The following is a 144,179-nucleotide window of genomic DNA, read 5'->3' as shown; positions in this document are numbered from 1 at the left end:
AAGTGAGAATAAGAAGGTCCACTACAACATCAAGAGTCGTCGCAAGAAGGTGGTAAGAGGTGAACCTTCAACTTCCGAAAGTTCAGAGTCAGAGTTATCCGATGAAGAAGAGACAAGTGGTAGCTCCGAGGATTCCATCTCAGAAGGAGAGGTGGAGGGAGTTGCATTTGGTCTTTCCCTGGGAAGGGATCGAGGGGATGCTAAAGACAATGGAGCCTTGGAAGGGGAAGCTTCTTCAACCATGTGCAAGAAAGGAGATGTGGACCTCACTAGTCTTCACTAACAAAATGAACTTCTTCTTGATGAGTCCATAGCAGGTACTGAAAGGGAGGATTACTTAAAAATGTTGGATGGATTTCCTAACCTTTTTGCAAACAGCTACTCACAAGTACGCCAAGCTACCTTAGTAGAGCACAAGATTGATCTCAAACCCCAAAGTAAGCCAGTGGTACAGCGGCTAAGGCGTTTGGGAGTAGTGCAAGCAGAGGTGCTTAAGAAGGAGGTAACTAATTTGCTTGAAGCTGGATTTATTTTTCCAGTAGAGAATTCAGAGTGGATCTCCCCAGTTGTAGTCACTCCCAAAAAGGGTGGAAAATGGCGTGTGTGTGTGGACTTTCGCCCTCTGAATGCATGCACAAAGAGGGATTATTATCCTCTACCCTTTCAGGATGAGATTTTGGATCAAGTTGCAGGTCATGAGTTGTATTCAGTGTGTGATGGATACTCTGGATACTTTCAAATCCGAATTTGTGAAGAAGATCAAAGGAAAACCTCATTTATCACCCCTTGGGGAGTGTACGCCTATAGGGTGATGCCATTTGGCTTGACCAATGCACCAGCAACTTTTCAACGCTTCATGAGTCAGGTATTTGCACCTTACTTGGGGAAGTTTATAAGGGTCTTTTTGGATGATTTTTGCATTTACTCAAGCCGCATGGATCACTTGGAAAAGTTGAGGTTGGCCTTGCAAAGTATTGATGATGCAAAAGGGTGTCTTAATCCTGGAAAATGCCGCTTGGCACGAAGGAAGGTGGTTCTCTTGGGACATGTTATCTCAGAAGAAGGCATAGAGATGGATCCTGAGAAGGTGCAGGCAATTGTGGCCCTCCCACCACCTACCAATGTAAGGGAGGTAAGGAGGATTTTGGGTAAAACAAAGTATTACCAACGCTTTGTTGACATGTTCTCTGAAAAGATGTATCCTATAAATCTGTTGACAAAGAAGAATGTTTCTTTCCAATGGGGGCCCGATCAAATTCAATCTTTTTGTTTGCTCAAGGAATGCACGAGTCAAAGTCCGATTGTGCAGCCTCCTAGGTGGGGGGAGGACTTTTATGTGAACCCAAGTGTCTCATCACATTCAGTAGGTGCTATACTCTTGCAAAAGGGAGAGCAAGGGCGTATGCAACCAGTGTATTATGCAAGCCGACAACTCACTGATGCCGAGGAGAGGTATGGTGAAATGGAGAAAGGTGGTTTGTCTCTTGTTTTTGCAGTAAAGAAGTTCAGGTCATACTTGTTACCTCGCCCTTTTTTCTTCCTCACATCTCACATCTCAACCTTATTTACAATTCTTGGTCCGCAAACCCAATCCTGCAGGAGGGAAGTTTGCAAAGTGGATTTGCGAGCTTCAAGAATTCTCTTTCACTTTTATCACAGAAAACACCACTAGGGCCTCTCTTGCAGATTTGCTTACAAGGAAGGAAGAGGAAGAAGGAACAGGAGCAAAGGAAGAGGTATATGAAGATTTGGAAACGCCACCAACTGCTTTCACTATGCATTTTGATGGAGCCTTTAGCCCTTCCAGGCAATGTGGGGCTGGGGGGATAGTTTTATTTGATCCAGAAGGAAAAGAGGTATGGGCCAAGGGTAGGGAATTTCCAAAGGCTATATCAAATAATGTGGCTGAGTACAATGCATTAATTTGGGGATTAGAAGATTGCATAAAAGATGGAATTGAAGAGGTAGGGCAAGGAGTCCTAATCTCCAAGAATTGTATAAAAGGGCAATGGAGTTAAAAGAAGCTTTTAGGTTTTGTAAATTTGTGCATGTTAACAAGAAGGATAATCAAAAGGCTGATGAATTGGCTACTAAAACCTTGGCTTCTTTCAAAGTAGCTACTCTTGCATTAATGGATACAGGTTGGCCTGAGCTCCAAGATGTTCAACACTATTTAGATACAGGATACTTCCCTCCTGGATTGAATCCTCAACAGAAGCAAAGGCTTACCAGGAAAGCTCATCCTTATACAATTCTAGGGGATGTTCTTTACAAGCAAGGTAAGGATAAGATTCTTAGGAGGGTGGTGAGCCTAGAGGAGTCCAAAAGGATTATGGAATTATGTCATGAATGTTCAGGTCACTTTGCCTCAGCCAGCACAACTCAGAGGATCCTTAACACAGGGTATTATTGGCCTCGACTCAGCAAAGATGTCCATGAGTGGTGCAGAAGCTGTGAAGTATGCCAGGCATATGGGCACAAGCAATTGGTTCCCTGACCCTTAAACCCTATCCCAGCATATGGTCCATTTGAAAGGTGGGGATTAGATTTTGTGGGCCCACTTCCTCGTTCCTCACATGGGAAGTATTACATATTGGTGGCCACAGATTATGCAACAAGGTGGGCAGAAGCAAAGGCAATGGTCAATAATAAAGCAATGGCTGTGGCATCCTTTCTCAGGGAATACATATGTGCCCGATTTGGGTGTCCATTAGAAATCCTTACGGATGGGGGGAGGTCTTTCAGGAATGACTTGATTGAAGCTTTGGTGCAGAAATTAAAAATAAAGCATGCTATGTCAACTCCCTATTATCCCCAATGTAATGGTTTAGTAGAAAAAACTAATGGACTGCTTTGTGGATCTTTGTCTAAGCTAGTGGATACTATGAAGAGAAAGTGGGATGTGCATTTGCCAGAGGTCCTATGGGCCTATAGGACAACTCACAAACTCTCTCTTGGTTTCACACCTTTTCAGTTAGTTTATGGAATGGAGGCTATTTTGCCAATAGAATTGGAAATCACAAGCCTTCGCACATCTTTTGCACGCTTGAATAATGAAGAAGAAACACATGCCCAACGCTTAGCACAACTGGAGATCTTGGATGAGAGGCGACTTCAGGCACTTCAAAATTTGGAGGCTACACAACAACGGCGCAAGGCAAGGCATGACACTCTCACGAGGAAGAAGAAGAAGCCAAAACTCAAGCAAGGAAGCTTAGTCATGAGGTATGATGGCCGTGTGGAGAAACGGCTAGATAAGAAGCTTCTTCGACGATGGGAAGGACCCTTCAGGATAAAGCAAAAGTTCAAAAATAACACCTATCTTCTAGAGGATGCAAGTGGCCAGGAGGTTCCTGGACGTGCCAATGAGTACCGGCTAAAGATATTCTACCCTCGAGCACCATGGCCAGCAGACCCCCCAGGAGGATCTGCTGGGGGGGGGGAAAGATGTGATGTGAAAAATTGATATCTTTCATTGTCAATTTTGTGCATATTTTGATGGTTTCTCAATGGAAATAAGGTGGAAGCTTGTCCAAGAAGATTGCAGCGCCCACAATGGAATAACGGCGTGGTGATGCAGCGGCTTGGCGGCTACCCCGATAATAGCATTCTACCTTCAAATATAATGGTTTTACTTGATTTAGGGTGCACACATTGTAAATGCCACAAGTATGCTTGATAAATACTTTGGTATGGTAGATGGGCTAGTGATGTGGAAAATAAAAGTGGGCCTTTATGCTCACATGGATTTTAATTGTATTATTAATATGGTATTCACCATAAGGCTACAAGTTGGGGAGTGTGGAAGGCATGTGGAGGAGTGTGTGTAGGTGCATAATTGGGAAAGATTCTTCTAGAATGCCTACATGGAAGAGGAGAATTCCGCCATGTGTAAGTGGGATCTCCACCTACATGCCACTTAGGCTTGGCTATTATCTCATCACACTCTTAAAGTCAAAAAGTCTTCAATTTAATAATCAATAGAAGACTTAGCCTAAGAGGACAATTGATGGTGACATCTACCCTTATGTCACTGAAGGGTTGAAGATTTTTATGTTGTAATTTGTAACAATGGAAGAGAGGGTGATTCTCCACCTATAAAAGGAGCCCTCCTCTCCCTTTCAAAAGAAGGAATGAGCCTCCTCAATTGAGCATTTTGTGTCATTGCCATTCTCTTATCTTTCAAACCCCTATTCAAACACTCTCTTTACATGTGAATGTCTCATTTAGCATTAGCTCCTCATGCTTAACCCAATTTTGGACCTCTTTGATGATTCATGATAAGTGGGATAAGGAGTTATTATCTTGGCGGGCCTGTGACTTCTCAAGGTAGCCCTTGCCTTATTGCCGCCCTCCTTTGGAGGTACCAATGGTTTTAGCGGTAATGAGCATGTGGAAAGACTTTGGGGACCATAGGTAAATCTTTACGATTATCCGCTGAGCAATGTTAACCCTTACCCTCTAGCTTGAATCATGAAAGAGATGAAAGGCAAGAGGCTATGTGAAAATTGAGGTTTCATGCAAAGAGAGAGAAGTGTAATTTTTGTGGTCCAATACCCAAATTTCAACCGGTAATTACTCATCACTCGGGTGTTGATTTCTTAAATTGATCATATGGCTAGGAAGCTCTTTCTATGCTCTTTCCACTTATGTAACTAATTTCTTAATCCCTTACTTCATTGATGATTAGAATTTCTCCCAAAGTTGCTAATTTTTAGAATTTTGGCAGTTTTATAGTCTTGTAGTAAAATGCTCATAACTTTTCGCTCGGTTGTCCGTTTTTGAAAGTTTTTATATGGGCGCGAAGCTCTCTTCAAGCTCTACGCACCTACCTAATCATCTCTTACACAGCCTATATGGATTTAAAACTGCAATTCTCTGTGTATTTCTGTTTTTATAGAATTTTGGCAGTTTTATAGTCTTGCAATAAAATGCTCATAACTTTTCGCTCGGTTGCCCGTTTTTGAAAGTTTTTATATAGGCGCGAAGCTCTCTTCAAGCTCTACGCATCTATATAATCCTCTCTTGCACAGCCTTTATGGATTTAAAACTGCAATTCTCTGTGTATCTCTATTTTTATAGCTTTTTGGCCATTCTTTCTTCTTAATCATGATTAATTCCTCCTAATCCCTTATCAAAAGGCAAACCCCATGTGTCTTATCCTCTTGTAAGTGATTGCCATATTCATTTTCTTTAATATGTTCCGTCCAAATCGCCCAATCCGAACGGATGAACCTTACCAATATTCCCCGTATGTTTCCGTTCACATAATCTTGAGTCGGAAGATTTTCTTCCAACAAAGAATCGCCCTTTTGTTTGGAGCTGCAAGACTGGCAGAAATTCTTGCTTCTCCGGAGCCTTTCATCTTTCCTTCCATGAATTATGATCTCACCTTTGATGTGTATATCTTTATCTTAATCTAGGGAGAGGAAGGGAGGTGAGGAGGCTGTGAGGTTTCATACAAGCGTGTTTTGATTCTGAGAAGTGACCGAAGTCCAAACCCCAACTTCGTGTCACAGTACATTAACCGGTGTAATGCACTCATTAAAGGGTGCATTTACAATAACAAAGAAGAAGGGTGAGCATGAATTGTATGATCTCAAGTCACATGATTGGCACAAGATGATGCAGGTGCATACATAACTATATCTATTTTTTGGGCACTCCTCGATTTATGTTCTGTGGTGGACTCTATATTAATCTTTTATTGTTTTCAAAAATTGATCTCACTAGTTCATACTTCCAATATTAATTGGAGGGTGCAGAGAAGAGAAAACTTGGAATGTCATCCATAAAATTAGGAGGGCTGGCATATGATGAGGCACAAAAATCAAAAAATTGGTTGGCTTCAATGCAAAGTGAATATGATGCTATAATGTGCTTTTGGTATAATATATAGCATTGAAATTATCTATTCTTATTTAATTTATCATTTCTTCTTTTGTTGAATAAATGGATAGTGTCAAAGGAGATTCATCCAGATTCCATTACGAAGGCTCTAACTTGTTAATTGAGGTGATGTGTATGATTGAAGAAAACTTTCCAAGAATCATACCTACAACTCAATTGCACTTTCTAGTACATGTCGTGGTGGATAAGGTGGCTATATGTGGCATTGTTCATAGTGAGTGGATGTTCTTTCTTGAAAGCTCATGAAAACCTTGAAGGGATTTGTGAGGCAAAGGGCAAGGCTAGAAGGAATCATGGCAGAGGAATGGTTGGTGCAAGAATCCCTCATATACATATTAGAATATTTGAAACAAATTTATCCATCTATGCCTAGAATATTTGAAACAAATTTATAATGCATAATGATGAGGATGAACGAATGGTATCACATGTGCCACATGGAAAAGGATGCATTCGAAAGATGGATAAGTCCATGCACAAAAAGATCATTACATTTTATCCGCTTAACACTTCTGTGATGGAAAAGTGGTTTGAGAAATATGAAGATTCAAGAAATATAAGGATAGAGGAGAGAATAGAATTTAAGAGATCAACATAAAGGCACATGGCATACCCACCCAATCTAAAGGCTCTTCCAAAGGATTGCAATATTGAATGTCTTAGAGATGCCCTAGAGCAAGCCGAAAGGACGAGAGAGGAGATTACATGAGAAGAATGGAAGTAAAAGATGTTTTAATATTTAACTAACATGTTTTAATATTTAACTAACATATATTATATTTTTCTAAGATATATAATGTTGAATACTAAATTTCTTACATATAAGCTATATTTAAGATTTATGATTGGGTTGCAGTATAAAGTGCATAATGCAATGTGGTCAAAAGGTCAACATTTTCGCACTCAACGTGTGGACTCCAAAAGAACCACATATGATTGTGGTGTAATGGCAAGTTTTGACCAAAATAGTCGAGCTAGTAGAGGAGATAATAATATTACAGCAGAGAAACTTGAATATTGTGTGGACAATTCAAGACATCTTGGAGATTGGATTTAGAGATTTCAAAGTGTTCATATTTAATGTTAAGTGGTTCAAAGTGCTATATAGAGGTACTCAAGAAACTGTCAAGAAGCATCCAAGTGGTTTTCTTGTAGTTGACTCAGCTAAATTATGGAAAGATTCAAGAGACACATACGTTCTACCACAACATTGTGAATAGGTTTACACTTGATTTTCAATTTTGATGAATCTAGAGATAAAAGGAAGGCATTGTATATATTTTCTTGTAAATATTTTGTGGTCCTTCTTTTTAGGTTATGTTTCATCTAGACCAAAGAGATCTTAATTAATGGTATGTAATGCAAGTTGCTCCTTGACCTAAACATATATTTCAAGATCAAGATGTTGAAGAAGAAATGCATGGTGGACAATCAATGGAAGATGCAACTAACAATAAATATGACCCCACCATGAGGACCATGATGATAATACCTCTAGTAGTGAATATAGGACTTTGTATTGATATAGGATCCATCGAAATGATGGATTTAGAGATAGACCAATTGGCATGCATGGATTTATTGCAAGATGGATTTGATGATAGTACTAATAAAATATATATCATCATAACATATGTACACATTGATCGTCGGTTTGTAAACGATTTGGTGATTTTGTTTTTTTATTTAAAAAAGATTTGGATGTTTGTCAAGCTTTTTGGATTTTAATTTATTTTAAGTTTTTATTTCCACTCCATTTCAACATTCATTTTTTTACAGCACAACCCGCTGAGCGGCGTTTATATAGATGTTTTTACAGAACCACTTAGCGATGCTTATCTAGTGATGCTAATAACAGTGCTTATAGTGGCATAACATAAAACGCCACTAATGATCCCTTCTCTTGTATTGGGAGGGAGCATTGTGGAGCGTGGCTTCACAATTGCACAAATATGAGAAAGAATAAGATAGTTGACTCAATCATTTAAACTCTCATTGTGCTCTACATGAGTGCTTCTCCAACAATCAACTACATTGTGCTTCTCCAACAATCAACTACTTGATCGATTTATCCATGGTATTAAACATGAAGATATCCATAATGGTTCGAACATTGGAGGTATCACAACCTAGGAGGATGTCACAACTAATGCCATCCAACTTGAGGATAACTTGGTGATAAGGCTAGTCGGAGCTTCAGATTCTAAGTGTGTTATGTCAGTAGTCATAACAGTTGTAGCACCACCATTATGCAGCCTATAGCTAAAGGTAATACCTTAGCAGAAATGATAGTGGACTGACTTATAAAAAGCTCTCCAAGAGGAAATGAAGGCTAGCAAAGTTTTTGACAATGTTCATATGTACCCAAGGAGAGATCTTCATTGGGTTTCCATTTTCCATCAAGGACATACTACTAGTAGCAAATGTCCAATTTTTAAATCACTTTATAATGTAAGTAGTTTTTATGGGTGCTATGGTCATGAATCCTAAGATTACAAAACACACCCATAGGCTATTGCTAACACAACGAGACCACATCTAGCCTTGTCGGCACTACCACAAATACTAGACCTAGGCCCTACAACAAATCAAGTAATGGTTGAGAATTTGTTTCTCATTGATTTCCCTCTCAGCAGAATGGCAAGATAGCAGTCTAGTGTGATAGACCAGTCATGCAATGTCGTGGGAGACGTGTAGTCACCCGCTAAAGCTTCTAGATATGAACACCAACTCTTAAGTGGTTGTGGGGACATGGCAACGGCTCTGTTGGTGATGATTACATTATGTCACCTTCACACGTGTGATGAGGTGGTGCTCACGACGCATGGAGTGGGTTGACTACGCCTTTTGTCGCACCACTAAGTTGTTGGGGTGCAACACGTGGCACGCCCGGTGCTTAAGCTTCTGCTCCAAAACCAGCTTCCTTGACAAATTTTCACTTTCAATTTTATGAACATTTATGGGGGAGTGTGGTCCAGGATGTATACATCATTGGAGCAGGTGGCATACTTCTGCATCTTCTTTAATTTTATCGCTCATTCTTCTAAGCATCCTAGACCCTTGTTGTTGATCTATGGTGTCTTTTGATCAAAAACTTTTACCACTGGTCGTCTGAGTGGGGTCTGCCCCTACAATCTTCTGTTCCGCCATTGGTATTGGCCTCGATAGCTTCTTCATATTATGTCAGATCATCTGAAGGTGGGCTTTATGCCTTTTTCACTTCTGGGTCTCCGGTGCTCCACTTCTAGACATTGGCACTTGTAGGTCGTTGCATTCAGGTGGAAGTATCCTCCTTCGCTCCGGCATCTGTGAGAACAAGAATTGTAAGCATGGGTGCTTCGAAGGTTATTAGCCCTTAGCAGCTTAGAGAACATCACATGTGAAGCCTCAAAGAATGGATTGTCCACACTGGCATAGGGAACTGCCAAGCTATTGACCAATTGTTCTTTCAGGAGCTCATTTTCTTTGTGCAGGGGTTGGTGTCATGCAACTTTCAGACCTCAACCACTAGCTCTCTGTGCTCCTTTCGAGGTACTCCAGGTGTGAGCATTTTTGTGCTTTCTGTGGCTAGCTTCGCATCGACGGTCTTCACTTTTGCAAGTTCTGCTTGGACTCCGGCCATTTCTTCCTTTGCTTCCCTCAATTCAAGTTTCCATTGTAGCCTTATCTTTTGGGTCTGCTGCTGTACACTTTTTCTACTTACCGTGCCTCCTCTATTTGCATCTGGAGCAGTTTTGTAGTTTTCCCAGTCTCCGAGCCTTTCTTTTCTAAGCTAATTTTCATTATCCATGTAGTGCTGCATTTCCATCTCAAGTGCGTTCAGCTCATTTGATGGTGTCTTTCAAATTTTGTGCTCCTTTCAAGCTTATGTTTGTATTCTTCTTCCTGCTCTTTGGCCTTGTCTCTATCTTGGAGGGCTTCTCTGAATATTTTTGCATACTCCTTGGAGGTTGTGGCATCCTACAACTCCTGTTGCAATGCCTTATTTCTTTCTGCTAGCTTCTTCGCCAAACACTTGTTTTGGGGGATTCATGGCCTACTGTCTGTTGTTGTTGCTGTTGATGTTGCTATTGTGGTTTTGTTGTTGTTGTTTTTGTTGTGGTTCCCTGTCTGCATCATCATCTTCCTCTAGGTCATGAATGACCTGTTGTGGTTTGCAAGACATTTTCTCTTGAATTTCTATCAGGGCTTGCAGTGCCTGATTCTGTACCTTGCTGAGTTTGGCCTTAGTTATTTTTATTACTACCACTTTGGCATCTAGTAGAAGGCATAAAACGTCTTCTTCTTCATGTTTCTTTAGGGCTTGGGCTTTTGACTAGGCGACCGCCAACGCCATTGTGCTATCCTAGTACTTTATCTTTCAGTCCTTAAATGGCGTCAACCTCGACCTTTGTTGGCTTTTGGGCTTTCTATTATATGCACATTATGTGTACATATACTAGGAGGCTAACCCACATTAAGCTTGTGAGCATGGGAGCATGGGAACAAGCTCTAGTGAAGCATGGGTTAGGACTAACCTAAGGGTTAAGGTTAGGGTCAGGCATCCAAGGGACACATGGGAAATGGAGAGAGTCACTTGAGGGACCTCCTATATAATAGGGGCATGGGGCACACTCAAGGGAGGCTAAGGCTATGTTATCTTGAGGCTAGGTTATGATATGATGTTCTCTTGTATAGAGGATTATATCTACTCACCTACCATTTCACACTATAGCTACATGCTATTGGATTGGAGTTATACCTCTTGATGGTATGGGACATCAAGGTAAAGGTATGATGTACTTCATTATAATTCATGTGTGCATCCCTTGGGCTCGGGTGGATGAATTTATGCCTGATTTTTGCATGTTTATGCATAATAATTATCTAGAGAGATCTTAGGGTTTTAACACTTTCACTAATTCCGCTCAGAGCCTTTCAACGTGAGCCTAGAGTAGGTGCTTCTCTCATTGAGATGAGGGCTCTGATCTTCCCTTCACTCAGCTTGTTTGCTGCACTAGGGCCTTTTCTGTCGTATAGCGATCTTTTTTTGCATCTAATCATTGTGTTGTGCCATCATCTGTGATTTGTTCTCTAAATTCTTGACGTTAGCTGTGGTATTTATCAGTATCCCATGTTGTTTATGGTTCAAGGCACACATTTGATTGATGGTGCTCCATGCCTTCGTCTCATAATCCTCCATCAAAGAGAGAGCCTACAAGAGGATGTTCTAGGCCACAAACATCATCCCTCTGCTCATGTACAACTGCTCGCTGGGGAGTTCTACCTCCTGCTCTCCCGGTAGATTGAAGCTATGGCTTGGGCCTTCCTGCATCTTCTGTGCTAGAGTCGTTATCCAAGGCTGGAGTTCCGCCAGTATGAAATTTTTTGTTCTTGTAGGTAGCTTCCCCTCACGATTCTGTGTTTTCTCTTTTTGCTGGCTTTCTGTGTAATCTTCTACCATTCCTCCTCATCATCTATATCATCTTCAAACAAACTGAAGGTCACTTTGGCAGCTTTCAAGGATCCTCTAGCTTCCCTGTGTTGTTGTTTAGCGTAGGTGTATCGTGTCCTAAGATCCATCGACTTAGCAGCTTGAGCACTCTCCCTTAGATGCGCATGCACTACTGTTGGTTATTCCTCCTTAGCCCATGTGGCTGCCCTCTTCACCACATTTTCTTTGTAGATGGCGGCCCAATTTATTTTTTCTCCTTCTTCTGCTACTCTAACTAGTCTATAATTTTTATTGGACATATCCTTTGGCTTGCCCATGAACATGACATTCTGTGTAAGAAAAAGATGAACTGCTCACGTCGGGTCTCATCTGCCACATCCTTCACCTAGTGCATGTTGCCTGTCTTTAGGATTTCTTCTTTTGCCCTAGGATTTAAGTTTATGTCCATTGCTCCATCCATTGACAATCCTAGTGCATAATGCATTGTGAGCTCCAAAACCTTTATGGGTTCCTTCCCTTGTATATGCACAGTAGTGTTGGTCTCCAGAAATTGATTCATCAGCTTCCCCCCCATCTTTGGGGTCCTGCAGCTCCTCCCACTGGTGCTCCAACAGTTTTTCAAACCCACACTTCCTCACTCACCCCTGATATTCTTTCTTCCTCATGTCAGGGATCATCATGGGCATGGGGAGGCTTTTCTCAAGCCTTTTGTTTGGCCTTAAATACTTGTTGATCTTCGGCATGGTATTGCTTCTGAGAGAGTGCTATAGATGGGTGAGAAAGTTATGAGCAAGAGGGCAGATTGTGAATGTGCATGTTTAGACTCCTTGTGCTCTTTTTTGTAATGTTTTCTCCTTTTGACTTCCTTTTTTAGGACGTTCTCGTTTTCAGCGTCCAATTTTTTATGTGATGTGACCCTTGATTCATGTTATGCCTGCCATCTTGGCTTAATGGCATTAAAATGCCCTTAATGTCTTCCCATCTTACCATTGCAAGTGGATTTTTAATGATGTTGTGACACTTATCCTCCATGCATTTGCTTATGCCAACATCATGTCCTTTTGTGTTGTCTTTTACTATGAATGGTCCTATCCACCGGATTTTAAACTTCGCGGGGTGAGATCCCAGCTTAGAATTGTAAACTAATACAAGGTCTCCATTCTCAAAAATCATGTGCTTAAGATGCATGTGAGTCCAAGCCTTTCTTCTCCGCCCGCTGCACTATCTCCACCTGTAGAGAGCTGATTTGCCTTCCTTCCTCTAAGGCGAGGAGTTCCTGTATTCTATGCTCCCAGGATTCTTCCATTGGCAGCTTCTCTTGGATGGCCACTCTCATACTGGGCACCACAAATTCCATAGGCATTACTGCTTCCAACCCATAAACTAGCTTGAATGGTGTTTGCCTAGTTGCCACTTTGTACGATGTGCCGAATGTCCATAGGGTAACATCTCAAGTTCTTGAAGTAGGAGCATCCATCTTGCCATTTTTCCCACCATAAACGCTTCATTCATCAAATAAATGAGGGCTTTGATGGTCCACATGGAAAACAAATTTATTTCCCAAGAGATAGTGTCGGAACTTGTTCATGGCATAGAACATTGCAAGGGCTTCACGCTCTATTGTGCTGTAGTTCCTTTCCACCCTTGTAAGGGATTTGTTATCATAACGAATGGGCTACATATATCCTTCATTCTTTTCATGCATCAGTGCGCACTGCCCATTGCTACATACACTGATGCTTTTCATGCATTAGTGCACTGCCCATTGCTTTGTCTAAAGCATCTACATACACATGGAACATTATTTTCCATTCCGAATTGATCATTCACTGGTGCAAATGACACCACGCTCTTCAGCCATTGGAATGCCTTCTAACACTCCGGACTCTATTTATACTTTGCATCCTTCTTGATAAGTGTATACAATGGGTAAGCTACATGTGCTAGATATTTCAAAAATCTAGCATGCCACTTCACCTTACGAAGAAACCTTTCAAGTTTCTTAATGTTTTGAGGAGTAGAAGTTTTGGATATGGCCTCCGCCTTAGCTGGATCTATAGCCAATCCTTAGGATGACACAATGTGTCCTAAACATATTCCTGATTTTACCACAAAGGCACACTTGGTTAGTTTTAACTTCAACCTTGTATCTCTGCATCTCTGCAGACATGGCCTCAAATGATAGATGTGATTTGCTTTATCTCCGGACACACTTAAATCATCCACAAAAGCTTTCATGAAATCTGTCCAGGTATTCATAGAAAATCTCATGCACCATTCTCTGGAAGGTAGCAAGCACATTTTTCAAGCCAAACATCATGACGATTTGCCACGAAGACACCCCATTCTGTGATGAAGGCAGTCTTCTCCCTGTCTTTTGGAGCCATCTTCAGCTGAAACCATCCAAAAATGAGTATATCTGCTTTCCAGCTACCTCATCCAGCAAGGAGTCTATAAACGGAAGTGGAAAGGGATCTGAGTTAGTTGCAACATTCATCTTGCGGTAGTCCACACAGATTCTGATTTTTATGTTCTTTTTGGGAACCACTACAATCAGGGATATCCAGACAACTTTTCCACTAGCACGATGAAACCCACTGTCAATAGTCTATCAATTTCTTCTTTGACTTGCTTTTTGCACAGTTCAGGCTCATTATGTACCTCTACTATCTAACAGGTATAGCTCTCTCTTTTTAGTTGATGTTGTGCTAGAAGAATTTAGGGTCGATGCCCTCCAGGTCTTCATATGACCAAGCAAAGACATCTTGGTATTCCTTTAGCAAGGACACCAACGCCTATTTGAATTCTTCTACTAGTTCTAAACTGATCTTCACATGCTTTTCTTCTTTTGTATCCCCTAGATTTAGCTCCTGTAGTTTTTCTGGCTTACTTTTGTGGCATTGTTTTTCTGGTTCTCCTTTTGCTTTTGTACCCAATTTCACATCTCTTGGATCTCTCTTCTTGTTTGAGATTCCGGGCCCATTTAATTTCTTCTGAGGCTTTCTCCTGTAAGGTTTTGCTCAGTTTTTGAGCCCTCTGTTTTTGCGAAATCTGCTTCTTTCTTCTTTATTTGTTTGTCTGCTACTTTCGCGTTTTCACCCTTTGCTTCTGCATAATGCCCTATTACTTCATCCAGATGTGCCATGTATAAGGGCACCATATCCGAGTGTTTACGAAGTATTTTGTTTTCTTCATTATCATCAAAGCCCTCTGACATGTTAAATGTTTCAACATGGACTAGCCTCTGAGCATGTTTTACTGATCCCCTTGCATGGGAAAGATCAACATGAACTTTCTTCTTTCCCTTTTTGATTGTGATTCTGTTTCTACCCCCCAGTTCTACTTTACGTTTTCCATGTCTCAACCGGGGACTTCCCAATAACACCTGGTGAGACCCGGTGTGGTTTTCTGTGGTAATAACCACTAAGTTGACCTTGAAGTCAACTTGTGTGATTTTGATTAGGACATTTTTTATAATTCCTTTAGGTACTACCACCTTGTTATCTGCCACTCTTGTGTTAAATGGAATGAGCTCCCACTTGAGGCCCAATCCCAATGCAGTTTCCTTAGTGATGACATTCACTCTGAATCCTCCATCTAGCAATGCATCATTGATGAGCACGTTGTTCAGTTGAATTGTGACTTTGGCCACTTCATCATCTCTGGATGTTGGAGATTCTTTAGCTTGCATATTGCTACATTCCGAGGTTTCTCTTCTACTGAGTGCTTTCAGTTCCTTACTTAGTCCTTCAATGCCTGCCATTAGGATTTTGGTCTTGAATCTCGGGCATAAGTCCAGCACTTGTCTCAGCCAAACTTGTCTATCAGCATTGACACTACATTAATTTGCACAACCAGTTGGGCATTTTTTTGGATTTCTTCCAAGCATTCCTCATTAAGGTGCTCTGCATGCTGGCTTCCACTTGTTTCAGGAAGATCTGCAATGATTTCACGTGAGCCATCCTCTTTTTTCTTACCTTGCCTTCTCTCTATTTCCTTAGTAGTTTGGATCCTCACCTTTTCCTGCTATTCTTAGTCCACAACTGCCTTCTTAGTCCACAATTGCCTTCTTGTGGGCTTTGGGTGAGTCTTGATTATCTAGCAGAGTTATTACTACACCAAATTCATTAGCTTTAGCCCTTGTGATTTCCAAGATGTCGTGAATCTCCATATGTTTGTCATCTTCCTGCATCATGTTGGCACTTGTGGTGGGTTTTCTTTGACCGGCATCAATTCTGCTTGTCTTTCTTCATCATGATTTTTCTTCATGGCACATTTCACTTTGGTCTGTCCAGGCTGCTGACAATAGTAGCATGTGAAGGTTGTAGAACCGCCGGCATGTCCTTGGCATCTTCTTCCTAAATAATTTATGCGGCCTCTATTTCCTCGGGGGTTACACTACTAAGAAACCCTATGTATCACATATGTGTTCAAGGGGTATTTAAAAAACCCCTTACTTGTGAATTTTTCATGAATAAAATGAGCCCTTTTTCTTCATGGACTTATAGGTTTTTTTCCAAATTGATTAAAAAACCCCTCTGTAAATATATTTTTATGAATTAACCTTATGAATTGATTAAAAAACCCCTCTATAAATATATTTTTATGAATTAACCCCTCTGTAAATATATTTTTATGAATTAACCTTAAAATTTTGAATTAAAAAACCCCTTCATTTGAACTCACGTGGTATACTTACATATTTTTAGGTGAATCCCTCGAGATTCCATCATCAGGGTTGATCTTGTGTGAGTGGTCGCATACATCCTATGTGGGTAGTGGTGGTGGGCGAACATTTTGCAAATCATTCAGACACCACCACTCATTCATCCCCATTATGGTAGTGCTATACTTGCACACAATAGACCAATGTAGGGAAGGACCCACCTTACAAGGATGTTAAAAAACAAGTTGTTGAGCTTGAAGATGATCTAAACTAGATACATATATGATGGGTACAATTGATAGCTAGGGAACCATAGGATCCACATGGGTTACACTTGATGGTGTGAGGATCTCCCTAGCTGGGGAACCAAGCTAGATACATATGATGGCTACAATTGATAGCTAGGGAGCCACATGATCTACATGGGTTACACCTTACAAGGATGCTAAAAAACAAGTTGTTGAGCTTGCAGATGACCTAAACTAGATATATATGATGCCTACAATTGATGGCTAAGGAACTATAGGATCTACATGGGTTACACCTGATGCTGAGGAGCTCCCTAGGTGAGGAACCAAGGATCTACATGGATTACACCTGATGGTGAGGAGCTCCCCAAGGTTGTGCCATATTATGAATGATTTATTCTCTACCTTTTAATGTTGAGGAGATCGGTTAGTGAACTCGAGTAGTCCACATGGGATGACTCTAACACAAGCACCAATAATGGTGGTGATGAGGAGTGTGAAATAGAGATCGGAACCTTTTAATGTTGAGGGGATCGGTTAGTGAACTCGAGTCCACATGGGATGACTCTAACACAAGCACCAATAATGGTGGTGATGAGGAGTGTGAAATAGAGATCGGAAGTGAAACCAACTCCTTAGTTTACTACTATGAGCAAAATAGAGTACACAGCATCAAGAGAAACAATGGAAAGTGAAATAGAAACTACAGGAAGTAGCTCCAAATCTAATACTGAGTCCCAATCTAAAGAAAGGGATGAAGTTCTTCAAACCAAGGAGTATCTCTGAAAATGGTAGAGATGCAAACACTATGCGGCCAATCATAAAAGGCTACAAGAGAAGGCCAATCATAAAAGGCTACAAGAGAAGGCAACTACTACCCAATGGCTACAGTATGTTGGTGCATTCGATGCACATCACAAGTTTAGTGAAAAATGGGGAGAGTAATTACAAAATGTTATGTATTACAACCCTCCTCCCACCGAGTTGATAGCCAAAATCAATGTAACTAATGAAACAAAGCTTAATCATTCCGCTAGGTGAAAGAAGAACAAAAAGAGTTTGCCTAAAAAGAGAAGAAAGTGCAAGATATTCATCTAAGACAACTAAAGAAAATTAGGAGCCAACACCTAACTTGTAAAGAGAATGCAGAGGGAAGAGGAAGATCTTGAGTAGAAACCACACACACACAAGAGAGATATGGATAGATGATTTTTCTCATGTCTTCTTCTCTTCTCTACAGCCATATAACTAAAAAGACAGCAGTCCATACTATAACGGGAAAAGTACTCTCCTATAATAACATATAATGGTCAGTCCATAGTGTGAACTCGACCATATAAGCTCACCTATAACTATGCCATAACTCTAATACTCCAAAGTGGCTGTTAGAAAACCTTCATCCATTGGTAGCATATCAACCATAATCTCACCAACCATTCTAGTGGCATAAGTGCAGAAGCTATCACCCAGGCGGGTCATCAATGGCCACCACAACACTAGTTGATCTCAATATCTCAACACTCCCCCTCAATCTCAACTCCACACACTGCACTCCAAGTAAGCTTCTAAACCTGTGGAGCTTCTCTCTACCCAATGCCTTCATGAAGATGTTAGCCACGTGATCCTATATGTGCTGAAATATACCACATCTACATCACCTCCTAGAACCTTCTCTATCACAAAGTGATAATGCACCTTAATGTGCTTTGTTCTAGCGTGGTATACTACGTTATTGGGCAACTATATGCTACTCATGTTGTCATAATAAATGACAACTTCCCTATCCACAGGCTAAGTTACCCACCATATCACCAAATAGCTTCTGAAACCAAGATACCTCATAAGTTGCCATAACAACACTCATTGTACTATGCCTTTGTACTCAATAAAGCAAGTGTTTGTTGTTTCTTATTGCTCAAACTCACAATAGAACTCCCAAACAAAAATGTAAATCCACTAGTAGACCTCTTGTGTGCGACACTACTAGCCCAATTAACATGTACCCATGTCGGTGTATCTCTGTACCAGCCTCATAGAAAACTCCATAATTAATTGTGGACTTTATGTACCTACGAATCCGTCAAGCCACATCCAAGTGTGGATTTATAGGGGCCTACATAAACTGATGCATAAGTCCAATATCATAGCTCAAGTCTGGCCTAGTAATGGTCATATAGATCAAGCTACCCAAAATGCATTTGGACATAGCGGGGTCCTCTAAAAGCTCACTTGTATATATGGAAAGCTTTTTATTTTGCTCCAATATCACTGAAATAGGCTTTCTATCTGTCATACCATACCTGGATAACATGTCCAAGCTATACTGCCTATGTAATACCAAAATGCCATGAGGTGATCTCACCACCTCTATGTCCAAGAAATACCTTAGCTCACCCAAATCCTTCATGTTAAAGTTTTTCTTCAAAAGCCTCCTAACATCATGTATGTCAGCATCACATAAGCAAGTCATCCATATAAATGACTAATAGCATGATCCCTCTATCTGTATTTTTCACATAAAGTGAAAAATCTACATTGGATATCTAAAATTTAATGGCAACAAGATACTCCCCGATCTTGTTTGACCATGCTCAAGGTGCCTACTTCAAGCCAGACAGGGCTTTGCATAACCTGCACTCAAAATCTGGGTGAGCATTACTTTGATAACTTAGTGGCCGCATATCATGTATACTTCGTCTTGCAAATCACTATGCAAGAAGGAATTCTTTATATCCATATGATGTAAAGACCAACCCTTTGTTGTAGCCATAGCAATGAAAGCTCTCATGGTTTCCATTCTCGGAACTGGGATGAATGTCTCCTCATAGTCAATGCTATAGGTATGTGAATAGCCCTTGGTAATCAATCTCGCCTTATCCCTTCTCACTTAACCATATATGTTATGCTTGATCTTATACACCCACTTAAATCCAATTGCCTTCTTTTCCTTAGGCAAAGTCACTAACTCCCCGGTTGCATTTGCATCCAATGCTGCCATCTCCTCATTCATCCCATCTTCCCATTTTATATTTCCAAGTTCTTGCTCAAAACAAGTGGGCTCCAACTCCTATATTGCTTTAACCCTATAAGCATAATGGTGGGGTGTATATCCAACTCCTATATTGCTTTAACCCTATAAGCATAATGGTGGGGTGTATCTCCATCATATCTTAACCTGTCTCTCAAGGGTACCTAACCCTCATAGACTTGTGTACACCAGGATCACTGTCAAGTCTCCTCAAAACAACCTTGGTTCTCCGTACACTAGTAACCATAGACATAACTCCAAGCTTCTCATGAAGGCTCTTCTTAGAGCCACCAGAGTCACTATCCACATATGAGTGACTTGCTAACAGATAAGGCACAAAAGGTTAATCTACCTTTCTTTTCCCTTTGCATGATACATATGTACCTACATCTGTCCTCAACTTGCCTGACCATGGACTAAACATTGGACTCTTCAGGTCCACTAAGCACCTGTGAGATTGCTACTCTACATGTGGTTCAACATCAATACTTCTTACATATACATCTTCTGTTGCCTTCACTGCATACTAGCTACTCATCTCATCAAAGACAACATCTCTGCTTCTCGCATCTCATGAGTGTGGTAGGATTATAACATCTATAACCCTTTTTCTCCAAAGCATAACCAATGAAGATGTAATTCTCTACATTTGGATCTAACTTTGTTCTAACTTCGTTAAGAACATGCACATATGCACTACACCCAGACACTTTCAAGTGTGACACATCCGGTTGTATGCCTGTCAAATTTGTTCAAGCCTCATACCATGAACAGTTGTAGTGGGGAATCTATTTACAATGTACACAACAATTTCTACTTCTTCTAACCAAAAATAATGTGGCATATTCTTTTCAAACATCACCCTTTGCAACTAAGCGACGCTGATTTTTCAAGTCTTTCACAAAACATCCTTGAGGATTAAACCTCACTTGCATACCTTGCTCAACCATCTCTCTAACATAAACCAGGTTCTTTGTAATATTTGGAACATGAAGTACATCTTACAAGAACTTTATTTTGCCATCCTACAATAGATAATGGCAATTTACCAACATACGTAATGGGATGCACAGTATCATCACCTGCTTTTACATAACCTGGTTTTTCATTTTCTGCATGTCACCCCAAAGAGGTGAGACAATGAAGTCTCATTGAAATGCGGCCATTTGACCCATGAATGAGAACTGTAGAGCTTTATGAGATATATGAGTGCGAAGACCAAGTGTGAACCCGTCTACGTCCAGATCATGGGGTACAGTGTACAATTCATCTTCTCTAAATCACTCATCATGATTGGTCATGTGGTTAGAGGTGCCAAAATCCACATACTATATATCTTTAGATCCTAACACATCTCATGTTGTGGAGCTGAGCATGCGCTGCATCACAAACAACTGCTCACTTCTATCATCACCACCCTGTTTACTAGATAATGCATAGTTGACTTGCTGTAACTTTCCACTTTTAACACTAGTCTTGTGGAAATGAGCATGTGCTACATCACAAACAGCTGCTCACTTCTATCATCACCACCCTATTTATTAGATGAGGCATAGTTGCTTTGCTCTAACTTTCCACTTTTAACACTAGTCTTGTAAAACAAAAGCTAATTTTGTGAAATTTTGAAGGTTTCTTTTTAAATTCAAATCTATTAAGTTACTGAGTGTTAAACAAAATACTCTTAGGAAACTCTTCTTAACACATATACAAAGTTGAAAAAAATAGAGCCACAAAGAATTAAAAAAATACTATTTTTTAATAGTCATAAACTAGGTCAAGCCTACCAAGTAACACTAAATGTATATATTATTAAAACCCAATTAAATAATTTTTACACACGCCAAAAATCCCATGAAAAATATATCATGTATAGAATGTATGTATTCACTTAAAATGATGATAGAATCAAAGCTGCTAACATTTTTTAGCCCTCTAATTAGTGAATATTTCAACCACTTTTGTGGCTTTTTACTATTTTTAGTAAAGTCTTAGTTTTAAAACTTCACTTTCTTGGGTAAAACAAAATTCCCATATGATACACTTTGTTAGGGCAGCTTATCTATGCTTACCTATTCCTACATTTGATAACCTAAAGCAGACCATGAGCCCTTATGGCTATAGCCACTTTAGTGGCTCAATTACAAGACTAGTGCTAATGTCATTTTTCTTTTTAAAGCAGTTCTTTGCCATGTGCCCTGGTTTTCCACAATAATAGCATACATTTATGGATTTTTGTGTGGGTTTCATTTGAGACTAGTGCTAATGTCATTTTTCTTTTTAAAGCAGTTCTTTTTAAAGCAGTTCTTTGCCATGTGCCCTGGTTTTCCACAATAATAGCATACATTTATGGATTTTTGTGTGGGTTTCATTTGAGAGATACATCACACGAAGGTGGTTGTTTAAGATCTTGACCCCTCTCGATGGTTGAAGGTGGGTGTGCTCCTGTGTGAGGACAAAAAGTGACTCCATAATGAAACAGGTAGGGTAGTGTGTAGTGGCTGAGCATGTGTGCTGATATGTGGTATATCATGTAGGGCACTTCACATTGGTACTTGGAGTGTTAATGCTTTTGGGATAGGTGAGTATCTAAGTGACTCCTAGGGTTTAATGACATTTGTATTGAGGTAGATACACAACATTATAGGGCTTCTCTAATTATCATGTTGGTCTAGGAGTGTTAAGGCTCATTCATCCTAGTCTAAGAATCACGGTCTTGGTGTGCAAGGAGATTTATGTTAATTGAGGTGACACTCATGTGTTACTTGGATATTTGTCATGTTGATTGAGGTGAAACTGTTATGCTACTTGGATACCTCTTATGTGATGTGGGCATATCATAAATGCATGGTTTTGAAAAAAATAGATTTGATATATGTTTTTTTTAAGAAAATGATTGTTTTTTTAAGGAGTGAAGTCTTGTTTGGTGTAAATGGTGTGTGTGTGTGTGTGAGTAAAGCAGTGATTTCATTTTGGGTTGTCAATTAACACTAGCTCCATAGGTCCAATGGTGCGTATGAGTAAAGCAACAATTTCGTTTTGGGTGTGTCAGTTCACACTAGCTCCATAGGTCCAAAGGTGTGTGTGAGTAAAGCAGCAATTTCATTTTGGGTGTGTTAGTTCACACTAGCTCCATAGGTCTAAAGGTGTGTGTGAGTGAAGCAACAATTTCATTTTGGGTGTGTTAGTTCACACTAGCTCCATAGGTCCAAAGGTGTGTGTGAGTGAAGCAACAATTTCATTTTGGGTGTGTCAGTTCACACTAGCTCCATAGGTCTAATGGTGGGCCAAAGGCTAGATCTATGGGATTGGACAAGGCTACGTTGAGTCTTTGGATCAGTTCAAAATGGAAACTGCATGGCCAGGTGTGAGAAGCGAGTGCTTTCCAAAACGAAATAAATTATTGTCCTTTAGAACGAGAAAAAACCTGGGACTAATAGTTTATTGGCAAATCATGAACAAGGATAGACACATTCCCTTCATAATTGAGAAGTCATGACATCTTGTTGAGTCCAAAGAAGCTGCTCATGTGACCTACTTGTGATGAGAATTATGAATGCAACACACATGGAGAAATCATTTACCTTTTGATTATTCTGGTCACACTAAGAGGAACTAACATGATAGCCAAGCATTAGGTCATTGTGATATGATGCTACGAGTGAGTCGCTCTACCCTTAGTATGACTATATTACCATACATAGGGGTAAGGAGTCTCATTGAGATTACTTATGAAAGAAATTACAGAGCCAAAATTGGCCCGAAATGGCATCAAATCCAATGGCCCCTGCACAATATAATGCCCTTTTTTCTTCATCATGAAGGTTGTCACAAGATGTGACATTACACCTTATTTTTGTGCCTACCTTGCTGATCTTGCCTAGAAGCTACCTGCACAGATTTTCTTCCAAATTAAATGGAAAGAGATGAATTTACCCTTACCCATGTATTGTTTTGCAGATCTTGCCTACTTTGCTGATCTTGCCTACTTCGCTGATCTTGCCTAGCAGCTACCTGCATAGATTTTCTTCCAGATTAAATGGAAAGAGATGAAGTTACCCTTACCCATGTATTGTTTCCTTTGCTTGCCTCTTGGTGTCTCCACATGAACTAGTGCTTTGGTACCATAATACGAATAATGTGGGCAAGAGGATGAGCCTGAGCTCCTTGCAAGCAAACACACACACAAGAGTAGACAAGTACATAAGAGATGAATGGATGCATTTTCTTCTATTCTCTTATCTTCTCTATAACCATAACATAAACAGATAAGAGTACATATTACAAGGGAAAGTACTCTCTGCTTCTATAACATATAAAGGTCAATGAATGGATGCATTTTCTTCTATTCTCTTATCTTCTCTATAACCATAACATAAACAGATAAGAGTACATATTACAAGGGAAAGTACTCTCTGCTTCTATAACATATAAAGGTCATTCCATAGAACCTCGCTACATAAGCTAGTTCTATAACTATGCCATAACTCTAGGACATCAAAGTGGATGTGTCACACAGCCTGTAAACCATTGGTGGCATATCGCCCATAGGGTCACCAACCTAGCTAGTGGTGTAAGTAAGGAAGTTATCACCTTGGTAGGTTAGCAATGTCCACATCACTAGTTAAGCTCGATATCTCAACAAGAGGGAAAACAAGGTTTTTGCTAATAAAAAAAGTGATTAATGGCATTAATCATGGATCAAGGCTCCAATACCATGTTCAGATTAGCTTCAAGGTCCTACACACAAGCCCACCATTGGGTTTGCACTAGTCCCACGCTATATAGGACTTCAAGTATTTTCCTACAAATGTTAAGGATCTTTATGGTTAAATAAGAAATCAGGGATACTATAGGGAAAAAAATAAAGCCACAATGGGAAATTTATGGAGAGCATAAGCTTGCCTAGGCACACGAGGCATGTGAAGTTTCATCTGGAGGAGCCATGAGTGGAATCGATCAGGCACATAAGCGGTGCCAGTACAAGCAAATCAAACACGCGAACATAATAACAAGAAATGAAAGCTTCACTTACGTTATTTCTATTAAGTCTACTTTAGAGCAAAAGCATTAAAAAGGATGATAAATTAATTATTTGATGCAAAAAAGAAAACTTGAGGGCTCCATGATTTGCTATCACCGTTACACACTCCTTCTTGCTCAAAGAATTCCGGGCGGACGCATTTTCCACTTCAAAGTAAATGAAAGAGAGAGAGAAATCTCTTAGGAGTCTGTGAGAGAGAGAGAGAGAGAGAGAGAGAGAGAGAGGAGGCAATGTCACCCTCTTCGCTGCCAACTTCGCATAATACCTTTGTAGCTTTCCCTTTCCATACTTCCAATTTTCCCAGCCCTCACCCGCGTCTCGTAAGTTTCCGGACTCTTCACTCGCTCCCATCTCAGCAATCCAAGCAAGCTGCGAGCATCACCAGAACAGAAAGAAAGGAGGGTATCATCGACGAAGGAGAGAAAGAAGAACTCGATGCTGATGATGACGACGACTGGGAAGCAGAGCTTCTGGGTGAGTTGGACCCGTTGCTGTGTTTTCGCCCGGGCAAGCTGAGAAGGTCCAGGAAGCAGAGGCATCTGGGAAATACAGTCCCAGCAGCAAACTCTAGCGATGCCTCAGCAGCAGCAGATTGGGCCGAGCAAGCTCGCCAGAGAGCCCTGCTTGCACTTGAAGCTCGGAATCCCACAGCGGCGAGCGTGCTTAAGAAGAAGATGGAACCCCAATCCGATGACAAGAAGAAGAAGAAAAAGAAAAAGGAGAAGAAGAAGAAGCCAGCAAAGAATGGCAGCTCAGGCCTCCTGCCCATACAAAGAAGGTTGTCTGGCAAGAGGGTTGAAGAGTCTGTGAGAATAGCAGATGACGATGATGATCGTGTTGCTAATGATGATGATGATGTTGATGATATTGATGGATTGTTGGTGGATAGTAGGAGTGATTTGGGTACCTGGCAATTGAACGAAAATTGCGGCAAGCTGATTTTCTCTTCTGAGGTTGCGAAAAACAACGAACTGGTGATTGAAAGGGAGAGAATTTTCAACAGGGGGTTAGTTGAAGCAAAGGATGCTCAAGAAATTCTGGAAATCGTTGGTAATGCAGAGGAGAGAATCAGGTTGCTAGGGTTTCCTTCCCTCCTTACCCCTCTGAATGCAGCCACAGCTCTTCACCGAATCGCGAAACACATGGAAACATCTGGCACACCCAAAAGTGACAGGCTTGCTTTCGCTAGGAAGAGATACATGGCTGAGTTGGTGGGTAGAGCCATGGAGGTTCTCGCTGGCTGCTCAGCTCAAGGGTTGTCCAACATTGCTTGGGCCCTCTCCAAGGTGGGAGGAAGCTCTTTGTACTTTTCAGAAATGGATCGCATTGCCAAAGCTGCATCTGCAAAAGTTTCAGAATTTAATGCCCAAAATGTAGCCAATACATTAGGTGCATATGCTTCCATGCAACATGCTGTGCCTTGTTTGTTTGCTAGCCTGTCTGACCACGCCTGTGACATGGTGGAGAGGTTCAACTCTCAAGAGCTAGCTCAAGTTTTATGGGCACACGCCGAGCTTTCTCAACCGGCTGACCCTCTGTTAGATGCATTGGACTGTGTCTGTCTCCTCTTGGAAAAGACACCATTACTGTCCGTTGTATCACCTGGTTCATATACTGCAGATACTGATGATGCAAACACATTGTCTCTCGAAGATTCATCTTCTTGCACTTCTGCAGGCATCAAGCCATATGGCAATGCTTCAGCAGAGCACTTAGCTAATTTAGCATGGTCATATGCTGTGCTCGACCAGCTAGATAGGCCTTCCTTCAAATACTTTTGGCAGATGCTAGATTCTGTCAGATTCCAAAATACTGATGGCAGCAGTGAGAGCAAAAGTGCTCTCAGTACATGGCATTTGTCTCAGGTCCATCAAGTGAATCTCTGCTTGCAGTATGAGTACCCGCAATCAGGGTTGACTTTGCATACCTCGCTCAAGGACCTTGCAGCAGAAGCATGGGAGAAGCATAAGTCTAACATTTGGTCGACCTCTGCATATCAAAAAGATGTGAAATGGCTTCTTGTCAATACGGGGGAAAATTGGGTGGCTGAGTATACTGCTGCGGACTATTCTTTGGATTTAGCCCTTGTGGAGGAAAAGACAGCACTAGAGTTTGATGGCCCATCCCATTTTATTCGTAACACAGGCAAGTTACCTTTCTCAACTTGCACAAACTAGCATGAAGTTTCTTTAATCAAGCTTTATTGTTCTTTTGATTGCCAGGTTTACCTTTAGGTCATACTGTCTTGAAGAGGAGGCTTTTGGCTGGTGCTGGTTGGAGGGTCTTATCTATTCCTTATGAAGAGGTAAACATATCTGTATCTGTGGAATATTTTTTCTACCTCACTTTATTGGTTCAATAACACTTGTTTTCAGACCATGAAAGGGCTCTTTTTTATTGCATATAAAGGGTTTCATTAATCTAGAGAAGCCTCACATGTGGATATAGGTTAAGGGAAGACCAGATCTCCTTGTGGTGTGAAGCTATTTCGAAGAGGGAATTCTCTTGAAACTCTTGTGACGAATAGCTGACCACTAGTTACAACGGCCAACCAAGTGCCGACAAGGAGAGTGTGGTGGGCTAACTGCCAAAGCACGACTGTGACCTTCCTTGGCCGAAAGCTGTCGCACAGCTGCTTCCAGAAATTCCTGAGGACGTGGGAGGAAATGCCCTGGGAGGCCCAATGGTTTGCTGCTGTCTATCACATGCATTTGAATTCCATGCCATGTAGTGAAAGAAGGGGGGTTGGGCTCTTTGAGCTGAAGTGGTCCTGCCACTCCCACTCACCAGGGTTCCACTGGACACATGTCAAAGGTAGGCTTTCCCAAAGCCATAGCCGCCAAGAGTTGTCACGGGCCACCTTGGCCGGAGGAGGGTCAATGTGCCACTGATGCTCTGAAAAGCCAAGAATCCTGACCCTCTGAAGTGAGCCGCCGTCGAAATCCTCTCGATGGGGGAGAGGGTCAGCCGGCTGTGGAGTCCAACTGAAAAAATGATCGCAGGCTCCCCATGTGAACTGAGGATTGCAAGGGGGATATCATGACAAGTGAAGGCTCCGAGCCACCACGGTGGGGGTGGAGGAATTTGGAGGGGGGTCTGTCAGTCGGGGGGTATTGCTGAGTCCGATGGCAAGGGTAATCTGGTCTCGGCCTTGGATCCCAGTGAGGCATCTGTCCTGTATCTCCAGGGGGGGCTGTTGAAGGCAGCCCCATAAACCACCTTCCATGAGATCCCTGTGAAGAATGAAGAGGGAGGCCAATGGGCCATCCTTACCGGGACACTTGCTGCGAGGCAGGGCCCGAAGAGTCTCCCTCAGAATTCACAAGAAACTTTGTAAATGTGGGGGGACCCACCTCATGTTTGTGTTGCCAGAATCTCTCTCGTTGCCTCAATCTGGGTGGCAAGGGGACTGGCTGAGAGAAGTCCTCTATAGAAATGTGTGGCAATGGCACGAACCTGGGGTGGGGCTCAATGGTAACCAGCTGTACTCCTTAGCCTGCGGACCCAATCTTTGTGATAGTGGGGTGTCACATGCACTCTGCACTAAGTGCATGGTGACAAGATGGCTCATCATCAGAAGTGCAGCATTTGTACAGTTGTAGAACCCAATAGGATGATATTTGTCGTACGCCGTGACCCCATTGTACATCCTCAGTCCAGGATAAGTCAGGCACGAGCTACGTAGGTCATTCCTCAGCCTTAGTGGGTCAGTCAGTCAGTCAAGTCCCTTAACCCACTTGGAGAGAATCATTCATGCATGTAGAGTCAGTAGAAGCCTTAGGGTTTGCATCAGAAAGCACTCTGCATCTTGCATAATATGCATACATATGCCTGTGCATCATTTAGAACATCCCCAAAGCCTTAGGGAATTTACTGGGATTTATCTGGTATTTTTTCCATATTTATTAGTATTTATTTATCATTATTTGCATTATTGGGCATTTATAAATTTTAATTTTATTAAATGACCAACCTCCAGTTAGTATAAATAGGCTTGCCTAGAGCCTCTTTTGCTCATTCAGTCTTCATTGTGCTAAGAGCTCTCCTCTCTCTTGCTTTCAGCCCAAGACTAATCCAACCCTAGAGCCCATAAGCTTGCTTCTCCAGCCCTTGAGAAACCCTAGCTTCATTCAGCCCTAGGTGCTTGCATTCAGCCCTGAATTCAGCACTCAGTTCAGGCCCTGATTCAGTCCACAGTTCATCTTCAATTCAACGCCAGTTTGCAGCCTGTATTCACCTGCGTTTTTGCACAGCCGTACAGCAGCAGTGCTGCGTTTTCTGTCCAGCAGCCTCAGTACCCTGCAGCTTCTGTCCAGCAGCCCCAAGACACCTGCGTTCCAGTCCATCAGCACTCCAGACACCTGCGTTTCTGTCCACAGCAGAATCCAGCCCTGAAGCAACAGTCTACAGCAGTTTCCAGCCCTGAAACTGTTGTTTGCATCAGTGTCCAGCATTCTGTGCATCATCAACACATTCAGCAGTCATCTGGTGAAGGTAACACAGCATTCATATGTGTTTTCAGCATTCTAACAGTGTGTAGAACAGTCCACCTTCTTCTTCTTTGAGCCTCAGGTGTGCAGCCCTTCCTCATGCCCTTGGGAGGAGTGCATAGGCTCGAGATCAAGTCATCGAGGTGTTTCTACAGCAGTGTACAGATCAGCCGCTCTCCGATCCTCCGAGATCTTGCGTTTGGCTTATCTACAGTCCAAAGTCATTCTCTCTAAAGTAATAAAGCAAATACTATCTCGTTATCGGGATAGGGGGCCCTTCAGTGGGTAATTCGGGACCCAATCTGGTGTACAGTGTTCATATCTCTCTCTCAACTCTTTAAAGTTTGAAGTAAATGAAATGGATTGCTAAACTAACGAAACTCAGGATACAGAAGACGGTGTGAGCATATTGTGTGACAGGATCAACCAATACAAAGACTTCCGCTGCATATCACATTGGTATCAGATTCAGATAGTCCACACACACCGTATCCTAGCGTGGGGGCATCCTCGGATGGTTAGATTGCGTTCCGGCACGACCACCGACTTCAGCATCATGTCTACAGGAGAGAGTACTCATCAGCCGGAAGACGTCTCCCCCGAAGGAGACCTTGCTCTTCCGCCTACAGCAGACACCATAGCTCTTCTAAGAGCTCAGAACCAGCTACTTATGTAGCGTCTCCAACTCTTGGAGGCAGCAGCAGCACGTCCTTCTACACCTCCAGCAGCACCCGACTACATCTCCCTCTTCTTTCAGATGGAACAACAAAGGAGAGAGGACGAGGCCCGAAGGAGAAGAGAAAAAGAAGAAAGACGGAACTGAGGAAGCCCAACGCAGGATCGACGAAGACCGGCGTCAGGCTGAACTCGCCGCTCGGGAACACCAACGTGAGCTTGATCAAGAACGTATGTTACTCGAACACCAACGGGAAAAGGAGGCCATACACTTGAGGTATCAGCAGCTCTCCTCAGTCTCCCCAGTCATAGGTGTCACCAGCCAGCCTCCCGCAGCAGCAACCACCATCATTCGCAGTCAACCGAATTTCAGCAAGTATGATGGTAAGTGTGATCATTCTTCAGTTAATCAATTTGTTCATCAATTTAATGCTCATTTTCCATTAGCTAGGATCACAGACCCTCAAGACAAAGTCCACTTAGCGGTCCCCATCTCACTGGTGAGGCAGTCACTTGGTGGCAGCATTCGTCTAGTATTCATACTGACCAGGCCACAGGTGTCACAGCCTTTGACTGGGACATCTTTGTCCATGACCTGAAGACCAGATTTCTCCCGCCCCAGTACATGACCGGTCTGAAAGACGAGTTCTATGGACTCAGACAGAACGGTTCCCCAGTGCTTCAGTTTTCCGGTAAGGTTATTACTTTAGCACAGCAGTTAGGGTTATCTGAGCAGGCCAAGATGGAGCAATTCATTCGTGGATTGGACTCCAACATTCGGTTCACAGTTCGTAACTTTGAACCAAGTACATATGACCGGGCTCTGACTCTCGCTCAGAACGAAGAAATGAAGCTCAACGGGGGCAAGCCCAAGCAGACATCTCAGTCCAGTACCAAACCCCAGCAGCAGCAATCAGCTGCACAGTCAGGGAAAGGTAACGCATCTTCTAAAGATGCTAAGAAGGACAGCAGTAATAGCTCCAGTTCAGGGGGTAAGAAGGATAAAGAACCTAAGAAAACCCCTGATGAAAAGGCTAAAGCAAGCATTACTGGAGGTTATCTTCCTCCAGAGGAGCAAAAGAAGTATCAGTCAGAAAATAGATGTTTTTTCTGTCATATTATAGGGCATGGTAAGAAGGATTGCCACAAATGGCAAGCGGCACAAGCTGCCAAAGCTCCTTCTGCCACAGTTGCCACAGCCTCCCCAGCTCCTCCAGCCCCGCCTACTACCTCAAATGCAGTTCAACTTTTACCTTCCATGCATCCTATACCATCCGTGGTATTTGATGCTAAGCAGGAGGGTGAGAGCGATGCTGCTCAGAAGAGCCTTATCCGAGCTTATGGCTCTGCCCAGGGCCGACAGTTTGTAGTCCTTTTCGATATGGGTAGTTCTGAAGACGCCATCTCTCCCCAGTTGGCTAATAAATTGAACTGCACTTTAGTCCCATATCATCTGGATGTGGACGGGTTTACACCTGGTCTTCGCACCCACATTTCCCAGAAGGCACAGCAGTTTGCCTTTGAAGTTCAGAAGGCCTCATTTCAACGAGATTTCATCGTCTCCCCTCTGTTGGGGTGTGACATGATCTTAGGAATTCAGTGGTTCCGTCAGTATGAGCCTATTCCCGATTGGGGGCAGGACACTTTTACTATTTGTAAAGGTTTTCCTGAGCCTGTCATGATTCGTGGGGATAGAAGCATTCTTGGCATTCCATTGATTTCGCATCTCCAGGCCCGACGAGCTATCCGCAAGGGAGCAGAAGGAGCACTCCTTTATGTTCGTGCTCAAACAGCCCCTCCCTCATTAGTAGCATCCCTTACATCGTCAGTCCCTCAGTTAGCAGACCTCCTATCCAGACACCAGGACATTATGCTTAGGGACGATCTCCCACCCAGTCTCCCACCCTCTCGCCTTGAGGACCATCACATTGATTTGGTCCCTGGATCAGACCCTCCTAGCAGGTTTCCCTATCGTCTTTCCAAGACTTTAGAGGGCGAGTTGGAAAAGCAGTTATCTGAGCTTCTCCGAGCCGGATTCATTCGGCCTTCTTCCTCCCCATTTGCTGCACCTATCCTATTTGTCCAAAAGAAGGACAAGTCTGCACGCCTTTGTGTAGACTACAGGGCATTAAACAAACTCACTATCAAGAATAAGTTTCCTATGCCCAGGATAGAGTACATTTTGGAGCGTTTAGACGGTGCTAAGTTTTTCACTAAGATCGATCTCAAGAGTGGTTACCATCAGGTCCGCATTTTTGAAGCTGACATTCCAAAAACAGCTTTCAGGACAGAGCGTGGTCACTACGAGTTCGTAGTCATGCCTTTTGGGCTTACAAATGCACCCGCAACGTTCAATAAGATGATGTCTAGGATTTTCGCAGTCCACATTGGGAAGTGTGTTTTCATATTCCTTGATGACATACTAGTCTTCTCAGCCACTGCGGAGCAGCATGAGAAAGATGTGGAGAAAGTCTTGCAACTTTTGCGAGATAATCAGCTCTACATAAATGCCAAAAAGTCTATCTTTGGTGTTAAGGAAGTTCAGTATTTGGGCTACATCATCGGTTCCGATGGGATTAGACTGGACCCCTCAAAGGTTCAAGAGATCTTAGATTGGGATATTCCTAAGACCGCCCAAGAAATCCGTTCATTCGTAGGTCTTTGTCAAGCCTATAGCACACATGTCCATCAGTTTTCCAACCTTGCAGCACCTCTTACCGACTTGCTCAAGGGGGTGAAGACTCGCAAGCAGAAAGTCTCAGTTACAGGTAAGGCACTTGATGCATTCCGTGCACTCCAGAAAGCTGCCTTAGAAGCACCTGTATTAAAGTTAGCATCATGGGACGAACCTTTCGAGGTCATCACCGATGCCAGCAATGTAGCCATAGGTGCAGTCCTCCAGCAGGACAATAGACCCGTGGCTTATTACAGCAGAAAGTTGGATGTCGCCGAAAAGAATTATTCGGTATATGACAAAGAGCTTTTGGGTGTGATCACAGCGCTCAAACATTGGAAGCCTTTTCTTTATGGACAGGCTTTCACAGTGAAAACAGACCACCAAGCACTTAAGTGGCTTCAGACTATGCCAAGTGCCCAGTGGAGTGATCGACAGGCCAGGTGGAGTCAAATCTTCCAACAGTTTGGAGGTATGATTGAATACATCCCTGGTAAGCATAACCCAGTAGCAGATGCTCTCAGTCGAAAGTCCAGCATCCAGGCAGTCCAAGAAGCTACCATTCTCGAAATCACGAGGAAGGACTTGGATAGTATGAAAGACCAATATGTCGACTCCCCTGAGTTTGGTACTCAGTATAGTTTGGCCCTCACTTCTGAGCCTGGCCACTATTCAGTACAGAACGGTTGGTTGTTCTACAAGAACCGTCTCTGTGTTACTCGAGAAAAGCGTTGCGCTCTTCTCCATGATGCCCATGACTCCTTAGTTGGAGGACATAGGGGTATCAACAGTACCCTCGAGAAATTAGAACGGTCCTTTTATTGGCCAAAGATGAGGCGTGATGTCTATGCACATGTACAAGCCTGTAAGATTTGTCAAAAAGTCAAGGTTCCCCATACAAAGAAGGTAGGTTTACTTTAACCTTTGCCTATCCCCGACGGACCTTTCATCGACATATCTATGGACTTTGTAGGGCCTCTACCAGCATCCACTGGATCCCGTAACACTCAGTGTTTTACCATTGTGGATCGCTTCAGTAAGTTCTGCATGCTCATCCCATGCAAGCATACGGCCACAGCCGAGGACGTAGCCCGTCTGTTTCTCAAGCATTGGTATCCAATTTGTGGTTTGCCTAGCACCATAACATCAGACAGAGATTCCAAGTTTACCTCGCATTTCTGGAGGGCATTATTTGAAAACTTTGGAACTAAGTTGCAGTTGTCTAGTGCATTCCATCCCCAGACAGATGGCCAGACAGAAATTTATAATCAGTTGGCCTTTGATGTCCTCAAGTCATACTGTCATGACCAGCAGTCCAAATGGGAGCACTATCTTCCATTGGTCCAAGCTATCTTGAACGACACTCATTCATCCAGTGTCGGACGGACTCCTTATGAAGCAGCCTTTGGTCGCCGTTTTTCTTCTCTTTTGACGAGAATGGTGTCTCCATCTTTAGAGGCTAATAAAACCACGGAAGCATTTTCCGAGATCATTGAGTCAGTCAAAGACCGCTTGACCAAAGCTCAGGAAGCATATAGCAGACAGGCAAATAAATCTAGACGAGATGTCCACTTCAAGGAAGGGGATTGGGTCTATTTGCGTATCATGAAGCAGAGATTGAAACAAGTGGGCAAACGTTGTCCCAAGCTTTCATTCCGTAGTTTTGGCCCTTTTCCAATAGTTAAGAAGATAAGTGATGTCTCAATGAAGTTAAAGTTGCCTGCCAGTTGGACAATGCATGATGTTTTCCATGTTTCTTGGCTAAAACCATATGTTGGTCCAGAAGTGTTTGATGTTTCAGATGAACAGCAGCCAGACGTGGTAGACGAGGCAGAAGTTATTGAGCCTGAGCAGATCCTTCTTCATCGATGGAAGCATGGTTCTGGTCGACGGATTCGTCAGTTCTATACGAAGTTCCGAGATCGAGGCACCCACGAAGCCGTATGGCTCGACGAGGAGTTCTTCCAGGAGTACCCCCAGTTATTGGCGGACTACTTGGAAGCCATGAACCTGCCGCCAAGCTAATCAGGAGGGAATGTCACATGCACTCTGCACTAAGTGCATGGTGACAAGATGGCTCATCATCAGAAGTGCAGCATTTGTACAGTTGTAGAACCCAATAGGATGATATTTGTCGTACGCCGTGACCCCATTGTACATCCTCAGTCCAGGATAAGTCAGGCACGAGCTACGTAGGTCATTCCTCAGCCTTAGTGGGTCAGTCAGTCAGTCAAGTCCCTTAACCCACTCGGAGAGAATCATTCATGCATGTAGAGTCAGTAGAAGCCTTAGGGTTTGCATCAGAAAGCACTCTGCATCTTGCATAATATGCATACATATGCCTGTGCATCATTTAGAACATCCCCAAAGCCTTAGGGAATTTACTGGGATTTATCTGGTATTTTTCCCATATTTATTAGTATTTATTTATCATTATTTGCATTATTGGGCATTTATAAATTTTAATTTTATTAAATGACCAACCTCCAGTTAGTATAAATAGGCTTGCCTAGAGCCTCTTTTGCTCATTCAGTCTTCATTGTGCTAAGAGCTCTCCTCTCTCTTGCTTTCAGCCCAAGACTAATCCAACCCTAGAGCCCATAAGCTTGCTTCTCCAGCCCTTGAGAAACCCTAGCTTCATTCAGCCCTAGGTGCTTGCATTCAGCCCTGAATTCAGCACTCAGTTCAGGCCCTAATTCAGTCCACAGTTCATCTTCAATTCAACGCCAGTTTGCAGCCTGTATTCACCTGCGTTTTTGCACAGCCGTACAGCAGCAGTGCTGCGTTTTCTGTCCAGCAGCCTCAGTACCCTGCAGCTTCTGTCCAGCAGCCCCAAGACACCTGCGTTTCAGTCCATCAGCACTCCAGACACCTGCGTTTCTGTCCACAGCAGAATCCAGCCCTGAAGCAACAGTCTACAGCAGTTTCCAGCCCTGAAACTGTTGTTTGCATCAGTGTCCAGCATTCTGTGCATCATCAACACATTCAGCAGTCATCTGGTGAAGGTAACACAGCATTCATATGTGTTTTCAGCATTCTAACAGTGTGTAGAACAGTCCACCTTCTTCTTCTTTGAGCCTCAGGTGTGCAGCCCTTCCTCATGCCCTTGGGAGGAGTGCATAGGCTCGAGATCAAGTCATCGAGGTGTTTCTACAGCAGTGTACAGATCAGCCGCTCTCCGATCCTCCGAGATCTTGCGTTTGGCTTATCTACAGTCCAAAGTCATTCTCTCTAAAGTAATAAAGCAAATACTATCTCGTTATCGGGATAGGGGGCCCTTCAGTGGGTAATTCGGGACCCAATCTGGTGTACAGTGTTCATATCTCTCTCTCAACTCTTTAAAGTTTGAAGTAAATGAAATGGATTGCTAAACTCACGAAACTCAGGATACAGAAGACGGTGTGAGCATATTGTGTGACAGGATCAACCAATACAAAGACTTCCGCTGCATATCACATGGGGGCCTGATAGCTCAAAAAAATCCTGAGTGACCCTGTTTCCTGCCTGGGGCCAAAAAGATGCTTGGGCATGATACTTGAACCATAGTCACAGGGAATGGGCATTTTTAGACTCGGGAATGTTGGGGATGGCAGCATCTTCCCATTCCCATTCCCGTCCCCCATGTCACTCTATAGTCACAAGGAATGGCCATTCTCAATCTTTTATGTCCCCGTTCCCTGTCCCCATTTCGCGTCCCATGTGACTATGACTTGAACTCCACCCTCCTCTCCTCAATCGAGCGGATCTCTATGGGGGTTGTGTCCAATGTTTTGGGACTCTAGCCAGGGGCTATCTAGGGACTGCTCTTGGAGGTGTTGAAGGGAAGCAAGGCTCCTGCGAAGACTCCACTCTTGCTCCCGGAACGAAATGAGCCGGTCCTAGGCTGCCTCTTTAGGAAAGAGCTTATCTCCCCAAGACCAAGGGCGAGATCCACTATAGCTGATGTGCCCTGCTTGAAAGGGAGAGCTCCCCATATCTCCTTGAGCTGCTTGCCACCATATGGGATTGAGCACTTTCGGCACATGTATTAATATACTTAACCACTTAAAGAAAAGGACACTCCATAACACAAGATTGCAAAGCTGAAAATTGAAAGTACAGTGACAGTGAACCAAAACAATTGGCCCCTCCCTCAAATAAGCTTTATGATCTTGGAAGAAATGATTACAAACTTCATGGGCTTCTAAAGCCAAATGTTTGTATACAATGTGATGAAAACAACATCATACAAGTGATGTAGGAGAGGAACCACCATTCAAGGGAGTTGTTCCACTTGTCCACTCCATCTGTGCCCACACTCTCTCTCCCTCTACTCTCTGCTCATGCACCAACAAGCATGAACCAGTCCCTAGAGCAACATGACCAAGATAGGCTGCACGTACAAGACACAAGAAAATTTTAAATGGAGAACATTGGTTCCTCACACCCATGCAGGGTTCACAGGAGCTTACCTTGTGCTTTTGAGTTGTTTGGAGTGGAATTGCTTGCAAAGACGATGCTTTAGTAGCTGGTACAGATTATGGGCGATGCCCATGGCCATCCACATACGAGCATAAGCGCCAAATCATAAAGATACAAAAGGTTGTACCCCATGCAGCCTTTGGATTAGTACATGGCACACGGTAGTGGTTACTGGCAAGTACGGTATAGTATGGCAGTTTCAGCAAGTACAGGTAGGTACAATGAACTTAGGATCTCTGTTTGATGTGATTGTCCGTGGCAAACCACCAATGGGATACTGAAACCGAATGAACAAGTGAGCTATGTCCTCGGCTGTGACTGTCTGCTTGCATGGAATGAACATGGAGAACTTACTAAATCTGTCCACAATATCATACACTGTGTGTTTCTAGATCTAGTGGAGGCGGGAACATGGCCTCCAGAGTCCAAAGTCCATGCTGATGTCGTGAAAAGGTCCCTCTAGAATATGCAAAGCTTGAAGTAATCGTACCTGTTTCGTATGCAGAATTTCACCTTTTGACATGAGGTGCTGTCCTGTTGGGCGAGGATGATGAAGCTATGTGGTGTAGAGCCCGGCAGCAGCAGCAGCATCATCATATGAAGTGGTACCGGATATGATCAATGATATGGTACACAAATGATGAATGATAAGGCAAAGCTGTATATACTATGGGGGACTGCTGGTCGGTCAACCTAAAGGTTGTCGGCCAGCAGCATCATATGAAGTGGTACCGGATATGATCAATGATATGGTACACAAATGATGAATGATAAGGCAAAGCTGTATATACTATGGGGGACTGCTGGTCGGTTAGCCTAAAGGTTGTCGGCCAGCAACAAAGACAAAATCCCCAAATAAAACCAAAAATACCCAAAAAAATCCCCTTTTTAGGGCTGGGAAAAATACTGTTTTCACACACCCCCTCTTAGGCCAAAAAGGGGACCATGAGAGAAGATGGATGGATGCCAAGGTCCCACACTGACACATTGGCAGAAGGAATGTATCCCCCTATGGAAACAAAATCTGATAAAGTCAGAGAGGGCGATTGTGATGGCAAAGGTGGTGAAGATGAGTGGATGTACATGGGTTGATCATCTTCCAAAGTAAGATCTTGAACGGGGGCCCTCCACTGACTAAGAAGTCCCATTCCTTGTGTGGTCTAGATCAGAGTTTGGAGAATCAACTTCTGGTGAGAGAAATTGATCCTCCGGGAGTGCGGGTAGATGATCCATGTAACATGCGGAAGCTTCGGGGGAGATCGGTAACTTCAATGCTCAGAAATCAGCACACTTTTCGCGAGCGACAGAATTAATGCACAAACTGAATGAAGATGTGCAGAAAAGAGAGAGAGAGAGAGAGAGAGAGAGAGAGAGAGAGAGAGGGGAGAGGACACAGTATTGGGTCCCAAATACCCTCTGTAGGGCCCCCACCACGAATGGTGTATTTGCTTTATTAGAATGATGTAAATGTGAAAAGAAAATACAAGAAACTTGACCTTTCTTGGTTGAGATAACTCCGCCCTTGACCTGCAGTCCTTCACCCCTTTGCGTTAGCAAGCCCTTGGCTGTCCTGGCCCTTTGCTTGCTTTAGCTCTTGGTGAATTATGAGATAACACAATGGGTTTGTGGCTCACCTATTTATACTCCTCAAATAAAGCAGTCGGCCAGCTTAAGTCCAGGCGGCCAACTTCAATTCTGCCCACGACTGGAAAATAGTAGTAAATGCTGAATGAAATCAGATCTTTTAGCCACAGCTTTCTTAGAGTTTGTTCCACGGCGCGTGACCGAACATACACTTGCCTTCTTTTTCCGGGGACCTAACAAGGGAAGTAAACCTGAAGTATTGCGGAAAATCTGCGCAACGCGCCTTTGATGGCTAGGCACTAGGCGCTTGATTTAAGATAGGGCTGGGCACTGTTTGTAGGCTGTTTGGGGACTGGGCAGCCTGTATGGACTGCCCCATACTTGCCCTTACAGCCATAAATAGGCTGTACAGCTTGTATGCTTCCCCTGGCCTGCCCCTAGGGCTGTCCTATAGCCCCCCATGGCCTATTCATGGCTGGTGGGTACAACCAAGGCCTTCCTGGCCCTCATGGGGGTGGTTTACCTTATCCCCATGCCCTCTCAAGGACTCGGGGTAGCCCTAGGGGCTGGGCCCTTTTCCTAAAAGCAAACCCTAACTATCTACACAATGATCTGGCATCTAGTACCATACCAGATACATAGAATCATTGACATCATTCCAGAGGGAGATTCACAACGCGGACTGGCACTGTTTCATGTGCAGGACATTGCACACGTGACCTTGGACTCCTTTGCAGGACAATGCACACCTGACCTCGGACGACTGGGATGGATCCTTGGCTAACTCGTCCCGGACTGGGATCACATGGGACCAGTTTACCATCGCAGGTCCTGCACCTTCTGTACAGATGTCTACGTGGCATCCAAGTGCGGGATGCACGTGACATCCCCTTCTGCTTAACTTGACGGAAGCTGCATAGCCTCCAAATAATCCGTCAATAACGCTGGATAGTCTTCGAAAAACTCTTTGTCAAGCCATACCGCTTCGTGGGTCCCTCATCCTGAAACTTCATAAGGAATTGTCTTTGTCTTCGGCCTGAGCCATGCTTGAAACGGTGTAGAAGGATCTGTTCTGGAACCATAACTTCTGCTTCATCAACAATATCTGGTTCCGCCTCGTCTTTAACTTTTGAAGGGATCGGACCTGCATATGGCTTTAACCAACTGACGTGAAACACATCGTGCATAGTTCAACTCAGAGGTAGCTTCAACTGCATGGAAACCTCATTAATCTTTTTCTGGATGGGAAAGGGTCCGAAGCTCCTAAAAGACAACTTTAGGCATCACTTGCCCACCTGTTTCAACCTTTGCTTCATAATCCGAAGAAAAACCCAATCCCCTTCCGAAAACTTCATATCCCTTCGGTCTTTATTGGCCTGTCGAGTGTAGGCCTCTTGCGCTTTAGCCAACCTGTCTTTAACTGACTCTAAAATCTCCTGGTAAGACTCTGTCACTCTGTTCGCTTCAGGTACTGAAGACGAGGTCCAGGTCAACAATGACTGGAAGGGTCTTCCAAATGCTGCCTCATATGGAGTCCTGCCAATAGCTGAAGAAAAAGAATCATTCAAAATAGTTTGAACTAAAGGCAAATAAGATTCCCACTTACCTTGTTGATCGTGGACATAACACTTCAACACATCAAAGGCCAACTAGTTGTATATCTCTGTCTGGCCATCCGTCTGTGGGTGGAATGCACTGGAAAAATTCAATTTAGTACCAAAGTTATCAAACAATGCCCTCCAAAAATGATTGGTAAACTTGGCATCTCGGTCTGACACTATGGTCCTAGGAATCCTGCCAATCGGGTACCAATGCCGAATGAACAACTGGGCAACATTCTCGGCGGTCACATTGGCCTTGCAAGGAATAAGCATAACAAGTTTGCTAAATCTATCAACAATAGTTAAGCATTGCGTATTACGCTTACTCGGACTGGGAGGCAGATTCGTGACAAAGTCCATTGAAATATCTTGGAAAGGACCCTCAAGAATTGGCAAGGGTTGTAACAACCCTATCTTCTTTTCACGAGGAGCTTTCACCTTTTGACAAATATCACAGCGTTGTACATATGTAAACACATCTCGCCTCATCTTTGGCCAATAATATTGCCGTTCCAATTTCTCCAGAGTTGAATTCATGCCTCTATTTCCACCAGTAATGGCATCACCTTCTTGTCTTCACACCCTTTAGCAGATCGGTGAGATCCGTCGAGAGGTCAGAAAACTTATCTATGTGGGTGGAGTATGCCTGGCATATACCCATAAAGGATCTGATGTCATATGTTGTCTGAGGTACTTTCCAATTGACAATCTCGGTCACTTCAGCCGGATCAAGTCGAATGCCTTCTACACTAATTATGTATCCCAAGTAATGCACCTGGAACAAATAAAATTCCGACTTCTTTGCATTGACGAAGAGCTCGTTGCTTTCCAGCAACTTAAGAACTTTCTCCACATCAATGTCATGCTGCTCAACCGTAGTTGAAAATACCAGTATGTCGTCCAGAAATATGAACACACACTTTCCAATCAAATCCCGAAACACACGCATCATCATGCGGTTAGATGTAGCTGGGGCATTCGTCAAGCCAAATGGCATGACCACAAATTCATAGTGGGCTTGCTCCGTACGGAAGGCTGTCTTGGGGATATCCCCCTCCACAATCCTCACCTGGTGGTACCCACTCTTTAAATCGATTTTCGAGAACACCTTTGCTCCATTCAGTCTCTCAAGAATATAATCTATTCAAGGCATCGGGAATCTACTCTTGATAGTCAGCTTATTGAGTGCACGATAATCGACACACAAACGGTAAGACCCATCTTTCTTCTTGACAAATAAGATCGGTGCTGCAAATGGCGCCACGCTGGGGCGGATGAAGCCAGATTGCAACAATTCTTGGAGTTGGCGGTCCAACTCCGATTCCATTGCCTTGGAAAGGCGATACAGAAACTTGCTCGGGGGTTCCGAGCGTGGGAGGAGGTCAATCTGGTGGTCCTCTGGTTTTCTGGACGGGGGAAGCTGGGGAGGGAGACTGTCTCGAAGAAAAATCTTCTGGAACTTTTCATGGAGAGCCGAGTACTTCTCGGAAAGCACTGGCCACCGTCTGGGCTGTCTGGATGTATATCATCGCACAATGTGCGCCTTTCTTGACTGCTCGCTTAGCCTGTAAGTGGCTTATGAGCGGAAAGTTCGGAATTCTTGGTTCACACTTAATGGTCATTGGGGCGTTTGACACATTTCGATTGATCTAGAACGTGTGCTTGTCCCACTTGACGTCAGGAAGGAACTTGTGAAACCACTGAATGCCCAAAATTATGTCTGCTCCTACAAGAGGGACAACCATAAAATCACACACAAATTCTATGCCCTGAATTACTAATTTAGTACCTAGAGCTTCATACTTAACGCTCGTTGTGATGCCTGTGCTAAAACCCTCAACCTGTTTGTCCACCGAAGTCAGGACGAAACGGGCACGCCTAGCGGCCTATTCCATGACCACATCCTCCGTGCTGCCGCTGTCAAACAAGACGACGACTCTCTGGCCACCTATGTAGCCAAAGGACTTAAGCAATTCGTTGCGCTCATACTCCTGGTCGTGGGTGCCCTTCTGCTTATCTTCGAGTTCCCGGCTAATAATTGTTCCAACTGAAGCACCGGGGTTTGAAGAACTAGGGGCAACCACTGGGGTCTGTGTGGAAGCTGGGCTCACCACGGAAGCTGTGGAGGCAATGGCGGCGGGCTTTGGAGGTTTCTTAGGACACTCCCGAGAAGTGTGTCCTTTTGTATGACAAAAGAAACATCTACCCTCCTTGTACTGAGAAAGCTCCTCAGCACTCAACTTGCCACCTGTCTTGCCTGCCTCTGCTTTCTGGTCTGGAGTAAGCTTAGACGCATTGTTCGAGTTCTTGGAGCCAGAGGCTCTCGTGCTCTGTCCTAGGGAAGACCCCGTTTGGTTCTGGCCTTTTTCCCCCGAGGCGGTAGCCTTGGGAGTAGCCGGCTGGGAAGTCGGGGGCTTGCCACCATTATGCTTCATTTCTGCACTCTGCGCAAGCGAGAGTGCGTCTTTGAAGGTGGCTGGCCCTAACATACGCACCTCTCACTGGATTTGCGTGTCAAGGCCATACAAAAACTGCCCTTTCTTGTCCGAATCAGATAAGCCTAATTGCAAACATAAAGTCAAAATTCTATTGGCAAACTGAAGGACTGGTTGCGCGTTCTGACGCGCTCCCCTGAACTCGTCTTTGAGTCGCTCAAGGTAGTGGGGCGGTAGAAACCGCTGCTTAAGGTCGTGGACAAACTCATCCCACACATAAGCTGCTAAACCTAATCTGGTGTGGGCATGAGCCCACTGAGTCCACCAAGAAATGGCCTCACCTTCCAAGTACCAACTAGCTAAGATCACTCTGTCAGTATTTGCCTTTCTAACTGCGGCAAAGTAAGCTTCAAACTGATGCAACCATGAATAAAGAGTTGTGGGGTCGAGTTTACCACTATACTTACTGAAGTTCATTTTCTCGGGAAATTGATTCGAGGGCGCCGTTGGTGTCAATCTGGCATCCAAAGCTTTAAGGTAACGCTCATGTTCCACGTGTTGCATGGCTTCGTCTTCTCGTTGTTTGGTCTCCAATGCACGCATCTGCAACTCAAGCAAAGAGCTCGGCTGCGGTCGTAATCCCGTGAGAGGGTCCCTGTGCCGAGGATCTGGAATCTGGGATACGGAAGGAGAGGGAGGAGGAGATGGAAAACGCGACGCTGGAGAATGAGTACGCTCTTCGAGAGCCAAAATCTGCGCCTTCTGCTCTTCCAACTTGGTTGTCTGGTCTGCGATTGCTCGCATCATCTGCTGGAACATCTCTGTAACACTCAAGCCTGGTGCCCTAGCTTGGTTGCCTGGTGCACTTTGGTCCCATGGTTCTTGGTCTCTCTCGTCGTCGAAGCGCGCCATAGCAGGAAAACACACTTCCTTTCTAGAGCTCAATCTGACCATCCACTATGTGTGTGGGAGATGTTTGGTGGCTGAAAACCAACCGTCCTTCGAGGGACAGGAGTCACTCTGAAAGGGGTAGTCCACCGGCGTCTGAAAACCAACCACACGAGCGAGAAAAAATTCAGGTTTCTTTGCTGAATCTTTGCACTTGAAGTAGGCTCTGATACCACTGTAACATGCGGAAGCTTTGGGGGAGATCGGTAACTTCAATGCTTAGAAATCATCACACTTTTCGTGTCTGAATCAACGCACAAACTGAATGAAGATGTGCAGAAAATAGAGAGAGAGAGAGAGAGAGAGAGAGAGAGAGAGAGAGAGAGGAGAGGACACAGTATTGGGTCCCAAATACCCTCTGTAGGGCCCCCACCACGAATGGTGTATTTGCTTTATTAGAATGATGTAAATCTGAAAAGAAAATACAGGAAACTTGACCTTTCTTGGCTGAGATAACTTTGCCCTTGACCTGCAGTCCTTCACCCCTTTGCGTTATTAAACTCTTGGCTGTCCTGGCCCTTTGGTTGCTTTAGCTCTTGGTGAATTATGAGATGACACAATGGGTTTGTGGCTCACCTATTTATACTCCTCAAATAAAGCAGTCAGCCAGCTTAAGTCCAAGCGGCCAACTTTAATTCTGCCCATGACTGGAAAATAGTAGTAAATGCTGAAAAAAATTAGATAAAATTTGCGCATCACTCCTTTGATGGCTGGGCACTAGGCGCCTGATTTAAGATAGGGCTGGGCACTGTTTGTAGGCTGTTTGGGGACTGGGCAGCCTGTATGGGCTGCTGTCACCAGCCTAGACATTTCCAAGTATGAAAGGGATCTGGTGGACTCTAGGATGTCTAAATATTTGGAAAGTACAAGCTTTGGGAATGGGGGATTATCCTAGAATACAAAGGACCACACTCCTAAAATTTAGGAGAGTTGCTATTTTTGGTCTGACTCCGATGGAAATTCTATTCACGTCATTACATCACAAATTGAGCAGATACCAAGAGTTGGCAAAGTGCCTATGACAGAATGTCTACCAGTTGGGATATTTTTAGAGATAAAGTTTATGGAAGGACCCATCTCTTAGATTGGGACATGTGGCAAGAAAGTGGATCAAAGTGAGACAAGTGGCCTGACACTTGTTAGAAAGTGGATCAAAGTGAGACAAGTGGCCTCACATTTGTCACTCTAGCTATTGTGTGGCTCTCCACTTGTCATTGTAGCCTTCTCTTGCCATTTTAGCTCATGGGAGGCCCAAATCTATAAATTGGAGCCCTCTCTCTTCATTAATGGAGGCTCTCTTGCTGCACACTAGCCTCTACCACCGTTACAGGTAGGCTGCCCTAATGATGGCTACTCTCTTTCTCTCTCTGTGGAAGGCTGCCCATGAAGAATACCGGCTGTTGGGGACTGTTTTGGAGGCTTCCATTGCGAAGAAATACTGAAGGCAAGGGTATTTAATCATTTATTATGATTTCTAGCCATTGTACTTGTTGTACCAGCCTTTGTACTTGTTGTATCACCCATTGTACCAGTTGTACCAGTTGTACTAGCTTTTGTACTTGCTGTACCAACCATTGTACATGCTGTACTAGTCACTGTACATGCTGTACTAGCATTTGTACTTGCTGTACCAGCCATTGTACCCGTTTTACCAACCACTGTACTTGTACCAATCATTGTACCTGTTGTACCAACCACTGTACCTACTGTACCAGCCACTATATCGGTTGTACCAGCCATTGTACCTACTGTAGCGGCTGAATGGAGAGTTGTACTTGCTGTACCAGCTCTATTGCATGAAGACCCGTGGTTTTTGGGGAAAAATCAGTACCCACACGGAGGTATATGGATTATATTGTTGGCTCGGCATTTCTACAGCCTGTGTTCCGGCTTGGTAGCCTCGTGTTGGGCTGTGTTATGGCATTTGTATATGGATAATCCGGCATCTCCCGTGGGGAGAGTAAGGCCCTCAAAGCTTGTACATGATATTATTCTCTTTGGGTAATAAAATACTCCAAGGGGGGGGTTGGCCCATTCCGGCCTCTATGCGGTGTCACACATGCAAGATCCATTTTCAGCATTTGTGGATGTTTTGTCCAGCTTTTATGTTTTATGCAAAGTGATGATGGATATGTGTTAAGGCTATGGCCATGTTTAAGTGTTTTTATATGCATTGATGGTATCAACAAGTGTGTCAAAGACCCTAGTCTCCCGGGCACCCGCCGCGGGGGACTAGGATGTCACCAGCCTAGACATTTCCCAGTATGAAAGGGATCTGGTGGACTCCAGGATGTCTAAATATTTGGAAAGTACAAGCTTTGGGAATGGGGGATTATCCTAGAATACAAAGAACCACACTCCTAAAATTTAGGAGAGTTGCTATTTTTGGTCTGACTCCGATGGAAATTCTGTTCGCGTCATTACATCACAAATTGAGCAGATACCAAGAGTTGGCAAAGTACCTATGACAGAATGTCTACTAGTTGGGATATTTTTAGAGAAAGTTTATGGAAGGACCCATCTCTTAGATTGGGACATGTGGCAAGAAAGTGGATCAAAGTGAGACAAGTGGCCTGACACTTGTTAGAAAGTGGATCAAAGTGAGACAAGTGGCCTCACACTTGTCACTCCAGCTATTGTGTGGCTCTCCACTTGTCATTGTAGCCTTCTCTTGCCATTGTAGCTCATGGGAGGCCCAAATCTATAAATTGGAGCCCTCTCTCTTCATTAATGGAGGCTCTCTTGCTACACACTAGCCTCTACCACCGTTACTGGCTGCCCTAATGATGGCTACTCTCTTTCTCTCTTTGTGGAAGGCTGCCCATGAAGAATACCGGCTGTTGGGGACTGTTTTGGAGGCTTCCATCACGAAGAAATACTGAAGGCAAGAGTATTTAATCATTTATTATGATTTCTAGCCATTGTACTTGTACTAGCCTTTGTACCTGTTGTACCACCCATTGTACCGGCTGTACCAGCTTTTGTACTTGCTGTACCAGCCACTGTACGTGCTGTAGTAGTCACTGTACATGCTTTACCAGCATTTGTACTTGCTGTACCTATTGTACCAGGCACCGTACCGGCTGTACCTACTGTATCAGCCATTGTACCGGCTGTACCAGCCATTGTACCTGCTGTACCGGTTGAATGGAGAGTTGTACTTGCTGTACCAGCTCTATTGCATGAAGACCTGTGGTTTTTGGGGAAGAATCAATACCCACACGGAGGTATTTGGATTATATTGTTGGCTCGGCATTTCTACAGCCTGTGTTCCGGCTTGGTAGTCTCGTGTTGGGTTGTGTTATGGCATTTTTATATGGATAATCCGGCATCTCCTGTGGGGAGAGTAAGGCCCTCAAAGCTTGTACATGGTATTATTCTCCTTGGGTAATAAAATACTCCAAGGGGGGGGGTCGGCCCATTCCGGCCTCTATGCGGTGTCACACGTGCAAGATCCATTTTCAGCATTTGTGGATGTTTTGTCCAGCTTTTATGTTTTATGCAAAGTGATGATGGATATGTGTTAAGGCTGTGGCCATGTTTAAGTGTTTTAATATGCATTGATGGTATCAACAAGTGTGTCAAAGACCCTAGTCCCCCGGGCACCCGCCGCGAGTTACAGCTGCCCCATATTTGCCCTTACAGCCATAAATAGGCTGTACATCCTGTATGCTTCCCCTGGCTTGCCCCTAGGGCTGTCCTACATGGCCTATTCATGGCTGGTGGGTACAGCCAGGGCATTCTTGGACCTCATGGGGGTGGTTTACCCTGTCCCCATGCCCACACAAGGACTCGGGGTAGCCCTATGGGCCGGCCCCTTTTCCTAAAAGCAAACCCTAACTATCTACACAATGATCTGGCATCATCCAGTACCATACCAGATACATAGAATCATTGACATCATTCCAGAGAGAGACTTACAGTGCGGACCGGCAGTGTTTCATGTGTAGGATAGTGCACACCTGACCTCGGACTCCTATGCAGAACAATGCACACCTGACCTCGGACGACTGGGATGGATCCCTGGCTGACTCGTCCTGGATTGGGCTCACATGGGACCAGTTTAACATCCTAGGTCGTGCACCTTCTGTACAGATATGTCTACGTGGCATCCAAGTGCGGGATGCACGTGACAATCCATGCTGTGTGCTCTTGAGGTCTTCAATCCCTTTGCTCACAATAGTTCTGATACCATGTGAGGGCAAAAGGACGAAAGGACCAGATGTACGAGATCAGAGCAAAGCCACACAGCATGAAATATGTGAGTGAGTCTATATATAATGGTGAGTGAATATATGTACAAGAGCCCTCTGATGTGAGGTGACTGAGAGTAGAAAGACGAGTGCAGAAGCAGAGAAGATGTCGGAGCTAAAGCACGGTCGGTGATGAAGGCTCGTGTCGATGTGAGGCAAAGCACTCTGAGAGGTGGTCGGTGTCGAAGGCTCGCGTCGGTGGATGCACAGGCACTCCGAGGTGGTAGTGGCAGCGGAAGATGAGGTGATTTGGCTCTGGTGACAAGGGTGCTGCTGTTCCTGAGGTGGTAGATGAAGAGTAGAGAGGGCTGCCGTCCCGAGTTGTGGTGGTGGTGGTGCAAGCTCTGATGACAAGGGTACTGCGTACCTGAAGGGTGCAAGCTCTGGTGACAAGGGTGCTTCGTACTTGAGGGGTGGTGAGGAGTAGAGAGGGCTGCCGTCCCGAGTGGTGCAAGCGCTGGTGACACGGGTGCTGCATACTTGATGTGGTGTCGATGGTGAAGATAAGCAGAGAGTGGGCTGCCGTCCAGATGGTGTGATGTAGCAGAGAGTGGGCTGCTGTCCCGATGGTGAGAGCTGAGGAAAAACGCTGAAGTGCTCTATGTATAGCAGAGGGGGCTGCTGTCCCATGAGCTGTGGAGAAAACGCTGATACACTGATGTAAGCACTGATGATCTGCCGATGTAAATGCTGATGTAAGCACTGATGATCTGCCGATGTAAACTCTGATGTAAGCACTGATGATGTGCTGATGAAGTGCTGATGTAAAACACTGAATGTAGCAGAGATGGCTGCTGTCCCACTGTGTGGCTTGTAGTAGAGAGTGGGCTGCTGTCCTGTGATGTGGCCAGATGAGAAAACGCTGAGGTGCAGTCCTGTCAGGCGAGGATGATGAAGCTATGTGGTGTAGAGCCCGGCAAAAGCAGCAGCAGCAGCAGCATATGAAGTGGTACCGGATATGATCAATGATATGGTACACAAATGATGAATGATAAGGCAAAGCTATATGTACTATGGGGGACTGCTGGTCGGTCAGCCTAAAGGCTGTCGGCCAGCAACAAAGACAAAATACCCAAATAAAACCAAAAATAATCCCCTTTTTAGGATTGAGAAAAATATTGTTCACACATTTCTGGCGACGAGTCTTCACACCCTTGAGCAAGTCGGTGAGAGGAGGTGCATGGTCAGAAAACTTATCCATGTGCGTGTTGTAGCCTTGACAAAGACCCACAAATGAACGGATCTCCTGGGCTGTCTTGGGAATATCCCAATTGATAATGGCCTGTACCTTTTCAGGATCGAGGCTATTACCTGATGAACTAATGATGCATCCAAGGGAATGTATTTCCAGTACTCCAAACTCACTCTTCTTGGCATTGATAAACAACTCATTGTCCTGCGAGAGTTGCAAAACTTGTGCCACATCGCGCTCATGCTTCTCTGCAGTCCCTGAGAAGATGAATGTCATCTAGGAAGATGAAGACGCATTTGCCAATGAGATCCCGAAAAACCCAAGACATCATCTTGTTGAATGCCGCTAGTGCGTTGGTGAATTGTACATGTATGGTTTGTGGAATCTGACATGGTGTACATGTATGGCTCATGGAGCCTGACATGATGTGATTTCCCGTGACTCGCTATCCTGGTGATCTTCTGTATTTATGTTCTGGGAAGATCCCAGAAGGATCATGAAGCCTTGAACACTTTACTTGATTAAGCTGAGTAGATGGGTGTTTCTTCCAGTCTAGCTGCACTCATGTGTGTGCATGACTTTGATTTTATATTTGGATGATTTGTCTTGTTTGCTTGGACAAGGCTTGAGATTACTGCCTGTGTTGTCCATGGGGCTGGAGACGACTGGGCACCCTGTGGACATGTATGTGCACACCTGTTTGGGAATGACAGGTGGTCTACATGTGTTTTGCAGGTGGTAAGTGTCCCTAAAAACCCAATTTACAGCTTTATGATTTCACATACTAATATTTATTAGTGCAGATCCACACTCACTTATAAGGTTGCATCAGTACGTACGTATCTTATTATTGAAAGAGTGCACAGAGCGGAAGCAATAGAGCACTAGAGTGTGCTGAATAGAGAGTGCAAGAGAGAGAGAGAGAGAGAGAGAGAGAGAGAGAGAGAGAGAGAGAGAGAGAGAGATGAAGCAACTATGCTGAATATATTGAAGCAATACAGTCCCAAGCAAGAGACACAAGCAGTCTCATAAGTGAGGGAGCAAAAGATATACAAGGCAAGATGAAAAAGTGAGAGGCCAGCCCCACCTATTTATAGGTGGGGAGAGCTGGCCGACTAGACATCCGTAGCTGGCCGATTGGGAAAAAACCATAGAGGTTGGGAAAAATCCCAGAAAAATATGTAAAATAGGGGTGGCCAGCCCACAATCAAGGGCCATGCAAAAGGTACCAAAAGGACACCAGAAATGGGCAGAAACTAGGGATGAATGTGCTAACACCCCCTCTCAGCACCAGATGTTGAACAAACTCCAAGAAGCCGAAGATGAGGAGCCAAGGAAGCCTGAGAAACCGGCTTGGTGAACAAATCTGCAGGACAATACTCCAAACGCAAATCTCCAGCAAGAACTTGTTCACGAACATAGTGATACTGTATCTCAATGTGTTTCGTACGAGCATGAAACACAGGGTTCTTGGTGATGGCGATGCAACTCTGATTGTCACACCAAAGAAGAGTAGATCCGGTAGGAGGACAACCAAGCTCCTCCAATAATCTCCGCAACCAAGTCGCCTCACATGCAACATAACAAACCGCACGATACTCCGCCTCTGTAGAGGAAAGCGCCACAGTAGGTTGCTTTTTACTGCTCCATGAAATGGCTCCAGATCCGAGTGTAAAAACACAACCAGTGGTCGAACGCCGAGTAGCTGGATCTCCAGCCCAATCTGAATCAAACCATCCAACAAGAGTGCATCCTTGGCCATAGAAGATGCCAAAGTCCAGAGTGCCACGCAAGTACCGAAGAACTCTGAGAGCACACCGCCAATGCTGCTGACGGGGTTTGGATGAGAAAGAACTCAATAAACTGACTGCGAAACATATGTCCAATCGGGAGTAGGTCAACCAAACCAAACAACCGACGAGAATCCGATACTGTCCCTGATCAATCCCTAGAGAAGCATCAAGTAGAGAGAGCTTCTCGTTAGTATCCATAGGAGAAGGTACTGGTCTGCATCCAGTCATCTGAAATCTGTCAAGAATCTCCCGTGTGTACTTCTGCTGAGAGAAGAAAATGCCCTTTGAGGTCTGCCAAATCTCAAAGCCAAGAAAATAATGCAGAAGGGCAAGATTCGTCATCTCAAACTTTGTCTCCAAAGCATCCATGACTGAATGGATCCTCACAGAATAAGAACCTGTAAAGATGAGGTCATCAACATAGACCACAATGATAACAATCAACCCCCCTCTCAAGGAGGATATAAAGATTCGAATCTGCATGTGAATGACGCAGGCCGAGCTTCTGAAAGAACTCATCAATCTGCTGGTACCAAGCCCGCAGAGCCTGCTTCAGACCATGTAAAGCCTTCTTCAGTTGGTACCCCTGATCCTGTTTGCCTGGAACAACAAATCCCGACGGCTGATCAACATAAACCTCTTGTGTAAGCTCTCCATTCAGGAAAGCCGACTTGATGTCCATCTGGAAAACGGGCCAGCTATGATGACCTGCAAGAGCAAGAATGGTGCGAATGGTAGTCATCCGGGCCGTCGGAGCGAAGGTCTCGTCGAAGTCGACTCCAGGGCGCTGAGCATAACCCTTGGCAACCAACCTCGCCTTGTGCTTGTCCAAGCTGCCATCAGCTCGGAACTTCGATTTGAAGATCTAGCGCACACCAATCACCTTACGCTGTAGTGGCCTAGGCACCAAAATCCAAGTGCCATTCCGTTCGATAGCATCCAGCTCTGCCTGCATAGCACGACGCCAAGGCTCATGTGAAAGAGCCTCGTTCACAGAAGTGGGATCAGAAGGACCATGAATGATAGAGGACATAAGAGCATAGTTAACAAACATGTTGCCCTCATGAATTTGTTTCCCTGTAACTCTAGAAGATCGCCGGAGAGAACCAGGCAGAGGAGCAGAAGGAAGCTCACGTAACCCAGAATCACGAACTGTTTGATAGTACCATCCAGGCACAGATCTGCTTAAACTCGCTGGAGGAGCAGAGTCATCATCATCTGACTGAGAATCCACAGGTGGAGGTGTAACAGAAGCAGAGGGAGGAGGAGGAAGAGGAGGCGGAGACGGAGGTGGAGGAAGAAGAAGCTCACCACCCACCCCCCTTTCAAGATGTAGGAGTCTCGTCGAACACCACATCACGGCTCACAACAACTTTGCCGGCCTGAAGATCATAAAGACAAAATGCCTTGGACATAGTGCTGTATCCGAGAGGGAATATCAGAGTGAAACCAAATTGTAATATGCGGAAGCTTCGGAGAAGGATCGGTACTTCAAAACTTAGAAAACAGCACTCTTTTCGCGACGGAATTAACGCACAAACTGAAAGACGATGTGCAGAAAATAGAGAGAGAAGGGGGAGATGGAGAGGACACAGTATTGGGTCCCAATTACCCTCTGTAGGGCCCCCACCACGGATGGTGTATTTGCTTTATTAGAATGATGTAAAACTGAACAAATACAAAGTACTTGACCTTTTCTTGGCTGGAAAACCTGCCCTTGACCTTCAGTCCTTCACCCCTTAGCTTTAGCACTGTTCTTGGCTGTCCTGGCCCTTGGTTGCTTGGAGCTCTTGGTGAATTGTGAGATGCTTCTAATGAAACTATGGGCTGGGCTTTTATACTTCCCAAAACATGCAGTCGGCTGGTTTACTGAAGACCCACGACTGAGTCTTGTAATTAAATGTGTTCACACTTTAATAAAGTGTTTTTCACACCTGTTTGGAGCCTGTCCAGCCTGCGCATGACCCCTGGACAGCCTCCTGGCTGCTGGGCATTCAACGCAGAGGTGTGGGACTGCCCCCCACACCTGGCCGCCTTCTGTCCAGGGCTTATACCCTCTGTCGGCTGCCTGTCCAGAGGGTCTGGAGCTGGCCGACTGCCCCTCCAGCCCTTGCCTTGGCTGGTGGGCATAGTCTTGGGCCCTCCTGGCCCCTTGGGGGTGGTTCTATGCCTCCCCCATGCCCATACTAATTATGCCAATGCAAACACCTACACTGGGGTAGCCCTATGGGCTGGCCCCATCTCTACATGCAACCTACATGCCTACAGAGGCCTGGCATCCAGTTGCAAACCAGATACTCAGCACATCTGACATCATTCCAGAGGGAGACTCACAGCGCGGACTGGCACTGCTTCTTGTGCAGGACATTGCACACCTGACCTTGGACTCATGTGCAGGACAATGCACACCTGACCTCGGACGACTGAGATGGATCCCTGGCTGACTCGTCCCGGACTGGGCTCACATGGGACCAGTTCACCATCCCAGGTCCTGCACCTACTGTACAGAATGTCCACGTGGCATCCAAGTGCGGGATGCACGTGACATCCCCTTCTGCTTAACTTGACGGAAGCTGCATAGCCTCCAAATAATCCGTCAATAAAGCCGGATAGTCTTCGAAGAATTCCTTGTCGAGCCATACCGCTTCATGAGTTCCTCGGTCCTGAAACTTCGTGAGGAACTGTCGTAGTCTTCGGCCGGAGCCATGCTTGAAACGGTGCAGAAGGATCTGTTCTGGAACCATTACTTCTGCTTCATCAATGATGTCTGGTTCCGCTTCGTCTTTGACCTCTGAAGGGGGTGGACCTGCATATGGCTTTAACCAACTGACATGAAATACATCGTGCATAGTCCAACTCGGAGGTAGCTTTAACTGCATAGACACCTCATTAATCTTTTTCCGGATGGGGAATGGTCCGAAGCTCCTGAAAGACAACTTTGGGCATCGCTTGCCCACTTGCTTTAATCTTTGCTTCATAATCCGAAGATATACCCAATCTCCTTCCGAAAACTTCATGTCCCTTCGGTCTTTATTGGCCTGTCGAGTGTAGGCCTCTTGCGCTTTAGCCAATCTGTCTTTGACGGACTCTAAGATCTCCTGGTAAGACTCCGTCACTCTGTTCGCCTCTGGTACTGAAGACGACGTCCTGGTTAACAACGATTGGAAAGGCCTTCCAAACGCTGCCTCATATGGAGTCCTGCCAATAGCTGAAGAAAAAGAGTCATTCAGAACAGCTTGAACTAAAGGCAAAAACGATTCCCACTTACCTTGCTGATCGTGGACATAACACTTCAGCACATCGAAGGCCAACTGGTTGTATATCTCTGTCTGGCCATCTGTCTGTGGGTGGAATGCACTGGAAAAATTCAACTTAGTACCAAAATTATCAAACAATGCCCTCCAAAAGTGACTGGTAAACTTGGCATCTCGGTCTGACACTATGGTCCTAGGAATCCCACCAATCGGGTACCAATGCCGAATGAAAAGCTGGGCAACATCCTCGGCGGTCACATTGGCCCTGCAAGGAATAAGCATCACAAATTTGCTGAACCTGTCAACAATAGTCAAACACTGTGTATTACGCTTACTCGGACTGGGAGGCAGATTTGTGACAAAGTCCATCGAAATGTCTTGGAAAGGACCCTCAGGAATTGGCAAAGGCTGTAACAACCCTATCTTCTTTCCACGAGGAGCTTTCACCTTTTGACAAATGTCACAGCGTTGTACATAAGTAAACACATCACGCCTCATCTTTGGCCAATAGTATTGCCGTTCTAACTTCTCCAGAGTCGAATTCATGCCCCTATGACCACCTGTAATGGCGTCATGGGCATCATGGAGAAGAGCTGCCCGGAATGTTTTCATGACACACAGTCGGCCTTTGTAGTAAAGCCAACCATCGCGTATCAGAAAATGGCATGGTCCTGTGGCATCCAATGCCTGTTCCCACTGTGTACCGAATTCCTCGGAATCCGCGTACGTGTGCTTCATGTCTTCTAGTCCTGTACCAACAAGGTCCAGTCTAGTGGTCTGAATCGCGGATACTTGTCCCTTCCTGCTCAAAGCATCGGCCACTGGATTGGCCTTTCCTGGAAGGTACTCAATCATGCCACCAAACTGCTGGAATATCTGACTCCAGCGGTGCTGTCGATCACTCCACTGTGCACTTGGCATCGTCTGAATCCAGCGCAATGCCTGATGGTCAGTGCGAACCTCGAAGTCACGGCCATACAGAAAATGTTTCCAATGTTTCAAGGCCTGAATGACTGCTAGGAGTTCACGATCGTAGACTGAGTAATTCTTTTCGGCGGGCAGTAACTTACGAGACATGTAAGCTACTGGATGACCATTCTGTTGCAATACACCTCCAATTGCGATGTTACTCGCATCGGTGATCACCTGAAATGGTTCGTCCCACGAGGCAAGGGCTAGACAAGGCGCTTCAGACAAAGCCACCTTGAGGTTCTGGAATGCCTCCAACGCTCGTGGAGTCATTCGAATCTTTTGCCTCCTTGTTTTCACTCCCTTTAGCAGATCGGTGAGGTCTGCCGAGAGATCAGAAAACTTGTCAATGTGGGTGGAATATGCCTGGCATATACCCACAAATGATCTAATGTCATAAGCAGTCTGAGGTACTTCCCAGTTAACAATCTCGGCTACTTTAGCCGGATCAAGTCGAATGCCGTCGGCACTGATTATATATCCCAAGTAATGTACCTGGAACAGATAAAATTCTGACTTCTTTTCATTGACATAGAGCTCGTTGCTTTCCAGCAACCTAAGGACTTTCTCCACATCAACGTCATGCTGCTCAACTGTAGCTGAAAATATGAGTATGTCGTCCAAAAATATGAACACACACACTCCAATCAACTCCCGGAAAATACGCATCATCATGCGGTTAAATGTAGCTGGGGCGTTCGTCAAACCAAATGGCATGACCACAAATTCATAGTGGGCCCGTTCTGTACGGAAAGCTGTCTTGGGGATGTCCCCCTCAACAATCCGAACCTGGTGGTACCCACTCTTTAAATCCAATTTAGAGAACACCTTAGCTCCATTCAGCCTCTCGAGAATATAGTCAATTCGAGGCATCGGGAATCTGCTCTTGATCGTCAGCTTGTTGAGTGCACGATAATCGACACACAACCGAGAAGATCCATCTTTCTTCTTGACAAATAAGATCGGTGCTGCAAACGGCGACACGCTGGGGCGGATGAAGCCAGCTTGCAACAATTCTTGGAGTTGGCGGTCCAACTCCGATTCCATTGCCTTAGAAAGGCGATACGGAAACTTGCTCGGGGGTTCCGAGCCTGGGAGGAGATCAATTTTGTGATCCTCCGGTCTGGACGGGGGAAGCTGGGGAGGGAGACTGTCCCGAAGAAAAATCTTCTGGAACTTTTCATGGAGAACCGAGTACTTCTCGGAAGCACTGGCCACCGTCTGGGCTGTCTGGACGTAAATCATCGCACATTGTGCGCCTTTCCTGACTGCTCGCTTAGCCTGCAAGTGGCTTATGAGCGGAAAGTTTGGAATACCTGGCTCACACTTAATGGTCACAGGGGTGGTTGACACATTCCGATCAATCTGGAACGTGTGCTTGTCCCACTTGACATCAGGAAGGAACTTGTGAAACCACTGGATACCCAAAATTATGTCTGCTCCTACAAGAGGGGCAACCATAAAGTCACGCACAAACTCTATGCCCTGAATGACTAACTTAGCACCTAGAGCTTCATACTTGACGCTCGTTGTCATACCTGTGCTAAATCCCTCAACTTGTTTGTCCACCGGAGTGAGCTCGAAGCGGGCACGCCGAGCGGCCTCTTCCGTGATCACATCCTCCGTGCTGCCGCTGTCAAACAAGACAACGACTCTCTGGCCACCTATGTAGCCAAAGGACTTGAGCAATTCGTTGCGCTCATACTCCTGGTCATGGGCGCCCTTCTGCTTATCTTCGAGCTCCCGGCTAATAATTGCTCCAACTGAAGCACCGGGGTTTGAAGAACTAGGGGTCGCCGCTGGGGTCTGTGTGGGAGCTGTGCTCACCACGGAAGCTGTGGAGGCGGCGGCGGGCTTTGGAGGCTTCTTCGGACAATCCCGAGAAGTATGTCCTTTTGTGTGACAAAAGTAACATCTACCCTCCTTCCTGTACTGAGCAAGCTCCTCAGCACTCAACTTGCCACCTGTCTTGCCTGCCTCCGCTTTCTGGTCTGGAGTAAGCTTAGACGCATTGTTCGAGTTCTTGGAGCCAGAGGCTCCCGGGCTCTGTCCTGGGGAAGACCCCGTCTGGTTCTGGCTTTTGCCCCCCGAGGTGTTAGCCTTGGGAGAAGCCGGCTGGGAAGTCTTGGGCTTGCCACCATTGTGTTTCATTTCTGCACTCTGCGCAAGCGAGAGTGCGTCCTCAAAGGTGGCTGGTCTAAACATACGCACCTCCCATTGGATGTGCGTGTCCAAGCCATACAAAAACTGCCCTTTCTTGTCCGCATCAGATAAGCCTAATTGTAGACACAAGGTCGAAATTCTATTGGCAAACTGAAGGACTGGTTGCGCATTCTGACGCGCACCCCTGAACTCGTCTTCGAGTCGCTCAAGGTAGTGGGGCGGTAAAAACCGCTGCTTAAGGTCACGGACGAACTCGTCCCACCCATAAGCTGCCATACCTGATCTGGTGTGGGCATGAGCCCACTGAGTCCACCAAGGAATGGCCTCACCTTCCAAATACCAACTGGCTAAGATCACTTTGTCAATATCTGATTTCCTAACTGCGGCAAAGTAAGCTTCAAATTGATGTAACCATGAATACAGAGTAGTGGGATCGAGTTTACCATTATACTTACTGAAGTTCATTTTCTCGGGAAAATGATTCGAGGGCGCCGCCGGTGTCAATCTGGCGTCCAAAGCTCGGAGGTAATGCTCGTGTTCCACTCGTCGCATGGCTTCGTCTTCTCGTTGTCGAATCTCCAATGCCCGTATCTGCCTCTCAAGCAAGGAGCTTGACTGCGGCTGTGACCCCTCGAGAGGGTCCCTGTGACGAGGATCTGGTATCTTGGGTACGGAAGGAGAGGGAGGAGGAGATGGAAAACGCGACGCTGGAGAGCGAGAACGCTCCTCCAGAGCCAAAATCCGCGCCTTCTGCTCGTCCAACTTGGTTGTCTGGTCTGCGATTGCTCGCATCATCTGCTGGAACATGTCTTGTACACTCAAGCCGGGTGCCCTAGCTGGGCTGCCTGGTGCACTCTGGTCCCATGGTTCTGGTTCTCTCTCGTCGCCAAAGCTCGCCATAGCGGGAATATGCAGTTCCTTTCCGGACCGCAATCTGACCATCCACTATCTGTGTGGGAGACTTCCGGAGGCTTCCGGAGGCTAAAAACCAACCGTCCTTCGAGGGACAGGAGTCACTCCGAAAAGGGTAGTCCACCGGCGTCTAAAAACCAACCACACGAGCGAAAAAATTTTCTGGTTTTCTTTGCTGAATCTTCGTCCTTGAAGTAGGCTCTGATACCACTGTAATATGCGGAAGCTTCGGAGAAGGATCGGTACTTCAAAACTCAGAAAACAGCACTCTTTTCGCGACGGAATTAACGCACAAACTGAAAGACGATGTGCAGAAAATAGAGAGAGAAGGGGGAGATGGAGAGGACACAGTATTGGGTCCCAATTACCCTCTGTAGGGCCCCCACCACGGATGGTGTATTTGCTTTATTAGAATGATGTAAAACTGAACAAATACAAAGTACTTGACCTTTTCTTGGCTGGAAAACCTGCCCTTGACCTTCAGTCCTTCACCCCTTAGCTTTAGCACTGTTCTTGGCTGTCCTGGCCCTTGGTTGCTTGGAGCTCTTGGTGAATTGTGAGATGCTTCTAATGAAACTATGGGCTGGGCTTTTATACTTCCCAAAACATGCAGTCGGCTGGTTTACTGAAGACCCACGACTGAGTCTTGTAATTAAATGTGTTCACACTTTAATAAAGTGTATTTCACACCTGTTTGGAGCCTGTCCAGCCTGCGCATGACCCCTGGACAGCCTCCTGGCTGCTGGGCATTCAACGCAGAGGTGTGGGACTGCCCCCCACACCTGGCCGCCTTCTGTCCAGGGCTTATACCCTCTGTCGGCTGCCTGTCCAGAGGGTCTGGAGCTGGCCGACTGCCCCTCCAGCCCTTGCCTTGGCTGGTGGGCATAGTCTTGGGCCCTCCTGGCCCCTTGGGGGTGGTTCTATGCCTCCCCCATGCCCATACTAATTATGCCAATGCAAACACCTACACTGGGGTAGCCCTATGGGCTGGCCCCATCTCTACATGCAACCTACATGCCTACAGAGGCCTGGCATCCAGTTGCAAACCAGATACTCAGCACATCTGACATCATTCCAGAGGGAGACTCACAGCGCGGACTGGCACTGCTTCTTGTGCAGGACATTGCACACCTGACCTTGGACTCATGTGCAGGACAATGCACACCTGACCTCGGACGACTGAGATGGATCCCTGGCTGACTCGTCCCGGACTGGGCTCACATGGGACCAGTTCACCATCCCAGGTCCTGCACCTACTGTACAGAATGTCCACGTGGCATCCAAGTGCGGGATGCACGTGACACAAATGGCAACCGCAGAGAATTTATCGGGATTGCCCTCACGCTCGCTGAAGCTGCGCCCCGTCTCCTGCCCGCGCGATCTGCACACGAGCTCCCCCCCGACTGTGCGCTTGCTCTTGCCCCCCCCGCCTGCTGCTGTTCCTGCGCGCCCCCTTCCCTCGCTGCTCTGCCCGCCACCCTTCGCCTGCTTGCTACTGCGCCCCCCCCTCCCTCGCTGCTGCGCTCCCTTCTTGCCCCCTCGCCCCCTCCCTCCTCGCCTCCTCGCCTGCTCGCCCCATCCCCTTCTTCGCCCATCTCACCTCTGCATCGCCCCCTTCCGCCAGCATTTTCCTCCCCGCCCCTCATTCGTGCAGCTGCCCCCCCCCCCAGGCTTTTCCTTCGCCGTTAAAAAAAAAAAAAACCCCTCCCCTCCCTTTTCGTGCTGACCTCCGCCCCCCTGGGGGTTCTGTTTCTTTTTTCCTCCGGTCTTCCGCCTTGCTGTGTGCAGCCCGCTTCTTGCAGGATTTCCGCTTTCGCCTCGCCTACGCCTACGCCTGAGCTTCAGACTCTGATGGAGACTCCTCCCGCCTCGCCTCAGAGGGACTCATCCGCAGCCCCCTCGCCCGCCCCCGAGGACACCCCCATCAGGCTTTCTCTTTCGCCGGAAGAGGAAGCGAGCCTCACCGCAGAGGTGGAACGCCTTCAAGCCCATTCCACCATCTGCCGTATAGTCGGCACTCGCCCCAGCAGAGGGGAGATCCGGGATCTTCTCCAGGCCCGCCTGCTTGCAGATGTGGGCAAGATCCTGGACGTACAGCTTCTGGGCCGGGGACATTATCAGATCGAGCTCGAGACCGCCCAGAGTGTGGCCAAGGTCCTTGCCATGAGTCCCCTTGACATCAGGGGTGCTCGGGCTTTCTTCAGACCTTGGCAGCATGGCTTTGATCCAGCAACAGCTGAGCAGGGAGAGCGCCTTTTTCATGTTACAGTTTGCTTCCCTGGACTCCGCCGGGAGTATCTTCCGCTTCTCTCTCGGCTAGGAGCATTGGTGGGCTCGGTTCTCGAGACTGGCCCCACAGCAGCTTCAGTGGTGGCCAGAGCAGCTGGGCTACCCTCCGTCAGAGTTTTGGTGTCTGACATCTCCTCCCTTCCTAAGGTCATTCAGCTACCTAGGATAGGGGGGGGATGGATTGATCAGAGAGTGGAGTTCTCGGGGCTCCCGAACCAGTGCTTCATATGCAGGCAGGTCGGCCATCTGGCCAAGGCCTGCCCTCGCAGGAGACCTCGACCCTCACCACAGCAGCAGGCCCCTGATGACCCGCCCACAGATGCGGCACGGCAGGCTGCCTCTGGGACACCTGCTCAGGCCACAGAGACCTCGGAGTGGCAGCCTGGATAGGGGCGCCATCGAGGGAGACAGTCACAGCAGCACGCACAGAGACCGCTGCAGCAGCAGCCACAGGCTCAGCCTCACTGGGTTCCCATGAGGAACAGCTTTGCTCCCCTCCAGGAGGAGCCCCCTGCAGCGACTGAGGACCAGGAGATGCCAGCACCCCCTCCTTCACCCCCCCCACCCCCACCCTCATCCCCTCCCATTGCCACGCTTCCACCTTCGCCTCCGCCCGCCCCCGCTCCGGTCTCGGCAGCGGCTCCCTCTCCGCCCCCCTCGCCCCCCCCTCCTCCCCCCCCACCCGCCTCGCCTTCCCGGGAGACCCTGGCAGTCCCCTGGCGCTCGCGCGCAGTCCGGAGGGCGCTGAGCACCGATCTCGCTCGAGCACCACAGAGGAGACCCGCCATGCCGATCCGGGCTTCACGGATATCATCTATCCGCAGTCGGCTGAGTCGCCTTGGTGTTAGACATCGATCGGAGGCTTTCGGTTACGCCTTCACTCGGCTTTTTGGAGCAGAGGGCCCCCATGAGCCAGCACCCATCCGCGTTCATGTAGTGATACCTCCGGCCCGCGGGGAGGAGGCACTTGATTCAGCAGTGGCCTTCTTGTTCCCTCTCTGTGGCCCGTGCGACCGGGAGTGGACTCTAGAGCTCGCTATTAGCACTTTGAAGACTCAGGCAGTTGAGTTTTCACATCATGTGAGCGACCTGGAGGTGACAGATGTGATAGGCCGGCTCTGGGAGTTGGCTCATTTTTTCTTGGATCCCGGGAGTGTGGATGCCTCAGGGATTCGTCATTTGGTCGTGCGTATAGTGGCAGACTTAGCACGCGACCCTGGATATGTATGTATACACGAGGTTGCTCTGTCAGAGCGGGAGGCAGTCGCCATGGGCCACAGCCACTGGCGCCTGATCCGGGATTCTTGCAGTACACCGGGTGGGCAGATTCGCAGTCGCTCGGATGGGGACTACTCTCCATCCAAGCCACTTGCGAAGGCCCGCCGCACGGCTGAGACAACATCTACCTCAGCAGGTCATCCATGAGGATCATCTCATGGAATGTAGAGGGCCTGGGCGGAGCACATTTTATACGCTATCGAGGTTGCTTGAGGCAGGAGCTTCAGAGATGCCTGGTTGGTGGCAGCAATTGATATTTTGATGATGCAGGAGCACCACTTGGGTGAGAGCAAGATCCGGAGATATGGTTCGGTGATGCCTGGTAGATGGGATACCTTTTGGTCTGCAGGGTTTGGTCCTTTGGGTGGACAGGGAGGAGTTTGCATGGTCATTGCAGATGTATGGCGGCAGGCCATTGTGGATCGAGGGATCATTGTGCCTGGTAGAGCACAGTATGTCATTCTGAGGATGCATGATGAGCTATTGGGCGTGCTCAACGTCTATGCGCCTAATCATGCTAGTGCCAGAGCAGAGTTTTGGACCCAGGTTACGGATGCATTGCCAGAGGCCGCACATTGGTGTGTCGGGGGAGACTTCAATTTGCTTGAGGACCCGGCCGATAGGGTGGGAGGCAGTCATGTTACAGTGCACGGCACGGAGCTTGCAGCTTGGGATCGGTTTTGCATGACACTGAGGATCACTGAGCTTTCTCCCGTTCTCAGGATAGTCTTAGTTTCTCTCGGTCGGATCGTCGACAGGGAGGGACTAATTTATCACGGATTGATCGCTTTTATGTGGGCGACTGGTTAGGGGAGCGAGGGGGCTCCGTCGGCATTCTCGCTGGCACCTCATTTTCAGATCATGCGCCAGTTATCCTGACATGGGAGGAGAGGACACGGGAGCCCAGCTTGCAGTTGAGGATCCCAGAGAGGGTACTTACAGATCCCAGTCTTGCTGAGGACATTGAGAGGATCTGGCATGATAGTCAGTGCTCTGACCAGGATGCAGCAGGCCAGTGTGCCCAGGGACTCATCGAGCTTAGCTCTTTTCTGCACGCTGCAGCTTTGACACGGCTGGGAGAGATTCGCGAGAGGGAGCATCGGCTGAGACGCAGCCTTGCCTCATTACAGCGCCTCCAGGAGCAGCAGCCGGCATGTGAGTGGTTGGCGTCCCAGCTGAGCCAGGCACGCCACGAGGTTAGAGAGGCAGAGGAGCAGAGACATGAGTTTTACTATCGTCGTCAGGCCTCTCCGTGGACACAGCTTGGTGATAGAGTGACTGGTGAGTTTTTTGAGATCACTGGACCCCGCCATGCTCGGGCAGGAGTCCGTCAGCTTGGTAGACCGGATGGTTCGGTAGCTACTGAGCCCGGGGAGATCAGAGCCTAGAGACCTGCTTTCAGCGGAGCCAGCCACTGAGGACAGAGATGCTTGTAGACAGACTGTGTGGGCCCATGTGCAGAGGAGGGTCACAGATCGTATGCGTTCGGTTCTTGGTGCGCCTCTTTCAGAGATTGAGCTTGCCGAGGCCTTGAGGGTCCTGCCGTGACATAGCTGCCCAGGGGAGGACGGACTGACGCCAGCCTTTTTTATGCGCTATTGGGACCTTTTGGGGCCAGGCCTCGGCAGGGGCTTTCAGCATGTTTTGGACACTGGGGTGATGCCGCAGAGCTTTTCAGAGGGCTTGATCTATCTTATCCCCAAGGGGGAGGGAGTATCAGATGATATTCGGCATTTCGATTTTGAGAAGGCATACGATAGAGTTGATTGGGGTTTCTTAGAGGGCACTATGCTTCGCCTGGGCTTTGAGCCAGGATGGATCAGAGGGGTGGCGGCTCTGTATTCCACAGCTCGCAGCCAGGTGTTGATTGCAGGAGGACGGGGGCCGAGTTTTGAGCTGACCAGATCAGTCCGTCAGGGGTGTCCTCTCGCCCCCTTTCTTTTTCTCTTCTTTGCGGAGGCTATGAGCATGTATTTGACGGCAGAGGAGGTTGGTTTGAGAGGACTTCAGCTCCCAGTCCGGGGGGAGGACTTGCTTGATGCTGAGTTTGCAGACGACACGGGCTTATTTTTGCATGGCCAAGAGGCCAATCTTCTTCGGGCAGAGCAGTCGCTCCAGGTTTTTAGTGCAGCTTCGGGAGCATTGATCAATTGGCGCAAGACAGTGGCCTTTTGGATCAGTAGTGCTCCCACTCCGGCATGGAGCCCGGACCCCGGTTTTAGATGGATTCCTCCAGGCACAGCAGTGCGGTATTTGGGATGCCAGATTGGCCTAGATTTGTCACCTGAGCAGCAGATTGCCCCGCTTCTTCTGAGCATTCGGAAGAAGCTTTTGTATTGGAGTACAGCTCGATTATCCTTGGCTGGGAGGGTGGTGGTGGCAAATCAGGTGCTGTTAGCGACCATGTGGTACATTACGTCTTGCTGGATCTTCTCGAGCTCTTGCATCAGCCAGGTACAGAGGCTGATCAGGAACTTTCTGTGGTCCGGGCGGGACGGTCAGCCAGCTCGGGCAAAGGTTGCATGGGCAGTTATTACACTTCCGCTGGCTCAGGGAGGTTTGGGCATTATAGATCCAGTCGATCAGAGCAGAGCCTTATTGGGGAAGCTTATTGTTCGGGGGTTGCTTCCAGGCGGTGAGCCTTGGAAAGAGCTCCTCTTGCAGCGGCTGCAGGCTCGGCGCCCCCAGCAGGGGGCACTTGGGCACCAGAGATTCGCTGGATCTTCATAGAGATGAGGAGGACAGGCCTCAGTAGAGGATGGGAGGACAGATTTGCTTTGAGTATCCTGAGAGCTTGGGAGCTGCTGAGACCGGGGCTCTCTCAGCGACCTCCTTCTTGTGTTGAGGAGCGGGCCAGACAGCCGCTCATCGGGAGCCCAGCGGTTTGCACAGAGCAGGGTCATATGCTGGGTTATCGGCCTCGTTTAGCCTGGGGGCCTTTAGCGGCAGGCCCAGCTCGTAGTTTTGGAGACTGGCAGGCCTTCTGCAGTCTCCCAGAGGAGATCCAGGTGGAGAGGCTGAGTCACTTCAGAGGGGGGTTGATTATGAGAGATGATATTCAGGAGGCACTCACAGAGGAGTGGTTCACGCCTCTCGAGCCAGTGACCCCACGGTGGATGGGAGCCTTTACACAGTTGGAGATCCTGATTGCTGTCAGAGCTTGCACTGAGGATGGCAGTTGCCTCTACTTTGAGATTCAGGATGAGGGCAGACTCCAGCGAGTGGAGGAGGAGTCGCCTTTGGTTGCAGAGTGCACCTTTCAGAGGATTCGGGTAGTGGCCGCCGCTTCTTGGAAGTGGCATATAGATCCCGATCCTGCTGATGTGCTCCCGGATTGGCGCATATGGGCATATGCAGCGCGCCCCTTGGCCCGGCTACAGTGGGACCCCGGGGAGTATGAGTGGCACGATCCTTATGCATCCCTTGAGGCCACAGAGATTACCTTTTTCCAGTATACTGTTCGGCTGGGGCGGCATATTTTGACGGCGAGGAGGACGGTCTCTCCATCGGCAGCGGGGCATTGGCGGCTACAAGGACTCTCATAGGAGTTCCTGGAGGATTTTTGGGCTCGGCTCTGGGCTAGTCGACAGGCCCGCAGGATCTCGACTTTTCAGTGGCTGGTCGCCCATAGGGGCTCAGCAGTTGGCACTTGGCTTGTTTACAGCGGTCTTCCGGCGGCCTGTGTCCGATGCGGCCACCCTATGGAGACACAGAGACACTGCCTTTGGGATTGCCCTCAGGCGCAGCAGATTTGGCTGCGGATGCTGCGTATTCTGGCTCCCCTCTCTCTAGAGGGTATGTTTACGTGGGGTGCCGCTGCTTGGTCGACGTCGTCAGGGCCTGCTATGGGCTATGAGATGGAGCAGGGCAGTCAGGCCATCAGATTTATTAGGGGCCAGCCTCGCCTGGTTCCGGCACCGGATTTCTCGTCCGCTAGCTGGACACAGGAGCGGGATTTACGATGGGAGCTCCTCAGCAGCCTCACCATCTGGTTCACCTGGAGGGCCCGGTGCTTTACGGCCTTTGAGGGGAGATTGGAGCCACCAGCAGAGACTGTACGTGGGATTTGGCAGGAGTTGATTCACACCCTGCGAGGACAGTACGACCGCATCTGGGGAGACTCGGATGAGGCGATATTGCGGCGCCAGGCCTTTCACACCACTTGGCGTTGTGGCCCCTTCTACACCTTACACACGGGATCCCCCCGCTGGCACTACAGGCCACCTGTTTGGCTCTTCCCCCCCCCCTATTGTATGATTTAGCCTCTCAGTCCTCTGTACTGATGCTTGTACTTTGCAGCACCTAGGGAGAGTCTCCCGGGCTGCCATGCTGTTTTCACTGCTCTGTTTCTCTTATGAGCAGGAGAGATCTTTTGTAGCCCTACGGGCGTTTTTTCTATAACTAATGAAAGGATCTTTTCTCGGAAAAAAAAAAGTGCTGTATCCGAGAAAAGTCGTGCGCTGAGACTTCGAGTCCACCTTAGGCACATGAACATACACCGAACAACCAAATATTCAGAAATGAACAACAGAGGGCTTCTCACCATGAAAAGCCTCATATGGAATTTTATCTGGAAGAGCAGCAGTAGGAGACCTGTTCTGAATGTAGACAGCACTGGAAGCCGCCTCAGCTCAAAAATGTCGAGGTAATGAAGAATGCTCAAGCATAGCACGGGCCATCTCCATAATGGTTCTCTGCAACTCCATTCTGTGATAGAGTATATGCTGTAGTAAGCTGTCTCTGAATGCCATGGGTCTTGCAATATTACTGAAACTCCTGGGATGTAAACTCACCCCCTCCGTTGGTCCTGAGAGCCTTGACCGAGCGACCGGTCTCTTTTTCCACCTCAACTCTCCAATCACAAAAGCGCTGAAAAGCCTCATTCTTGGTCTTCAGAAAGAAAACCCAAGTATATTTGGAAAAGTCACCCACCATCACGAGCATGTACGCCTTACTCAAAGCCGCGGTACTCATAGGACCACATAAGTCTGTATGAACAAGAGCAAGAGATGTCGAAGATCTGTGTGTCGCCTCCTTCGGAAAGGCGGCTCGGTGTTGCTTCCCTTGTAAACAAGAGGAACAAGTAGAAGACGGAGCCTTGATGGTTGGTAAACCCTCAACCAACCCATCCTTTGAAGCTCGCTGAAGAAGCTGATAGTTCAAATGGCCAAACCGAGCATGCCAAAGAGCAGAAGAAGCACCAGAAGAAAGCAGAGGGGTCAACTTGTACAGACCACTATCTTGGACTCCCTGAGCCAAGATGCTACCGCCTTATCACGAATGGTAATCTCATAACGAGAAAAGATCACCTCCGCACCCTGAACTGTAAGAGCACTCATTGACAAAAGGTTAAAAGCCAAATCTGGAATATACAGAATGTCAGAGAAGTACCTCTTGTTCTCGGAAGAGCGGAAGATGGAGATGGTGCCATGTCCATGCACTGGCACGGAAGAAGAATCACCCAAAGTGATCTCGCCGGACTTGGCAGCAGTGAAGTCCTCCAACCAATCTCGATGGGGTGTCATGTGAGCAGTAGCACCGCTATCCACAATCCACGACTGTGACTGAGAAGTCACAAGAGCAAGTATACGACGAGTACCTGCTAATAGAAGAATGCCATCATCCTTCTCGGTCTGAGACACCGTTGTAGAGAAAGAGTTCTTTGCTGCTTCATCCCGCTTCTTCTTGTGACATTGGGGCGATTTATGACCCTTCTTGCCACAATAATGACACTCAATGTCTTTGTTTTTAGAAGATTTGCTGTTGTCTTTATCCTTGCCGGTATCCTTGGAGTTCTTGTCAGAACCCCCTTTCCCTTTCTTTTGTTGATTCTTCCCTTTATCTCGCATAGCCAAAGCTCCATTAGGGCCACCAGAGGTACTAGTCCGCTCCTCAAAGCGAGACTCAATCTGCATAATGGAGGGGAGAACTTCCTCCCAAGTAATTGGAACAAGACGAGGAGAAGAAACAACAGATTGAAAATAAGCATCAAACCTCTCTGGAAGCTTGGAGAGAAGCCAAATAGCCATATCCTCTGTAGAGATATCCTTGCCACAAACAGCAAGCTCGTCCCGGAGATCTTTCATCTTCGAGATGAAAGCAGATAAAGATGGACTTTGATACACTGTCTGGAAAAGAAAATAAAGAACTGAAGGTAAGTATCTAGCCCTACAATACATAAGTAGGGAGCATCCGGAAGCAGCAACTAGGGAGAGTGGGAAGCTAATGCTACTAGTCAAAATGGGGTACATGAGTACATGGATACATGAATACATGAATATGGGGGAGTACAAAAGTGACAGTGAGTACAACAGTATATGGCTGGAGTGGTAATCATCCTAGGAGCTCTAGCATGGGTCTCTGCCGGATGGCCTGGATATCTGCCATAGTGAGATGCCTGGTCGGACAAGCCCCATGCCTTGCAATGATGCTTTGATCCTCCGGTGTAGGCACCGTCTCCGATGTGAGGATCGCGAACCCTCGGGCGTCTGGATTTGCCCAACTGGATAGCTCTCTCAACTAGAGTCCACGGGGTGCCCACTGCTGGGCTGTCGGCTGTGTGTCCGGGTAGTCCCTCTAAAGAAGTCAGTAATCTGTCTTTGTGTGGACTCCCTGCCAGTGGGGCGTCTGCTCCTGATAATGGACTCTCTGAGCCTGCGGATCTCCAGGAGATAAAAACCCAAGCATCGCTGATCACAATAGTCCATGACTCTAGCCAGTGGTCCAAATCCCTCTCTGAAAAGGCAATGGTAGCGCCCTCGAATCTCATAATATGCTGTGCAGCGATAGATGTAGTGCTCCTCTGTCTCTGTCTCTGTCTCTGGCTCTATCCAACAAATCTGACAAATCCTGTCCCCTAGAGGTATGCCTCTAAATCTACCTGTCTCTATCTCTAACTGATGTGAAGAGGTGCGGATCTGCCCAATGGCGCACCTCAATCCATGAGACAGATGGGTATCCATGTAGCTCGGTCTAAGTATAAAGCCATCCTCAGTGGTGCGGAGAAGATGGTCTCTATAGAAAGCCATCTTCGTCCCCAACTCCTATGAGGGCTCTAGCCATGTCCTCCTAGTGTCCAACTGAATGAGGTCCTGTCTGATGACTCTACTAATCTCAGAATGTGTCAAGGTGAGAGAGGCTGCCTCCAGAGAGTACTGGAAGGGTGGAAGTCTGTCTAAACTGAACCCGTGGAGCTCAAACCAGGATGCTATCTGCGCACACCAACATGAAGTGTCTCCCTCCATGGCTAGCTGATGAGAGGACTCTAAAGCAAGTCGTGCATACTGGTGTTGGGGAAGCTCCCAGGTGCTATGAATGAGGGACACTGATATGGCAAGAGCCTCGACTACGATCGGTGGTGTTCCCATCTCGGCTCTGATAATCTCATGGGGTACCGAGGCCTTAGCCCGAATCATCCTGGAGATCATGGACACAAGTGGTCTCTCCATCGATCTCCATCCATCGTATGTGCGTCCTGATCGACTGTGACGATCTAGGCTAGGCCCCTTGATGTGTACTCCATATAGCATAGCCGATGTGACCAGTGTGTCACAAAGCCACAGCTTAGTGTGTGGCTCCTGAAACTGTACCTGTGAGCACATCCTCTGTAGACCTCCTAGTGCTGCATATCCTCTACGCAATCTGGCCTCTGCTGCCCCCCTCATGGAAAATGTGGGCCCAATGAACACCACTCCAAGATATGTGTATGAGTCAACATACTCCACTGTCTCCTGCCCATATGTGAAAATAGGCGCTGATCTCCAGACCCACTGAGCTGTAGTGTTAAACACCATAACCTTGGTCTTACCAAGGTTAACTGAGAGCCCACTGTCCTGTGCATAAGCATGTAAAGTATCCAAGTGCCTCTGCATACCGTCTGGTGAGTCTGCTATCTCTGTGAAACTGAGCTCTGATCTCTGTCATCTCTCTCTGGTGTAGGCGTGGTGTCCGAACGCCAGGTGTCCTCTGTCTCCTGCGGTCTCTGAGTGTCTCTGCTCTCTGGAGAGTAATTCCCTGCCGTGTAGGGGCTGGGAGTGGGATGGATCTCTGAAAAAATGTCGTAATCTGTGTCTCTCGTCCCTCTGGAGTTGTTTGAGCCTGTAATGATGTCTCTCTGTGACGCTGTATGTCTAGAATGAATCTCCCCAGTATGCGCTGGTCTGCTGCCTCAAAGATCTGGCGTAGGGAATGTGGCTCTCTAAATAAAATGGGATATCTCTCTGTGATGGCTGTATATGCTCTGCATGTGCATACATGATGCTCCTCACTCTCCACCTCCTCTCTGCACAATCTGCATACCCTCTCCTCTCGGGAGATCCGTGCTGCTCTGCCAGTCTCGATCTCCAATCGATGTGATGAAACTCTAAGCTGACCAATAGCCACTCGGGAGCCGTGTGGTAAAAAGCCCTCCATGTATCTAGGTCTCTCTATAAATCCATTATCAGTGATACTCATGAAGTGATCTCTGTAGTATAGCATCTTCGGTGTCGGTGGAAGAGGCTGTGTAGGCGATATCCATGTCTCTCGTGTATAGAGCTGCCATATGTGAGGTCCCTCTGTCCCCTCCGCGCACCGGACTCCTAGTAGCTGACAGCGAAAGCAGCCCCCTCATGCGCGGGGCAGGGTTTCTCACTCGGGGTCTCGCCCACGAATGTCCGAGCACGAGACTAGGCTGGTGGTCACTCAGATAACCGAAACCGGGAAAATTTTCCATGCCCGGAAAGCGGGGACGATTCCACCTTTTTGAATTTTCTTAACGAGTTTTTCTAACGAGATCAAAATCTAAACTATCCTTCACTTGAATGAACCAGATAGAAGGAAACTATCACTGATACAATTTGATCATCTGAGCAATTCAACGCTTTTTTCCTAATCAAGATCAGGCACAGCCGTTGATCCACTCAATTGAGAAATTTATCGGAGAATTAATTAACTACTCGAATCCTAGCGTAATCCTAAGATTTTTCAGTTTGATTATTAAAACTCCACTGATTCCAGTCTAACCCCATCCGACCCATGGGTTAGCCACCACCCTACCACTGGAATCGGTAGAACCAAACAAGTACTCACCCACCCATAATTGAATGCCTTTCTTAGCTTTAGCTTTAGAAAACAGATACGCACACACTCCTCTTTAAAACTTTAACATAAAAATAATCCATTGACAAAACAGATATGGTCACAGATTTCATAGCTCAAAATTTTCATTTAATTCTTGTTTCACAAAAACAGTACCACTCTGGACTCTCCGTTGGGACCAGCTTGTCAGCAACGAGATTCAGTAACAGATTACAATAATCATTCTGTCAACATATATATATATATATATCTTCCACGACATACGCATGGGTGTCCTAAGCAATGCGAGCTCGTGCATCGCCTGGTCAGAACCCTCCAGGATCCTCCTTAGGTATCCTGGCACTTCACTCAGGGACCGATTCGTCGGTCCTCACCCATCGTACCGGAAGCACATCATTTTCCACGATACCCAGGCTGGTCAAGATCTGGGTAGGTTTTTGCCGCGTGAGCTCTCCCTTGAATACTCCCGCCAGCTGTTGCAACCGAACTTCCCTTAGATAAACACGTATGCCAAATGCTTTCTCCAGTATTCTGGCGTAAGACAGTCCTTAAAGAAAACAGGGTTTCTATCCAAGTTTTCAGTTTTGATTTTGTTTGAATACCATGAATAAATCTTAAATCCGTATCCCAATACTTCTAGATCCAGGTCTGAATTCCAAACAGAATTCCTCGAATTCTGTTAACTTGTTTCTCTGATCAAAATCAAAAGTCTTAACTTAGTTTCAGATTCGGTGGGTAATTTGAGTGTATTTTTTCTGAACTGAGCACATCGTCATTGATTGAAACTGACGAAGGAATTAGGTCTTGGTCAATAGTCTGAATCAGAGTTTGAGTTTGGAAAGGTTCTTCCTAAACTATCTTTCTTGAAAGGTAATATTTCAATTTCTCTTTTTCTAAAATTTCGTTCATTGAATATTTGCTTACAGATTTCTAAACTAAACATGAATTCCCATGAGGAATAAAATAATCATTTATCTCGATCTCCGACTTCGATAGTTTATTTGAATTTTCTCATTACCATCTTAGTGAATATGAAACGGTAGAATTTCCTCTCACAGATTATCTACTTATTCATTTTTTTAATTTTTACGGAAATCAAACAGAGGATTAAAGAGAACTCTTATTTAAATATAAAAATTCTATATGTATCTATTTATGCATAAAATCATTTATGATAAAAATCATTCTTTTAATATAAAAGAATTTCTTTTATGTATCCATTTATGCATAAAAATTATTTATGATGAAAATCACATCTTTAACATAAAAGAATTTCTTTTATGCATCCATTTATGCATAAAAATCATTTATGATGAAAATCACACTTTTAATATAAAAAAAATATCTTTTATGCATATGTTTATGCATACAAATCATTTATGATGAAAATCACTCTTTTAATATAAAAGAATTTCTTTTATGCATCCATTTATGCATAAAAATCATTTATGATGAAAATCACACTTTTAATATAAAAAAATTATCTTTTATGCATATGTTTATGCATACAAATCATTTATGATGAAAATCACTCTTTTAATATAAAGAAATTTTTTTATGCATCCATTTATGCGTAAAAATCATTTCTGATGAAAATCATACTTTTAATATAAAAAAAATATCTTTTATGCATATGTTTATGCATACAAATCATTTATGATGAAAATCACTCTTTTAATATAAAAGAATTTCTTTTATGCATCCATTTATGCATAAAAATCATTTATGATGAAAATCATACTTTTAATATAAGAAAATGATCTTTTATGTATATGTTTATGTATACAAATCATTTATGATAAAAATCACTCTTTTATGATCAAAATAAAAATTTCAATATGCTTCCTTCTATGCATAGAATTTAATTCTAAAGAAAATAACACTTTTTTTTAACAAAATATTTTTAGTAAGCATTTTTCTATTCCTAGGATGAAAAATAACACTTTAAGAATATATATACGATGGGAATTACTCTTTTTGAATAAAAAAAAAGTAAAATTATTTTTCACAATTTTAGAAAATTTCGCTATAAGCTCCTTTGTATGGCTGATCATTTTTTAATTTTTAACTCTCTAAAATTAATTAGAAGTTCACTAAGAGTATTCACATCATTCTAATGTAAACATTTTCTACTTATCAAAGGGAAACATTATGAAAAACTTGATTTTATCCATTAATCATTCATCTAGAATAAAGAATGGTTGGATTTACTAAAGAAGAGTGGGGAATGCCTTTTTTCAATGAGGCATAACATCATATTCATTTTAGAGAGGACAAAAATCATAAAAAATCATAAAATGAATAGAAAAGAGAAGAATCTTCAACTTACACGGAGAATTTGAGAGCTTTCCTTTGGCTTGATGGTTTGAAGGATCTACTCTTGTTTGAAATAAGAGTGGCCACGAATCTTTAGAAGAGAGAAGGTCAAAAACTAATGAATTATGAGTAAATTCACAGTTTTTGGTTTTGGGAGAAGTAGGGTAACAGTGGAAAAACACTATTAAGCTTTAACAAAGGGGAAGACTTCTATTTATAGGAAAAAGTGAGCCTCTAACCAAGCCAACTGATTCTAGAATTTTTCAGATCAGTTTGGTCAATTTTTGACCATTTTTGGGTTAGTTTAGTCCACTTTTTGGATCTAGTGGAAACAAGAGAGAGGAGAGATAAAAATATCTTATTATTTGGGAGTTTAAAACTCTCCCATACATGTGAAATAGGCGCCTCCTTCATAAGGGAAATTTTCCCATACTGAGGTGTCAAAAATGCATCATTTGTTCTAGATATCTCTCTTTTTAACTATTAACCTTGTTTTTAGTCAACTCTTCATCTTATGTGAGTATTTACTCATTTTTGGAAGATTTTTCTTTTATTCTTCCATTTATCTCCTCCCTACATTTGGATGAATCTTATTGGTCCATAGGAACCTTAATTTAAATTTTTTTGAAAATATGGACCCTTAGGATAAGGCCTCTTGGACAGATTATACTTGATTTCTAATGCACCTTCTAAAAATCTTTTTGAACTTCTGTTTCGGGAGAACTTATTTTAATAAGAAGAGATTTTTCATCCAAAATATTTAAAAACTGAATTACCACTCTCTAGAAGATTTTTTCTCTCTAGGCCAAAACTGGTAGAAACAAGATCTTTTATATTTCTGAAGAGGGATTTGATTATAGGGGAAAATGCTGGATATCTTGAGAGGCTAGGGAGGAATCTTACATTCTCTCCCACTTGAAGAACGCGAGATGTCCTCATCTCGCAAACTGGGATTAATCCCGCAACAGATCGGTTTCATTCTCCCAGGTGGCATCTTCAAAAGGGTAGAACTTTCATTTTACGAATAATTCTCTGAGAATTCTGTTTATGAGAATCTTTTCTCGAACATCAAAAATTTCTTTAGGTTGGAGTTTCATCTGCCCTTGGGTTGAAGAGGTTAGAATTTCATCACATCAAGCACATGATTTGGGCTTGGCACATATTTCTTTAGAAGGCTTACATGAAATACATTATGAACTTTGAGATGAGGAGGCAGAAGAAGTTCGTAGGCTAAGTCACCTACTTTCTTTGTAATCAGATATGGCCCACAATATCTGGGGGATAACTTCTTGTACTTCCCAAGAGATAGAGAACTTCTTTTGGGCCGTACTCTAATGAAGATCATATCTGCTTCTTCAAACTTTCTGTGTGTCTTCTTCTTATTTGCATACTGCTTCTGTCGATCGTAAGCAGCTTTAATATCTTTACGAATTGACTGCATCTGTTGCTCCATGTCGTCAAGCATCTGTCTGAACATCTCGACTCTAATCAATTGGGTCGGACCAAGTTAATGGAGTTAAGCAATCTTGTCCATAGAGAGCTTTAAAAGGGCTCATCCCGATACTTCGGTGATAAGAAGCATTGTAGGCGAACTCGACTAGGTGCAGATAGCTTAGCCACTTCTTGGGTTCCCTGCCAAAGCATGACCGAAGTATATCTTCGATTACTTGGTTTACCCTTTGAGTTTGACCATCGGTCTTAGGGTGATAAGCTGTGCTGAGATCCAAGAAAGTTCCCACGGCTTCGAAAAATGCAGTCCAGAACCTTGAAGTAAACTTGGGATCTCGATCACTTACTATTCTCCTGGGTAGGCCATGTAATCTGAAGATTTCTTTGAGGAACACTCTGGTCACATCCACTGCAGTGTAGTTTTCTTTTACTGAAATCAGATGGGCAACTTTGGTTAGTCTGTCAACTACCTCGAAAATGGAGTTGTAACCTGATTGCACTGAAGGTAATCCAGTAATAAAATCCAGTAATAAAATCCATACTGATACATTCCCACTTCATCTGGGGGATGTCCAATGCATGTAACTTCCTAGGCATTTTTACTCTTTCAGCTTTGACTTTCTGGCATGTCAGACATTGACGTACATGATTCAGTACATCTTTTTTTAGACTAGGCCAAAAGAAGCTTTTCTTTATAGACATGTAGGTTTTGATGAAACCTGGATGTCCTGCTATAAGGCTGTCATGGGCTTCATTCAGAATTTGACCCTTGGTTCCCTCATCATTGGGAATGCATAGCCTGCGATTATAATACATAATGCCATCATCCAGGCTGTACCCATGAACTCTGTTCAACTCCTGTGGAGTTTTGCTTTCCTGCATAAGTAGGGTAGCAATAGGGCCAAGAATCTATCCTGCATGATCTTCTCTCTTGCTTCAATAATCAAAGGATTTGATACTACAATAATTGCAAGCAAGGAGGCTTTTCTACTGAGGGCATCTGCTACCACATTTTCTTTGCCTGAGCGGTACTTGATTTCAAAATCAAATTCCTGCAGGGTCTGCATCCACCTTCTTTGGCGCATGTTGAGATCCTTCTGAGTGAAGATCCACTTTAAGCTCTGATGATCAGTCTCATCAAGGTGAATCTTTGTCCCCGTAGGTAATGTCTCCACAACTTCAGGACATGTACTACTGAAAGTAGTTCTAGGTCATGGACAGCATAATTCCTCTCATGCGTTCTGAGTTTTCGGGATTCATAGGCCACTGCATGTCCTTCCTGCGTAAGTGCACCTCCCAGGGCAAAACCACTGGCATCAGTTACTACCTCAAAGGGTAGAGAGAAATCTGGCAGCTTCAGAACGGGATTGGTTACCAAGGCGGTCTTCAGCTTATCAAAAGCACTCTGGCACCTAGCAGACCATTGAAACGGGATATTCTTCTGGAGAAGATTAGTCAGGGGGAAGCTATGAGAGCATATTTTGGTATAAAAATTCTATACCAACCAGTCAATCCCAAGAATCCTCCGACTTCTTTCACTGTCTTTGGTTCAGGCCAATCTATGACTGCTTGGACTTTTGCGGAATCTGGAGAAATTCCATCTTTGGATACGAGAAAGCCCAAGTATGCAACGTGGTCGGCAAAGAAAGTGCATTTGCTCTTTTTGGCAAAGAGTTGGTGCTTCCTTAGAATCTCAAGAACTTTTCTGACATGAGCTTCATGGTCAGCTGTATTCTTTGAGTAAATCAGAATATCATCAAAGAAAACAAGAACAAAATCATCCAAGTATTCTCTGAGAATGTCTTGCATTAAGCGATTGAATGTAGCTGGGGCATTTGTCAATCCAAACGGCATGATAGTGAATTCATAATGCCCATACCGAGTATTGATGGTGGCTGTCTTCGGGATATCTTGCTCATTAATCGTGATCTGGTAATACCCCGATTTGAGATCTATCTTTGTGAAGATCTGGGCTCCACTTAGCCTGTCCAGAAGCTCATCAATTTTGGGAATAGGATACTTATTCTTAACTGTCAGCTGATTTAGACCTCTGTAGTCCTCACAGAGTCTAAGCGTTCCATCTTTCTTTTTCTGAAAGAGAACTGGCGCACTCGAAGGTTAAACACTGGGTCTAACAGTTGCCTAAGCTGTTCCTTGAGTTCGATGGCTTCAAGAACTGGCATTTTATACGTGCGCTGGGCTACTGGCTGAGCTCCGGGGTCAATTCTATCACATGATCTACTTCCTGAATTGGAGGCATTTCAGTTAGCTCTGCTGGGAATAGATCATCAAATTCATTTAACCATTCTGGTTCTTTAGCTTTAAGCTTTGAGTCTACTGGGTTCATTTTGACAACATAAATTTGCTGCTTCTTTCTAAGTCCTTTCAGCAACCTAGAAGCTTTTACTATCTGAAGGTCTGGGGATCCGGAAACTCCAGTTCCTTGAACTTTGTTCCCGTGAAGGTGGTTGCATTGTGACAGTGTATGTCAGCTTGATTTTTGTGGAGCCAATCCATTCCAAGGACCCCGTCAAAAACTCCCAGAGGTAAGACTTTGAACTGACAGTCGGTCACATTACCATCTAGATTGAATTGGATAAGATCTGTCTCATGGTGAGTGAAAAGAATCTTTCCACTGGCCAATTCAACTTGCATAGGTTTCCCTGATTTCTGTTCTAAGACTAGCTTACGCAAGCATCTAGGGGAAATGAATGAATGAGAACTGTCTGAATCAATTAAAAGCTTAAAAGGCTTACCCTGATACTTTGCTGAAGTATGGATGACTGAGAACTGATGGTTAGGCCCTTGGTTTTCAATTGCAGCATAGATCTGCCCTCTTTCCTCTTCTATTACATCTGAAATTGTGACTGCTCTGGCTGCTGCAGTCTGAGGCGGAACTCTTTCTCTTTGGTTACCCCAGTTCTGGGAAGGAGTTCTGAGGTTACTCTGGACAGAGGCAGATGACTGAGCTGGAGTTCTTCTGGGGTTTCCCTGGCTTGGGCGAGACGGACCCTGATTAGACTGGTATTATGAAGGGGTTGGTCTCTGAACTCGGGGTCCTTGACTTCCCTGTCCCCTTGACATGGCAGGAGTCGGCGGGCAGTCTTTCAACTGGTGACCAAAACCTTGGCATCCAAAACATCGGTTTTCACTTTTGAGCTCATCCCTCTGATTTCTTGAAAGAGGTGGGGCTCCTGAGAAAGTATTCTGGGGGAAGGGTCTTCCTTCACTTCGGAATCTTCCTGCATCCTGATTCTGATTCGGGCCTTGCTGCCTCTTCGGGGGTGGAAAGTTTGAAATACTTCCCTGGGTTTGGAATCTTTTAAAGTTAGAGGGTGTAGGCTTCGGCGGGACCTTTACTACAAAGGCTTTGGCAAAATCCTTTGCCATTCTTACTGCTTCGGCCATTGAGATAGGTTTGGCATTCTTGACTAAAGTGTCCAATGGCTCGTTCATTCCCCGAATGAACCTGGTTATTAGCTGCTCTTCATCCAATTGAGGGGAATATTTAAGGAGAAGGGCAAAAGCCTGATGGTACTTTTCAATTGTCTGTTAGAAGTCATCTCCTGTCTATTTGTATACACCAGGGCCTCTGTTGTGGGTGTGCCCGCCCATATATCATTTTTCCACACTCCCCGTATTTTTTCCCTATTTTTTCCCATTTTTCCTAGTGGTGGGAGGGCTGCCAGATGATGCCAGGAGCACCCCATTGCTGGCGGACTGGATCTACATCAGTCGTGGGCTTCAAGGCTGCTGGCCGACTTGTTTTGATCAGGCGTGGGCATCAGAATGCTGGCCGACTGCATTTATGCAGTCGTGGGTTTTTTCTCCAGTCGTGGGCACTCTTTGCTGCTGGCTGACTGCCCTATCTGAGATGTATATATAGCCCCTCAGCTCCCACCACTTCCTCATTCAGTTTTTCCGGGATCTTGTGTGTAGAGAAGAGTTTACACACCTATCTCTCTGTGTTTCTTGTGCTGATTATTTTCTGCAGTCTACTTGCTCTTGTCTACCCAAGTTTGGTTATCATTTCCGCTGCATATTCTGACATGGTATCAGAGCCCTAGGCTCTAGGAGATCTTGGGTGTTTTTCTGAGCAAGAGGGGGAGCAACAGGTTGCTGATTGGTGGACTGTTTCGGGCTGAACGGGAAGAGAAGGTGCAAGAGGAAGGCGGGCAAAGGTGCTGGACAGCCACTACTTGCAGATTTTCAGATTTTTTTTCCCACCCACGCACCCTTTCAGGTTACTCTCCGCGATGGCAGATTTACTAGAAATGGCTGAGAAGCACGTGAAGATTCCGACTCTCCCCACGTTCCCAGTGGATCGTCAGTTGGACGGGTCCAATTATGGCATCTGGAAGGTCACATGATGGAGTCAATTCTGGAGTCATATGACCTTGCTGATTTTATTATCATAGAGGTGCCACGGCCGGAAGCTGAGGAAGGGGAGTTATTATCGACGAGGAAGGGCCGAGAGGCACAGGCACACATGTGGGATTGTGTCAACGCCAGGGTCCGGTCGTTTACTTTCCTCAATTGCACACCACAGGTGATCAACCATGTGAAGCACATGACGCTGGCGAGAGGCATATGGGAGCACTTGGCTTCTTTGTATAACAGGGTGTCACCCATGAAGCGGATATCCTTGGAAGTGCAGATGCGGGTTATGAACCCTGCAAAGTCTTCGACGATGCGGGAACACATTAACAAGCTGCAGGCCCTTCGGCAGGAAGTCCTTCAAGCTGGGAAAGAGATATCATCCGAAGATATGGCCATCACGTTACTTTCCCACTTGCCTAGTCAGTATTCTGCTTTCTATTCCTCGTTGATCACGAGTGGTAGGCTCAGCACCATTACTTGGGAGGAGCTTGTGTCAATGGTCTTGGACTAGGAGGAACGTTTCATGAACCCTCCTCACGGCGGAGGTTCGGAGGCCTTAACTGGCCAACGGTCGAAAGGCCGTAATACCAACAAGGGCAAAGGGAAGGCTTCACCGGAGAAGTCTTCCGAGAAGAAGCTTGATCCAGAACGAGAGAAGCTGAAGGCCGAAAGATCGTGTAATGATTGTGGCGAGAAAGGCCACTACTGGAGGAAGTGCCCTAAGCGGACAGGGAAGAGTGCTGATTCCTCAGCCTCAGCTGCGAAGACTCCGGCATTTGTGCACTTAGAGATGGTGGACTCCGATGCTTCATCATCTTCGAGCGAGGAGGCAGTTGGCTTCACCGCGAAGGATACCCGGGAATGGATTCTCGACAGTGGTGCTTCCAGGCACATGACTCCATCCCGTGACTTCTTTCTGGATCTGAAACGGCAGTCAGGTCGTATCTTTATTGGCGATAACTTCACTATTCCGATTCATAGTGAGGGCCGGATGGAGATTATTCCCGACGGCAAGGGGGGCAAGCATGCTTCTCGTGTTCTTTATGTCCCTGCTTTGGGTTTTCATCTTTTGTCAGTGCATGAGGTATGCAAGACTGGCTTTCGGGTGGAATTTGAGGAGCATTCAGTTGCTCTAAGGGACCGTGAGACAGGCAAAGTTGTTTGGGAAGGCGGTGTGGAGAATGGCATCTACAAGCTCTGTGCACTCTCCTCATTGACAGGCTCTTAGGTCGGAGATTTGTGGCACTTTCCTTTTGGCCACTTAAATGTGGATGCTTTGCGGCGCGCCTTCCGGGACCAGATGGTGGTTGGCTTGCCAGATGTTGGTAATAGGCAAGGACGCTGCAGTTCTTGCATACGTGGTAAGCAGCACAGGGAATCCTTTCCGAAGCAGGCTTCCAGGCGGGCTTCGAAACCATTGGAGTTGATTCACACTGACTTGTGTGGACCACAGCAGATACCATCCTTGGGAGGATCTCTCTACTTCATGCTGCTTGTTGATGATTGTTCCAGATTCACGTGGGTCTACTTTCTTTCCCAGAAGGACCAGGCTTTTGCTCGGTTCAAGGATTGGCACGTGATGGTGGAGAAAGAGTCTGGATTTCAAGTCAAGACTCTCAGGGCTGACAAAGGAGGTGAATTCTCCTCGACTGTATTTTTCTGGTTTTGTGCAGATCATGGCATCAAGAGGGAATTGGCCAATACCGGATCACCTTCGGAGAATGGAGTTGTTGAACGTAAGAACAGGACTGTGGTGGAGATGACGAGGACCATGCTGGAGCATCGTGATCTTCCTTGTCCACTTTGGGATGAGGCTGTGGCAACAGCTGTCCATACCATTAACCGCTCTCCGATGACTTCTGTACCCCATATGACTCCATTTGAGGCATATTTTGGCAGGAAACCCGATGTCTCGCACTTCCGTGTCTTTGGGAGTGACGCGTATGTACATATTCCGAAAAAGCAGAGGGGGAAGCTTGACTCCAAGTCCCGCAAGCTGGTATTTGTGGGGTATAACTCTCTTTCCAAGGGATACCGGTTCTATGATCCAGAGAGGAACGAGATTGTTGTCAGCCGGGATGTGGTCTTTGACGAGCATGTTCCAGCATCCACTGTCGAGGAGCCGCCACTTCTTGGAGATCCAGAGGAGTCTGATGATGATTCCCAGTCTACTACTCCAGTTGATCCACCTCAGTCATCACAGGAGGTTGAGCCCGCAGCTGGAGTTGAGCCCCCGCGACCACAGGAGGCTCCACGATCTGTTCGAGTACCTAGGTGGTTGTTAGACACCCTTTGGGAGTCAGGTGTCACGGAGCTACCCTCCGAGTGGACCACAGAGGACGGCCCTCGAAGATCACATCGAGTCCGAGATAAAAGCAACACGGCGGAGCTTCTTCAGGTGAACTATGCTTTGATGTCTCGTATCATATGGGACAAAGAGCCCACTTCCGTAAAGGAAGCCCTTTCACAGGATACTTGGAGGAAAGCCATGGGTGGAACTTGATGCCATCGAGAAGAACAACACTTGGGAGTTGGTACCGAGGCCGTCGAAGCGGTCAGTCATTGGTGTCAAATGGGTCTTTAAGACCAAGTACGCGTCTGATGGGTCGGTGGACAAACACAAAGCCAGGCTTGTGGCTAAAGGTTATGCTCAGCGGCCAGGCATCGACTACGAGGATACCTTTGCACCGACAGCGCGGATGACCACGATTCGGACCGTTCTTGCCCTTGCTTCTTCTCAGAGGTGGCCCGTGTACCAGATGGATGTAAAATCTGCGTTCCTTAATGGTGACCTGCAGGAGGAGGTGTACGTTGAGCAGCCTCCAGGCTTTATTGTTCCAGGATCGGAAGGGATGGTTTACAGGTTACGTAAGGCCTTGTATGGTCTTAAGCAGGCTCCCAGGGCTTGGAATTAGAAGATTGATTCCTTCTTTATTCGGACTGGATTTCAGAGATCGGTTGCAGATCCGAACCTGTATCTCTTTCGGGAACGCGGCATGGTCACACTTATCATCCTTTATGTGGATGATCTCATTCTCACCGGCGGTCATGTGGAGCACATTGGAGTGACGAAGGCTGCCTTGTCAAAGGAGTTTGAGATGACCGACTTAGGCTTACTCCAGTTCTTCTTGGGATTGGAGATCTGGCAGACCCAGAGGAGGTTCTTCGTCTCTCAGCAGCGGTATGTTCATGAGTTGCTTGAGGCCTTTGGGATGGAGAACTGCAAGCCTATTACTTCACCGATGGACCCGAACACAAGGTTAACCGTTACAGATCCTTGTGAGCCAGTTGATGCCTCGCAGTACCGGAAGTTGGTTGGTTCATTGATCTGGTTGCTGAACACCAGATTGGACTTGAGCTTCTCCGTGGGGCTGTTGAGCTCTTTTATGCAGACACCATTGAAGACTCATTGGGACGCAGGATTGCGGATCTTGCGGTATCTGCAGAGTACGAAGGATCTGGGACTCTTTTACACAGGAGGGAATGGAGTCAAGCTCCAAGGTTGGAGTGACTCAGATTGGGGAGGAGATCCAGACACGAGGAGATCTACTTCAGGATACACTCTTACCCTCGGCTCAGGAGCAGTTTCTTGGAGCAGCAAGAAGCAGCCTACTATTGCCCTTTCTTCGACAGAGGCAGAGTATCGGGCTGCTTGTGGTACTGCTTGTGAGGTTGTATGGCTGCGGAGGCTGCTAGGCGAGATCGGGTTTCCACAGAGGGAGCCCACAGTCATCCAGTGCGATAACGAGAGTTGTATAGCTATTGCTCGGAACCCGGTTTTTCATGCCCGGACCAAGCATATAGAGATACAGTATCACTTTGTACGTGAGAAGATCTTGGCGGGTGACATCTTGCTACTTTATTGTTCGACGGAGGACAATGCGGCGGACCTCTTCACGAAGTCTCTACGTCAGGCTACGCTCAGGAGGCACTCCAGCTCCCTTGGGTTGGTTTCACAGCCAGGAGCTGAGAGGGGGTGTTAGAAGTCATCTCCTGTCTATTTGTATACACCAGGGCCTCTGTTGTGGGTGTGCCCGCCCGTATATCATTTTTCCACACTCCCCGTATTTTTTTCCTATTTTTTTCCATTTTTCCTAGTGGTGGGAGGGCTGCCAGATGAGGCCAGGAGCACCCCATTGCTGGCCGACTGGATCTACATCAGTCGTGGGCTTCAGGGCTGCTGGCCGACTTGTTTTGATCAGGCGTGGGCATCAGAATGCTGGCCGACTGCATTTATGCAATTGTGGGTTTTTTCTCCAGTCGTGGGCACTCTCTGCTGCTGGCCGACTGCCCTATCTGAGATGTATATATAGCCCCTCAGCCCCCACCACTTCCTAATTCAGTTTTTCCGGGATCTTGTGTATAGAGAAGAGTTTACACACCTATCTCTCTGTGTTTCTTGTGCTGATTATTTTCTGCAGTCTACTTGCTCTTGTCTACCCAAGTTTGGTTATCATTTCCACTGCATATTCTGACATTGTCCGGTTTTCCTGCTTTAGTTCCAAGAACTCATTCATCTTAGTTTCAAGAAAGCCTGGGGGACAAAACCTCTTTCTGAGGTAAGCATTGAGATCGGTCCAGGTTTGGGTATTTCGGTCGAGACGGTTTGTCTCGCAGTGATTCCTCCACGCAACCTTGGCCGTTTCCACAATCTTTAACTTGGCGAGAGCCATCTTGCTTCTCTCATTGTAGCCAGTTACATCAAAATATTCCTCCATGGCCTTAATCCACTTTTCTACAACTTCACCTAACTGTTCCCCTTCACCCTTGAAGGGACAAGGCTGTGATCTGTGCAGGGCTTTGTGAACATCTGGATGTAACTCTCGTCATCAGTTAGAGGATCTGGTTGCCTTGCACGGGCTGTGCGCCTCATGACTCTGACAAAACGAGATTTTTGTCAGCTTAACTTTGACAATAGCTTTATGATTATTTAATTTTTGAACTTTATCTTCAAACATATAGTTATTTCATCATACAACTTACAGCAAGATTTACCCTGATAATTTCATCAACCATTTCCACAATCATGAAAACAAAATGGAATTGTTTTCGCAAAATATCATTTATTATCAAAAGTTTTTAATATATACATAGAGCATCACGGCTCCCAAAATCATTGTCTCAATCGTATTCGCATAAAGAAGCGAAACTGCGAAGGAGACATGCCATGGTACACACGATTCATTATACAAAGAGGTGCTGTAATTCTATCTCTAGGGATAAAGCGGCTAAGAAGCCTAAAAAATCGGCATGAAGTTCTGAAGTTCTTGGGTGAATGATCAGAGAGTTGAACATGCTGAACAAGCCCTAGCCTTATCAGAATCATGGCCAAGGAAATATTTTGCCTCAGCCTTTGACGTTGACTGGTACTGACATTAATACATCGTCCTCCACTGAACCACGTATCCAGACGTCGCTCAAGAGCATCAGGAAAGTAAAGACTCTCAAAATGGTCAGTGACTCTCACTCTGCTCATTCGGGTCGTAGCAGAGTTGATGAGGTGATCAAATGCAAAAGCTATCATATCCTGACTCTGAGAGAGTCCAGGAATTCCAGATAGGTTCGGGGTATCCATCTATAAATTTCCAATTTAATTTATGAGTCTTTCAATTTTGAAATTCATTCACATAGTATTAATAAGTGAAAAACATTTCTTTCTCAGATTTCTATTAAAAATTTAGGCAATTTCTACTGATGTTACTTAAATTTACAACAGCGCTCTGATACCAGCTGTGAGGTCCCTCTGTCCTCTCCGCGAACCGGACTCCCGGTAGCTGACAGCGGAAGTAGCCGCCTCATGCGCGGGGCAGGGTTTCTCACTCGGGGCCTCGCCCACGAATGTCCGGGCACGAGACTAGGCTGGTGGTCACTCAGAAAACTGAAACCGGGAAAGTTTCATGCCCGGAAAGCGGGGACGATTCCACCTTTTTGAATTTTCTTAACGAGTTTTTCTAACGAGATCAAAATCTAAACTATCCTCCACCTGAATGAACCAGATAGAAAGGAAACTATCACTGATATAATTTGATCATCTGAGCAATTCAACGCTTTTTTCCTAATCAAGATCAGGCACAGCCGTTGATCCACTCAATTGAGAAATTTATCAGGGAATTAATTAACTACTCGAATCCTAGTGTAATCCTAAGATTTTTCAGTATTATTAAAACTCCACTGATTCCAGCCTAACCCCATCCGGTCCATGGGTTAGCCACCACCCTACCACTGGAATCGGTAGAACCAAACAAGTACTCATCCACCCATAATTGAATGCCTTTCTTAACTTTAGCTTTAGAAAACAGATACGCACACACTCCTCTTTAAAACTTTAACATAAAAATAATCCATTGACAAAACAGATATGGTCACAGATTTCATAACTCAAAATTTTCATTTAATCCTTGTTTCACAAAAACAGTACCACTCTGGACTCTCCGTTGGGACTAGCTTGTCAGCAACGAGATCCAGTAACAGATTACAATAATCATTCCGTCAACATACCTATATATATATATCTTCCACGACATACGCATGAGCCCGTGCATCGCCTGGTCAGAACCCTCCAAGATTCTCCTTAGGTATCCTGGCACTTCACTCAGGGACCGATTGGTCGGCCCTCGCCCATCGTACCGGAAGCACACCATTTTTCACCATACCCAGGTTGGTCAAGATCTGGGCAGGTTTTTGCCGCGTGAGCTGTCCCTTGAACACTCCCGCCAGCTGTTGCAACCGAACTTCCCTTAGATAAACACGTATGCCAAATGCTTCCTCCAGCATTCTGGCGTAAGACAGTCCTTAAAGAAAACAGGGTTTCTATGCAAGTTTTCAGTTTTGATTTTGTGTGAATACCATGAATAAATCTTAAATCCGTATCCCAATACTTCTAGATCCAGGTCTGAATTCCAAACAGAATTCCTCGAATTCTGTTAACTTGTTCCTCTAATCAAAATCAAAAGTCTTAACTTAGTTTCAGATTCGGTGGGTAATTTGAGTGTATTTTTTTTGAACTGGGCACATCGTCATTGATTGAAACTGACGAAGGAATTAGGTCTTGGTCAATAGTCTGAATCAGAGTTTGAGTTTAGAAAGGTTCTTCCTAAACTATCTTTCTTGAAAGGTAATATTTCAATTTCTCTTTTTCTAAAATTTCGTTCATTGAATATTTGCTTACAGATTTCTAAACTAAACATGAATTCCTATGAGGAATAAAATAATCATTTATCTCGATCTCCGACTTCGATACTTTATTTGAATTTTCTCATTATCATCTTAGTGAATATGAAACGATAGAATTTCCTCTCACAGATTATCTACTTATTCATTTTTCAATTTTTACGGAAATCAAACAGACGATTAAAGAGAACCCTTATTTAAATATAAAAATTCTATATGCATCTATTTATGCATAAAATCATTTATGATAAAAATCACTCTTTTAATATAAAAGAATTTCTTTTATGCAATGCATAAAAATCATTTATGATGAAAATCACATCTTTAACATAAAAGAATTTCTTTTATGCATCCATTTATGCATAAAAATCATTTATGATGAAAATCACACTTCTAATATAAAAAAAATATCTTTTATGCATATGTTTATGCATACAAATCATTTATGATGATATCACTCTTTTAATATAAAAGAATTTCTTTTATGCATCCATTTATGCATAAAAATCATTTATGATAAAAATCACACTTTTAATATAAAGAAATTATCTTTTATGCATATGTTTATGCATACAAATCATTTATGATGAAAATCACTCTTTTAATATAAAGAAATTTTTTTATGCATCCATTTATGCGTAAAAATCATTTTTGGTGAAAATCACACTTTTAATATAAAAAAAAATATCTTTTATGCATATTTTTATGCATACAAATCATTTATGATGAAAATCACTCTTTTAATATAAAAGAATTTCTTTTATGCATCCATTTATGCATAAAAATTATTCATGATGAAAATCATACTTTTAATATAAAAAAATTATCTTTTATGCATATGTTTATGCATACAAATCATTTATGATGAAAATCACTCTTTTATGATCAAAATAAAAATTTCAATATGCTTCCTTCTATGCATAGAACTTAATTCTAAAGAAAATAACACTTTTTTTTAATAAAATATTTTTAGTAAGCATTTTTCTATTCCTAGGATGAAAAATAACACTTCAAGAATATATATACGATGGGAATTACTCTTTTTGAATAAAAAAAAGTAAAACTTATTTTTCACAATTTTAGAAAATTTTGCCATAACCTGCTTTGTATGGTTGATCAGTTTTCAATTTTTAACTTTTTAAAATTAATTAGAAGTTCACTAAGAGTATTTACATCATTCTAATGTAAACATTTTTTACTTATCAAAGAGAAACATTATGAAAAACTTGATTTTATCCATTAATCATTCATCTAGGATAAAGAATGGTTGGATTTACTAAAGAAGAGAGGGGAATGCCTTTTTTCAGTGAGGCATAACATCATATTCATTTTAGAGAAGACAAAAATCATAAAAAACTATAAAATGAATAGAAAAGAGAAGAATCTTCAACTTACACGGAGAATTTGAGAGCTTTCCTTTGGCTTGATGGTTTGAAGGATCTACTCTTGTTTGAAACAAGAGTGGCCACGAATCTTTAGAAGAGAGAAGGTCAAAAACTAATGAATTATGAGTAAATTCATAGTTTTTGGTTCTTGGGAGAAGTAGGGTAACAGTGGAAAAACACTATTAAGCTTTAACAAAGGGGAAGACTTCTATTTATAGGAAAAAGTGAGCTTCTAACCAAGCCAACTGATTCTAGAATTTTTCAGATCAGTTTGGTCAATTTTTGACCATTTTTGGGTTAGTTTAGTTCACTTTTTGGATCTAGTTGAAACAAGAGAGAGGAGAGATAAAAATATCTTATTATTTGGGAGTTTAAAACTCTCCCACACATGTGAAATAGGCGCCTCCTTCATGAGGGGAATTTTTCCATACTGAGGTGTCAAAAATGTATCATTTGTTCTAAATATCTCTCTTTTTTAACTATTAACCTTGTTCTTAGTCAACTCTTCATCTTATGTGAGTATTTACTCATTTTTGGAAGATTTTTCTTTTATTTTTCCATTTATGTCCTCCCTACATTTGGATAAATCTTATTGGTCCATAGGAACCTTAGTTTTAAAATTTTTCGAAAATCTGGACCCCTAGGATAAGGCCTCTTGGACAGATTATACTTGATTTCTAATGCACCTTCTGACAATCTTTTTGAACTTCTGTTTCGGGAGACTTATTTTAATAAGAAGAGATTTTTTCATCCAAAAATATTTAAAAACTGAATTACCACTCTCTAGAAGATTTTCTCTCTCTAGGCCAAAACTGGTAGAAACAAGATCTTTTATATTTTTGAAGAGGGATTTGATTATAGGGAAAAATGCTGGACATCTTGAGAGGCTAGGAAGGAATCTTACATTCTCTCCCACTTGAAGAACGCGAGATACCCTCATCTCGCAAACTGTCATCTCTCTCTGGTTTAGGCATGGTGTCCGAAAGCCAGGTGTCCTTTGTCTTCTGCGGGCTCTGAGTGTCTCTGCTCTTGCCGTGTAGGGGCTGGGAGTGGGATGGATATCTGAAAAAATGTAGTAATCTGTGTCTGTCGTCCCCTCTGGAGCTGTTTGAGCCTGTAATGATGTCTCTCTGTGACGTTGTATGTCTAGAATGAATCTCTCCAGTATGCGCCGGTCTGCTGCCTCAAAGATCTGGTTTAGGGAATGTGGCTCTTTGAATAAAATGGGATATCTCTCTCTGATGCCTGTATATGCTTTGCATGTGCATACATACTGCTCCTCACTCTCCACCTCCTCTCTGCACAATCTGCATACCCTCTCCTCTCGGGGGATCCGTGCTGCTCTGCCAGTCTCGATCTCCAATCGATGTGATGAAACTCTAAGCTGACCAATAGCCACTCGGGAGCCGTGTGGTAAAAAGCCCTCCATGTATCTAGGTCTCTCTATAAATCCATCATCAGTGATACTCATGAAGTGATCTCTGTGGTATAGCATCTTCGGTGGAAGAGGCTGTGTAGGCGATATCCATGTCTCTCTTTGTATAGAGCTGCCATATGTGAGGTCCCTCTGTCCCCTCCGCGCACCGGACTCCCGGTAGCTGACAGCGGAAGCAGCCCCCTCATGCGCGGGGCAGGGTTTCTGACTTGGGGTCTCACCCAGGAATGTCCGAGCACGAGACTAGGCTGGTGGTCACTCAGAAAACCGAAACCGGGAAAATTTCCCATGCCCGGAAAGCGGGGATGATTCCACCTTTTTGAATTTTCTTAACGAGTTTTTCTAACGAGATCTAAATCTAAACTATCCTCCACCTGAATGAACCAGATAGAACGAAACTATCATTGATATAATTTGATCATCTGAGCAATTCAACGCTTTTTTCCTAATCAAGATCAGGCACAGCCGTTGATCCACTCAATTGAGAAATTTATTAGGGAATTAATTAACTACTCTAATCTTAGCGTAATCCTAAGATTTTTCAGTATTATTAAAACTCCACTGATTCCAGCCTAACCCCATCCGGCCTATGGGTTAGCCACCACCTTACCACTTGAATCGGTAGAACCAAACAAGTACTCACCCACCCATAATTGAATGCCTTTCTTAACTTTAGCTTTAGAAAACAGATACGCACACACTCCTCTTTAAAACTTTAACATAAAAATAATCCATTGACAAAACAGATATGGTCACAGATTTCAACTCAAAATTTTCATTTAATCCTTGTTTCACAAAAACAATACCACTCTGGACTCTCCGTTGGGACCAGCTTGTCAGCAACGAGATTCAGTAACAGATTACAATAATCATTCCGTCAACATACATATATATATATATATATCTTCCACGACATACGCATGGGTGTCCTAAGCACCGCGAGCCCGTGCATCGACTGGTCAGAACTCTCCAAGATCCTCCTTAAGTATATCTTGGCACTTCACTCAGGGACCGATTTGTCGGCCCTCGCCCATCGTACCGGAAGCACACCATTTTTCACCATACCCAGGCTGGTCAAGATCTGGGCAGGTTTTTGCCGCGTGAGCTCTCTCTTGAACACTCCCGCCAGCTGTTGCAACCGAACTTCCCTTAGATAAACACGTATGCCAAATGCTTCCTCCAGCATTCTGGCGTAAGACAGTCCTTAAAGAAAACAGGGTTTCTATGCAAGTTTTCAGTTTTGATTTTGTTTGAATACCATGAATAAATCTTAAATCCGTATCCCAATACTTCTAGATCCAGGTCTGAATTCCAAACAGAATTTCTCGAATTCTGTTAACTTGTTCCTCTGATTAAAATCAAAAGTCTTAACTTAGTTTCAGATTCGGTGGGTAATTTGAGTGTATGTTTTCTGAACTGGGCACATCGTCATTGATTGAAATTGACGAAGGAATCAGGTCTTGGTCAATAGTATGAATCAGAGTTTGAGTTTGGAAAGGTTCTTCTTAAACTATCTTTCTTGAAAGGTAATATTTCAATTTCTCTTTTTTTTTATAAAAATTTCGTTCATTGAATATTTGCTTACAGATTTCTAAACTTAACATGAATTCCTATGAGGAATAAAATAATCATTCATCTCGATCTCCGACTTCGATAGTTTATTTGAATTACCATCATTTATCTCGATCTCCGACTTCAATAGTTTATTTGAATTTTCTCATTACCATCTTAGTGAATATGAAACGGTAGAATTTCCTCTCACAGATTATCTACTTATTCATTTTTTTAATTTTTACGGAAATCAAACAGACGATTAAAGAGAACCCTTATTTAAATATAAAAATTCTATATGCACCTATTTATGCATAAAATCATTTATGATAAAAATCACTCTTTTAATATAAAAGAATTTCTTTTATGTATCCATTTATGCATAAAAATCATTTATGATGAAAATCACATCTTTAACATAAAAGAATTTCTTTTATACATCCAATTATGCATAAAAATCATTTATGATGAAAATCACACTTTTAATATAAGAAAAATATCTTTTATGTATAAGTTTATGTATACAAATCATTTATGATGAAAATCACTCTTTTAATATAAAAGAATTTCTTTTATGTATCCATTTATGCATAAAAATTATTTATGATGAAAATCACACTTTTAATATAAAAAAATTATCTTTTATGCATATGTTTATGCATACAAATCATTTATGATGAAAATCACTCTTTAATATAAAGAATTTCTATTATGCATCCATTTATGCATAAAAATAATTTCTGATAAAAATCACACTTTTAATATAAAAAAAATATCTTTTATGCATATGTTTATGCATACAAGTCATTTATGATGAGAATCACTCTTTTAATATAAAAGATTTTTTTTATGCATCCATTTATGCATAAAAATTATTTATGATAAAAACCACACTTTTAATATAAAAAAATTATCTGTTATGCATATGTTTATGCATACAAATCATTTATGATGAAAATCACTCTTTTATGATCAAAATAAAAATTTCAATATGTTTCCTTTTATGCATAAAACTTAATTCTAAAGAAAATAACACTTTTTTTTAATAAAATATTTTTAGTAAGCATTTTTCTATTCCTAGGATGAAAAATAACACTTTAAGAATACATATACGATAGAAATTACTCTTTTTGAATAAAAAAAAAGCAAAACTTATTTTTCGCAATTTTAGAAAATTTCGCTATAACCTCCTTTGTATGGTTACCATTTTTTAATTTTTAACTCTCTAAAATTAATTAGAAGTTCACTAAGAGTATTTACATCATTCTAATGTAAACATTTTTTACTTATCAAAGAGAAACATTATGAAAAACTTGATTTTATCTATTAATTATTCATCTAGGATAAAGAATGGTTGGATTTACTAAAGAAGAGAGGAGAATGCCTTTTTTCAATGAGTTATCAAAGAGAAACATTATGAAAAACTTGATTTTATCTATTAATTATTCATCTAGGATAAAGAATGGTTGGATTTACTAAAGAAGAGAGGAGAATGCCTTTTTTCAATGAGGCATAACATCATATTCATTTTAGAGAAGACAAAAATCATAAAAAACCATAAAATGAATAGAAAAGAGAAGAATCTTCAACTTGCACGGAGAATTTGAGAGTTTTTGTTTGGCTTGATGGTTTGAGGGATCTACTCTTGTTTGAAACAAGAGTGGTCATGAATCTTTAGAAGAGGGAAGGTCAAAAACTAATGAATTATGAGTAAATTCACAGTTTTTGATTCTTGAGAGAAGTAGGGTAACTTTGAAAAATACTATTAAGCTTTAACAAAGGGGAAGGCTTCTATTTATAGGTAAAAGTGAGCTTCTAACCAAGCCAACTGATTCTATTTCCAGATCAGTTTGGTCAATTTTTGACCATTTTTGGGTCAGTTTAGTCTACTTTTTGGATCTAGTTGAAACAAGAGAGAGAAGAGAGAAAAATATCTTATTATTTGGGAGTTTAAAACTCTCCCACACATGTGAAATAGGCGCCTCCTTCATGAGGGAAATTTTTCTATACTGAGGTGTCAAAAATGCATCATTTGTTCTAAATATCTCTCTTTTTTAACTATTAACCTTGTTCTTAGTCAACTCTTCATCTTATGTGAGTATTTACTCCTTTTTGGGAGATTTTTCTTTTATTCTTCCATTTATCTCCTCCCTACATTTGGATGAATCTTATTGGTCCATAGGAACTTTAATTTAAAATTTTTCGAAAATCTGGACCCGTAGGATAAGGCCTCTTGGACAGATTATACTTGATTTCTAATGCACCTTCTGAAAATCTTTTTGAACTTCTGTTTCGGGGGAACTTATTTTAATAAGAGGAGATTTTTTCATCCAAAAATATTTAAAAACTAAATTACCACTCTCTAGAAGATTTTTTCTCTCTAGATCAAAACTGGTAGAAACAAGATCTTTTATATTTCTGAAGAGGGATTTGATTACAGGGGAAGATACTGGACATCTTGAGAGGCTGGGGAGGAATCTTACATCATAGGTCCTGTCTCAATACTCTGTTCCTCTCACTATGAGAGAGACGGATATGTGGTGCATTCCTGTCATACTAGAATGGTGGTAGATGATCCATGTCTAGGCCATGTTGTGAGAACCAATGTGTGATCTGTGCATACCATGATCCTCTGGCTCCTGCCTCAGCCAGCTGTCTAGATGTCTCAAAAGCTCTGTATGACAATCTGTGCTGTGGCATCTCTCTGAATTTGTCTAGCAGGCATTTAGTCTGGAATATGGGCTCTACCATCATAGGAGGCCCAGCAAACTCTGCTCAGATAATGTGATGAGGTACTGACGGTTTGCTGCGTATCATGCGTGCCATCATGAGGGCCTGTGGTCTCTCTATCTGTGTCCACCAATGGGTAGCAAGGCTTGGCGTCCATACCGTTGCTCCATACATCAGTGCCGGTGTGACTAATGTGTCAAATAGCCACCCCTTCGTCCGGGGCTCTTGAAAATGCGCCTGGTGGCATTGTCTCTCTAGCATAGCCAATGCTGCATATCCCTGTGTCAATCTAGATCTGGCTGTTGAACCCATGGTAAAGCGTGTGGTTGCTGCAGAGAAGGTAACCCCTAGGTACACTTATGATGTCACCACCTCCACCTGGCGTCTTGCGAGAGTGAATGTCAGCCGACTCCTGCCCTGTCTCGATGTATGAAAGACCATAACCTTGGTTTTCCCAAGGTTCACAGTAAGACCCCTCTGTGTGCAGAAATCATCGAGTGCATGTAGATGTTGCTGTAGACCTCCTGGAGACTCAGACACTAATACAATATCATCAGCATAAAGCATAATATGTACTGAGGTACCTGCTAAATCAACTCCATCTCCGCCTCCCCGTGTAATGAAGTCAGCTACCTCATCAATGTATAACCCAAATAGCGTGGGGGAAAGTGGGCATCCTTGCTTCACACCAATGGTGCTAGCAATAGTCTCAGACGTACCTCCTGGACATTTGACTCGCCCAAAAACCTGCTCATATAATGCATAGATGCCCCATGTCATATCTGCTGGTATGCCAAGAGATTGCAGGCGCTGAAAGAGCCTCTCTCGTGGTAACTGTGTCAAATGCCTTGCGGAAATCCACAAAGCAACAATAGAGCTTTCTCTTCCTCACTCTGGCCTGATCAATCATACATCTCAAAGTGAATACATGGTCAGTGGTAGAGAAAGCTCTCCTGAAGCCTGCCTGCCCCATAGTATTGGGTCCCAATTTACCCATTGAAGCCGCAACCCCCAACCCCGCCCCCCCCCCCCACCCCCCCCTCTCTCCAAGCAGGAGTATTTGATTATAGTAATTCTTTGGAGAATTCTGTACAATGCTTGAGAACAAGCGATATGACTGCCCAACGCAAGGAAGACCGTACGTCAGTTGAGTATCCACCAATCCAAGGCACTGCAGAAGACTCTTTGGGCCACTTATGCAAGTCCAGATAGCTGTAGGATTGCACATATGCTGGCTGAATGCCGAAGAGGAGCTTCACTGATAGCCTAGAGATGATAGGATAGCTTACTGCTGAATTTGAATGATGAATTATGATTTGATGCGCGTGCTTTTATATGTCTTACTGGAGTTGGTCGGCCAGCCGATGCTGTTGGCCCGTTCCATATTGGACAAAAAAATGCTGAAAATAGCATTTAATGCTATTAAACAACATTAAATGCTTAGTGCTGAATTATCCAAAGTTTCTAGCCTCTTTACTTGCTGCTGCTGAGTCCTAATGCTGGCCAACTGCTGCACATGCTAATATAGGCTGTTGGCCTGCTGCAAATGCTGGCCGACTGGAGCATAGTGGCCCCAGATGTCTGTCAGCTGCCTAGGGCTGTGAACAGCCCTTGGACAGGCTGATGACACTATGGGCTGGCCCATCGCATGCAATGCTTATGCTAATGCTTTTTAATGCATCCCTACTGCTAAGGCTGACTACTACATGCTCTATCTGATGAATTCTCCAAGTGGGTCAAGAGACTGACCTACATAGATCGTGCCTGATTGTCCCTGGACTAAGGGCTGACAATGGGGTCACGGCAAACGACAATATTCCTAGAAAAAGGTATTACTTCTGTACAGCTGTTGCATTGATGATCATGCCAGTTGTCACAATGTACCCCAGTGCAGGGTGCACGTGACAACATTAGCAAGCATGTAGATACTAGAGGTTTAGTCATATAGGTGCCTGGTAAGCAAGCCTATGGGCCAGCCAAAGGCTAGCCCATGCCCATGGGGCATGGTAGGCGGCATGACCACCCCATAGGATGGGTTGGTGTCCAGTCGGCAGCCTTCAGCAGCAGGCCCACAGCATAAGATGCCTACAAACATCAAGTCAGCCAGCAAACAGCAGTTAGCCAACATGTGGGACACATGGGAAAACATGGGCAGCATTTAATGCTGAATGTAGCATTTTGTGTCCCATAAAACAGACTGATGTTAGCTATATAGGCCGACCAGCAGCAAAACATCATATAAAAGCAATGTTCAGTCCACAGCATAAATCATCATTCATAATTTCAGTCTACAGCAGTTCAAGAGCAGTTATGTGTGCCTAGAGCCCCCGGCTTCTTGCGCATACATTCAACATTCAGCACTTGATTGTGCTACAGTCCCAAGACCTCCATGAAGAGCATTCTTCAGCATTCAGCCAGCATATGTGCATCCATCAGTTTTGGGTTTTCAAAGTGGTCATTGAAGAGCTATTCAAAGGAGCTTGGACAGCATATGGTTCAGTCTGCGTTCAGCCTACTTCATCCTTGCCTTTGGCAGACCTGAGTTATCTTTCATACTCATTGTACAAAGTTTTCCAAAGAAATATAAGCAAATACTCCTGTTTGCGGGGGGGGGGGGGGGGGGGGGGGGGGGGGGGGGGCTTCAGTGGGTAATTGGGACCCAATACTGTGTTGACTATCTATTTTCTCTCTCTCTCTTCTTCTCTCTCAAAGTGGAATTGCATAAACTCACAAGTATAAAGAAGGTTTTGTTGTGCGTTACGATGATCAACCTATTGCTTGCTACATTGCTATAAGAACTGTAGGTTGTTACGTAACTTGGCTACCCTAAAGTGAGAGCATTCCGTGGATGGGAAAAATGCGGTCAGGAAAAACCACCCAGGCCTTCACAATGTCAATAGAGACATCGTCAGAAAGCTACAAAGAAGATATGGAAGGAGAAATCTGCAAAGAAGACACAACCACTATAGAAATGCTTCCACAAAGCAATGAAGACTTCATCAAATTACTCTTGGAGCAAAACAGATTGGTAAGGCAACAGATAGGGGCCAAAGAAGGCGACGGCTAAAAAAGCCAAAGAAGTAGTTGAAAGGCCAAAAGAGCTCTCGGAATTGGAAAGACTATTTCTCATCATGGAGCAACAACGGCAAAAAAAAGACGCCAAAAGGTGGAAGAATGACAAGCCAAAGAAGCTTGAAGTGAGGATGAACAAAGGGCCAAGGATGCTAAACGTAGGACTGAAGAAGACCAAAGATGGGTAGACCAAGCTACCCCAAAAAGGCTTTAACGTGACACTATGCGACTCCAGAACTAGCAGTTGATAGCCGCTATGCAGGCAAATGTACTCTCTTCTCTCTACCCGAGAAAGGCTTGAACGTGACGCTATGCAACTCTAGAACCAGCTGTTGATAGCCGCTATGCAAGCAAATGTGCTGTTTCTCCCATCCTGGCGCACCACGGAGTGACCCCAACCGCCACCGTCATAAGAGCTCAACCGAACTTCAGTAAGTATGATCATGTTTGTAACTGCTCCTCACTGGAGACAACCTAGAATCGGAAGATAAATACACAAATTTAGATCACTTAACCTTGATAACTAATGAACAACAAAAGCATCTACAAATCTGAAAATGACAATGTTCAATTTGACACCACCACTGGGCCGACCCCCCCCCCCCCCTCAATACAATATGTATTTCTTGGAGTCGTAGTATCTAGTGTTATCTACAAATTTGAAAATGACAATGTTTAAATTGACACCACCACTCGGGCCGGAAAGGGCCGACCCCCCCCTCAATACAATATGGATTTCTTGGCACTGATGACGTTAGTGGGGATGTCGTAGTATCTAGTCCATACTATGCATAATGGAGTTGATAGTTATATAGTCTTGTGGGTTGACTACCTTGAGTATATAACATGCACGTTCCTAAAAGGTGATTTTGGGCATGTTCCTGGATTCATCTGGGTATATATATGTATTTCTTGGAGTATTTAATGAGTACAAATTTCAAGGGCTTATAAGTTAGACTCCTCCATACATGGAATGAATACAAATGTGACATACTGTAGATGTTATCGGTGACGAATCCATTTGTAGATGAAGATCGTGTCACAGGTAGTCTCCTATTAGCATTATTCATCTCTTGGTAGTGTGCCCAAGTTGTGTATAAGGGGTGCCTAGATTTATCCCGGGCAGCACCATATTTTTCCCTCTACTCAGGGCCCTTGGTTGTAGGGTTGACCACCCATTTTTCACATGTTTATTTTGTCTAGTCGTGGGTCTTTTTTCTAGAGCAAGTCGGCCAGCTCTAGTAGGGGCTATATAAGGCCAGGCTCTTACTCATTTGTAGACATCTTGACAGGGGCTTCCAGGCTCGGGTCCTCCCTCAGGGGAGTTGCTCATCATGCCCGCACTTACGGGGACCACCTCTTGCACAGGGCTGTTTGTATCATTGCTTCTTCATCATTATGCAGATTCGTTTTCTTTCTCTCAGTGCCTATGTCTCACGCTTTCTGCAGCGCACTTTTGACATCTCCCACCTTCACTGGGCTAGGCACCCGCACTACACTAGTCTTCTGGGACCGTATACCAACAGGCACGCCTGTACTAACACCTAGCAGGATGATTCACCGCGGAGGGGGGAAAACGTGGTACTTTCCATAAAAGCTTTGCTCCCAAATTCCCCAAGCCCGCTGACCTTCACTAGCTCTGAAAACTTGAGAGCACAGTCAGGGCAAGCTCAATGAAAGTATAATCTCACATACTCCCGGTGAGAGTGTGATAGCAGCTACTCTACACACAAATCAAGGAAGAAAACAAAAATAATAACAATACTTTATTGTGTCATTCTGCTTGCAGCTCGTACCTGGTGGAAAGGTAGGTTGTGACCAGCAGTTTATGCTTCTTTAAAACACAACCTTCACTCAGATAGGTACACGCAGAGCCGTTTCACAGCAAGTACATCTGGTGCAGCAGATAATACTGTAAGCGGGTACAATAGAGTTTATTCAGCAAGAGCAGCCTGTACAGTAGACTTTTCAGCAGAGTTTGCAGCAAGTACAGTAGGTACAGAGGGCTGTATGATATAGCTTCCAGCAAGTACAGCAGGTACATAAGGATTTCCAACAGATCTTAGGCTCGCTTTAGAACATCGTATCCAAGCTAGAGGGAGAAAAAGATAGTGCAGTCGGGTACTTCTGTTTCAGCATGCCAAATAGATGGAATCGGGGGGCTGTTGTCCATACGCCGATGAGAAAAAGAAAAAGAGTCCGGTTTTTGCTACTTCACCCCGACACTATGGAAAAAGAGAGAGAGTGGGCAGTCGGGCCCCTTTGAAGAGAGAGAGAGAGAGAGAGAGAGAGAGAGAGAGAGCATCGGGTTGGCAACGTTTCTCCCCTCCACGTACTCCATCCCACGTGTTCTCTTTATGGCAAATCAACTTACTTCAAATGGGTTTTGGGCACCCACACTTATTGTTGCCCAAGGCCAATAACTTTAATAAGCGTGAATACATAACTTTATAAATATAAAGTTAGAATAGCAACATTTAAAATAAATGAAGATGCCAAACTTACCACCTGTTCACATGCAATAAAACATGTTAGAAGACAGGGCAAGCTTCACAACTCACTGGCAGGCGTCCCCGCTTAGTAAGTGGCACATCATAGCAGGCAGCTACACAAATACAAGTCACACGAAAACAATTTCAAACATGCAAAAATGGATGCATGTGCACATGTAATGGACAAAATCTCCCTTTCATGAAATTTGTACAAAACATTCTTGCGGGCACAAAACTGGCACGACAGAATGAGAACCCTGGCCTTCCTATGGAGTGACAGTCCCATAGGCAAGACGCGGTGCAAACACGGGTCCTTCTATGGAGTGACAATCCTATGGACAAGACACCGTCCTGGCCATACACGGGTGGCACGATACAGCTCCCGTCCATATGACACGATCTTGGTCACACCGGTGGCACAAGAATGGCTCCCGTCCATGTGACACAAAGTAACTGGCCCCTTTCACATGAGACACCGGCCTGGCCTCATGTGAACATGGCACAATTCTGGCCACTCTACCCACGTCCCACATGGGCATCCCTCCGTCCCCCTGTCACTATGATATCAACACCCAACCTGGGAAAAATGCCAAGAAAAAGGGGAAAAATAAGGGTGGCCAGCCCACAACCAAGGGCCATAAAAAGGCCCAAAATATGGGCAGCATACAGCGATGAAATGCTAACATAGCATAGGTATGGAAGGCATTGGGGTGGACTAGGGTGCTGTCGGCTAGGAGATAAAGAGCTATTTTGGTGTTGGCTGTAGCAAGGAGGAATTTTATGTTCAAGGGAACTGGCCGACAGTAGGTCGGCCAGTTTACCAATCATTCCAAGGCCTGTAAATAGCACAAGGTTGGGCTCATTGTGATCATTCAATACTTTAGGGGCTTTATGTCCAAGGGAACTAGCCGATAGCACCCTAGTCCTCCCCAATGCCTTTCATACCTATGCTAGCTGTTATAGCTCCAAAATCTGGTCCTGAATCTAGTCTTTATCTGTTGCCCCTTCACGGACTAGCTGTGGGATTATCATGTACATGTACATGCGCATGACAAGGGCGAATTGGAGTAGCAACTGTCCCAGTTACTCCGAGCTGGATTTATCCAGCCCTCATTCTCGCTCTTTGCTGCACCTACCTTGTTTGTGCAGTAGAAAGACAAGTCTGCCCGATTATGCGTGGACTATAGGGCTCTTAATAAGCTCATAGTGAAGGAACATGTTCCCAATGCGTAGGATTGAGTATATCCTTGAGCAACTCAATGGTGCAAAGTTCTTTTCATAGATAGATTGCAAGAGTGGCTATCATCAAGTTCGGATCTTTATGGCTGACATTCCAAAAACACCGTTCAGAACTGAACGTGGCCACTACGAGTTTGTGGTGATGCCATTTGGCTCACCAATGCCACATAGAGTTTGCATGTGTCAGTCCTCTTACCCACTTGGAGAATTCATCAAATAGGTTCATATAGAAGTCAACTTCAGGACCAGCAGCAAATCGTCATCTATATAGAAGTAGCATCTTTTGCATCATTTCTTCTATCTCCCTCTTGGAGTTGGATCATGTATAGTTTGTAGAAGTAGCCCTTTTGGGAAGCCCTGTGGCCAAGCAAACATTTAACCTTTTTCATGTACATAATGTATATACTGAAAACTAGTCTATCTCTCTCTCTTCTCTCATGCGTTATGCATTAAGGTTCCTACAGGGTGCTTAAGGGCTATGATTAACCGCATGAAGGCTTCCACTATGTCACATTGGTATCAGACCATCAGGTGCAACCACATCACCAAGCACTGCAGGTCCCATAGCTTCACATGAGAATATGTAAAGTTTCCAAACCTGGACTAGTAGTCATGCCTTGACTGGTAGCCACACCCACCCTACATTCATCACGCGAGGACCAAACTCTACCCTAGGGGCATCATACTTGCACCACAAGGACATTATTGTAGTTCTCAAGGGCATTGTCATAAGAGGTGTGCAGGTCCAAGAACGGCAAACACAAGTAGTGAAGAAGCATCAGGAAGGTCAAGCATGCATTATGTGAATCCTCATCATTTAGCCCATGGAAGCTAGGTCCTCAAAGGAGTACCTTGGTGGCTTCCCGAGAACAGGAGCAGTAGCCTCAGTTAGGTGCCTTGATCAGCCTTAGTCATCAATCATAAGTCAATGCATTCAGGGACAAGGGTATGCATGCAAGGCGACAACATTGGAACATATGCATAGTCATGGAGTGGAATTAGAGGCTAAATAGGAGATTCAATTAAGTTGCCAGGGAAGAAGTATGGCAAAGTTGGAGTTCCAGAGCAGTCAAGGGATGATGACAATCATCCAAAGTCAAAGACAAAAAAAGTTGGATTCCCGTCATCAAGCTCGGCAGGAGGGGATGTCACGTGTACAAGGTAGTGCCATGGCTAATCCCATATCTAAATCCCTCATTAGGCAGCTTTAGGTGCATTTAGGGCATGTAGCAAACATGTTACCTTTTTCATGTACATAATGTATATATTGAAAACTAGTCTCTCTCTCTCTCTCTCTCTTCTCTCATGAAGTTAGAATAGCAACATTTAATATAAAGTTAGAATAGCAACATTTAAAATAAATGAAGATGCCAAACTTACCACCTGTTCACATGCAATAAAACATGTTAGAAGACAGGGCAAGCTTCACAACTCACTGGCAGGCATCCCCGCTTAGTAAGTGGCACATCATAGCAGGCAGCTACACAAATACAAGTCACACGAAAACAATTTCAAACATGCAAAAATGTATGCATGTGCACATGTAATGGACAAAATCTATTTGTACAAAACATTCTTGCGGGCACAAAACTGGCACGACAGAATGAGAACCCTGGCCTTCCTATGGAGTGACAGTCCCATAGGCAAGACGCGGTGCAAACACGGGTCCTTCTATGGAGTGACAATCCTATGGACAAGACACCGTCCTGGCCATACACGGGTGGCACGATACAGCTCCCGTCCATATGACACGATCTTGGTCACACCGGTGGCACAAGAATGGCTCCCGTCCATGTGACACAAAGTAACTGGCCCCTTTCACATGAGACACCGGCCTGGCCTCATGTGAACATGGCACAATTCTGGCCACTCTACCCACGTCCCACATGGGCATCCCTCCGTCCCCCTGTCACTATGATATCAACACCCAACCTGGGAAAAATGCCAAGAAAAAGGGGAAAAATAAGGGTGGCCAGCCCACAACCAAGGGCCATAAAAAGGCCCAAAATATGGGCAGCATACAGCGATGAAATGCTAACATAGCATAGGTATGGAAGGCATTGGGGTGGACTAGGGTGCTGTCGGCTAGGAGATAAAGAGCTATTTTGGTGTTGGCTGTAGCAAGGAGGAATTTTATGTTCAAGGGAACTGGCCGACAGTAGGTCGGCCAGTTTACCAATCATTCCAAGGCCTGTAAATAGCAAAAGGTTGGGCTCATTGTGATCATTCAATACTTTAGGGGCTTTATGTCCAAGGGAACTAGCCGATAGCACCCTAGTCCTCCCCAATGCCTTTCATACCTATGCTAGCTGTTATAGCTCCAAAATCTGGTCCTGAATCTAGTCTTTATCTGTTGCCCCTTCACGGACTAGCTGTGGGATTATCATGTACATGTACATGCGCATGACAAGGGCGAATTGGAGTAGCAACTGTCCCAGTTACTCCGAGCTGGATTTATCCAGCCCTCATTCTCGCTCTTTGCTGCACCTACCTTGTTTGTGCAGTAGAAAGACAAGTCTGCCCGATTATGCGTGGACTATAGGGCTCTTAATAAGCTCATAGTGAAGGAACATGTTCCCAATGCGTAGGATTGAGTATATCCTTGAGCAACTCAATGGTGCAAAGTTCTTTTCATAGATAGATTGCAAGAGTGGCTATCATCAAGTTCGGATCTTTATGGCTAACATTCCAAAAACACCGTTCAGAACTGAACGTGGCCACTACGAGTTTGTGGTGATGCCATTTGGCTCACCAATGCCACATAGAGTTTGCATGTGTCAGTCCTCTTACCCACTTGGAGAATTCATCAAATAGGTTCATATAGAAGTCAACTTCAGGACCAGCAGCAAATCGTCATCTATATAGAAGTAGCATCTTTTGCATCATTTCTTCTATCTCCCTCTTGGAGTTGGATCATGTATAGTTTGTAGAAGTAGCCCTTTTGGGAAGCCCTGTGGCCAAGCAAACATTTAACCTTTTTCATGTACATAATGTATATACTGAAAACTAGTCTATCTCTCTCTCTTCTCTCATGCGTTATGCATTAAGGTTCCTACAGGGTGCTTAAGGGCTATGATTAACCGCATGAAGGCTTCCACTATGTCACATTGGTATCAGACCATCAGGTGCAACCACATCACCAAGCACTGCAGGTCCCATAGCTTCACATGAGAATATGTAAAGTTTCCAAACCTGGACTAGTAGTCATGCCTTGACTGGTAGCCACACCCACCCTACATTCATCACGTGAGGACCAAACTCTACCCTAGGGGCATCATACTTGCACCACAAGGACATTATTGTAGTTCTCAAGGGCATTGTCATAAGAGGTGTGCAGGTCCAAGAACGGCAAACACAAGTAGTGAAGAAGCATCAGGAAGGTCAAGCATGCATTATGTGAATCCTCATCATTTAGCCCATGGAAGCTAGGTCCTCAAAGGAGTACCTTGGTGGCTTCCCGAGAACAGGAGCAGTAGCCTCAGTTAGGTGCCTTGATCAGCCTTAGTCATCAATCATAAGTCAATGCATTCAGGGACAAGGGTATGCATGCAAGGCGACAACATTGGAACATATGCATAGTCATGGAGTGGAATTAGAGGCTAAATAGGAGATTCAATTAAGTTGCCAGGGAAGAAGTATGGCAAAGTTGGAGTTCCAGAGCAGTCAAGGGATGATGACAATCATCCAAAGTCAAAGACAAAAAAAGTTGGATTCCCGTCATCAAGCTCGGCAGGAGGGGATGTCACGTGTACAAGGTAGTGCCATGGCTAATCCCATATCTAAATCCCTCATTAGGCAGCTTTAGGTGCATTTAGGGCATGTAGCAAACATGTTACCTTTTTCATGTACATAATGTATATACTGAAAACTAGTCTCTCTCTCTCTCTCTCTTCTCTCATGTGTTATGCAGTAAAGTTCCTACAGGGTGCTTAACCGCATGAAGGCTTCTGCTGTGTCACATACGTAGCCTTGAAGGTCCAGTGTTTAGGAATGTTTTTCATGCTGGTTTTGAGCTGAAAACACAGTTTTAAATGCATTCTATCAAGACATTGGTGGCACGCGTCACATGTGGACATGAATATACCTAGCTATTCTACTATCATATGATGACTGGAAAATTATGCAGGTTCAACTAAGTAAGAAGGATGGCTTGTTACATGCAGCCAATTGCAAAATGCAGGTACTTGAATGGATTGCATACAGCCATGTCTTTTTTTTTCCCGGGAAAAACATCCTTCTATTAGTTACTAAAAAAACCAGCCACGAAGGGCTAAATACAACCCTGGAGGGCTAGATACAAACTCACCTCACATACAGGGTGGGGATCAAGTAATCAAAAAGGGGAACGAGACACTTCTCCTCTGGTTGGCCGCTCTATGAGGAGAAGGCTATCTCATAGGGGGGGGGGGGGGGGGTGGACAACCACAAAGGTGGTCTGTAATGCCAAGTGGGGTCACCACCTCTATCTGTGAGAAAAGAGCCAAGCCACCAGAGCCTCAAGAAAGGCTCCCGCTGCTTCTGCATGCTGTCAGAGCCACCTTGTAACTTCCCCCACTGATTGTGGTGGGTATGTACGATGTCGAGCCAAATGCTCTTGATAGACTCTGCATGCGGAGTGTGGGTACCCTTGATGGCTTCGCTGCAATGCTACTGCAAATCTCCCATCTCTTGCATGAGCCTGGTCGCCCAAGTGGTCTGTAGGGTGTGGTCGCCCTATGTGCTAGGCTGCAATGCTACTGCAAATCTCCCATCTCTTGCATGAGCCTGGTCGCCCTAGTGGTCTGTAGGGTGGGGTTGTGATTGGAACTGCCGAAATGTGGAGATGATAGACTTGAAGGGCTAGCCCTCCACCATCCTCCTTGTAAACTCTGACCATCTTAGCCTCTGTGGCCCATGCGACAGTGCCCCATGTAATGATCCGGGTCGAGGTCTTCTCCATCGTGACTGTGTGGAGAATCCATTGCTAAACCTGCTAAGCCTTCGGGCAATCCCAAAGACAACGTTGCTGAGACTCATGAGGGTGACCGCACCTTGTGCAATAAGCTGGCCGACCTCCAACTGCCAGCCAAATGCCAACCGCTAAGCTCTTGTGTGCCATCAGCCAAAGAAAGAGGGTGATCTTTCTAGGCCGAAAACTGTCCAAAGCCTCTTCCAAAAATCTCAGAGGAAACATTGTGAGAGGCCTTGTGAGACTGCCAATGTGATGGTCTTACCGGCGTGCGATCAATCTCTGTCATCTGGATCTTGCGGCCTAGCCATGCTGAATATGCAAAAAGGGGGGCATCCAGAGTCTCCTCCCGATCAGTGGGGTCATGCCAAGTCCACTCTCCCGGGTCCCACTGGAGGCACGTGAGGGACCAGTTGGCACTCCCATATCCATAGCCACCAGAATCTCTCCGTGGCCACCTTGGCTGGTGGTGGGTTTATGTAACACCCCTGTGCATGAAATCCGATCACCCTCGTCCTCTGTAAGGTGCAGCCACTAAAATCCTCCAAGGGGGGCTCGGATCTCTCTAATCTGCCATGGAATCCAATAGAAAAAGTCAACAAACCATTGCCCTCATCCGCTCCGTGAACTGCCACAACGATATCATGTCTTGTAAACACGCCTAGCCACACTGGGGAAGTCAGGTATGGGATAGGAGTCAGGCTACTATGTTCAAGGCGGATAAGAGTTGGATGGTGTTGGTGGCTGATGCGGGAGATGTAGATACAGTTGTGGCGGTAGGTGGTGTGGAGGCATAGGTCTTGGGGGCTTGTACAGCCTGCCACTTGGTATAGTCTTTCTTACCATGCCCCACGGTATGGCAGAAGAAACATATGTTCTTCCCCTATACTGCGTTTGCTCTTCTGGTTGGAGATATCCACCAGTAATGCCCTCCTTGGCCTTTTCCTCAGGTGTTTTCTTAGGTGTGAAGTTTTTAATATTTATCCTTCTTGCCTCTTGAGGTGGTCCGGGAATCTTAATTATTGTCTTTGCTATTTTGAGCTCTCTTCCCCCTTGACATGATGATTCTTGGGTGGTGGATGACTGTTGTTGGGGTTTGAAGCTAGCCTGGATCTTCTTGGACTTACCTCTGTTCAGTATCATTTCCTGAGTGAGAGTGAGAACCGTGTCATAAGAACATAGTTGTCTCCGTACGACGTACGACAGCACATCGTACGGAATACCATACGGTACGATACTATATGGACTCATACTGACTTTTTCAAGAAGAAAAAAAATTTTGAGCCTTTTTTTTTTCCCAAAAAAAAAAAATGGGAGTAATGGTCTTGTTTTTGCTTGTCTATGGCTATTTGAGCTTTCCTCTGTACTATGATGCTTCCCTCCTTTTTAAATTACTCCATATCTCGAAATCGGAAATATGTAAGTTTATAAGTAATTTTTTAAAATACACGATGAGGTTCCCGTAGTTCTTCCTCCGCTCTTGCAAATGAGGACGCTTCGATTGCCTTGTCACAGGAGCTTAGAGAGCTCGAGTTTGATGACGAGGGAAACATCCTTAGCGAGGGTAACTTCTACAAGCGCTCCGATAGGCACTCTTCTGATGGAGATGATCCTAGCAAGAGCTCTGATTTTGATAGTGATCACTTCTCCATCTAGATTTTAGTCCCGACCCTCTAGCCTCCCTTTTTTGTGCACCACTTTTTGTACTTACTACTACGGCTACATGTGCCTAGAGCGCCTCACATTGTATGACTTAGGCTTTAGCCTAACATCTATATATGTTTTCAACTTGGTTTTAATGGAATTTTGGTTTGAGTCATGTGACAACTTGTCTTCTCTTTCAAATTGAAAATACTAAAGTTTGTAAGTATTTTTTTAAAAGACCGTACGATACCGTACGATAAGAATATTTCTTTTATATCATACTGTATTTTCTCATACGGTATCGTATCATGCGAACCGTACAGTATCGTAATGTGGCTGAAAATTACGTAAAGTAAACCTAATGTTAGTATCCAAACCTCTAATGAACTATTTCAATTTATCCTCCTCGGGTATACCTAACCGCTGTGTTGACGTGATTATTTTATTAGAGTATATCAGTACGGGTGACCCATTCTGGGAGAGTCTATAAAACTCATCCTTAAGATTGGTCATGTATTGTGGAGGAGAAACCGTTTTTTGAGATCGGACACGAGGGTGTCCCATACATACTGCGGGAGACCCTGCTATTGGGTCTATATGTAGACTCGACTAATACTGCCACTAGGTGACTGCTTCACCCGAGAGGTGGCGTGCCACTAGGTGGATCTGAAAGCTCAACCAATGGAAAATACACTACAAACTGATGAATGAATTATATATATATCTAGATAATCCAAGGACATTGTCACCATTTGGTCCATCTTCATTTTTGGTGCCACTCCTATGGGATTGTCACTCCAAACGCCGTCCCGAGCAGAGAGACCTGCACACTGGGCTGGGGACGGCCAGGGGGACGGGACGGAGGGGACGTGACCAGGGGACGGGCGTTCCCCCCTGTGGGAACAGGGGGACGTTGTCTGCAGGGGACGGGGACGGCTGCAACAGCTAAATCTTCAGGCATTTTTTTTCAAATAAACGGCTACTAGCCGTTAACACTGGCCATTTGAGAGAGAGAGAGAGAGAGAGAGAGAGAGAGAGAGAGAGAGAGCAACACAACTATATAATGGGCTTGGAGCCACTCCTCTTCTACTCAAGCCTTCCAAGACTTGAGTTCCTCTCCACGATCTCCCTCTCCTACTCAAGCTTTCCTCTCCACTATCTCCCTCTCCTACTCCACGGTCCATCACCTTCCTCTCCACCCTCTCCTACTCACTACACCGTCTCCACCCCCCCGTCCTCGTTCCCTACCTTTAGCCATCCCCGTCCCCGTCCCCGTCCCTTGGTAACTACGGCTGATATCCAGTCGGCCAGCTCCTTACCGATAAATAGGTGGGCTGGCCTCTCCCTTGCTATATGTTCATTCTTGTTGTTGTGTGGTTCATGTGTTGACACACTTGCTCCCTTTTGTATCCTTCACTTATGAGACTATTAGGTCTCTTGCTTGGGATTGTATTCACTCCACTATATTCAGCCTTTTGGCTTCATCTCTCTCTCTCTCTCTCTCTCTCTTGCACTCTCAGTTCAGCACATTCTAGTGCTCCCTTTGCTTCCGCTTTGTGCACACTCTATCATGGTATCAAAGCTCTAGGATCAGCATTTTCTTGCTGCCCCATATTCAGGCCTGTCTACCATAGTTACCAGGAAACGGGAACGAGGGAATGTTTTGGCCCCTAGGAACTCGAACGTTTTGAACCCCATGAACGGGAACAAGAATGGGAACGGGGAACGCCACGTTAGCAAACAAAACTAATGGAATTCTAAAAAATGTCATTTTAAATTATGAATTTTAAGTAGGATAGGCTGAAACTTTGAAAATTTATGTTACGTATGCATAGTTGAGTGGAAAAAATAGAGGAAAATGCTTTAAAAAAAAAAACATTTTGCCCTTTTTTTAAGGGTTTGTGGGCCTGTTACAAGGGAGAACGTGGAGGAACGTTCCCTCTTGGCCGCTCCTTGTGGGGGAACGTTCCAGAACGTCCAGGATTGGGGAACGACGTTCCCCGTTCCCTAGAGGGGGAACAACATTCCCCAATAACTATGCTGTCTACAGCCCTTCTGCTCTGCGTTTTTTAGATTTGCAGCCCTCTGGTTGCTGCATTTTTTGGACAGAAGTTGCTGGCCGCTCTACCTTCACCTAGGCTTCATCTCTTCAGCGTTTTTCTCATTTGAGGTGTGGAAGCTGGTTGGCCTGTATTTTTCAGGTTTGCAGCCCCTTTGTTGGCTGCATTGTCTTCTCCCATGGATACATATCACTTGCAAAGTGTGGATTGTGGCTTTGGTGGCAGCTTGGTACCTGTAGTGGACAATTTTTTCTTCTAAGTTGTGCGTTTTCTTTTTTGAGAGTTGAGCCCGAGTTCAATGATGGATGCCTCGACTATGCTTCATATATTTTCTGAGTCTACCAAGTTGGATGGCACCAATTATACATTGTGGAAGGTGAAGGTGAAGTCGGCCTTGCGTGGAGTGGATCTCTGAGACTGGCTAGTTACAGCTACCAATGCCACCCCTCCCACCCTCTCTACAGTTGGTGTGACTCAGGCACAGGTTGATGCTTGGGAGGTAAATGATCGTCGTGTTTTTTCCCTTCTCATGTTGAATTGTCAGGATTATGTTCTCTCTCATGTGCGTACAACAGATGCGGCACATGAAGTTTGGAAGGCCCTTGCAGATCTTTACGAGATCAAGTCTCCAAAATGGATTTTGACTTTGGAAAAGCAACTCATGAATCTTTTGGTTTCTATCTTTCCTTCTTTATCTGCTTTTATTACGAAGATGAAAAATCTCTGGGATGAGCTTGTTGTATGTGGCAAGAATATCTCTACTTAGGATATGGCTATTCGGCTTCTCTCCAAGCTTCTAGAGAGGTTTGATGCTTTCAGTCTCTTGTTTCTTCTCCTCGAGCTATTCCAGTTACTTGGGAGGAAGTGCTTCCCTCCATTATGCAGATTGAGTCTCGCTTTGAGGAGCGGACTAGCACCTCTGGTGGTTCTAATGGAGCTTTGGCTGCTTGAGATAAAGGGAAGAATCGACAAAAGAAAGGAAAAGGGGGTTCTGACAAAAGCTCCAAGGACAATGACAAAGACAAAGATAAATCTTCTAAAAACAAGAACGTGGAGTGTCACTACTATGGAAAGAAGGGTCATAAACAGCCCCAATGTTATAAGAAGAAGTGGGATGAAGAAGGAAAGAACTCTACCTCTATAGCGATGTCCCAGACCAAGAAGGATGATGGTATTCTCCTATTAGTCGGTACTTCGCGAACACTGACGTTTGTGACTTGTCAGTCTAGGTCTTGGATTGTGGATAGCGGTGCTATTGCTCACATGACACCCCATTGGGATTGGTTCGAGGACTTTTCTGCAGTGTCCTAGACCAAGAAGGATGATGGTATTCTCCTATTAGTTAGTCCTTCTCATACACTGGCGCTTGTGACTTCTCAGTCCAGGTCTTGGATTGTGGATAGCAGTGCTATCCTTCACATGACACCCCATTGGGATTGGTTCGAGGACTTTTCTGCCAAGACATGCACTATTACCTTGGGTGATTCTTTTTCTGTGCCAGTTCATAGACATGGCACTATTCCTATCTTCCACTCCTCCGAAGACAAGAGGTACTTCTTTGACATTCTTTACATTCTGGATTTAGCATTTAATCTTTTGTCAGTGAGTGCACTTACAACTCAGGGTGCGGAGGTGATCTTATTTCGTCACGAGATTACTATTCATGATAAGGAGACTAGTAACACCTTGACTCAGGGAGTCCAAGATAGTGGCTTATACAAATTGACCGCTTTGCTCTCTCACGGTTCTTCGGGTCTTTGGCATGCTACGTTGGCCATTTGAGGTATCAACTTCAGCAAGCTTCAAAGGATGGGTTGGTCAAGGGTTTACCAACCATCAAGGCTCCAGCTTTCGTATGTTCCTCTTGCTTACAAGGGAAGCAACACCAAGCCGCCTTTCCGAAGGAGGCGACACATATCTTCGACATCACTTGCTCTTGTTCATGCAGACTTGTGGGGTCCGATGAATACCACGTCTTTGAGTAAGGCGTTGTACATGTTTGTGATGGTAGATGACTTCTCCAGATATACTTGGGTTTTCTTTTTGAAGACCAAGGATGAGGTCTTTCAGGACTTTCATGATTGGAGGACTGAGGTGGAAAAAGAGACCGGTTCTTCAATCAAGGTTTCTCTGGATTAACAGAGGGGGTGAGTTTACATCCAAGGAGTTTCAATAGTATTGCAAGGATCGGGGCATGGAGAGGGCTTACTACAGCATACACTCCATCACAGAATGGAGTTGCAGAGAGGAAGAAATAGACTATTATGGAGATGGCCCGTACTATGCTTGAGCACTCCTCTTTACCTCGACGTTTCTGGGCTGAGGCGGCTTCTATTGCTGTCTATATTCAGAACAGGTCTTCTATAGCTGCTCTTCCAGATGAAACTCCATATGAGGCTTTCCATGGTGAGAAGCCCTTTGTTGTTCATTTGCGGGCATTTGGCTCTTCGGCATATGTCCATGTGTCCAAGAAGTATCGCTCCAAGACATTGAGATCTAGTATCACTATGTTCGTGAATGTGTTCTTGCGGGAGATTTACGTTTGGAGTATTGTCCTTTAGCAAAGAATGCAGCAGATTTGTTTACCAAGCCGGTGTCTCAGGCTTCCTTGGCTCCTCATCTTCGGCTTCTTGGAGTTTGTTCAGCATCCGGTGCTGAGAGGGGGTGTTAGCATTTCATCCATGTGTGCTGCCCATATTTTGTTCCCTTTTATGGCTCTTGGTTGTGGGCTGGCCACCCTTATTTTTTCCCTTTTTCCTAGCATTTTTCCCAAGTCGGGTGCTGATGTCCAATCGGCCAGCTCCTTATCTATAAATAGGTGGGCTGGCCTCTCCCTTTCTATATGTTCATTCTTGTTGTTGTGTGGTTCATGTGTTGACACACTTGCTCCCTTTTGTATCCTTCACTTATGAGACTATTAGGTCTCTTGCTCGGGATTGTATTCACTGCAGTATATTCAGCCTTTTGGCTTCATATCTCTCTCTCTTGCACTCTCAGTTCAGCACATTCTAGTGCTCCCTTTGCTTCTGCTCTGTGCACACTCTATCATGCTAGCTATTGTAGCTCCAAAATCCGGTCCTAAATCTGGTCTTTATCTGTTTCCCCTTCAAGGATTAGCTGTGGAATTAGCATGTACATGTGCATGCACATGACAACCCTCCAATGTCTTAGAAAGGCGATAGGGAAACTTACTGGGTGGTTCTGTCTCGGGGACCACCTCAATGCCATGATCCTCAAGACGCTTGGGTGGGAGTTGCAGTGGGAGATCATCCTTTAGCATGATGTCTTGAAACTGTGCTAGGAGATCATCCAGCTTTTGCTTCAGAGGGGTTGCTAACTGAACAACAAACTGCTCACACGGACATAAATCAACGGCCACTCTGCTCCTTTTCTGATAGCTCGTTGGGCCTAGATGTGTGAGATGAGTGGAATACCTAGAATGCTCTTATCCCCGTGAATCATGAAATGCTCAGGAACAACATCAACAATAGTGAAAGTGTACTACCTCCAATCTGGAATGGGTGCATAATCCCTAAACCACTGAATGCTAAGAATCTTAGCTAACTGAGGAGAAATGGCATTCTCAAAGCTACCCATATCGAAGAGGACAATGAATTGTTGTCCCTACACTATGCCATAAGCACGAATGAGGGCTTTCTTTTGCTCCTCAACCTCACCCTCTTGCTTATTGTCAAATACCATTGTGGGTACCTCAGTCAGCCACTCTTGAGGAATAGCAGAGTCGATGTCGATGCTGAGCCTGTCTGTACCTTGGATCCCTGCCAAACCTCTCTCCTGAACTTCCGGGGGTAACTGCATGTGTGCAAGCCAATCTCCAAGGGACGTGGCAGGTCCTAAGCTCAATGTGCCCCATGATACATCAGGCCGGGTCCCCAGCATGTGGCCACTGGGTAAATGGATCAATGGGTTCTAGATCAATGGCTGCCGCCGAAGACGCTCCTCTGAGGCAACTGGAGCTATCTGCGTGAAGGCCGGCCTGAGGTGGTTCCAAGCTCGGAGTAAACTTGTTGCAGATCTGTCTTCAAAGGCAGGGCTAAATCCATGGGCCCGTATCTCTATGAAGATCCATCTAGTACTCTGCGGCCAAGGGTCCCCTAGACTCGGGGTGCGGGCTGAAATACAGGCCAAGAGGAAGACCTTCCAAGGCTCACCACCTCTAACAATTAGCTTGCCCAGTAGAGTGCGGCTGTGAATAGGAGGGTCAATGATGCCTCCTCTGCGTCATGGCTGAATGATCACTCTCCATGCCCCCTTGGCCCTGGCAGGCCTCCCATCACTGCCGGCCCATAAGAAATTCTTGATCAATCGTTGTACTTGACGAATACATGCTTGGGAGAAGGCCCAACAAGAAGTAATGTACCACATGTTGGCAAGGAGGACTTGGTTCGCCACCACCACTCTACTAGCTAGGGAGAGTCTCGCGGAACTCCAGTACAAAAGTTTCTTCCGAATGCTGAGAAGAAGGGGGGCAAGCTGCTCCGGGGAGATATCGATGCCCGCCTGACATCCAAGATAGCGAACTGGAGTGCCCCTCGGAATCCAGTGGAAAGCCTCAATTGGACGCCAAGTTTGGGTGGGTGCAAAGCTTACCCAGGAGCCACACGACTTGTGCTAGTTGATTTGCGCTCTTGATGCGCTCGATGGCCTCAACGAATCTCTGGAGATTCCCACATCTCCAGAAATGTAACCTGTTCTATTATCTGCAAACTGTGAGTCTAGTAGCTTCTCCCGAGTACTGAGGGGGAGACACAATCCTTGGAGCCCGGTCTCCTGAGCTCAGAGAAAATTGCTCATGACCTCAGTGATGAATAAGAAAAGATAAGGTGCCAAAGGGCAGCCCTGCCGGACCGAGCAGGTGAGGGAAAATCTGTCTCCACAGGCTCCCTGAATGAGAACCTGACTGTGAGAAGTTGGGTAAAGTCCCGTCTCAGATCCATTCCACGGGGAACCCCATCCGGCTCATATTGCCCTCCAGAAAGCTCCAATCCACCCTATCATAAACTTTGAGAAAGTCTAGGAGTAGCACTATGAGGTCGTGCTGTTGCCGCATCCTGGCCGAAGCTGTCACCTCCCAAAAGGTGAAGATGTTGTCCAGAATGCTCCGATCCTGAACAAAGCTTGCTTGATTGTCATGAATCAAGTCAGGGAGGAAAGGCTGAAGTCTCTTGTTGATGGCCTTGGCCAAAATATTGTAGGCGGTCCCAAGAAGAGTGATGGTCTCCATTGGCTTGGGTGGTTGCCCTGTGTTGGCAGGAGGGCCCATGAGCATAGTCATAGGGGACGGAAGGGACGGACTGTTGGAACGGAGGGATGCCGAGTCGGGACGGTTCAGGAACGGGGACGGCAGGGGACGGTCGGACGTCCCCCTGGAGGCGTCCCTCACAAGGGACGGTGAAGGGGACGGTAGTAGGAACGGGGACGGCACTGTGGGGGACGGCAGGGAGCCATTCTGCACAGTCAGACTGGTTTCTTTTGCCCGTTTCTAGCCGTTTGTGGGGCCGTTTCTAGTCGTTTGCCTTGGCTGTCTCTAGCCGTTTGGCTTGGCCGTTTGGGGAGGCCTTGAGCCTTTGAGGATTGGGCCTTGGGCCTTGGGCCTTCGGCCTTGCCTCTCTCTTGCCTTGAGGTTTGGCCTTTAGGCTTGAGCCTTGGGACCTTGGGCCTTGGCCCTTGAGGCTTGGCCCTTGCTTCTCTCTCTCTCTCACTTGCCCTTGCCTCTCTCTTGCCTATCTAATATCTATATAAGAACAAGGCTACAAGCACACCACACACCCCTTCAAGTTTTCAAAGTTCAAGCAACTCTCTCTCTCTAGTCTCTCTCCCTCAAGCTTCTTCTAACTTAGTAACTTCCAACTTGCCTGCCTACGCCCCCCCCTCCCGCTGCGCCCACCCCTCCCGTTGCTCCCTTCGCTCTTCGCTCCCCCCTCTTCGCTTTTGCCGCCCTGCCCCCCTTCGCCCCTGCGCCGCCCTGCCCTACCCTGCCCTCTTCGCTGTTCGCCCCTGCGCCGCCCTGCCCTGTTTCGTTTTGGCCCCTGCGCCGCCCTCTTCACCCTCCGCCTCCCTTTGCCGCCCTGCCCCCCTTCGCCCCTGCGCCGCCCTGCCCTGCCCTGCCCTCTTCGCTGTTCGCCCCTGCGCCGCCCTGCCCTGTTTCTTTTTCGCCCCTGCGCCGCCCTCTTCACCCTCCACCTCCCTTTTCCCACCCACCCTTCCTCAGGCCCCCAAGGCAGCAACATAACTCTCTTCCCTACATGACTTGAACCCCCCCTGTTGCTGCTGTTTTGCTCCTGTGTCATGGATTAATTTTCAGTCCATTGGCTGTGGGAATCTGCAAAAAGTCATGGCCAAGACCGGGTTTAAAGAGGAGCTCGTGGAGGTGGAGGACAAGCTCGGCACAATTATCAAAGAAAACAAGAAGATGGTTGACTCTTCCGTCACCGCAATCATAAACCGCCTCTCCAAACTTGAGAAGGGATTTGACAAAATCCAAGAGCTCGAAGAGAGATCTTCCAAGCAAGAGGCTGAGATTTCAGCTTTAAAGGAGGAACTAGTGGAGGCCAAATTGCATGCTAAGAGTCAAGCGGCTGAAATCTCAGCCCTCAAAAAGGAGTTGGCAGCCACTTCAAAAAGCAATCTTGAGGATGGAAAATTTCAGCCCTCCTTTCTTGAAGAGCTGAATACCATCAAGGAACAAATGAGGATCATTCGAGAGGAGGAGGAGCAACATAAAGAGAAGACATCTTCATGGGTGGAGGTGATCACAAAGACACAAAAGAAGATGGACGAGGCGGAGAAATGGATCGAGGTCGCCAAGAAAGGGAAAGGTAAAGAATCGCCACCCATCCCCACTCCCACCATCATCAACATGACCCTTGAAGAGGAGCAAAGGAGGAAGACCCGGGCCTTACATGTACGAGTGTCCGGTCTAAAAGACCGTGATGGTGCGGAAGGGGAAACCAAGGAGCTCTTCTCTATGATGGGCATTGAAGCCACGCACACAAAGGCATGGAGAGTGGGAAAGAAGAGAGAAGGTAGTGGTGGCGAATCTTCTAAGGAGAGAGCACTTATTCGTTTCTCCTCCATGGAAGCGAAGAAGGACTTCTTGAAGAGACGTCCTACACTCAAGAAGACGGGAATATTTCTTGGAGATGACCTCACACTCTCGCAACTTGCCCACATGAAAGAAGTTATGCCAGAGATAAGGGCAGCCCGAGAGAAAGGGAAAGTGGCCTTCTATAGAGATGGTAGAGTGGTGATTATGGAGAGGCGCTCTTCATGACGGCGCGAGACCTATGGGACTACACTCAAAGTTGCTACTTGGAATTGTAATGGATCTCTACGTCTTGATGTAGGGGCTTTTGAGGATAGTTTCACTGGGAGGGACATCATCTTCTACTGTGAGACACATCAGGCTCCTGGACAGTCCATGCCACATGTTAGTGGATACCGATGGGAGACAGCTTGTAGACAGGAGACTCGTTCAGAGCATAGAGGACGGGGCTCAGGAGGAGTGGCAGTATTGTTTAGAGAGGAGCTACAGCCACTGATACATATAGTCCGCAGAGATGAGCAGGCTAGGTACATGTGGGTTAGACTGAGGGCAGAGACGGGCAGATATCTCTACATTGCTATATGCTATTTTGCTCCTAGTACATCAGTGTATGCATCACCTAGCGGGCAGTCTCCCTTTTCTATTTTGGATGATGACATTTGGGAGTTCTCCAGGGATGGTGACATCATTCTCCAGGGGGACTCCAATGCCAGGACCGCCCATAACCAGACAGTATTTTATGATACCTCAGAGGAGATGTTGGGGGAGCTTGATGTTAGGGATATGGGCCTATCTAGACTCTCACAGGATGAGGAACATACAGTGTATGGGCGGTATTTGATAGACATGGGGACTGCACATGGATTGGCCATCCTGAATGGCCTACAGAGATTCCCGACATCGGGCGGTTTCACTTGCTTTCCACATAGGCATGGTGCTAGTACAGTGGACTATGTTATGGCTCAGCCCAATCTCATTCCCTCTTTTCAGGATTTTATGGTAGGCACTAGGCCGGTTGGAATAGCAGTGGATCATGCTATCTTGTCCTTCACTCTCACATTTCAGTACAGCACCGCTCCATTGGGACAGGTCTCCACACACTCTCGTTATACCTTTACGAGGGAGACTGACACCGTGTACACCGTGTGCCGAGGAGCCGGGACGGCCATTAGATGAGCTCACTCAGATATTGATAGATACGCTTCATGCTGCAGCATTAGAGGCATATCCCCATGGTCAGCCTACACGGAGACGATCTGGGAACATGCCCCAGAACAGTTGGTATGATGAGGAGTGCAGAGAGATGAGTTGCATCTATTCTTGAGCAGGAGTTGAGTAGATGGGCAGAGAGAGAGGGCATACGTGCATCAGGGCAGGCAGGGTTCAGGAGAGGTTTCTCCACTCTTGACCATATCTTGACACTCAGAGCTATTATTGAGGAGGACAGATTATATGGCAGGAGGATTTATTGTTGCTTTGTGGATTTCCGCAAAGCTTTTGACACAGTACCGAGAGCCAGACTGATGCGCAGACTACAGGAGATGGGAGTGCCCACAGAGCTGATTTGGGAAATCATGGCTTTATAAAGGACAGTTGTGGGGCAGGTACGTACTACTCAGGGTATATCTGAGATGGTTCACTCCACTATTGGGGTGAAACAGGGCTGCCCTCTTTCTCCCACCTTATTTGGGATGTACGTGGATGAGGTTTCAGACTATGTAGAGCGGGAGGGTGACAGAGGAGCACAGCTAGCAGGGACATGGATTCCGCTGTTATTGTATGCTGATGATATTGTGCTGATCTCAGATTCTCCAGAGGGGATGCAACGTCATTTGGATGCATTGCACACATTTGCACAGGATAGTGGATTGTCTGTTAACCTTGGTAAAACCAAGGTGATGGTGTTTAACACCACATCACAGTGGGTTAGGAGGTCAGTACCCACCTTTACATATGGTCAGGAGACAGTGGAGTATACAGATGCATATACTTACCTTGGTGTGGTTTTCAGTGGCTCACTATTTTCCTTGAGGAGAGCAGCGGAGACCAGATTGACCAGAGCTTATGCAGCATTGGGGAGACTAGAGAGGATGTGTTCGCAGATTCAGTTTCAGGAACCTCGAACAAAGCTCTGGCTCTTTGACACTTTGGTCACTTCAGCCATGCTGTATGGAGTGGAGATATGGGGACCCTCAGTGGATCACCAGAGTCGAGCTGGTAGCACTGATGGATGGAGACATATGGAGAGGCCCTTGGTTTCTATGATTTCCCGGATGATTAGGGCCAAGGCCTCCGTACCACATGATATTATCCGTGCAGAGATGGCTGCCCCCCCATTGGTAGTAGAGGCACTCACTCGATCAGTCTCCTTTATACATAGCACTTGGGCTCTCCCTAGAGACAGATATGCTCGCTTAGCCCTGGAGTCTTCACGACAGTTGGCATCACAGGGAGACGGATCTTGTTGGTATGCACAGATGACAGCTTGGTTCCAATTGCATGGCTTTAGTATGGAAAGGCTACCTCCATTTCAGTACTCCCTGGATGCACCCTCCCTCTCTCTCACACGGGTAGAGATTACCAGACTTATCAGGCAGGACTTGATTCAGCTGGACACTAGGAGGACATGGATACAGCCGACACAGGAGCTTGGTATGAAGATGGCTTTCTATAGAGATCATCTTCTCCAGCTCACGTAGGATGGGTTTGTGATTAGACCTAGCTACATGGATACTCATCTTTCTCATGGGGTATGGTGTGCTATTGGTCAGATGCGCACATCCTCACACCAGCTAGAGATTGAGACTGGCAGATTCAGAGGAGTACCAGCTGAGGCCAGGATTTGTCAGCTGTGCCAGATGGAGCTAGAGACAGAGTTACATTACATATGTCACTGTCCAGTATATTATGAGATACGAGGCCGTTTTCACTGCCTGTTTAGAGAGGGTTTCGGACCACTTTCTAGAGTCATGAGATACCAGGATCAGAGATGCCTCGAGGCAGATTACAGACTTCTTTCGACCAGAGATTGAGCAGTCCGGCCAGCAGGCATTGCAGCTAGCCCCAGAGTATAGCCGCACTAGAGGTACACTGATTGATCGGGCTATAGAGCTGGGGCGGTCCAGGCGCCCCAAGATGAGAGGCCCATCTCGACATTGGCGGAGACTACAACAGAGGATCAGGACCATACAAACACGGCATGGGAGATGTCCAGTCAGAGTACTCACCATGGAGGACATTGAGGATATCCGCCATGGACCGATGAGAGACATCTTTGGGTGATGTGTATGATGCTTACCTTTATTGCTGGAGTTTTCCTCCCAGAGGTTATCCATTAGGAGCTCCTAGTACCGTATTTTTCCTCATAGTTATTTCAGTTTCAGTTACTTGTTTTTAGCTTTTCTTACACAAACATTGTATCAGATCCACCAATTGTTGTAACCTTTTTGGTTTCATAGGTCATTTTGGCCTTTTGAAGACGTTAATATATCATTTCATTTCATTTCATTTCTCACACAAGGCCCTACTCTCTACTATCTAGACTCTCTCTCTCTCTCTCTCTCTCATAGGTATTTCAGTTTCAGTTACTTGTTTTTAGCTTTTCTTACACAGACATTGTATCAGATCCACCAATTGTTGTAACCTTTTTGGTCTCATAGGTCATTTTGGCCTTTTGAAGACGTTAATATATCATTTCATTTCATTTCATTTCTCACCTCTCCCTCAAGCCTCTTGAGTCTTCCAACTTCCAAACCTCTAGGCCTCTAGTCTCTCTCTCTCTCTCTCTCTCTCTCTCTCTCTCTCTCTCTAGTAGACGTTAATACAGCTTTCTTTCTCTCTCTCTCTCTCATTTTGTATCTACTTAATTATTAGTACAATGCCTTCACTCTTTGATTGGCATATTTTGTTAATATGACTCAAAAGCTTACCATTTTATGTAAATTTGTGCTCATTTTGATGTACTTCCAAAGTAGAATAAGTGCAGAGTAGAAAAACTTTAAAAAAAGTTTTTTTTGAGTGCCGTTCCCTCCCCCGTTCCCGTTCCCTACTTATGGCCGTCCCCCGTCCCCGTCCCCGTCCCCGTCCCCCGTTCCTTGTGACTATGCCCATGAGCAGGCCGACTAATCCTTAAGGTCCATGACTTCTCACAGTTGCTGGCCGACTTATACAGCTGGCCGACTGGTGCACTTGACTGGTCGTGGAGATTTCAGTTCCTGTCGGTTGCCTTTCTACAGGCCGGCTACTTGTTTGGGGCCATATAAAATGGCCCCATAGCCCCTTGCCATTGTATCTTGTATCACTTCGGGATCTTGTGTATATAGAGCAGAGTTACACGCATATCTCTCTCCTTCTCTTGTGCTGTCTATTTTTTGCAATCTACTTGCTCTTGTGGTCTCAGATTTGGTTATCATCTCCGCTGCATATTTTGACATGGTATCAGAGCCCTAGGCTCTTGATAGATCTTGGGAGTTTTCCGAGCAAGAGGGGGACTGTTGCGTTGTTGATTAGTGGATTGTTCAGGACTGTTCGGGAAGAGAAGAAGCAAGAGGACGACGGGCTGAGTTGCTGGACAGCCACTTGCAGGTGTAAGTTTTTTTTCCCACCCACCCACCCTTTTTAGTTACATCCCCGCGATGGCAGATTTGTTAGAGATGGCTGAGAAGCATGTGAAGATCCCAACTCTCCCCACGTTCCCAGTGGACCGTCAGTTGGACGGGAACAATTACGGCATATGGAAGGTTATAATGGAGTCTATGAGGTACATCCTTTGGCGAAGAGTCGCAACCAGTCGAGGGTAGGGGTTCCCTTGGCTGGTTACAATTTGCATTTGCAACAGGAATCAACAATGAAGAGAGGATCTGATACATACATACGTCACAATCGTGACATTCCCTCCCATTTAAAATAAAACCCAGGTGTCAAATGATAGACATCCGTTTGTCAAAGAACTCCTGAAGAAGATTAGGGTACTGTTGCATGTCTTCATCTGTTTTGCCAAGTGGAATCAGACTCATCCAAATCCATCCACTTCACAAGAAATTCTGTAGTCAACTTTCTTCTTGTTTCCTTCTGTCGTACGTCAAGAATTACTTTTGGAACAAGGATAATATGGTCATCTTCGATTTCTGGTCAGGAACAGGCGAATCTCCTTGAACATACTGTTTGAGTCAAGAAATGTGAAAAGTCGGATGAACCTTCCCCCATGAAGGTGGAAGTTCCAACTTGTAAAAACTGACAACTGAATTTTTCTTAAGAATCTTGAAAGGCCCATAGAAGCGAGGTCGCAACTTTGGAAAAACTGACTTCACTGTTTTGTAGCGGTGACGTGCCACATACAAGACCAAATCTCCTCCTTGAAAATCTGCATGTCGACGATGCTTGTTGGCCTGTTTTTGATATTTTTGTTGCACATGGACCAATTTATCTCGAACTTGCACAAGCACATCTTGCATCTCCTGAACCAACTGATCTGCCAACGCCACTTTGTGTTGTAAAACAAAGTTTGTAGGCACAAGAGGAGTATGCCCATATGCTACTTGAAATGGAGTTAAACCAATTGCTGAATGATGGGAATTATTATAAGCAAATTCCACGAGTCGCAAATAATCTTCCCATGATGCCAAACGGGATTGAATATAATGTCGAATCATTTCTTCCAAAATCTGATTGACTCTTCAGTCTGTCCATCTGTTTGAGGATGATAGGCTGAACTGAACAACAAATTCGTGCCAAGAGATTTGAACAAAGACGTCCAAAAATGTCCAGTGAACTTTGGATCTCTGTCAGAGATGATGGTCTTCGGCAAACCATGCAATTTGAAGATATGTTGCACGAACAATGACACCACATCTGGGGCTGAAGCAGCTTTCTTGCAAGGAATGAAATGCGCCATTTTGGAAAATTGATCAACCACCACAAGAATCTGAGCATTGCCTTTGGATGAACGAGGCAAAGTGGTGATAAAATCCATACTGATACTTTCCCATCTCTCATTGGGAACTGGCAACGGTTGAAGTAACCCTTGAGGAAGTTGTCGAGAGGCTTTCATTATCTGACACGAATGACAAGCTTTGACAATTTTGATAACATCTTGCTGCATCTGAGGCCAGAAGTATGTAGCAGACAAAAGCCGATATGTCTTGTTGATACCAGGATGAGCAGCATAAGGAACTTCATGATGCTCTTGAATGAGAATCTTCCGCAATGAAGCATTGTGAGGCACACAAATGCGATCAGAAAAGAATAGCAATTCATCTATGATGGTGTAGGCTGCAAACATGTTCATTTTTGCAAGATTGGGATTAGAAGATTTGAGAGCACGGAACGCATCTCCAAAATCTCTATCAGTCAAATACTCATTTTTGAAACAAGCAGGGATTTCCATTTGCACATCTGTGATGGCAAAATTAGTGGCTCGAGGCATGCGGCTCAAAGCATCTGCAACCACATTTTGAAGACCAGGAACATACTGGACAGTCATGTGGAAATTAGCCAAGAATTCAACCCATCGGCCTTGTCGAGAGTTCATTACAGGCTGAGTGAAAATGTACGTCAAAGATTGATGATCTGTACGTACAACTGAATCTGCTCCAAGAAAATGTCTCCAAGTCCGATAAGCATGCACGATTGCCAAAAACTCCTTATCATACACAGGATACCTGCTTTGAATGGCTGAAAACTTCCTGCTGTCAAAAGCAATGACACGATCATTCTGCATCAAAACTCCACCAGAAGCACGATCTGAGGCATCTGTCATTACATCAAAGGGCTGGGTGGGATCTGCAATGGCCAAGACCGGGGTTGTCGTCAAGGCATGCTTGAGATCATTGAAGGATTGCTCAGCTTCAGAAGACCACTGAAGTTTGTCCAGCTTTGTCAATTCTGTCAAAGGGACAGCAATCTCTGAAAACCTATGCACCTTGTTGTGATAAAAGTTAGCAAGTCCCAAGAAAGATCAAACATCTGAAATGGTGAGAGGCAAAGGCCAATCCACAATCGCCTGAATCTTCTTAGGATCTGCTGCAATCCCATTAGCAGAAACGATGTGACCAAGATATTCCACATGGTTCTTGAAAAATTCGCTCTTCTTCTTGTTGATGTACAACACATTGGTGCGTAGTACTTCAAAGACAATCTGTAAATGCTCTTTGTGATCGACCATAGATCGGCTAAAAACTAGAATATCATCGAGATAAACGATCACAAACTTGTCCAAGTACGGCCCAAAAATTTCATTCATCAGGGTCATGAAAGTGGCCAGGGCATTGGTTAACCCAAAAGGTATGACCAAGAATTCATAATGGCCATATTTTGTCCGAAAGGCTGTCTTGTATTTATCACCGTTACAGATACGAATTTGATGATAGCCGGACTTCAAATCAATCTTGGAAAACACCTTTGCACCAAGCAGCTGGTCGAAGAACTCATCGATGCGAGGCAAAGGGAATTAAAAAAAAAAAAGATTCTTTCATTAGTTATATAAAAACGCCCGTAAGGCTATAAAGGTTCCCCTCCTGCTCACGAGAAAACAGAGTAGAGATCCAAGCAAGGCAACTAGGGAGACTCTCCCTAGATGCAGAGAAATACAAATATCAGTACATAGACTGAGGGGCTATATCATACAATAGGAGGGGGGAAAAGCCAAACAGGTGGCCTGTAGTGCCAGCGGGGGGAACCCGCGTGTAGGGTATAGAAGGGGCAGCTGCGCCAAGTGGTGTGGAAGGCCTGGCGTCGAAAGATCGCCTCATCCGAGTCGCCCCGGATGCGGTCATACGGTCCTCGCAGAGTGTGGATCAACTCCTGCCAAATCCCCCGAACAGTCTCTGTTGGTGGCTCTAGTCTCCCCTCAAAGGCCCTGAAACACCGGGCTCTCCAGGTGAACCATATGGTGAGGCTGCTGAGGAGCTCCCATCGTAGATCCCTCTCCTGTGTCCAGCGAGCGGACGAGAAATCCGGTGAAGGACCCATGTGAGGCTGGTCCCTAATGAATCTGATGGCCTGTGTAACTCGTAGCAGCGGTGCCCGGGGGACTAGGGCCTTTGACACACTTGTTGATACCATCAATGCATATTAAAACACTTAAACATGGCCACAGCCTTAACACATATCCATCATCTCTTTGCATAAAACATAAAGCTGGACAAAACATCCACAAATGCTGAAAATGGAGCTTGCACGTGTGACACCGCATAGAGGCCGGAATGGGCCGACCCCCCCTCTTGGAGTATTTTATTACCCAAGGAGAATAATATCATGTACAAGCTTTGAGGGCCTTACTCTCCCCACGGGAGATGCCGGATTATCCCTATACAAATGCCATAGCACAGCCCAACACAAGGCTACCAAGCCGGAACATAGGCTGTAGAAATGCCGAGCCTTTCCATTCAGCCGGTACAGCAGGTACAATGGCTGGTACAGCAAGTACAATGGCTGGTACAGCAGGTACATTGGCTGGTACAGCCGGTACGGTGGCTGGTACAGCAGGTACAGCAAGTACAGTGGCTGGTACAGCAGGTACAGTGGCTGGTACAGCCGGTATGGTGGGCGGTACAACAAGTACAGCAAGTACAGAAGCTGGTACAGCAAGTACAATGGCTGGTACAGCAGGTACAGTGGCTGGTACAGCAGGTACAGCAAGTACAAATGTTGGTACAACACATACAATGGCTAGAAATCATAATAAATGATTGAATACCCTTGCCTTCAGTATTTCTTCGCGATGGAAGCCTCCAAAACAGTCCCCAACAGCCGGTATTCTTCATGGGCAGCCTTCGAGAGAGAGAGAAAGAGAGTAGCCATCATTAGGGTAGCCTTCAACGGTGGTAGAGGCTAGTGTGCAGCAAGAGAGCCTTCATTAATGAAGAGAGAGCTCTCCAATTTATAGATTTGGGCCTCCCATGAGCTAAAATGGCAAGAGAAGGCTACAATGACAAGTGGAGAGCCATACAATAGCTGAAGTGACAAGTGTGAGGCCACTTGTCTCATTTTGATCCATTTTCTAACAAGTGTCAGGCCACTTGTCTCACTTTGGTCCACTTTCTTGCCACATGTCCCAATCTAATAGATGGGTCCTTCCATAATCTTTACCTCTAAAAATATCCCAACTGGTAGACATTCTGTCATAGGCACTTTGCCAACTCTTGGTATCTGCTCAATTCCACATGTAATGACGCGAACAGAATTTCCATCGGAGCGAGCCAAAAATAGCAACTCTCCTAAATTTTAGGAGTGTGGTCCTTTGTATTCTAGGATAATCCCCCATTCCCAAAGCTTGTACTTTCCAAATATTTAAACATCCTGGAGTCCACCAGACCCCTTTCAGACTGGGAAATGTCCAGGTTGGTGACATCCTCCCCAACTTCTTAAAAGTTGTCCGCAACTTTAAGCTTCAAGCCATATATTCAAGATATAATCATGTCCCATCGATTGGGCGAGACGAGAGAGTCTCAAAAAATCCAATATAACTGAAGAATCCATGTCCCAAAGAAATGGGCGAGACTAAATAAGTCTCCATAATACCAATATCAAAATCATGTCCCAAGATAAATGGGTGAGACAAAACAGTCCCATAAGTCCAGATAGCATAATCCATGCCAATGCATATGAAATTCAACATTTAGAAAACAATGGTATGTCGATGTAGATCACCAAGGAACTGCCTTGACGCCCGGCCCGACTTCAATGCCCATATTCTCTACCATTGGCTCTATGTTCTACCAAGCAAGGTAGCAACATCTTGAAAAGCACTTAGGTCAAGAGAAATACTACACAGGGCGGCTAAACAAGGAGTCCTGAAAACAATCACTCGCAGGCATAGATAACCTGGTGTTCCATACGCATTTCTGCTACACATAGTTTATAGGCATTTCGGCCACCAACTCACACTACCCTCTCAAGTGCCCATGTTCCCTTCCATCTGCTCTCTATTGTTCCACCCACACATGGTAGAAACAATCTTCAAGAGAGCACGTAGGACAAGAGAACACTACACAGGGTATGTTGTGCTTGTCACTACCCTTTGAAGTGCCCATGGTTCCCTTCCATCTGCTCTCTATTGTTCCACCCTCACATGGTAAAAACAATCTTCAAGAGAGCACGTAGGACAAGAGAACACTACATAAGGTAAGTGAACCATGAGTTCCATAAGTCCAATGCATCCCAAATAAAGGGAGCCAAAAAGAATAATCCATCCCAGTAAAAGGGAGCCATAAACATAATCCATAAACCTGAGGATGGATCCAAATTCCTAGAAAAGAAGTCCAGGAATCCATACACCTGTATACCATAATCCTTGTATACCATAACTCTTACCACATACTCCGTGCTAACCACACACCTTGGAGTAGAGGTGAACTTAATCCATAAAAGCATCATATCCATGAGATAACCAAAGATTTCTTCTCTATAAACTCGAACAGATTCGTCCATAGAAATTGCTTGTGAAGCCCAATATCTATATAAATCTCGTCCAAGAAAGAAATCTCTATAGATATAATCCATCCCAATAAAAGGAACCATGAAAAGAATTCATCCCATTAAAGGGAGCCATAAACAATGTTTCCCTGAAACCATCTCAAGGCAAACAACAACACCTTTCTCCTTGCATAGCTATACAAGGGTTAGTGAACATCAAAAACACTTCATAGTAAATAGCAAAAGCACCAACTTTGCAAACTCAAAGTATACTTAGCTATTCTTTGCCAGGTTGGTCATGAAGCCAACAGAAATATCTCGTCACCATATCCTTAAGATATCTTGAGATATATCTCCATATAGCTTGCCTGTAAGCTTGATAATATAATCCACAATATCCATATGGAAAGAGTGCTAAACGTGTGCACATAAAGCTAACTCCATACTTCCAAGATAAATTTTGTGAATTCATAAATCCTTAGATCAAGCTGTCTATTGTTCATGCTCTTGCTTCATAGGCTCTGAAGTGGCTGGCCATGCTTAATAGCAATGATGGTAAGTGTGGTCCCCACTCCAGATCTTTTCTCTTCCTTATTGATAGAAGGAAGCCTCCGCTTTCAAGAAAGCCTATGCTGTGATACCAATGTAACTCGTAGCAGCGGTGCCCGGGGGACTAGGGCCTTTGACACACTTGTTGATACCATCAATGCATATTAAAACACTTAAACATGGCCACAGCCTTAACACATATCCATTATCTCTTTGCATAAAACATAAAGCTGGACAAAACATCCACAAATGCTGAAAATGGAGCTTGCACGTGTGACACCGCATAGAGGCCGGAATGGGCCGACCCCCCCCCCCCTTGAAGTATTTTATTACCCAAGGAAAATAATATCATGTACAAGCTTTGAGGGCCTTACTCTCCCCACGGGAGATGCCGGATTATCCCTATACAAATGCCATAGCACAGCCCAACACAAGGCTACCAAGCCGGAACATAGGCTGTAGAAATGCCGAGCCATCAATGTAATCCATATACCTCCGTGTGGGTACTGATTCTTCCCCAAAATCCACGGGTCTTCATGCAATAGAGCTAGTACAGCAAGTACAACTCTCCATTCAGCCGGTACAGCAGGTACAATGGTTGGTACAGCAGGTACAATGGCTGGTACAGTAGGTACATTGGCTGGTACAGCCGGTACGGTGGCTGGTACAGCAGGTACAACAAGTACAGAAGCTGGTACAGCAAGTACAGTGGCTGGTACAGCAGGTACAGTGGCTGGTACAGCTGGTATGGTGGGCGGTACAACAAGTACAGCAAGTACAGAAGCTGGTATAGCAAGTACAATGGCTGGTACAGCAGGTACAGTGGCTGGTACAGCAGGTACAGCAAGTACAAATGCTGGTACAACACATACAATGGCTAGAAATCATAATAAATGATTGAATACCCTTGCCTTCAGTATTTCTTCGCGATGGAAGCCTCCAAAACAGTCCCCAACAGCCGGTATTCTTCATGGGCAGCCTTCGAGAGAGAGAGAAAGAGAGTAGCCATCATTAGGGTAGCCTTCAACGGTGGTAGAGGCTAGTGTGCAGCAAGAGAGCCTTCATTAATGAAGAGAGAGCTCTCCAATTTATAGATTTGGGCCTCCCATGAGCTAAAATGGCAAGAGAAGGCTACAATGACAAGTGGAGAGCCACACAATAGCTGAAGTGACAAGTGTGAGGCCACTTGTCTGTCTCATTTTGATCCATTTTCTAACAAGTGTCAGGCCACTTGTCTCACTTTGGTCCACTTTCTTGCCACATGTCCCAATCTAAGAGATGGGTCCTTCCATAATCTTTACCTCTAAAAATATCCCAACTGGTAGACATTCTGTCATAGGCACTTTGCCAACTCTTGGTATCTGCTCAATTCCACATGTAATGACGCGAACAGAATTTCCATCGGAGCGGGCCAAAAATAGCAACTCTCCTAAATTTTAGGAGTGTGGTCCTTTGTATTCTAGGATAATCCCCCATTCCCAAAGCTTGTACTTTCCAAATATTTAAACATCCTGGAGTCCACCAGACTCCTTTCAGACTGGGAAATGTCCAGGCTGGTGACAGCCTGGCTGTCCTGCTCCGTCTCATAGCCCATAGTAGGCCCTGACGAAGTCGACCAAGCTGTGGCACCCCACGCATACATACCCTCTGGAGAGAGGGGGGCCAGAATGCGCAGCATCCGCAGCCAAATCTGCTGCGCCTGGGGACAGTCCCATAGGCAATGTCTCTGTCTCCATAGGGTGGCCGCATCGGACACAGGCCGCCGGAAGACCGCTGTAGACAAGCCAGGTGCCAACTGCAGAGCCCCTGTGGGCGACCAGCCATTGGAAAGTCGAGATCCTGCGTGCCTGTCGACTAGCCCAGAGCCTGGTCCAAAAATCCTCCTGGAACTCCTGTGAGAGTCCCTATAGCCGCCAATGCTCCGATGCAGCTGGAGAGACCATCCTCCTCGCCGTCAAAATATGTCGTCCCAACCGAACAGTATACTGGAAAAAGGTGATCTCTGTGGCCTCGGGGGATGCATAAGGATCATGCCACTCGTACTCGCCAGGCTCCCACTGGAGCCGGGCCAAAGGGCGGGTTGCATAAGCCCATATGCGCCAATCAGAGTCCACATCTGCAGGGTCTGGGTCAATATGCCACTTCCGAGAAGCGGCAGCCACTACCCGTATCCTCTGAAAAATGCACTCTGCAACCAAAGGGGACTCCACCTCCACTCTCTGAAGTCTGCCCTCATCCTGGATCTCATAGTAGAGGCATCTACCATCCTCAGTGCAAGCTCTGACAGCAATCAAGATCTCCAACTGTGTAAAGGCTCCCATCCACCGTGGGGCCACCGGCTCGAGAGGCGTGAACCACTCCTCTGTGAGTGCCTCCTGAATGTCATCCCTCATAATCAGTCCCCCTCTGAAGTGACTCAGCCTCTCCACCTGGATCTCCTCTGGGAGACTGCAGAAGGCCTGCCAGTCTCCAAAACTACATGCTCGGCCTGTCGCCAATGGTCCCCAGGCTAGACGAGGCCGAGAACCCAGCATATGACCCTGCTTTGTGCGAACCGCTAGGCTCCAGATGAGCGGCTGTCTGGCCCGCTCCTCATCACAAGAAGGAGGTCTCTCTGAGAGAGTCCCGGTCTCAGCAACTCCCAAGCTCGCAGGATGCTCAAGGCAAATCTGTCGTCCCATCCTCTACTGAGGCCTGTCCTCCTCATCTCTATGAAGATCCATCGTATCTCCGGTGCCCAAGTGCCCCCTGCTGGAGGAGCCCGAGCTTGCACCCCCTGCAAAAGAAGCTCTTTCCAAGGCTCAGCGCCTGGAAGAAGCCCCTGAACAATAAGCTTCCCCAATAAGGCTCTACTCTGATCAACTGGATCTATAATGCCCAAGCCCCCCTGGGCCAGCGGAAGTATAATGCCCAAGCGACCTTAGCCCGAGCTGACTGACCGTCCCGCCCAGACCAAAGAAAGTTCCTGATCAGCCTCTGTACCTGGCTGATGCAAGAGCTCGAGAAGATCCAGCAAGACGTGATGTACCACATGGTCGCTAAAAGCACCTGATTTGCCACCACCGCCCTCCCAGCCAAGGATAGCCGAGCTGTACTCCAATACAAAAGCTTCCTCCGAATGCTCAGAAGAAGCGGGGCAATCTGCTGCGCAGGTGACAAATCTAGTCCAATCTGGCATCCCAAATACCGCACTGCTATGCCAGGAGGAATCCATCGAAAGCCCGGGTCTGGGCTCCATGCCGGAGTGGGAGCGCTACTGATCCAAAAGGCCACTGTCTTGCGCCAATTGATCAATGCTCCCGAAGCTGCACTAAAAACCTAAAGCGACTGCCTTGCCCTCTGGAGATTGGCCTCGTGGCCATGCAAAAATAAACCCGTGTCATCAGCAAACTTCGCATCGAGCAGGTCCTCCCCCCGGACTGGGAGCTGGAGTCCTCTCAAACCAACCTCCTCTGCCGTCAGATACATGCTTATAGCCTCAGCAAAGAAGAGAAAAAGAAACGGGGCGAGAGGACACCCCTGACGGACTGATCTGGTCAACTCAAAACTCGGCCCCCGTCCGCTTGCCATCAGCACCTGGCTACGAGCTGTGGAATATAGAGCCGCCACTCCTCGAATCCAAACTGGCTCAAAGCCCAGGCGAAGCATCGTGCCCTCTAAGAAACTCCAATCGACTCGATCGTATGCCTTCTCAAAATCGAGAAGCATCACGACCAGGTCCTCACGGAGAAATCTAGCTCGGGCCGTCGCCTCCCAGATATGTGAAAATGTTGTCAAGGATACTACGCTCCCTGATGAATCCTGTCTGGGTAGCATGAATCAACTCCCCCAGGAAGGGCTGGATCCTCAAACTCAAGGCCTTTGCTAAGACCTTGTAGACAGTATTGAGAATCGTAATAGGTCTCCAATGCCGAATATCATCTGATACTCCCTTCCCCTTGGGGCCCTCCCCCTTGGGGATAAGAAAGATCAAGCCCTCTGAAAAGCTCTATGGCATCACCCGAGTGTCCAAAACATACTGAAAGCCCCTGCGGAGGCCTGGCCCCAAAAGGTCCCAATAGCGCATAAAAAAGGCAGGCGTCAATCCGTCCTCCCCAAGGCAAGTGTGGCGCGGAAGGACTCTCAAGGCCTCATCAATCTCAACCTCTGAAAGAGGCTCACCTAGAACTGTACGCATACGATTTGTGACCCTCCTCTGCATATGGGCCCACACAGTCTGTCTGCAAGCGTCCCGAGCCTTAGTGGCTGGCTTCGCTAAAAGCAGGTCTCTATAGAACTCAGTGGCAATGGCTCTGATCTCCTCGGGCTCAGTGGCTACCGATCCGTCCTTCCTCCTGAGCTGGCGGACTCCTGCTCGAGCATGGCGAGATCCAGTAATCTGAAAAAACTCCCCAGTCACTCTATCACCAAGCTGCGTCCACTGAGAGGCCTGGCAGTGATAGTAAAACTCATGTCTCTGCTCCTCTGCCTCTCGAGGCAAAGGGAATTTGTTCTTGATTGTCAGCTTGTTGAGAGTACGGTAATCAATGCAAAGCCGCATTGATCCATCCTTCTTTTTGGCAAGCAAGATCGGGGCTCCGAAGGGACTTTTGCTGGGACGGATGTGACCTTTGTCTAGCAACTCCTGTAATTGTTGTATCTCCTGAGATTCAGAGTAAGAAACATGGTATGGAGCTCGGGTTGGAGGAGGTTGACCTGGGATAAGATCAATCAGGTGATCCACAGGACGACGATGAGGTAATGTCGTCGGAAGATCATTCGGAAACAGATCCTGAAAAGGCCTGAAGAAGGGTTGCTCCAAGTAAGCAGTTGTTGATGACGAGGCTTGAGATTGCTCACTAGTTTCTGCTTTAATCTCCCGTAACATGACCAAGGCTGTTGTACAGTGACGTTTGCGGACGAGGCGCTTGACTTGCAGGGCAGGAACAACAGTGACGCGTTTGGCACTGAAAAGGCCACGAAGTTCCAGCTCTCGACCATCATGGTATAATTGGATTGAATGAGAACGAAAGCTGATCACTGGATCATATCGATATAGCCAAGATTGTCTGAGTATCATGTCATAATGTGACAACAACATCACTGAAAAATTAAGGTGATCTTGGTAATCTTGAATCTGGAACTGAAGCGGTTGCACCTTTTTGTTACAATTAAGAAAGGAACCATCAGCAAGCTCTACTTGAAAAGCATCCACAAAATGTCGGGTCTGTAGGCGAAGCTTGTGAACCAAAGAAGTGCCCAGAAAATTAGTGGAACAGCCAGTGTCCACCAGCACATTGATGGGATGGTCGCCAATGAAACCTAGAAGACTAAGGACCTGCTTGGAAAGATTCACCGGAACAGGGTTGGTACTTTGGCCATTAAGCATCAGGGTACTGACAACTTCAGAAACGCGAACATAGCAAGCTATTTGTTTGTCTTTGTCTTTCACAGGAGGCGGGTCATGATCAGCATGGTGGCAACTGTCCACCTGAGAATTGCACCGAGTGTTGGAGGGTTTAGGGCGCTGAGGACATTCATACCACCGGTGATCGCCAGAACAAATTGTACAGAGGCCTGGACGACTAGGTTGGGATGAAGTGGCAGTCGATGAAGAGGTTTGCTGTCTTGAAGAGGTTTCTCGCTTGAAGTTGGTCGATCATTGCTGCGACGGTCTTGTCGGGACCGATCTCGATTTCTGTTGCCAAAGGATTCGGCCTGAGAGGATCGTGTGTTTGATGTGGGAGCTTGCGCGGAGAAGCGCGACCGGAAGGACTGTTGTCCAGAATATGGTCACCTAGAGTTTGGTTGTCCAGGATTGGGACGTTGGGGTTGGCTAGTCCCATTGGGTCGATTCCACTGGTAAGAACGGGCGCCGGAGGAAAAGTTCCTGGGAGGACGCTTGTAATCACTAATGCGCTCGACATACGAGATTGCTTCATCCAGGGTGGTAGGATTGTACTTATGGACTTCGTCTTGGATCATGGGTTCAAGCCCGTCAATGAAGCTGTGAAGCTGGTCAGAGGGACTGAGTGTCTCTATCTCGAGAGCCAGTTTTTGAAACTCTGAGATGTACGCGGCCATGGAGCCAGTTTGACTCAGGCGGCGGAGAGAAGACCTTGCATGAAAGTTCGCATTTGCAGGCTCAAAAGCCTTGCGAAGAGCACGCCGGAATTTATCCCATGTCGGAGTAGACTTGCCATCTGAAATCCTGCGTCGCCACCAAAGGAAGGCGGTATCTTTCAAGAGGGTACTGGCCGATGCCACCTCCATTCATCAAGGGATACAACCATTCGTTGAAGGGATGTGGCTATTCGATGAAGAGGTACATCCTTTGGCGAAGAGTCGCAACCAGTCGAGGTGGCTGGTTACTCTTTGCATCTGCAAAAACAGGAATCAGCAATGAAGAGAGGATCTGATACATACATACGTCACAATTGTGACAAAAGTCGTCGACGATGCGGGAGCACATTAACAAGCTGCAGGCCCTTCAGTAGGAAGTCCTCCAGGCTGGGAAGGAGATATCATCAGAAGATATGGCCATTACTTTGTTGTCCCACTTGCCTTCTCAGTATCCTGGTTTCTACTCCTCTTTGATTACTAGTGGCAGGCTCAGCAGCATTACATGGGAGGAGCTTGTGCCCATGATCTTGGACCAGGAGGAACGATTCACGAACCCTCCTCACAACGGAGGTTTAGAGGCCTTAACTGGCCAATGGCCGAAAGGCCGAAATAACAAGAAGGGCAAAGGGAAGGCTTCACCGGAGAAGTCTTCTGAGAAGAAGCCTGACACAAATCAAGTGAAACTGAAGGCCGAGAGGTCTTGCAATGATTGTGGCGAGAAAGGCCACTATTGGCCGAAGTGTCCTAAGCGGACTGGGAAGAGTGCTGATTTTTCAGCCACAGCTGCAAAGACTCCAGCATTTGTGCACTTAGAGATGATGGACTCAGATGCTTCATCGTCTTCGAGTGAGGAGGCAGTTGGCTTCACCGCAAAGGATACCCGGGAGTGGATTCTTGACAGTGGTGCTTCCAGGCACGTGACTCCTTCCCGAGACTTCTTTTTGGATCTTAAACGGTAGTCAGGTCGCATCTTCATTGGTGACAACTCCACCATTCCGATACACAGGGCCGGATGGAGATTATTCCTGACGGCAAGAGGGGTAAGCATTCCTCCCGTGTTCTTTACGTCCCTGCTCTTGGTTTTCATCTTCTGTCAGTGCATGAAGTATGCAAGACTGGCTTTCGGGTGAATTTGAGGAGCATTCAATTGCTCTACGGTACCGTGAGACTGGCCAGGTTGTTTGGGAAGGCGGTGTGGAGAATGGTATCTACTAGCTCTCTGCACACTCCTCATTGATAGGTTCTCAGGTCGGAGATCTGTGGCACTTTCGTTTTGGCCACTTAAATGTGGATGCATTGCGGTGAAGCTTCACTCCCTGTTGTGGTGTGCCCGCCCTTTGTAGGTGTTTTCTCATTTTTCCTCACTCCCTGTATTTTTTCCCCATTTTTTCTATTTTCTTGGCTTGGGTGGTTGCCCTGTGTTGGCAGGAGGGCCCATGAGCTGGCCGACTGATCCTTCAGGTCCACGACCTCTCACAGTTGCTGGCCGACTTGATACTGCTGGCCGACCGGTGCACTTTGCTGGTCGTGGAGATTTCAGTCCCTGTCGGCTGGCTGCCTTTCTACAGGCCGATTGCTTGTTTGTCCCTGTTGGCTGGCTGTCTCTCTACAGGCCGACTGCTTGCTTGCCTTTCTACAGGCCGACCACTTGTTTGGCCCCATAGCCCCTTGCCATTGTATCTTGTATCACTTCGGGATCTTGTGTATATAGAGCAGAGTTACACGCATATCTCTCTCCTTCTCTTGTGATGTCTATTTTCTGCAATCTACTTGCTCTTGTGGTCTCAGGTTTGGTTATCATCTCCATTGCGTATTTTGACAGAAAGGTGGTCCTTCTGGAGGAAAAGAATGTCGATAGGTCCCCCAACTGTAGCTATGTGAAGCTCTCCTCTAAGGACGCCTCATCTCTATCTTCGAAAGCACTGTGGCCCCCCTAAATCCTGAATGTTCCATGAGACAATCCACATATCAATCTCTGTGGGAGGCAAAACTATCGGAGCTGCCCTCCACTCAAAGAGTCTTGGGCGTGGGTTTAGATGGGGAATAATCACAATCCGTCCTGGGGCAAAGGCTTGCCAAGTGAGCGTGGATCTTGTCCTCCATGTGATGCCACTCCATCCGAGCGCGAGAGTAGGCATACTCTGAGCTCCATCGATCACAGTGTAAGTATTTGTAGGAAGGGGGGAGGGGTATTGTGACGACTGAGATATGCAAGAACACGAAGAGTAGCACTGCCAGGCTGGAGGCCACCACCTCCCTGTCCTAGTCTCTATGACCTGAGCGGTCGTACCTCACGTCGCACTAGCAGTGAGAGTGGAGGTAGAGGAGATAGAGGATGCCTAGGGCAGTGCTTTGGGGGTGGGGATAGTTCTTCAGAGTCACCACCACATCATGGTGATATATCATATTACAATATCACAGATGTGGGCGGCATAGTTGATGACTCTCGTGGGGAGGAGGTGGTAAACTACTTGTGCCAAGTAGTTTTTGCACACTATAAAGACTGCATAGGAAGAGCCTAGTGGATGATTGCATTAAGGCTGTCCACAAGAAGTATCCTAATCCTCACAACCTCCACATCGTCAAGAAGAACTCGTGGATAGCTAGTGGAGAGGGATCTTTCATGCACTCAAATCTAGGCAATGGGTGCTCTTTTGGTGGTGCTCAAATCTAGGAAAGATAATGAGAGAAGATTAGTAGTCAGTCATCTTTTAAACACTTGTACTCATGCCTATTTAAAGGCTCCATTCTAATGCAAGAGCACACTCTCATTCTCTACTCTCATATTGTCATTATGCTGATCATTTGTCTAATCACTTTGATTAACTCTAATCTCTTTGCCTAGTTAGTGATCATGCTTAATCGATGTCATTAGTCTTTCCATTCCAACAACCATGATTCTTACAGTACCAATGCTTGGGAAGGTTCGTGCATATGCTATATAAGAGTGATTTTTCATTTGAGATACCTTTTGGTAAGAGAGGAGGGGAAACGTAACAATCCATATTTGATCAGTTGAGCAGTACCTTTTCCCTCTTTGTTTGACTCTCATTTCCTGAAGGGTATCTAGAAACACAGCAAAGGGATCGAGAGTCTCTGTAAAAGCTCCCAAGATACACTCAATTGATATTTCTGAATAAACTTCAAATGTCGATATTTACTCCATTTCTTTGGCTGCTATCCTAGCGGCCAAAGCTATCCTTACTCAGATTCTTTGAAAAATCTTCTGTAATTATAGAGAACCATATGTTTATTGATCTGTTCTCTTTAAAATTTTCTATTTACATGTAAATTTCCTTGGCACATTTTGTCTTGGGTTATAACTGGTGGCAAGCGATTTGCATTAAACTAATAATGGAAACCCTGTAGGGCAAAGGAGGGAAATCCTAGAGGGTGGGGTTTAGGTCCAGTATGAAGTGAGGAGGCATAGAGCCTAGGATTAGGCCTGAGGCATTGTTCATAGTTTACACCAAGCTTAGCAGGCTAGGGGAAGTTGTAGAGAAACATGAGCATTTGAGGTCTGAGGAGCTTACTGTTGTTGGCAGGTTTAAATTTGGCAGTGGAACGTTTATTTTCAATATATAATGACCATTTTTTGATTACTGGAGTAAAGCTGTATTAATTCAGCTCGAGGAGTTGAAGTATACTGTTTTTTTCCCCCTTTCAGAAGGCTGTTGTACTGATAAGTTCTCTTTGTGACAGTGGGAAGAACTTGATGGAGAAGAAGAACAAATGCAGTACTTAAAAGAGCTTTTGAATAGAAGTGCTTGACAAGATCACAACATATAGAGTGAGCAGCAGTTGCTGTTTGGCAATGGTGCAGGGTCCGATTTCCTATCGATTGCAAGCACCCTACTCTTTCAGTGTACTTCTGGCAAATAATCACCTGAACTTTGGGATGGTACTGGTAAAATTCTGTTACCCATTTCGTGGTTAGTCCAAACATCACACTAAGCAGGGTTGAGCGTGTACCAGAGGTGCATGGACAAACCCCTTGAGGTAGTTAGTCATGGCTAAGCTTATGATACTCTCTGTTCTAGTAACAAATTCAGCCAGTTGTCTGAGAAAAAGTCTTGGAGCATTTTGGTCATACGAAGAAGGAAGTAAATTTGGCTAAGCTTATATGATGTTCTCTGCTCTAGCAACACATTGAGCCAGGTGCCAACAAAAAAAAAATGGAACATGTTGATCGAATAAGAACCAAGAAGGATATGATAGCTGCGAACACACTTCGCCCTATTCAAAATCAAGCTTGCTTAGGGTCAATAGTCTTTGGTTTATATATAGGGTATGCATTTCTTGTATTTATTAACTCCATGAATGAAGTCCACATTGCTTAACCATACCATATAAAGCCTACTTATTAATAGCGCCATGTAGTTGGTGTGCAATTGCTAACAGAACTCACTCGCATCACGAGCTTGTCTTATGATTATTATTTTTTTGACATGAAGCCATCTCTTAGTACAAGGAAGCTGCTTATTGGCAAAACTCATTGGGAGAAGCATGGCATGAAACTTTAGAGAATCACAGATCTAGTTTATTTGTGCTCTGTTAACACTCTTTCATCCAATGTATAGAGCTTATCGTCTATCTTGGCATTTAAAGAGTATCTCAATAAGATTTTATAAATTTTGTAAGTGCCATGTGATCAAGCAGACACCTAGCGTAGTAGGTAAAAACTTTTGCAAAGTTTCAATGTTCTATTAAGTCATCAACCAATTCTCTGTCTATTACATATGTAGATTAAATGTAATCTATGCTGTAAGTTTAATCCATGGTCACACTTGTTTCACCACCATCGGACATCGTATGATAATGATGCTTCACTTAAATCCATTATTTTTTGCATAGGAGATCCTTTGGGCACTTGCAGAAAATAGTGGGTGGCAGCACACCATTCCACCCATCTGGCGTTCGATGGTGGTGAAACTTTGCGAGTAGAGGGATAGTAGCTCGATGGACCAGCTCGCAAAGTAGCGGGTGGCAGCACACCATTCCACCCATCTGGCGTTCGATGGTGGTGAAACTTTGCGAGTAGAGGGATAGTAGCTTGATGGACCAGCTCGCAAAGTTTCACCACCATCGGACACCGTATGATAATGATACCTCATCCAAAGCTGTTATTTTTTTGCATAGGAGATTCTTTAGATACTATGCCAAAAAATAGAGGGTGGTAACACACCGTCCCGTCCATTTGGCGTCCGATGGTAGTGAAACTTTGCGAGTAGTGAAGTAGTAGTCCTGTGGACTTGCTCGCATTGTTTCTCCATCATCAGACATCGTATAATAATGATGTCCCATCCAAACCGGTTATTTTTTGCATAGGGAATCTCCTGGGCACTATGTAAAAAATAGCGGGTGGTAACACATCGTCCCATCCATCCGACGTCCGATGGTGGTGAAACTTTGCGAGTGGAGGGATAGTAGTTCCATGGACGCGCTTACAAAGTTTCACCACCGGATGGTAATGATGTCCCATCCAAACCCGTTATTTTTTGCATAGCGGATCCTTTGGATACTATGAAAAAATAGCGGGTGGTAGTACATCGTCAAGCCCATTTAGCGTCCGACGGTGGTGAAACTTTGCGAGTGGTGGGGTAGTAGCCCATGGACCTGCTCGTAAGGTTTCAGCATTATCGGACATCGTATGATAATGATGTCCTACCCAAATCTCCTATTTTTTGCACCCAAACTCTTTATTTTTTGCATAGGGGATCCTTTGGACATTATGCAAAAAATAGTGGGTGGCAACACACCGTCTCATCCATCCGGCGTTCGATGGTGATGAAACTTTGCGAGTGGAGAGGTAGTAGTCCCATGGATCCATTTCCGAAGTTTCACCACCATCGGACATCGTCGTATGATAATGATTTTTCATCCAAATCCATAATTTTTTGCATAGGAGAGCCTTTAGGCACTATGCAAAAAAATAGCGGGTGGCAACCCACTGTCTCGTTCATTTGGCGTCTAATGGTGGTGAAACTTTGCAAGTGAAGGGGTAGGAGTTCCATGAATCTACTGGTAAATTTTCACCACCATTGGACACCATATGATAATGATGTCCCACCTAAACCTCCTATTTTTTGCATAGGGGATCCCTTGTGCACTATGCAAAAAACCTTGGGCACTATGCATGGGCACTATGCAAAAAATAGCAGGTGGCAACACAGTGTCCCGTCCATCCGGCGTTCGATGGTGGTGAAAGATACGCGTGGAGGGGTAGTAGCCCCGTGGACTCGCTCGCAAAGTTTCACTACCATCAGACACCGTATGATATGATGTCCCACGCAAACCCCCTATTTTTTGCATAGGAGACGCTTTGGGCACTATGCAAAAAATAGCGGGTGGCAACACACCGTCCCACTCATCCAGTGTCCAGTGGTGGTGAAAATTTGCGAGTGGTGGGGTAGTAGTCCCATGGACGCGTCCACAAAGTTTCACCACCATCGGACGCCATATGATAATGATGCCCCACCCAAACTCGCTTTTGTTTGCATACGGGGATCCCTTATGGGTACTAAGTCAAAAAATAGCAGGTAGCAATACACCGTCTCATTCATTCGGGGTCCATGGTGGTGAAATTTTTCGAGTGGTGGGGTAGTAGCCCCGTGGACCCACTTGCAAAGTTTCACCACCATCGAACATGGTATGATAATGATACTCCATCTAAATTCACTATTTTTTTGCATAGGGGATTCCTTTGCGAGTGGAGGGGTAGTAGTCCCATGGACCCGCTCGCAAAGTTTCACCACCATCTGACACTGTATGATAATGATGCCCCACCCAAAGCTGCTATTTTTTGCATAGGGGATTCTTTGGGCACTATGCAAAAAAATAGCAGGTGGCAACACATCGTCTCGCCCATTCGGCATCCGATGGTGGTGAAACTTTGCAAGTAGAGGTATAGGAGCTCCATGGAGCCGCTCGCAAAGTTTCACCACCATTGGATACCGGATGATAATGATACCCCACCCAAATGCTCTATTTTTTTGCATAGGAGACCCCTTGGGCACTATGAAAAAAAATAGCGGGTGGCAACATACCGTCCCGACCATTCGACGTCCGATGGTGGTGAGACTTTGCGAGTGGCAGGGTAGCAGTCCCATGACACCGCTCACTCGTAAAGTTTCACCTCCAAACCATGAACATAAGGATACAAAATTTATGGGCACAACTGAAAAACCAACTCATAATATATATGGGTAGAAGATATAAACTGAGAGAAAGATACAAAATGAAGGGCAGTAGATACAACAAATAAGAGGGAGGAGGCTACAATATCAATCCAGAGACTCTCTAGCTCTGAGGGTCTCCAAGATGCTGACATGCTCGTGTTGGCTTAAGATCCACTATGGCGGGCCTATCTTCTTGCTGTTAACTCGTTGAAGCATGAGTTTCACAACAAGAACTAGATGAGAGTATATGACCATCTCCTTGCTCCACTCATACTGCACAAACTCAATGCCAGTGCCGCCCTTGCGCATCTGACCCTGCGCATAGTAGTGACTTGCCACTATCATGCTGTGGGAATCAAATGAGTATCCATAATCATCAGTCACATCACACTAAAGGGTGCACTTGGGCCTAGTGCACCTCAGAATGTAGTAATCCACCTCCTCCTCATTGCCCTCCTCAGTGATGATTGCAAAAATACCACCCACTGTCAAAAATGTGTGTCAAAGAATCATGATCTATCCCCTCAGGTAGTGTGAGAGGATCAAAAGTGGTGGGGGGTAATGCTCCTCGCTTTGGCGTCAACACCTGCAACCAAGGATCCCCTCACTCTCGCATCTTGCACGAGTGGTCACCATCAATGCATGGCCCGCAAAAGTATGAACGATGCCGTGTGAAGATGGTGGGATCATTATAGAATGTGCTCCTAATGGAGTGTAGCTTATGTATGCCTGTAACTGTCGCACAATCTGGAGAAGCAAAATCAAGGACACTACTGTCAACACACCAAAAGAACCTCCTAACAATCCTGGCATCTCGCTGAGGGAAGGAAGAGGCAGTACTAGTGGTCAAATGCGCATTGCTGTGCATGTTGAAAGCGCTCACTGTCATGGGTGGAGTTGGTGACGTCTGAGGACGCGTTTGACACACGCACCCGCACCATCATGCTCCCCCTTTCCATCATGCTCCCCCTTTCCACCGTGCGTTGTCTCAAAGAAGCTCCAAATCACATGGAAGCCTGTCATGCGATGCCAAGAATATAGCCAATAAAACTGATGTCAGTCTTGAACTGTTCGCCACATCCATTAGACACCACCCTATCCATGTGACTCCATGTTCCCTCAAAAAGTCGTCATGACGATGGAAGCAATGCTGCACAAATTGGGCGTTGTGAGAGCGATCGTCACTAATGTAAAAGTGGTACTCTCTAATGATGACTCCCTCCTCTGGGATGCTTGCTATGCCATCTACTGCCACCTCTGCATGCCGATAACTAATATACACCATGATGGCCACCTAGTCAAGCACACAAGAATGTGAATCGTTAGATTCATAAATAACATCAATATAAAATGTCTTGAAGACCTGCTCAAAAAAGTAGTACTGTGCTTGGATCTCTTGCTGTGGTGCAAATGTGTAATTCTCTACAAAGTCAATCATAGAGACAACTACACCAATATGAAACTATTGTAGGCTGGCATGAAACTCACGATCTTGTCACTTGGCACCGTGAGCATGATGTATATAGGCATAGACAGAATCTGTAAATGTGCTTATGAACTCACCATGTGCCGAATGGTGCTCCACTAGCTGTAATCTCCTTGACTATCCATGTGTGACATACTCATACTCACCTCAGCCACCAAGGAATTCTCCTCACACAAGTGAAGCATGGACAAGCTGCCGCACGAGGTGCAAGTCTCCATGACACAAGCCATACGATGGTAGACGACATCCTCCGCCCGCGGGCATAATAGCGAGTGAACAAAGTCCCTTGGGCTACAAGGCGCCACCCCCCGCCGATGGCTAGACAAGCCACGAAAGACATCATACAGAAGTTGAAATCCAACACGGTACCTACAAAGACATGTGTCACGTTGCCTCGAGTAGTGCACAAACAAAGGCTTGCAAGCCTCAAATGAACGTTGGCTGATGGTGATCTCAGGTTGTGCAGACCTGAACTCAAAGTACAACTCTGTCTATATCATCTCAAGAAAGCAAGCCCCATGTACTATGTACTCCCCATGACGAACCCTATGTCGCAATGCCTTCTTGTACTTTGGTGATGCACGACAATTCTCCTCCCAAAACCTCTCTATCATCGCTCTCATCTCAGGGTCCAATAAACGACTGCATCTAGGTGTACGGCCACTACTAGCCCATAGAGCACCCTCAATCCCACTGTCCAAGCTCTGTCTCTTCACAAATCCTACATGAAGTACTCGTCGACGAATCTGAAGTATGCGAGAAGTGGCGTGATGCGTATCTGGCAAGACACTGCTGGAAACAAACGCTGTAAGGGCACGTCTTGGAGCCAATCCATCTGGATGTATCTTACGCTTGTCTGTGCTATAGGACTGCCTCAAGCGTCGTAGCACACCAGCACCGGCCCTCCTCGAATGTGGACTACAAATCGCAGAAGCGATGGTACAATGTGCCATGCGCGAGTGCCATAGCAATGCATCTAGCACACTAGACTGTGATGCCACATCCAGGTCAATAAAGTACTTGTCGAAGATAGCATTGGCATGGTTTCTTGCGCTAGACCTAGAAAGAGATTTCCCACGAGAAGATGCCTCATGAGCAACACCGGAGGGTGGAGTGGTCGACAGTGTCATCAGCATCGCCGATGTGAGGAGTGTCGACAGTGGCAGGAAGGGCATGTGCACCACATTGAGGAGTGGCATCAAGGTCATGGGCTGCACTAGATGGTGGAGTGTCGAGCTCATAGGTGTCACCCAAGAGAGGTGAGGCAAACTTGTGGGCTGTGCTTGAGGCTAGAGAGGCACCGGGTAGAGGAGTGGCAAGCTCATGGGAGGCGCCCGACAAAGGAGTGGCAAGCTCGGATGGTGCACCCAAAGATGGAGAGGCGCCCAACGGAGGAGTGGCTAGCTCATGGTGGGCAACACCCAAGAGAGAAGTGCCAAACTCGAAGGGCATGCCAAAAGGTGGAGAGCCACTGAAGATAGGAGTGTCCACCTCATGGGCGATGCTTGAGGGTGGAGTGACAACCGCATGGGCAAGGTGTAAGGGAGGAGTGGCAAAGGGCTTAAAATAGTGTGGAGAATGAATCGTGGGAGAATGAGGAGGAGGAGGTGGAGGGGGGTCATGGAGAAGAGATGGAGAATGGGTGGGGGGAGGAGATGATGCCTCAGTCAATCGAGCCCGTCGTGCGTTGCAATGCTCGAGCCCTTGATTTGCGCTCACGATCTCTTCTTCTCCTATCTTCCATGTAAACCCTCATGCTAAGAAGTAGGAAAAAAGAGATTAAGTAAAAAATTGAAGATAATTAAGATTAAAATAATACTAGAACAAGATTAACATATGCTTGGAATGGAGCTATCTCCAAAGTCGGTGAAGCTCTAAGAATGAGGGAGACTTCAAAAATTGGGCTATATATACCGAGCTAGTTAGCATTTCATTGATTAAATTAGATTATGGATAAAATCTAGATTTTTACAGATAATGATAATTTATTATAAAATACTAAAAAATATTAAAAAATAATTATAATTTTTAGAAATGATGAATTAATTAATTATTTTAAGTAACGAATATTATTTTTTATCTATTTAATAAATAAAATTTATTTATATAATACATAAAATTTACTTGATTAATAAATAATATTAAAATTTCTTTAAATATATTTTAAGTTTTTTTTAAAAAATGATTTTTTAAAAATATAATTTTTTTAAATAGTAAGAATTTATTTAATTATATCATAATATTCACTTTCTTGAAAAAAAATAAATATTTAATTTTTAATAATATATTTTATTCAATAAATAATATTTATTTGATTTAAAAAATATATGTATTTAAAATTTTAATTTTTTTTGGTATTAATTAGATCATGAGATATAATGGTGAGGTGATAGGCGTTTTGCCAACGTGGTAAAATTTTGCTGACATGGAACCTCCACATGGGTATTCCTCATGCTCAAGTGTGAGGTGGCAATGCCATGCGTGTATATGATATGTCATGTCATGTAGGTACAGAAAGTCAACCAAGTTGACTCTATTGAGGTGGCAAGATGACATGGACATTCTTGATTACATGGAAATGCCATGTATGCATTTGATGTGCATCTTATTGACTAAATTGAGGTGGCATGATGAGATGGCAAGATGCTTATGTGGAGTCTCTTCCATATGATGTGGCATGTACATGTAGGACTAAGACTATGTTACCGTAGGTTAATTACTTAACAAATGGCATACTCTCTAGGCTTGGTGAAACACCAAGCCTAATAGGGTTCCTTTGTTTTAGACTTTAGGCGGACAAATAGTGAGAATTTGATTAAGATGGTTGAAAAATGTGCTTTTCTTACTCAAATTCACTCAAATTGTTTTTGTTAAATTCATCATGACAAGTACTTTGATCCACAAGAAATTGAAGTGCAATGAGAGTTGTATAAATTTATATAATTAAATTATTAAACTTTTGCAGGCCCTCTAAGAGACTGAGTAAATTTTCTACAGAAGATCGGAAGAAATTCAACTGTTAAAATTGAAATTTGACAATATAGCTACATTCTATACATATTTTTCTAACTTCTCACCGTTGGATCTTCAATGTTGAGCTTCACATTTGTCAAGATCTTGAATAAAAAATCACATGTT

At 45.3% G+C, this 144,179-nt stretch overlaps 1 protein-coding gene across 1 annotated transcript; it reads left to right on the top strand.

The window, feature by feature from the left end:
- Positions 1 to 24,432: 24,432 nt before the first annotated feature.
- RAP (RAP domain-containing protein) lies at positions 24,433 to 137,014 on the top strand. Its single transcript, XM_086812654.1, has 3 exons — positions 24,433 to 26,472; positions 26,550 to 26,632; positions 136,080 to 137,014. The coding sequence occupies exons 1-3, from the start codon at positions 24,558 to 24,560 to the stop codon at positions 136,146 to 136,148; spliced, it is 2,067 nt and encodes a 688-aa protein (XP_086668780.1). The 5' UTR covers positions 24,433 to 24,557; the 3' UTR covers positions 136,149 to 137,014.
- Positions 137,015 to 144,179: the final 7,165 nt, after the last annotated feature.

The sequence above is a fragment of the Cibotium barometz genome, chromosome 18 (genome assembly GCF_041138505.1).
Source record: "Cibotium barometz isolate CiBa-2024 chromosome 18, ASM4113850v1, whole genome shotgun sequence".
NCBI classification, from domain to species: domain Eukaryota; kingdom Viridiplantae; phylum Streptophyta; class Polypodiopsida; order Cyatheales; family Cibotiaceae; genus Cibotium; species Cibotium barometz.
The sequence above is the reverse complement of the archived record's forward strand: the minus strand, read 5'-3'. Positions and strand labels throughout refer to the sequence as shown.

Bases quoted from the DNA above. Each gene is read 5' to 3' on its own strand.
- RAP (XM_086812654.1), top strand. From the start codon at position 24,558: ATGTCACCCTCTTCGCTGCCAACTTCGCATAATACCTTTGTAGCTTTC. The intron at 26,473-26,549 runs GCAAGTTACCTT...TTTGATTGCCAG, and splicing joins CCATTTTATTCGTAACACAG to GTTTACCTTTAGGTCATACT. The intron at 26,633-136,079 runs GTAAACATATCT...TCTTTGTGACAG, and splicing joins TATCTATTCCTTATGAAGAG to TGGGAAGAACTTGATGGAGA.